Consider the following 144,179-nt stretch of genomic DNA (forward strand, 5'->3'; position numbering starts at 1 on the left):
CATCGTGGGGAATGTACTGTTACAAGATGATGCCGTTCGACTTAAAGAATGCAGGGGCCACCTACATGAGGGCCATGACCACCATTTTCCATGATATGATACACAAGGAGATAGAGGTATATGTGGATGATGTTATCATCAAGTCCAAGAAGGCCACTAATCACATGGAAGATTTGAGAAAGTTCTACAATAGATTGCGGAGGTACAACCTGAAACTAAATCCTGCAAAATACGCATTTGGGGTTCCCGTTGGAAAATTGCTGGGATTTATTGTGAGTCGCCGATGAATAGAACTGGATCCATCAAAAGTCAAAGCCATTCAAGAACTACCACCACCAAAGAACAAGAAGGAGGTGATGAGTTTCTTGGGAAGACTTAACTACATCAGCCGATTCGTAGCACAGTCTACGGTTATCTGTGAGCCAATCTTTAAGATGTTGAAGAAGGACGCTGCCACCAAATGGACCGATGACTGCCAAAAATCCTTCGACAGAATCAAGGAATACTTGTCAACACCACCAGTTTTGGTCCCGCCCGAGCTAGGTAGACCCTTATTACTCTACCTTCAGTATTGGATAGAGCTTTCGGTTGCGTTATGGGGCAGCATGATGAAACGAGGAGGAAGGAGTAGGACATCTATTACCTCAGTAAAAAGTTCACCCATACAAGGATCGGTATTCTCTGTTAAAGCGCACCTGTTGTGCTTTGACTTGGGTAGCTCAAAAACTGAGGCATTATTTCTGTGCCTATATTATATATCTCATATTAAGGATGGATCCTTTAAAGTACATCTTTCAGAAGCCCATGCCCACTGGCAAGCTAGCCAAGTGGCAAATCCTATTGAGTGAGTTCGACATTGTATACGTAACTCAGAAAGCGGTCAAGGGACAAGCACTGGTAGACCACCTTGCGAGAATCCCGTGGATGGAGAATACAAACCCATGAAAACGTATTTTCCCGACGAAGAGGTATCTTTCATAGGAGAAGACATTGCAGAATCCTATGACGGTTGGAGAATGTTTTTCGATGGAGCGACAAACTTCAAAGAAGTTGGCATAGGAGCAGTCCTAGTATCAGAAACTGGTCAGCATTATCTGGTGTCTTCCAAACTCAGGTTCCCGTGTACCAACAACATGGGTGAATATGAAGCTTGCATCGTAGGGCTTAAAATGGACATTGACATGAACATTCAAGAGCTGCTAGTGATTGTAGATTCGGACCTACTCATACATCAGGTGAGTGATTGGAGAACTCCAAGATACTCCCGTATTTGCATTATGTACAGGAATTAAGAAAGAGGTTCACGAGGACGAAGTTCCAGCATGTTCCTAGGGTCCAGAATGAGTTTGTCGATGCATTGGCTACCCTGTCGTCTACGATGCAACATCCAGACAAAAATTTCATTCATCCCATTCTAGTAAAGATCCATGATCAGCCAGCTTACTATGCCCACGTTGAAGAAGAAGCAGACGGAAAGCCTTGGTTTCATGATATCAAGGAATATTTAGCAAAAGGAGAGTACCCAGAACTTGCAAATCCTACTCAGAAACACACACTTCGGAGGTTGTCCAACAACTTCTTTTACAGCGGAGGAATCTTGTATAGGAGGATTCTTGATTTAGAATTACTAAAGTGTGTCGACGCAAAGGAAGCATCCAATCTACTAGAGGAAATTCATGCTGGGACCTGCGGTCCACATATGAACGGTTTTGTCTTAGCAAAGAAGATACTCCGGGCTGGTTACTTTTGGATGACTATGGAAACGGACTGCACCCAATATGTCCGGAAATGCCACCGCTGTCAGATACATGCAGACATGATAAAGGTGCCTCTAAATGAGCTTAATGCAACAAGCTCACCATGGTTGTTTGCCGCCTAGGGAATGGATGTTATTTGACCGATCGAGCCTGCTGCTTCCAACGGGCACAAGTTTATTTTAGTAGCAATCAACTATTTCACCAAATGGGTCGAACCAGCATCTTACAGAGTAGTAACTAAGAAAGTCGTGGCAGACTTTATCCGCGATCGCATGGTTTGTCGATTCGGGGTGCCAGAGTTGATCATTACTGATATTGGCTCCAATCTAAATAGTGACTTGATGAAAGCTATGTATGAAACCTTTAGGATCAAACATAAGAATTCCACAGCCTACAGGCCGCAAATGAAGGGAGTTGTAGAGGCCGCCAACAAGAATATCAAGAAGATATTAAGGAAAATGATAGAGAAGCATAAATAGTGGCACGAGAAGTTATCATTTGCTTTATTGGGGTATCGCACCATAGTCCGCACATCAATCGGGGCAACCCCCTATATGCTGGTCTTTGGTACAGAGGCTGTCATTCCTGTTGAGGTAGAAATTCCTTCCCTAAGGATCAGATAAGAAGCCGAGCTCGACGACGCAGAGTGGGTGAAAAGTCGTTATAAGCAACAAGCCCTTATAGGTGGAAAGAGAATGAACGCAGTTTGCTATGGTCAACTCTATCAGAACAGAATGTCTAGAGCCTTCAACAAAAGAGTCAAGCCAAGACAGTTCACACCGGGACAACTGGTGTTAAAGAAAATTTTTCCGCATCAGGATGAAGCCAAAGGGAAATTCTCTCCCAACTGGCAGGGTCCATACATGGTTCATCGGGTTTTGATAGGAGAAGCCCTCATACTTGCAGAAATCAACGGAGAAGTCTGGCCAAAGTCGATTAATTCAGATGTAGTCAAGCGTTACTATGTGTAATTTTCATGCTTCCCTTATATGATGTAATTTGAACTACGCCTAACCTAATTCCATTTAAGAGGGGATACATAGGCAGCCCCATGGGTTCGGTCAAAATTCAATAAAATTTTCATTTTCCCTACAATTGGAAACTAGGGCAGAATTTTGAGGAGGACCCTCAAAATTCCGAAGTAATTTTAGCCGATCGTCGAAAGCAATAACTAGAAGCATCAACCCATTAAACTGTGGCAGAATTTTGAGAGGGGCCCTCAAAATTCCGTAGCAAAAGAGGTTGCAATATCCCGAACCACGTCACAATCGTCGGTTCATCTAAAAAATTATTATATCATATTTTTACAAAATCATGCATATTACTGAAATTGCTTTGTTTAGCAGCGCTACCCCAATAATACATACAGTATCACCAGATCAGAGCCGAGCAGATCAAGCAAAGCTAGCGAGGATGTCATCTCCCTTTACAGAACTGATAATTTTTCTTTGGATGCAGACACTAGGGTTGCGAAATCATCAAACATACTATACACTCATGAGACAAACATTGTTCGGGAATACAACTCTCAAAACCGTTGCACTTACCAACATTTGCTATCCACACACACCAGTGATATTACGTGTTTCACAACGTCTCTAGTGGTCACAATATCACAATCTGCTATCAGCTAAGAAAGCTCTATCACCATTTGCCATTTTATTTTTTGCATAAGGCTACCATTCTACCTTGCAAGACTAAACGCTATCTCCACCTACATTTCTGCATTGCATAAGGCTACCATTCTACCTTCTGAGACTAAACACTGTCTCCATCTGCATTTCTGCATTGCATAAGGCTACCATTCTACCTTCGGAGACTAAATGTTGTCTCCATCTACATTTCTGCATTGCATAAGGCTACCATTCTGCCTTCCAAGACTAAACGATGTCTCTGTCTGCATTTCTGCATTGCATAAGGCTACCATTCTGCCTTTTGAGGTTAAGCTCTACCTCTATCTACGTCTGCATGCCTGAAAGATCGCCTCATAATGCATCTGCATGGCTGAAAGAATGCCTCATACTACATCTGCATGGCTGAAAGATCGCCACATACTGCATCCACATGGCTGAAAGATTGCCACATACTGCATCTGCATGGCTGAAAGATCGCCTCATACTACATCTGCATGGCTGAAAGATCGCCTCATACTGCATTGCATGGTTGAAAGATAGCCTCATACTGCATTTCATGGTTGAAAGATCGCCTCATACTGCATTGCATGGCTGAAAGATCGCCACATACTGCATCGGCATGGCTGAAAGATCGCCACATAGTACATCTCATGGGCTATAAGACCGCCAATTATCCAAAGGCGTCATCATTCGGAGGAACCATTTTCATAGCCTAAGAACACCATGTCATGGCCCGAGGATCCCTTTTTAATCTTTTGCATTTCATTATTCAAAGGCATCATGGTTCGGAGGCACCATCCTCATAGCCCGAAGCATTATTTCATGGCTTGCAAATCCTTTATTGTACGCTTCATGGCCCAGGATGTCATGGTCTAAGGACATCATCCTAACCGTCCAAAGACAACATTCATGGTCCGAAGGGAATTTGCATCAGGTTTAAATTCATGCATAATATACGCTTGTATTGCTTCTAATTGCAGGTACACCGGCGAGCAATGGCCATCCCGGCAGGGGAAGCCCGCTCCAATTCCCACAGCCATATCAAACCTTAACCATTCCCACAAGTCATCCCCTCACCCCATCTTGGATATTGCGTCCGTTCTTGAAGAGTCTCTATCGGCATACTCCGTCGACGGATCCTGAACTACATATGGCCTGACTCCTATAAAACCAGGGATATGAAGGCAGCTCAAAATCCAGGCACGACCTCACTTCTTTGACCATTTCCTTCGGTCAAAATTGGTCATCGTATCTTTACCCGACAACTCCTTCATCCTTCCCGGGTAAAAAGGGGGGGCTGTTGATACCCAATTTTTTCCTATATATTTTTCAATATGCAAATACCTTCAAAATAGCATATGTATGATATATAAGTATGCCCAAATATTTTATTATTTTTTCCTTAATTTTATAGGTTTTTTAAATAAATTTATTTCCCTATTTTATCCATAAAAACCAGATAATTATTTCCAATATTTTTTTTGTAATTCATTTATTGGACTTTTATATTTATGTTAAAGTATATCCAAGATGATTTTTTGCATATTTTATAAATTTATTTAGTATTTTTAAAGCTAAATTGCATATAATTGCAATATTAGCCTCTTTTAGGATTTAATTGTGTTTACATTTATAAAATATTAAGTCCAGTATCTTTAAATTGATAATTGTATGTTATAAAACATTTTAGCACTTCCAATTTGTTTCCATAAATTAATTTACTATTTTTTATAAAATAAATGGAAAAAATGGCTATTTAAAATCTAGCCAGATTTCATTTCAATTATAGCCTAAAATTGAGCCCAAATAAAGACCCAATTCCCCAACCCAATTGCAACTCAAACCCGACCCCCTAACCCAATTCACACGACCCAACCTGGATCCCCACCTAACCCCTTTAATCCCAGTCGTTGATCATTTAGATAACCGGCCACCGGCTCCCCTTTCCTAATTAAACCCAAAAGACCGCCAAACCTAATTGATTTCTCACCTACCGCCGCGCTTCTCTCTCAAATCTCTCTGAAACTCCTACAAACCCTAGCCGCCGCCATCAAACTACACCCTAATCCACCCTGATACCCACCTAATCCATGGCCTTCCGTGGTCATTTGAGACTTGTACCAGCCTTCCATGGCTCCTATGTGTCTGGTTCTATGGTTTCATGACCAGACTTCGAAGGAGTTTGGTCCAATCCTTGCTCGACTGGTGTTCATGGCCTTTCTCCGACCATCCACTACCTTTCCCGGCCATTCATGGCCTTTCAAGGCGGGTCCTTGACCTTTTCTAGTTAGATCGTTAACTTTCGAGATCTTTCTCGTTTCTTTTGGGTTTTTTGAAACCCTAATATCTAAGATCTTTCGATTTCTTTCAGATCAACCTTAGATCTATGCTTACCATGAACTTTTAAGCATTTTTTCTCGAAAGTTATTCAACATTGTTTTCAGAACGACTCTTCATTGTTCTGATTAGGGTTTTCCTTTAAGTTATTTCAAAAACCTTTTCTTAGATTCTAGATGTTATTTTATGACTTTACTATGTTGGAACTGTTTGTTATGCTTTCCTTCTACTTGAGTCAGCATGTTAAAATCCTAATATCTTTTGGGTCTTAATTGAGTTCTGAAGCTATTTGTTAGATGTGTTCTTGTTTGTTTAAAATTCTTGCTTGACTTATCTATTTACCATCTTTTGAACTCGATTGTTGTTGAAAACCCTAGGTCTTTCGGTCTGAAATTGTTTGTTTGAATACTTGATTGAAAGTTCTAGTTTCAGACTCTCTTTTCTTTATGTGACTTACCTGATTTTCACTATCTTTCAACTCGACTATGGCTAAAACCCTAACTTTACAAAAGGTTTCCTCACCTGCTACTGTGAGACCTATGCATGTTTCTGATACTCTGTTTTTTTCACTATTGATTCAATGTGACTTGACCCACTTGATTACCCTGTTTCAAATTTTGCTTTACTACTGAACCCTAGCTTATTTATGCCACTACTGCATGCTGGTGATTATCTCTTTTGCCAATGTGCTTGGCCTCGCATGTCTGATGACGTTGTTCACTTTATTTATATACTGAAGTGCAAAAGCATGTTTCTTCTTTGATTGATCCCAATCTTGTGACTGATTTCAAAACTTTCTTTCATGAACTCTAATTTCACTCAACTGGTAAAGTTAATTGTTTCCTTTCCTTATTTTGCCTTACTGAATCTTTTCCCTAAATAAGCATATTTATGTACTTAGACTTGATTACTTACTTAATGCTTTTATTACTCCTTTTATGGCAATACTCAGTTTGTCTCTAAATTGATCTTCTTTCCTTATTTTGAATCAGTCATTACCCGTTAAACAGTGATTCCTCAATTAAAAGGAGTCACTTGTGTAATTGATTCTGACTATTGATTGTTTCTATATTTGTATTAAAACTTTACTTATTACCCTACTTCTCACTCGTTTTCAGAAGCTATAAATACCCTGCACCTTCTCTTCTTTCAAACACCCAAACCACTTGAGTTCAGAACACACACTTTACTCAAAGCTCTCTGTCTCTTTTTTTCTGTTACTACTTGTGTTGCTGCCTTGTCTAGCCGGCTGAAAGCCAACGCTAGGCTGTGGAAATTTGCTTACTTTTCTCTATTTATTTGCCTCTTTACTGGTATGTTTTAATTATTCTTCCAGCATCAACAACAACATGTTTCTTTACTATTTCCTTCACTCTTGTCTGTTTCCTGCTTGTTTTTAATCCAGTTACATTACCAAGCATGTTGTAATCTGCCCCTTCCTCTTCTGAATTAATGTATTTTTCTTATTTATGAATTCTGTCAGTCACTTATTATGACTTATGAATCCAAAACCCCCATATCCCCTATGTGTTTGTATTCTTTGGTTGTTAGAGGGCATGCCAGTATTAGACATTGTTGTGCATGACCCAAACCTAACCCTCCCTAGGGTCATATGCTTCATATCCCCTCTATGTGTTGTTTTCTCTGTCTGGTTTATGGGCATGCCAACACTAGCTATTTCTGTGCATGTCCAAACCTGTCCCCTCTTAGGGTCATATGCTCCCTGCAATGTATTCCCAAACCCCTGAACCCTTTGTATAAAAATGCTGATTCTGTGTAGTGTTAGCTTTACTGTTACTGTTTTCAAAATACCCTTACACCTTACTATTCTCAACCCAGTTTTTAAACAAAATCTCTGCTCCTACACTTCCACTATACTCTTAGACTTAGGTTCTGCCTCTCTTGTGTGAGCCTTTCCTTGGGACCCATGATCACCCTCTGAACTTGGACACATAACGGCTGGCCCTTCCACACTGCACTCGTCTCTATCTGGCTATGCGAACTTGGGTGTAACCACTGCCCGGGGCCCCTTGAGTCCCTTAGGGAAATTTGACACACTCAAGTTCGAGAAACGCTTTGAAACAAATGGCATTTGAGGTGGTGTCGCGCCCCCTTCTTCTAAAAAAGCGAAATCGGGTTTGTGACATTTGGGAGGACAACTCGTTCCTTTTTGGGAATTGGGTATTTGGAATTTGAAGTGTCGCCACCTAATGATTAAGTGCATTAGGACACTAAGAAGGGTTTGAGTTTGAAGAACCAGAGTTTGGGTAAGGGCTAGAAATTATCTCGAGGGGAAGGTGTTAGGCACCCCTCAAGATCCACTAGTGTGGTTCCCGGCCATGTTACAATTGTGACTTCACATAATCAAATAAGCAATTAAGGGCTCAAGTAAGAAGGGGTTCACATACAACATTGCAAGTAAGTCGAAACTTGAGAAAGGGTAAAAAGGGGCAGGAATTTGATGAAAGATTTAAACAATTCTACAAGGAATAGATGAAAACAAATAAAAGGGAAGGGGGGATCCTAGGTTTATGATTAATATGGATCACATCAATGCAATACCCGATAATCACTCCTCAAAAGAGGGGCTACCCGTGGTATTAGCGCACCGATCATCATATCCATGGCTACCCTCCCCACTCTGTTATGGTATTAAAGCGTAGAATGGTGTCGTTACTTATTGCATGCTATTACCCGTCTCGATCCTATCAGTCCCGGAGACATTTGAGACTACTAATCCTAAAGGGGAGGGAGTTGGGGCTTTTTCAGAGTTTCAAAAGGATAAAAATCTAGGCGAGAAGCAAAAAAACAAACAGCAGTTAAAGGGTGAACAAATAGCAATTAAGGCTCAAGTAGGCCTCCTCATTCAAAACAACAAGTTATTTAGCATGACTTACAAGTACTGGTTCGGTCTTTTATAAATTAAGGCATAGGACAGGCTGATTTATCACATATTTTTTAGATGAGGAGTCCGATTTAGCCCTGTCTGGATGTAGTTATCAAAACTGATACAGTTGGTTAATTACTTAGTAGTTTGTCTAAGTGAGACCTATAGGCATGATATCTAACATAGTACACTAATTTTTATGAAAAAGATGTTGGTTTTATAAACGAAAATATACGGACTTATGACTGATTTTAGATTCGAAACAAAACTGATTCAACTGATTTGCTCCTATAGGCATGATCTCTAATTGTCATTGGTCTAAAATGGTTACGTAAGTGCAGGAGTCCTCTAAGCATGGCGTCTAGGATGCAATTGATTATTTTAACCTATAGACTGTTTGCCTAATGTGTATATGCAGAAGTGCAGAAGCCTATAGTCATGATTTCTATATACAAAAGTATAGAAACTTATCGACACATTTTCTGATGCTGAAATGAAACAATCTTATAGGCAGGATTTCTAAATGCATAATGATACAATCTTATAGGCAGAATTTCTAAATGCAGATATATAAACGAAAATGTTGTGATTGCAGAAATAAAACCTAAAGCATGATATCTACCCCATATGCAAAACATGAGAGACCCTCCCCCATTTTTACTATACACCCCATAGTTATCACAAATTATTACCACTTGAATGAATCCAGAAAAAGTATATTACATCAGAAAACTCCAACTACATCTGAATAGCCTAATTTAGACTCAAAGTCCAATAATATGACATAAACCAACTTCCAGGATCAGATTCCCAAAGCCTATCTCATCTTTTGGGTGTGTCAAAGTTCCAAGGAGCTTTGTGAACTCCAGGTAGTGCTTATACCCAATTATATTACAGAATTATAGCAGTGAGGAATGGCCAGCCCTCCAATGTCCAAGTTCAGAGGGAACTCAAGGTTCCCAAGGCAAGGCTCATAGGAGGGGTGAATAACATAGAGTCTAAGAGTAAGTGTAAGTGCAATAGAGGGGAAATTAGGGAGGAGCCATGACAAACTAGTGGTCATACCCAACAATTAGGATACTGGCACACCCCTGACCAGCCTGTCAGCTTAAATTGGGAGTTAGGACCTATTGAAGGTCAGGTTCAGACCTGGGCAGTAATTTAGATACTGCCAGGCCAAAACCATTAACTCAGATACATATAGTGGAATCGGGGGATAGGGATTCATAATAGAAGCAAGATACAAGGAAAGAAACACACATGATTTAACTACTGAACATGAACAACAAAGTGGGAAAAAGTACTGAAACTATAAAATAAACACATAGGGGGTGATGCAAGAAATTAAATTTGACATACCAGTTTCAGGAAAGACAGGTAAGTAAAACAGCAGTCTTGAAAAGCCAAATTGCAAGCAGTACAAAAGTCTCAGCAGAGAGTAGAAGGTATTGAAAAAGTATTGCGATTGAAAGTGTATGTGAGAGAGTAAGGTTTTATCAAAGCTTAAAGCTTAAAGCCTATCTTTAATGTAGAAGGGTCGAGCCCTTTTTATAGTGTAGCAAGTAAGCAACAAAAGGTAAGGGAATATCATTCTGATCAGTCTCCCTTTAATTAAGGGATTCTGATCTCAAGCGGGTAAAACAATTATGGAAAGGGATTTTAAAAAATATTTTCCCAGTAATATAATAAAGGGTAAGTACATAGAAGCTATTTAAGGCAACAAGCTAATAGTACTTGGCTTGTAAAGAAAAGGAAAGGGAATCAACCAGTAAAATTAAAACTTCAGACTTTTACTCGAATGAATCGAGTCAGGAAAAGGGGTAAAGAAAGGTTCAATTAGGGAAAACCAGTAACAATCAAGTGAACACAATTAAAGGAATCCGAAATCAATTAGTAGTTGGCAAAGTCTTTTTGAAAGAAGAGTTCTCATATATATAAAAACTCAAACATGTGAATCAAGAAGAGACTGTCAAGTTGTTTAAAAGAGAATTTTAATCGAAGAGAAGTTAAGAATCATAAGCAAGGAGATGGAGGTTCAACCTGCAGACTCATAGTGAGTTTGAGAGTCCAAGGTCCCATTGTGGAACCATGACTCGAACAAAAAAGTCAAAATCGTCAAAAGGAAGCCCCAAATCCTAGGGTTTCAAATGTTGAATCGGACATAAAGGTGGGAAAGCAAACCATTTGTTTTTCAGAGTCTCAACAAAACAGACATGATAGCATGCTTGAACAACAAAGGAAGAAAAATCATGAAAAACATATTCGAGAAACTCAGAACATAAACGACTTCAGAAGAAAGAGACAGTGAAAACTTGAACACAAGCAGATAAAGTATGTAAGAACATGAACAAAGTCAAAAATCAAATAACTTTAACGGTAGACACATATAGCAAAAGAGTAGTGAAAACATAGCAGAAATTAACAGCAGAAAAAAAGAAGGTAAAAGACAATATATGCATAAAATAAAAGAAATCATACGACAAGGTATAAACAAACACACATAAAGTAAAAGAAGAAAAGAATCAGAAAGATTTTTTCAAAAGTCTTTGCGGAAACCCTAAAAATCGGAGAGAAACGATTTCGACAAAAACTTTTGGGAAAAACACTCTAGATGTCAAGAAAAGCAGAGACATAATACAGATATAAACAAATAACGGTGAAAGAACCTCGAATGGCTTAGGGTTTTAGAGAAATCCTAGAAATTAGAAAGGCTTGGAGACAGGTCTAGTCCTGAGTCGGGAAGGTCAAGAACCGGGCTCCTGAGTCTCGAATGTGCCGGAGCATGGCCGGAGAAACCATGGAATCAAAGATCGGAGAAGATCGGAGAGGGCATCGTCGAGGTCAGGCCCCACAACTTCGAACAACCAAGGTCTAATGGTCGAGAGGAGTGAGTATAGACCATCCATGGCTTGAGAAGCCATGGATTCCGGTGAAAGTACGGTGAAAAAGGGGTCGGAGATGGCTAGGGTTCCGAAGAACCTTCGAGAGAGTTTGAGGGTGGAGAGCATTCAAAGGCGGCTGGATAAACAGAAATGGGGACTTGGGTCGGGTAGTTAAATGGGTCAAAGGGTATGGAATTGGGCTTGCCCGGCTGGGATTCAAATTGGTTCAATTGAGGGGGTTAATGTGGCTATAATCGAAATACAAAATGGGCTTCAATTGAAACGAAATGAGGTCAATTTTTAGATAGCCAGTTTTGTCCCTTTTTATTTCATAAAATAGTAAAAAAGATTTTAAAAACAAATTAAAAGTACTTACCCAACTAATAATGCATAAATATTAATTTAAAAATATTGATACCAATTTTACAATTATAGAAATGCTATTAATCTTAAAATAGGCTATAATTGCAATTATATGCAATTTAGTTTTAAAAATACTAAATAAATTTATAACAATATGCAAAAATCATCTTAATTATATTTTGGTGTAAATATGAGAATGGAAATAAATTATTCGCTAAAATGATAATTTTGGGAATAATTATTGGATTCTGCACTTCTAAAATAGGCAATAAATTGATTTTAAAAATCCTTAAAAATTAGGAAAAAATACCAAAACTTTTGGGCATGCTTATATATGCATACACATGCTACTTTGAAATTATTGTGAGCATAAAAATACATAGAGAAAAATTGGGTATCAACAGGTGGTTTATTCCATAACTTAGAGAGGAAGTCAAGAATCAGGCTTCCTCTTATTGTAACTTCTTCTTTTACAATTTTCTGATGTGATTCATTATTAAGTTTGTAATAATTTGTAATAAACATTGGGGTTTGCTAGTGAAAAGGGCTGGGTAATTGTGCATGCTTAAGGGTAGAGAATATGCCTATAGGACTCATTTTCTGCTTGTTTAAGTTTACATCTAGAGAACCTGTCTAAAGGACTTGTTTAAATTCAGCATGTTTAACTTTGTATCTAGAGAACCTGTCTATAGGACTTGTTTAAATTCAGCATGTCTAATTCTGCATTTAGAGAATATGCCTATTGGACCTGTTTCTGCATGTTTAACTTTGCATTTAGAGGACCTATCTATAGGCTTGTTTAAATTCAGCATGTCTAATTCTGCATTTAGATAATATGACTATAGGTTTCGTTTTAAATTCTGCATGTTTATTACCACACTTAGCCACCATGCTTATGACTTAAACGACCATAATCAGACATCACGTTCATAAGGTTTAAAATTAGTATTTTCCATAGAAATCATGTCTATAGGAATTAAATCATCAATAATAGATATCCCGTCTATAAAATCTGAAAACAGTCTAGTTTAAAATCAGCCTAACTCGTATTGTTCTGAATTAGTTTTAAACAGCCTTACTCCTTTATTCAACGCGGTTTAGAAAGCATGTCTATATGATCTCAACTAGTTTGTTGTAGAACTGTTACTGCTTTGCTACATTCTGAATCAACAATAGATATCATGTTTATAGGATCTCACCCAAACACTTAGGCAAGCTTTAGGTGATAACGACAATAAAATCTGAACCTCCTTTTGCTAATCAGTAACTGCTACAACCAGCAGGCAGGCGTGATTCGGACTTCTTATAGTCTGCCTCAACAATTAAAACTCCCCTTGCCTGAGTACTTTAAATTCAGACCCTGACTGTGTTTAAGTCATGCTATTTATGTGCTTAGCTTGAGGAGGTATACATGAGCCTTTTAGTTGTTTACATGTTTTCCCTAATACGCAGTCCTATGTGTTTTTGTCTGTCGCCTTAGCTTTTTCACCTTTTGAAACTTAAAAGTCAGCCTAATATCCCTCCCCTTTAGGAATATTAGTCCTAAGTTCCTCCGGGACTGATAGGACTGGGACGGATAATAGCATGTAATAGTGGTCGAGACCAATCCGTGCTTTAATACCTCGATGGGGTGGAAAGGGTAGACATAGATATGATGACCGGTGCGCTAATACCACGTGTATACCCTCTTCTAAGGAGTGTCATACCGGGGATCACATTGATGTGATCCATATTATAAATAAACCTAGGACCCCCTCCCTTTTTATATTCTCAAGTATTTGTAGAATTGTAACTTCTTTTTCAAAATCCATCTTTTAATAATTGCTTTTTTTTCAAACTCTTATGAGTTTAAACTTAAATCCTATACTATTTGAGCCTATACTTGTCTATTTGCTAAATTGTACAAATTCACAAAAAACTGTTTGGCCGAGAACCACACTAGTGGATCCCGAGGGGTGCCTAACACCTTCCCCTTGGGATAATTTCAAGCTCTTACCCTATCTCTAGTTATCCAAAAAAACTTAAAAGTGAACCTTATAGGTGTCCTAATGCACCTTAAGTCATTAAGTGGCGACTCTTCAAATGCAAACCCTTAAGTCATAAACCCAATTCTCCGATGCAAAATGGAAAAAAAAGGGGCGCGACAGCATGGAGGCTATGCATGGCTGAAAGATCGCCACATACTGCATCCTCATGGCTGAAAGATTGCCACATACTACATCTGCATGGCTGAAAGATCGCCTCATACTGCATCTGCATGGCTGAAAGATCGCCTCATACTACATTGCATGGTTGAAAGATCGCCTCATACTATAATGCATGGTTGAAAGATCGCCTCATACTGCATTGCATGGCTGAAAGATCGTTACATACTGCATCGGTATGGCTGAAAGATCGCCACATACTGCATCTCATGGGCTGAAAGATTGCCAAATTATTCAAAGGTGTCATCGTTCAGAGGCACCATTTTCATAGCCCGAGAACACCATGTCATGGCATGAGGATCCCTTTTTAATCTTTTGCATTTCATTATTCAAAGGCATCATGGTTTGAGGCACCATCCTCAAAGCCCTAGAGCATCATTTCATGGCATGCGAATCCTTTATTGTACTCTTCAGGTCCAGGACGTCATGGTCTAAGGACGTCATCCTAATCGTCCAAAGACAAAATCATGGTCCGACGGGAATTTGCATCATGTTTAAATTCATGCACAGCATACGCTTGTATTGTTTCTAATTGCAGATACACCGACGAACAACGACCATCCCGGCAGTGGTAAGCCCGCTCCAGTTCACGCAGCCATATCAAACCTTAACCATTCCCACAAGCCATCCACTCACCCCGTCTTGGATATTGCTTCCGTTCTTGAAAAGTCTCTATCGGCATACTCCGTCGATGGATCCTGAACTACATATGGCCTAATTCCTGTAAAACCAGAGATATGTAGGCAGCTCAGAAGTCAGGGCGTGACCTCACTCCTTCGAAGCGTTTCATTCGGTCAAAATTGGTCATCGTATCTTTTCCCGACAACTCTTTCATCCTTCCCAGGTAAAGAGGGGCAGTTGTTGATACCCAATTTTTTTCTATATATTTTTCAATATGCAAATACTTTCAAAATAGCATATGTATGCATATATATAAGTATTTCCAAATGTTTTATTAATTTTTTCTTTATTTTTAAATGTTTTTAAAATCAATTTATTTCCCTATTTTATCCATAAAAACCAGATAATTATTTCCAAAATTTTATTTTTGTAATTCATTTATTGGACTTTTATATTTATGTTAAACTATAGCCAAGATATTTTTTGCATATTTTTACAAATTTATTTAGTATTTTTAAAGCTAAATTGCATATAATTGCAATATTAGCCTCTTTTAGGATTTAATTGCGTTTACATTTACAAAAAAAATTAAGTCCATTATTTTTAAATTGATAATTATATGTTATAAAACATTCTAGTACTTTCATCTGGTTGTAACTTCTTCTTTTACACTTTTCTAATGTAATTCATTATTCAATTTGTAATAACTTGTAATAAACATTGGAGTTGGCTAATGAAAAGGGCTGGGTAATTGTGCATGCTTAAGGGTAGAGAATATGCCTATAGGACCCGTTTTCTGCATGTTTAACTTTGCATTTAGAGAACCTGTAAATAGGACTTGTTTAAATTCAGCATGTTTAACTTTGTATTTAGAGAACCTGTCTATAGGACTTGTTTAAATTCAGCATGTCTAATTCTGCATTTAGAGAATATGCCTATAGGACCTGTTTCTGCATGTTTGACTTTGAATTTAGAGAACCTGTCTATAGGGCTTGTTTAAATTCAGCATGCCTCATTCTGCATTTAGATAATATGCCTATAGGATTCGTTTAAAATTCTGCATGTTTATTACCACACTTTGACACCATGCTTAGGACTTAAACGACCATAATCAGACATCATGTTCATAAGGTTTAAAATCAGTATTTTTCACAGAAATCATGTCTATAGGAATTAAATCAGTAATAATAAATATCCCGTCTATAAAATCTTAAACCAGTCTAGTTTAAAATCGGCCTTACTCGTATTGTTCTGAATTAGTTTTAAACAACCTTACTCTTTTATTTAACGCAGTTTAGAAAGCATGTCTATAGGATCTCAAATCGTTTGTTGTCAAATTGTTACTACTTTTCCACGTCTTGAAGCAGTAATAGATATCATGCTTATAGGATCTCACCAAACACTTAGGCAAGACTTAGGTGATAATGATAATAAAAAATGCATCCGCCTTTGTTAATAAGTAACTGCCACAACCAGTAGGCATGCCTGATTCGGACTTCTTATTTGAGTTATGTAATAAACTGGTCTGTCTCAACAATTAAAACTCCCCATGATTGAGTACTTTAAATTTAGACCCTGTTTATGTCTAAGTCATGCTATTTATGTGCTTTGCTTGAGGAGGTATACATGAGCTTTTTAGTTGTTTATATGTTTCCCCTAATGTGTAGTCCTATGTGTTCTTGTATGTTGCCTTAGCTTTTTCACCTTTTGTAACCTAAAAGTCTACCTAATATCCCTCCCCTTTAGGAATAGTAGTCCTAAATTTCTCCGGGACTGATAGGAATGGGACGGGTAATAGCATGCAATAGTGGTTGAGACCAATCTGTGCTTTAATACCTCGACAAGGTGGGAAGGGTAGATATGGATATGATGACCGGTGCGCTAATACCACGTGTATCCCCTCTTTTGAGGAGTGTCATACCGGCTATCGTATTGATGTGATCCATATTATAAATAAACCTAGGACCCCCTCTCCCCTTTTCCTTTCCCTTTGACATTCCCAAGTATTTATAGAACTGTGACTTCTTTTCAAAATTCGCCTTTTGATAATTGTTCTTTCAAACTCTTAGGTGTTTAAACCTAAATCCCCTACTATTTGAGCCTATGCTTGTCTATATTCTAATTGTACAAAATTCACAAAAAACTATTTGGCCGGGAACCACACTAGTGGATCCTGAGGGGTGCCTAGCACCTTCCCCTTAGGATAATTTCAAGCCCTTACCCTACCTCTTGTTATCTAAAAAAACTTAGAAGTAAACCTTATAGGTGTCCTAATGCACCTTAAATCATTAGGTGGAGAATCTTCAAATGCAAACCCAGTTCCCAAAAAGAATGAGTTGTCCCATACCCAAAATGTCATAAATTTGATTTCCCAATGAAAAGAGGAAAAAAGGGGGTGCGACACCATGACTAAATTTTGACCGCACACTGCCTAGACAATACACCACAATTGTTGAACCCATAGACCAACTATACGAGAGATTGAAGGCTGCTGGTTATGTCACTCCCATTCCTGTCGTTGCTATAGAGAATTCTCCTTAGTGGATTAACCCCAACAAAATATGTCCCTATCATTCGGGCATGAAGGGTCACGCTATTGATGAGTGTCGCACACTGAAAGACAAGATCCACACATTGATCGACGCTAAAGTCATACAGGCAAAGGAAGCTACACCAAATGTTTGTAAAAATCCTCTTCCGGATCACAAAGGTAAGGGAGTGAATGTGATAGAGACTGACGAGAATGGGATACAGAAGGGTCAATCGGACTCATTTGAGAGGGAGATAATCCTAAAACATCTCAAGTCACCCTCACACCCGTTGTGGTACAAACCCAAACACCATTTGAAGTCGAGGTAACTACACCCTTCACTGTGATGGTAGCTCCCATGCCATATTTCAAGTCTAATGTTATCCCATGGGATTATGTTACGGAAGCAAGGATAAAAGGAAAAGCAAAAATGGAGGAAACATGTGCGGCACAAGGCATGACTAGAACTAGCAGAGTCTATACACCTGAGAACTTGGGAGTAACAAGCAAGAAAGCTGCATCTAAGTTGCCTATTGTTGAGACTGGCACTGATGACTTTTGGAGAAAAGTACAAGCAAAAGAATACTCTATTGTTGACCACTTGGTTTGATGTCGAGTTCCAAGTGCTGGATATATCTGCTACCTACAACCTATTGTTGGGAGACTATGGATACATGCTGCCGGAGCAGTGGCTTCAACCCTGCATCAGGCTGTGAAGTTTGAATGGAATTATCAGGAGGTGATTATTCATGGAGATAGAAGTAACCCCATCTACACTAATCAGATCGTTCCAGTCATCAAAAATCGGAAGAAGTTGGGTGGAGAAATATACCATCGCATTGAGCGAGTCAACACTATTGAGAAAGACCGATAGTGGAGAAACAAGATAGAAAGCATACTACTATGCACAGGGTATGGACATGGCAAAGGTCTCGGCAAAAACCATCAAGGGATCACCAAACCCGTACAACCGCAGTGTCATGGTACAACCTTTGGGCTCAGTTATGAATATACTTGGCAAGAATACCAAGAATTGTTTCCACCATGGCGTGGTCCTTATTATCCACTAGAACAACCGGTACCACCTCTACACTAGACATTCCATCAAACTGACATGATGTGGAGATCTGAGGAAGATAAAGTCTTAGCTGGCATGAGGAAGCTATTTCTAGATGAAGAAGATATGGACTGCAGTGCAATAGTTGCGGAGGAGGAGGAGGAAGACCTTACCATTCATACCGTGGAAAAAGAAGTTGTTCTCAAGAACTGGACTGCTACACCATCCCGGGTCCGTCGAGTTCCTAGGTAACCTAGTAAATTAGCATAAATTATTTTAATAATAATTTTTAGGATTTGAGTCATTTTCAGTAATTTGCTTTGAAATAATTGTTCGAATCATCGAGCCGCACTTGTGACGTTTTTAAGATTTTATTAATGCATTAATACTTTTCGTTATATTTTTTATAACATTATTATTACCTATCCTGATGAACTTACGACCGTGACATGTAATGAGACAACGCAACATGAGGATAGTGTTTCAGAGGATCTGGAAGATGATATAACACTTGAGGAAATCGTCAGAGAAGTGGAAAACTTTGAAAAAAACAAAGTCTAATTTGGATGAAAATGAGGCAGTTAACTTAGGGGATACCGAAATGGTCAAGGAAACACACATAAGCATTCACCTATCACCATCAGAGAAGGAAGAGTACATTAGGTTCCTAAAAGAGTATGAAGATATCTTTGCATGGTCCTACGACGATATGACTGGCTTGATCACATCCATAGTGGCTCACAAGCTACCCACTAATCCCATGTGTCAACGGGTAAAGCAGAAGCTCAGAAAGTTCAAGCCGAATATGATTTCAAAGAGGAGGTTACCAAGCAAATCAAAGACAATGTTCTTAGAGTGGTTGAATACCCGACTTGGTTGGCCAGCATTGTGCCAGTTCCGAAAAAAGATGGGAAAATTAGAGTATGTTTTGACTACCGAGATCTAAGCAAGGCGAATCCCAAAGATGATTTCCCGTTGCCCAATATACACATACTAATCGACAATTATGCCAAGCATGAACTCCAATCCTTTGTGTATTTCTTCGCATGATATCATCAGATCTGGATGGATGAAGAGGATGTCGAAAATATAGCCTTTATCATACCATGGGGAATATACTGCTACAAAATGATGTCGTTTGGTCTGAAGAATGCTGGAGCCACCTACATGAGAGCCATGACAACCATCTTCCACGACATGATACACAAGGAAATAGAGGTGCATGTGGATGATGTTATCATCAAATCCAAAACGAGTATAGATCACATAGCAGACTTGAAGAAATTCTTTGATCGGCTTCGAAGGTACAATCAGAATCTGAATCCTGAAAAGTGTGCCTTCGGAGTCCCTACTACAAAATTGCTAGGATTCATCGTCAGTTGCTGAGGGATTGAATTAGACTCGTCAAAAGTCAAAGCTATCCAGGACCTGCCACCTCCGAAGAATAAGTAAGATGTGATGAACATTTTAGGGCTCTCAATTACATCAGCCATTTCATAGCACAATCAACCATGATATGTGAGCCGATCTTCAGGATGCTGAGGAAAGATGTTGCGACAAGCTGGAGTGAAGAATGCTAGAAGGCCTTCGACAAAATCAAGGAGTATTATCTAAACCACCCGTTCTAGTCCCACCACAAACATGAAGACCTCTGCTGCTTTATTTGTTCGTATTGGACAGGGTTTTTGGTTGTGTTTTGGGGCACCATGATGAGACTGAAAAAAAGGAGCAGGTGATATATTATCTGAGCAAGAAATTCATACCTTTCGAAGCCCGATACTCTTTGTTGGAACGCACTTGCTGTGCTTTAATGTGGATAGCTCAGAAATTGAGACATTATGTCTGTGCATACACTACCTATCTCAGATCAAGGATGGATCCGCTAAAATACATCTTCCAAAAACCCATGCCTACGGGCAAGCTAGCAAAGTGGAAAATATTGCTGAGTGAGTTCCACATTGTCTACGTAACTCTAAAGGCAATTAAAGGGCAAGCATTGGCAGATCATCTGGCAGAAAATCCCACACGGAGAATACGAACCATTGAAAACGTATTTTCTTGATGATGAAGTATCATTTGTAGGAGAATATATCACAAAGGCATACGATGGTTGGAGAATGTTCTTCGATGGAGCTGCAAGCTTCAAAAGAGTGGGTATCAGAGCTGTCATAGTATCAGAGATTGGCCAACAATATCCGGTATCTGCAAAATTCAGGTTCCTATGTACTAGAAACATGGTAGAATATGAGGCTTGCATCTTGGGGTTTAGGTTGGCCAATGACATGAATTTTCAAGAGCTACTATTAATCAGAGATTCAGATCTTTTGGTGGACTAGGTTCTCGAAGAATGGGATACCCAAAAACACCAAAATATTGCCATATTTGTACTGTGTACAAGAGCTGATAAAGAGGTTCACAAAGATAGAATTCAAACATGTTCCGATGATTCAGAATGAGTTTGCAGATGCGTTAGCCACTTTTTCTTCCATGATACAACACCAGATAATAATTTCATTGATCCTATCCCAATAGGAATTCATAAATAGCAGGCTTATTGTACACATGTTGAAGAATAGGATGGATGAAAATCCGTGGTTCCACGAAATCAAAAGGTACCTAGAAAAGGGAGAATACCCAGAGACTACTACTCATACTCAGAAGCGCACACTCTGAAGATTAGCCAACCATTTCTTTCAAAGCACCGGGAATTTTGTATAGAAGGTCTCCAGACTTGGGATTACTAGGGTTGTCGATGCCAGGTAAGCATCCAGATTGCTCGAGGAAATACATGCTGGAACCTGCGGACCGCATATGAATAAATTCATCTTAGCCAAGAAGATACTAAGAGCGGGGTATTTTTGGATTACTATGGAAGCAGACTGCATCAAGTATGTTCAGAAGTGTCATCAATGCTAGATACATGCTGACATGATACGAGTACCATCCAATAAACTCAATGCGTCAAGTTTACCCTGGCCTTTCTCCGCTTAGGGTATGGATGTCATCGGCCCAATCGAACTTGCTGCTTCAAATGGGTATAGGTTCATTCTGGTGGCCATAGACTATTTCACAAAATGGGTCGAATCTGCATCTTACAAAGTTGTAACTAAGAAGTGCATCGCAGATTTTGTTTGGGATCACATTGTTTGTCGGTTCGGAGTACCAGAGTCGATTATCACTAATAATGCCACCAATCTCAACAGTGATCTAATGAAGGCCATGTGGGAAACTTTTAAGATCAAGCATAAGAATTCCACAGCATACATGCCGCAAATGAACGGAGCTATAGAAGATGCCAACAAGAACATCAATAAGATATTAAGGAAAATGGTAGATAATTACAAACAATGGCACGAGAAACTTCTATTTGCTCTGCTCATGTATTGTACCACGGTTCTCATATCAACTGGGGCAACTCCCTACTTATTGGTTTATGGTACTGAAGTGGTTATCCCTATCGAAGTAGAGATCCCTTCTCTAAGAATTATACAAAAAGCTGAGCTCAACGATGCAGAATGGGTACAGAGCCGGTACGAGCAAATAACTCTCATTGATGGAAAAAGAATGAATGCAGTATGTCACGGTCAACTCTACTAGAACAGAAGGGCAAGAGCCTTCAACAAATAAGTCAGACCAAGGTAATTCACACAAAGGCAGCTAGTGCTAAAACGGATCTTCCCACATCACGATAAAGTCAAGGGGAAGTTCTCACCCAACTGGCAAGGTCCCTACATTGTTCATCGAGTACTAACAAGGGAAGCACTTATACTTGCGGAAATGGACGGAGAGATTTGGCCAAAGCCTATCAATTTAGACACAATCAAGAGATACTATGTTTAATATTGTTTGCATTTTTTATTTGATGTAACTAAACTACACATGACCTGATTCCCGTTTAAGAGGGGATACGTAGGCAGCCCTGTGGGTTCGGTCATATCTTAATAAAATCTTCATTTCCCCATGACTAGAAACTGGGTCAAGATCTCTAGTTTGCCCGATTTCATCAGATTTGGAACATCCAAGGAATGTGTTGTCAGAAATATCCACTTAAACTGGGGCAGAACTTTGAGGAGGACCCTCAAAATTCTAAGTCAAGGAGGTTGCAATGTCTCTAAAATGCGTCACAGTCACCCGTTCATCTAAATTATTTGATATCACGCACTCTCTTATATTTTGAACAACTATATTTCTACAAATAATTTGTCAAATGCATACATGTTTTTCGAAAACATTGTCTCTATGATAGCCAGATGTTACCCAAGGGGACCCAAGTAGGACCTCAAATGGGAGTGAAGGCGGAGCAAGGAGTCAAGAGCACGAACCAACCTCCCCCCCCCCCCCCCCCGCAAAACTCACGATTTCTTTTAATGCAAGCACAATAAAAAACTGGAATATGCGCAAATATATACACACAACAAAATCACTATCTTCATACGACAAGTTGCAAAATGCAACATATCAAGCTAAGAAATACTCTACTCTCTCACAACTATTCTTTGCTTTTCTCGCATAAGGCTAAGCACTGCCTGTTTGCATAAGGCTAAATACTGTCTTCCCTTGCGTGAGACTAAGCATTATTTTCATTCCTTGCATGAGGTTAATCACTGCCTCCACAATTACATAAGGCTAAACACTGCATTTTCTTTGTATGAGACTGAGCATTGTCTCTCATCCTTTGTATGAGACTAAGCATTGTCTCCATTCCTTGCATAAGGCTAAGTATTGCCTCTGTAATTGCATAAGGCTAAGCATGACCTTTCCATCCTTTGTATGAGACGAAGCATTGTCTCCATTCCTTGCATAAGGCTAAGCATTGCCTCTATAATTGCATAAGGCTAATCATGACCTTTCCTTGCATAAGACTAAACATTGTCTCCATTTTCTGCATGAGGCGAAGAATTGCCTCCTTAATTACATAAGGCTAAACATTGCCTTTCCTTGCATGAGACTAAGCATTGTCTCCATTTCTTGCATGAGGCTAAGAATTGCCTCCATAATTGCATAAGGCTAAGCACTACCTTTTCCTATATGAGGAAAGCATTGCCTCCGTAATCATATAAGGCTAAGCATTTCCCTTCTTTTGCATTAGACTAAGTATTGTCTTCATTCCTTGCATGAGGCAAAGCATTGCCTTTCCTTGTGAGAAACCAAGCATTGTCTCCATTTCCTGCATGATGCTAAGCATTGCCTCCATAATTGCGTAAGGCTAAGAATTACCTTTCTTTGCATAAGGCTAAGCCTTGTCTTTCTTTGCATGAGGCTAAGAATTGCCTCCGTAATTGCATAAGGCTAAGCACTTTCTTTTATTTGCATCAGACTAAATATCATCTCCACTACACTACATAAGGCCAAACACTATCCCCTTTATTCACTTAGGCTAAGCACCACCCTCATCTAACACAAGACTAAGCCTTGTCTTTTCTCGTCCTCGCATATGACCAAGTATCATATCTTTGCATTTCATAGGCTGAAATATCGCCATTTTTGTCCAAAGGCATCATCCTCATAGCCGGGAGACACCATTCCATGGCTTGAGGATCTCTTGAAACTGCACATCATTATTCAAAGGCGTCATAGTCCAGAGTCACCATCCTCATGGCTCGAGGATACCATTTCATGGTATGCAAATCCCTTTTCATGCACTTCAAGGCCCAGGATGTCATGGTCTAAGGACATCATCCTCACCGTCCAAAGACAACATTCATGGTCCAAAGGGAATTTGTATCATGTTTAAATTGTTGCAATAACCCATATATATTTGCATGCATCATATTTTATATTTTGCAGGTAATTCGGGAGTTAACCGTTCTAAAAATAGGAGCAATCTTCGCTCCAGTTTCCGTTCACAATGTTCACATCCTTCGATTGCTTCAAACGTACCCGACTACCAGTAATCGCCTACCTTTTACTCTATGACCGTATAGATATCTGCCTTGTGATACATCCGTAACATTTCAAATATGGATTCATTGACTCCACCTAAAATCATTTGTTATTTGCGATAATATCCTACCCAAAAGAACCTTTCCGAAACATACGACCATTCTAATAACAACTCCATTGGTTTTGTTCACCGTTGGATCCAGAACTACACATGGCCTAATTCCCATAATACCAGGGATATGTAGGCAACTGAAGAACCAGGGTTCGGCCTCCATTTTTTCAAATCACATCATTCCCCAATCAATCCGACAAAAATTGGTCATCATTTTCTTTACCCTATAACTCTTTCATCATCCTAGGGTAAAGAGGGGCAAGTATTGATACCCAATTTTTGCCCTGATATTTTTCCGAATAGTATATATAGTTTCAAATGTCATTTTGTATTATTATTTAATTTACAAGAAGTTTACATGTATTTTTCATAATTTTCCGCAATTTTTAGAGCTCTAAAATTAATTTTCTTGCATTTAAATTACTTAAATATTTATTAATTATCCCTTTAAATTATTTAAGATGTCATAATCATCCAAATTTATTTTTTTGCCTCCATATATGTTTTTCATAATATTTTACTTTATTTCACATAAGTATGTTCGTATTTCTTAAGCTATTCACATAATGTTGCAACAATAGTCTATATTCTATGCATATTAACATTTATTGCATTATTTGGGCTAAATGACATTTTTTATATTTATAATGTCAAACTAGTATTCTAAACCATTTTACTACATAAATTATGTTTTTATTATTTATTAATCTCTTTTATAAATTATCTTTTTAAACAATTTTGCATTATTTAATTTATAGCCAATTCAAGGCTAATTTAGGGTTGAAATCAATATCACAATCTACCCCAGCCCAAAACCAGACGTCCCACTCTCCTAACTCGCCTTGTCGCCCTTCGAACTTGGCCATTAATCTCAGATGATTAACGGCCCGTAATAAAACCCTACTCCCTTTTAGTTACCCAACCCCAAACCCTAATCCCCATTCCCTGAGACGACTGCCTCTGTATTCTCTCAACCCTCCCCCTCTCTCTAAAGAAACCCTAGCAGCTGGCCTTTCCAATCCCTCTCCTAATCCCGTTGATAATGGGATTTAACCATTATTTGCTTACCATATCTATGTTTCTTGACTACTGGTCACGCGTTTATGGCATTACTTAGGTACTTGCCCAATATTGAAAAGTACCCTCTCTATATCAAACTGGAATCAACCTTAATATTGAAAATTTGGACGATATTCGTCCATATATACAAAAGAAGGGCCTGATTCCTCATGCTTATTGACCGATTTTGAGTATCGAATCCTAATTAAGGTTTGGAGTTTGATTTATTTCCTTTTCGGCCACCTCACTGATTGCATGTGATGTTCTTTCCTTTCTTGTGTTTGACTGATGATTTTCCTTGTTTCTTCGTTTAAATCTGCTACTATATAAACCCCTCCCCAATTTTCCTCTTAAAAAAAGCTAATATCACTGCTATTGCACTCAATATATTTCCCTCACCCGTTCATCTTCTCTGAAATACTTGGCTCTTTAGCTAGCTGAAAGCCATGGCCTTAATATTATCAACCTCCTCTGGTGCAAGTACTGCTCGGGGCTCTTACGAGTCTCTTGTGAACTCTGAAGCATCAGAGATCTTGGGTTATTACTACCAGTATTCTATGCTCCTTCTTATTCTTTTCTCATTTAATTTCGTTACTAGTTAGTTTCCCTAACTCTTGCAATGTTAACTATTCTCCTTCTATTTCTCTCTATGTGTTCTATGTGTTAGTGATGTCATGATTCAGTTTTCTTCGTTATTTATGAGTCCCTGATGCAATACTGTCATGATATTGTTCAATAACTCCCCTGTCATTCTATATTCTTTGATAGTTGAATGTATTTTTAACATATGTGATGGATCAGTTTGTTCTTAGTTTGTGTTGGACTAATACGTGTTCTTCACTATGTCCTGCACTTCTATGATGGTTTTCTTGTTTTCCTCTGTGTTTTTTTAGCATCTGAACATGTTTGAGCCTTTATTTTCAACACATGCCCATTATATGTATGCTATTTGAATGAATCTAACTGTCCTGATTACTTATTATTTGTTATAAATTCCTCTCCATGCGTTGCTTTGGGTCTTATAATGAAACTCTTATGAAACCATCCCTCTACTTTGAATGAATCATTTGGCATTGAGTCTTGTGTTTAGTCGACTGTTCTCTGCAAACTGGCCATAACTATATGGATCTCATGTTACAATACTGCTTTACGATCTAACCTAAACATGTTTCCTTGCTATTTGTAATCCTGAACTTTAGCACCACCTAAGACTTTAGGATAAATATCTCATTTCCTCTCTTATGTATGGTAAACTAACATGTTAATGTGTAGCTAATCTACCCTTTTCATATGCCATAAGTTTCTGTACTATGATCTATTCCCCATCATGTTAAGTTTCATGATATTGGCCAAGCTGCGCCACTAGTATGTTGAATATGCTGTTTGTGACCTTATTAGAACTGTCATGTTAGAACTTTCATGTAAAACTTGTACTCTACTTGTCTCCTGCCTATGATTATACCAAACTGACATTTGAAATCCTTTAGGTTAGTGCCCTATTCTGAACTCGTTTGGCATTGTGTACCCTTATATATTTATCCTATAATCTCAAAGAACCTGGTCCCCCTAGATCTCTCTCAATATGTTCTTCTGCCCAATATGCTATCTCCTGTTATGTCTGTACAAAATGCATCACTTAGTCATTGTTAGTAGGTCCAGAATTCTTTAAGTAATTGCTATGTGTATTCGTCAAATTATTAACTCACAACTACTTGGTAATTGAGACTCCATCTGGATTTTAATATGGGTTCAAATATGGACTTGGGATGTGAAACTAATACACTCTAGTGCTTGAGCTGAATTCACATTTGGGCCTGCTATTCGTAGAAAAGTGAGCTTGTGGAAGGCTCAGGCAGTACTGGTTATTTTCATTTTTCTTTTGGGCCTGCTCTTGGTCTTACAGTTTCCTGTGTATAAATATTTATTCTTATGTTCATTAATTAGGCCTGTAATATTTTGTAAACAAACAATTGGGGTGTTAGTGAAATTGGGGAAACAGGTATAATCTAATATTTGCATAAAAGGGTAGAAAACGTTCCTATAAGATCTATGTGATCTACTTGTTATCCAACATGCCATATATGCTATCTGTTTTTCATGTATTGTACACTAGTAGAAACCATGTCTGTAAGGAACCACACACTCACTCGACCTATTTCATTATCAGAGGCACGAGTTTAAGTATTTTACTTGCTCCCATGTCTACTTCTATGTGTTATTAGAAAATATGCCTATTGGAAACAAGTGTCAATAATTGTTCATTGAATTTTTGCAACTGTAGTGTATTTACCAGATAACATGCCTATAGGATTATACTAATTGATCCTCATCTAGATACCATGTCTATAGGGCTTTAATTGATTAACTAATCAACCGTTTCTCTTGTCTTATTATACTACTCACCTAAATAACATGCCTATAGGAATAAGCGATAAATCTGCCAATTATTGGAACCTAGCTATAAAACAGTGCTACTCATTTATAAAGCATGCCATTAGGATCAAACGAGAGTAACTCTGAGTTTTTCAATAGCTATCACTGCCTCCTTGCGCAACTCACTTAGAGATCATGTCTATAGGTTTTATGATCGCGATAATCTGAATAGCAGCACTGCCATGAGACTTTCTTAAATTGTGTGGTCACTTAGAAACCATGTCTATAGGATTAAGATGATACCTCGAACCTGAAACGGCCTATACATAATATAGAATCTGCCCGCGTGCATTTGTTGTCTATGTGTGTAGGCTAATCTGGGCTTTTAATTGTATTTGCGTGAAGTCCTACTTGTTTTGAGTGTTGCTTAGTTTTATCATTTTTGAGTAACCTAACTAAAGTCTAAAACCACCCAAATAGAGGTCCAATGCCTCCTGGACAATAGGCATGGGATGAGTAGTGCACGCGTAGGACACAATTTAGAATTGCATTAGAACGCTTCAGATAAACAACTTTAACATAGTAATTGGGTAGCAGGAGATGATAGTCTGTGCCCACTGAATAATATGAGCAAGTCCTCTTCAAAAGGAATCACGAAGTATTATTTATGTTGCACGGGGTGATCCTTTAGGCTAAAAAAACTTAAGACCCCTCCCCCCTTTTTATATGTTTGCTATTAGACCTAAGTAGTTGTATCTTTATAGTCGTACTAAGATTTGAGCTAATTGTGTTATAATAAAGTCCTTTGACCTTTATATTCTCCTTATTTATTTGATCACCTAGCCTAATTACAATCCACATAGTATTAAGTTCGGCCGGGACTCACAGTTGTGGACCTCTAAGAGTGCCTAACACCTTCTCTTTAAGGTAATTTGAGTCTTTACCCGATCTTTAGTAATGTTGACTAGTCAAACAGAGTTATTTACAAAATAGGTGTCCTAACGCACCTTAAAATTGTTAGGTGGCAATTTTTCTCTTTTAATACCCATTAAAAGAGTTGTCACATGTCGAAATCCGCTTTCGCAAGAAAACGAGGCGCGACAGATACGCCACACAAAGTGCTAGTAAGGAAATCCAGGGGGCTTGTTCTGACAGCAGAAGGAAATTTGTACAAGTACGGGGCACCACGCGCTGCCCTATGCGCCACGGGTGTGTTTGTTTCTCAGAGTACAGATTTTTCTCGACTTTTTGATATCCACATGTGGTTCTCATCCCCGAACGCTATCCCAACTTAATCCCTTAGTCTTTTACTCAGACTTCAAAGCTCGAAATAGCTTGAATTCATTCCATAACCTCTACATAGCTCAGAATCACTCATACAAGGCATAAAACACACAATTAGTATAAAACACTAGCAGTTAAAACTCAAACTTAATTAAAGTACAGTAAATTAGAGTGCAATAAGCGACTAAAATAAGTAATTATAGCCTACCATCAAATATTAGAGGGGTAAAGTCCATAGAGCCTTTTGAAAGATTAAAATTTTTAGCTAATCTTTATAAGATACATATTATTGCTATCCAAGAACATTTTGTTGGAGCTTATCATATATAGAGTTATTGGAGATCTTTCGACTTCGAAGGGTGTTTTGCTAACTGTAATGGTAAGAATTGGGTCTTTTGCTCTTTTGAGTTCAATGCAACAGTGATGGAAGAGGATGAACAGTAGGTTACTCTGAAGATGTCAAGTAACATTTGTATTAATACTACATGGTTCACTGTAATTTATGCAAAGTCTAAAATTTTGACGAGAATTCCTCTGTGGAAAAGTTTACGGCAATGCAACAGTCATATCAATGGTCCATGGTGCATAAGTAATGACTTCAATGCAATTATGGATCCTTATGAGAAAAAAGGTGGGACTTTATTTCTTGCATGGAGGATTGTAGTATGGTTGATGCTGGTTACACAGGGTTAAGGTTCACATGGTACAACACAAGGGGAAAAGATCTCAGGATTTGGAAAAGACTTGACAGGGTTTTCTTTAATAATGAGTGGACTGAAAATTTTTCCATCGATGATATAGGAAATATGGCAAGCATAGGATCAGATCAGACTCCCATGCTAGTGAAATGTTCTACTTCAGAACAAGGTGCCATTAGTTATGTCAAATTCTAGAATTTATAGATTGATCAACCTGATTTCAAATCTATTGTACAAGAGGCACGGGATGTGGAGGTAGATGGTAACTGCATGAGAAAATTCCAACTTAAACACAAGCATTTAAGTAGAAAACTTAGTAAATGGTCTAGAGAAGAGATCAGCAATGTTTTTGAGAAAGTCAAGAAATGGGAACAGAAGATGCAATCTTTGGAGGCTGATTACATTGAGAATGATATGGAGGATGTTAGACCACATGTTCACAAAGATCAAGCAGAACATACTAGGAGGTTTAAATGTGAGGAAGCTATTCTCAGACAAAAGGGTAATATTAACTGGTTAGAAGAGGGGAACTCCAATACTAAATATTTTTATGCTATTATTAATGATAGCAGGAGAAAACTTATAATCGAAAGAAAACAGAAGTCTGATGGCCAGTGGTTAAGTGGAGGAGAGGACATTGCTAATGAGGCAGTTTATCATTTTTTCAAATTTGTTTAAAGTTGATTGTGATCCAGAACTTTATCATCTCGATTGTATTAATCAATTAGTAAGTCATGATGACAACTTCAGTTTATGCAAGATTCCAAATGAAGAAGAAGTGAAGGAGGCTATTTTTGACATGAATCGTATTAGCTCTCCAGGGCCGGATGGTTTTGGAGGGGCTTTCTACCAGAGTTGTTTTGAGATCATCAAAGGGGATTTGGTTAACTTGGTTCAGTATTTTTTTAGTGGGCAGAGTTACCTAAATTTTATACCAGCATTTGCCTTATTCTATTACCAAAACTTGATAATCCTAGCTCTTTTAATGAAATGAGACCTATCAGTCTTAGCAATTGTTACAATAAGATTATTTCCAAAATCTTAAGCTCCAGATTAAATGTTATTCAACCAAGACTCATATCCAAAAACCAAACTAATTTTCTTAAGGGCACATCAATAACAAGAAATGTCTTATTAGCTCAGGAGATTATACATGGGATTAGGAAGAAGAATATAGGCGGGAACACTATTATTAAGCTTGATATGGCTAAAGCATAAGATAGGGTTAACTAGACTTTTTTGTTACATGCATTGAGGAGGTTTAGATTTTCTGAGATTTGGATTGATATGATATAGAGGTTAATAGTAAATCTCTGGTATTCTGTATTAATCAATGAGGCTAGAAGAGAATTTTTTCACTCTACTAGGGGTTTGAAGCAAGGAGACCCCCTTTCTCCTTCTCTTTTTCTTCTGGGTGCTGTAGTTTTGTCCATAATGCTCAATCAATTACCTTACATAAATCGATATAGAGGTTTTAGCATACTACAGTAGGGTCTACAAGTGACACACCTGGCATATACAGATGATGTGGTAATTTTCACTTCCGGTAGCAAGAGATCACTAAAGTTGGTGGTACATCAACTGCAAAATTATGAGAAATATTTTGGACAGCTCATCAATATTGATAAAAGTTGTTTCTTAATTAGCTCGAAGGCATCTAGTGCTGATATTCAAATAATTAAGGAGGCTACTGGTTTTAGACATGCCGATTTTCCTATCATATACTTAGGGTGTCCTTTGTATGTGGGTAGGTGGAGGATATCATATTACAGTGACATGGTGTCCAAGATTATGAGTAAGATAACTGGATGGTAGGTAAATTTCTATCTATTGGAGGTAGGGATATCCTTATCAAACATGTCTTGCAGTCCCAGCCTATTTATTTGCTTTCTGCTATTGAACCACCTAAAACTGTTATCAAACAACTTGAATTTTATATGGCTAGATTTTTTTGGGATTCAAGTGATGGCAAGCAAAAGTACCATTGGAGCTCATGGCCTAATTTATGTTATCCAATTGAAGAGGGTGGTGTAGGTTTCAGGAGCATTACAGATGTTAGTAAAAGTTTGTCTATGAAGAGGTGGTGGAGATTTAGGACCGTCAATTCCTTGTGATTTGAGTTTCTAGTGGGCAAGTACTGCAACAATAAACATCCTATGGTTGTCAATGTTAGCTGTAGTCAATCTATTGCTTGGAAGAACCTAATGCATATACGGGAGAAGGTTGGAAATAGCAATTTGTGGTGGTATAACTGGGCAGAGATGGGAGCTATTGCACAAAATTTTCATACTCTTTATCTATCTAATTTTTCTTTGGTTGGAGATGTAATAGTCAATAACATGTGGGAGATTGCTAATTTACAATTATCAGAATTTTTGAGGGAACATATCATGTCCATTTTGCCGGGTAATCAGAACACTGAGGATATGCCCGTATGGATGCCAAATAGTAGTGGTTATTTCACTACTACTTCAGCGTGGAGATGTATCAGACACAGAAGGGAAAAATCAAAGTTCATGAACAAAATTTGGGACAAGTTATTATATTTTAAAATGTCCCTTTTAGTTTGGAGAATGCTAAACAATAAGCTCTCTTATGATAACAATCTAATTAAATTTGGCCACAACCATGTATCCTGATGTTTCTGTTATGAAGCGCCTCAAAAGGAATCACTAAATTATAACTTTGTTAGTGGTAATATGATTGTGGAAATCTAAAATTTCTTTGGGAATCCTTTGGGTATTAGATGGGATTACATCTCTATTAGAAATTTACTACTGAGATGGTAGGATTTGAAGCCAAAAAATACTATTCATAAAATTATTTTGCAAATAACCCTGTGGTGATTTTTTGGGAGATTCGGAAGGCTACGAGTGCTGTTATATTTGGGAGGTCTAGAGTATATGTGAAGAGAATCATATTTCAAATATTATTTCATTTTAAATGCACTTTGTCCAAGGTTATAGTGGGGCAAGAATGGACTTGTATATGGAATGACATCTGCCAACAAGTTGTTAATGAAGTGCCCAGAATTGTATGCATTGCGGTTAAGTGGGAGAAGCCGGCTTGATGCAAATTGAATACGAATGGCTCCAAAAATATGGAGGGTCACGTTGGAGTTGGTGGTATCTGTAGAGATAACTAAAGGACTTTGCTTATGGCTGTTGCTCAATCGGTTGGGAGTATTAACAGCAATATGGCAGAGGTTAAAGATGCTCTAGTAGGGTTAAATGGGTGCATACTAAATGGTTTGGACAATATTATTTTGGAATGTGATTCTTTGCTCGTGATTGATATGATCATAGGAAAATCAAAAGTCTTATGGCAGATGATGGATATCATCAAGCAAATTCAAAATATTTTTAGCCAGGTAAATTGTGTGACTTGTCATTATTTTAGGGAATCTAATCAAGTGGCGAATGCCCTCGTTAAATGGAGTATTAAGAATGATGAATTGAATACCTCCTCTTGGTTTGACTTACCAGCTACTGCTAAAGGGCCTTATAGAATGGACTGCTTACTGGTGGTTTCCTTCAGACATAGACAGAGGAAGAATTTTTTTGTGTAAATAATAAAAGTGGCAGAGATTCCAAGGATTGTAGCTATGTTTTTGTAAAAGGTTCAAGCTAGTTGGACCTTGTATAGCTAGTTAAATCCTTTCAAGTTGGAGAATTTTTGTATCTCTTCTATGTTTTGCGAGGCGGGGCATTGTGTTCCCTCATCTTTTCTAATTTGGATTGTTTTAATGATAGGGTCACGCCACCTTACGGCGTAATTATACCAAAAAATAATTCTCAAAATCTGAATAAAACTAGGGTAAATTAAAAACCAAAGCCCATCCGTGCCTCTTGAGAGCTCTGGCGATAGGCGATTTGTGACGACTGGGAGTCGAAGCTCGAACAGGCCTCTCATGGCATCTCCGGCCACTAGCCAGCCTCCTTTTGAGGCTGGTCAGTCGTCTTTTCCAACCCCACAGCCCCAAACAACTTCTAACAACCCTTATCCAGTCCCTAACTATGCATAATTATTACAACCTAAGACAATTAACGCGCTCATGCAAACCCTAACTAAATTTCCCATAAAACCTATCTAGTTTCTTCATGGTGAGCCCGTGGTTAAGTGGAAGAAGCAAGAGGTCAAACAATCTATCGTCCAACGAGGTCTTCAATTGGAATTTCTTAGGAAATTTTCGTATGGGAAGCCTGTCATCAGTGAATTACGTAAAGTTATTCTCATTCAATGTAAGATTAAAGGAGCTTGTTCAATTGGTTTAATAGAGGACATTTATGTATTGATAAGGTTGTTTTTAATGGAGAACTATGTTCATCTTCTCTCAAAACCAGCTTTTTATTTAAAAGCTCAAGCTAATATGTGGCAGATACGATGCACGAAGTGGAACCTATGGTGGACACCTGATGAGGAGACTCCCATTGCTATAGCTTGGATTAGCTTTTCAGAGTTGCCACCCAATATTTTTGGTAAGTAATATGTATTTTCATTGTCAAATGTTGTTGGTAATCCATTATATGTTGATCTTGCAACTCAAAATGGCACTAGGCCTAGCTGTGCAAAAGTGAAGGTGGAGGTTAACTTACTATCTAAATTTCCACAATGTATTAAAATAGTTGAAGAGGCAGATAAATCTGGGCCTGAAGAATTTAAGTGGATTACGAATATGACTATATGCCTAAGTATTGCAAGACTTGCAAGAAACAAGGTCATAATGAGGTGGAATGTTGGGTAATTCACCTAGAATGACATAAGAGATTTAATGAAGTTGTTGAGGATATTAAAATCGGAAAGGAGATAGTAGGTACTGCAGCTAACACTTCTAAAATGTTGTCTAGTGGCAAAGTTTTAGGAAATCCTATTCCTAATCCGACAAAACAAGAATGGATGCAAATAATATATATCAAAGAGATAAAAATGAGCATATTATTGATGATGCCAAAGACAAAGAGGAAGGCAAATTGAAAGGAAAGGCAAAAGCTGATGTAGTAGCAACCAAGAACTCTTTTGATATATTAGAAGTCGAAGAATCAGACTAGGCTATTTTGAGGATCACAGATGGCAAGGAATTTGAAGATGCAACTGGAAAAAGCAAGTTTAATCAACTAGAGAATACTCAAAATCCAGTTCAAAAGGATAAAAAAGTATCAGTGGTGAAACAAGGAGAATTTGAAGAGCAAAGACGTGTGAAAATAAGAAGAAGTTGAAAAATTGCTAGACAATGAGAAAAGAAAGTCAAATATGGAGAAGAATGTGAATCTTACACTTATTGGGATTGTCGAACCTATGGAGAATGGGATTCAAATTGCGGCAAAGAATAAGGCTCCTAATCCTACTAATTCTGGGATTGACGAGGCAAATATGAGGGAGTCTACATTGAAGTGGGTGCATAGGAGTTTTGGGACTAGGAAAGAAGACATTTGACAGCTCAATGTTACTTTAAACAATTCGTGCCAAAAATCCATCTCAAACGTATGAGGAGCCAGATAAGAATAGTAGATTCAAGACGTCAATTCAGGGAAACCATTATGGAGTGATGAGGTGGATATTATGGAGGATCAAACAGGTGCAAAAACAATATCAGGAATGGAGGAATCCAAAGACAATAGCCAAGAGCGAGCAACAAGTGTAAAACACCCTAGTAATACAATAACCCCTAATTTACTGAAAACTAGGGTTAATGATTCTCAACAACCAAACACTCAGCAAAGTAATTTGCCGCTTGGAGGAGATTCAAGAGAACTAAGGAACGTGATTCAAGTGTAAATTCAACTGAAGAAGATCTAGCTAAGAGACAGTCTAATGCAACAGTAAACCCTAGGGGAGCTGGTGAGGTTTTGGCTACTGTTGAGGGTGATCTGTTGGAGGGTTCAGGTGATGATCAGGTTGAGAATGTTTGTACTAAGGTTCTAAATGATACAGTGAGGTCAGATCATGAAACAGTTGATGGGAAGCTAGTTGATCTCAATGGAACAGTAATTCTAACACTTTCTGCTACAGTGATCCCTAACTTGAGTTCTGTTTATGAACTTCAGTTTAAGGTGATACAGGAGAATATGAGAGTTATGGAGAAAAATTCTGAGTCACTAAAGAAGGCAATAATGACTGAACTAGATGTAATTGAATAGGCTATAGTTCTAAAGAACTTTGGAGCTATTGAAGCAATGTCAATGGCATTTGCTTCAGGTACTGGGGAACTAATGCAGATGCAAATTAATTTACCATTGCAATCAGCTAATCAAATACTTCATGATATAATCACATATAATATGATTCCAGTTGACATTTAAAATGCAATGGTGGAGCAAAGGCAGTTTGAAGATAAGGGGATGATGAATCAACAATAGGTAATTTCAAAGATGTGGCTAGGGAGGCTGACTTATCACCTAGGTTTAATGAGAAGAGTGGTAAGAAAGGAAAGAAACAAGCACAAAACAGAGAGACACTTCAACCTAAAAGAATTTTTCCCAAGAGGGCAACCTCAACCACTATATGATAATTAAAATTTTGATTTGAAATATAAGGTCTGTGAGAACTCAGCAGGCCTTTTAGAGGGTTATTAATATACATAGGGAGTATATTTTTTTTAATTGTTGTCCTCATGGAACCATTTCAAAAAGCTGGGCATATTCAGAGGTACAGGAGAAAGTTAGGAATGGATGTTGCTTGTTCAACTATCAATGGCAAAATTTGGTTGTTCTTTGAAAGTGTTATGGAGTGGGAATTATTGATTGATACCGAGCAACAGGTGACTATCAAGGTCTATCATCAAGACATTGGTAAGCATATTATGATAACTTTTGTATATGCTAAATGTTCTTTACTGGAAAGATTGGAATTCTGGACAACTTGTACTATCTTGCTAGTGATTTGGAGTTACCTTGGGTGGTTAGTGGAGACTTCAATATGGTGTTTAGTGAAGAAGAAAAGATAAGAGGTCTTCCAGTTTATCCTACAGAATACGAAGACTTTACATTTTGTGTGAATTCATGTGGGTTTTTTTTATATTGGATACAAAGAAGTCCTTCTACATGGTCGAATGGGAGACCTAATTCTGAGTGTATTTTTAAGAGGTTGGATAGGATTTTGTCAATCTACCTTTCCAGAATCTTTTTCTTGATATAGAGGTTGAACACCTTATAAGAACAGGTTCTGATCATGCACTTTTGTTGATGAGTTGTGGAGATAATGCAATGCAGTTTGTGAAGCCTTTCAAATTTCTCAACTTCTGGGCAAATCATGACACATTTAAGGAGGTTGTTAGGAAAAATTGAGTGGCATATTTCAATGGAGATCCTTTTTTTATGTTCAAGCATAAATTAAAGATAGTGAAGATAGTATTATCCAAATGGAGCAAGCTGACATTTGGTGATATATTCAAACAGTTGGCTATTAGGGAAGAAGTAGTGAGGGTTAAGGAGATGCTATTTGAAGAGGAGCCAATCATAGAGAATAGAATTGTCCTTCAAAAGGCACAGGTAGAATTGAAGAAATATCTGAGCATAGAGGAACAATACTGGAAACAAAAGTCAAGCATGACATGGTTTGCAGAAGGTAATAAAAATACTAGATTTTTCCACAGCCATGTCAATGGCAAGAGGCAAAAACTTCAATTGAAAAGGATCCATAAAAGTGATGGAGTGTGGATTGAATTACAGGAACTAATGGCCAATGCAGTAGTAGAATTCTTGCAAAATCAGTTCACTCAGGAGAATGATCCTAATAGCTTTGAGCTGTTACATAATGTGCCTTCAATGGTGACATTGGATCAAAACTTGGAGCTATGTAGGATGCTAACTATTGAAGAAGTTAAATGTGCAGTCTTTGCTCTAAGTGGTGGCAGTGCAAGTGGACCTGATGGTTTCACTAGGATTTTTTACCAGGAGTGTGGGGGTATTATAGGAGAAGACATATATAGAATGCTATAGGTCTTCTATGGAGGTGCTTCATTGCCTAAATCAATCACCCATACCAACCTTATATTGCTGCCTAAGAAGCCATTGGTGCACACATTCTAAGACTTAAGGCCTATAAGTCTAAGCAATTTTATAAATAAGGTTATCTCAAGAGTGCTACATGATATATTGGAAAAGATACTTACGTCATTAATCTCTTCCAATCAATCTGGATTTGTAAAGGGAAGAAGCATCTCTAGGAACATCCTATTGACACAGGAGATTATCACAGATATTAGGTTGAGGGAAAGCCTGCAAATGTGATGATTAAACTAGATATGGCTAAGGCTTATGATATGGTTTCATGGAAGTATCTAATGCATGTTTTGAGGAAGATGGGATTCACAGAGAATTTCATAAACATGATATGGAACCTGCTTTCTAACAACTGGTATTCAATACTAGTAAATGGCCAAGCTTCAGGCTTCTTTAGATCTACAAGAGGATTTAAACAAGGTGATCTATTATCTTTAGCATTGTTAATTTTATCAGTTGAGGTATTATCAAGGTCTTTGAAGACAAGGGGTTTAAAGGGTATGGTATGCCAAAGTGGACAGATCCTTTGAACCATTTGGCTTATGTTGATGATACAATCATCTTTGTCTCTGTTGATACTTATTCACTAGGGAAAGTGAGGGAGGTGCTAACACTGTATGACAAGACTTCTGGACAACTGATTAATAAGACCAAAAGTTCATACAATATGCATGCTAATGTGGCAGGTTCTCTATTCTCTTCAGTAGATGCAATCACTGGATTTCAAAAGGGTGAGTTTCAATTTACTTACCTAGGATGCCCTATTTTCTACACAATAAGGAGGAAGGATTATTATAATGATGTCATTAAGAAGGTGAAAGCAAAATTACACTCTTGTAAAGGAAAGCTATTATCTTATGAGGGCAAAGCAACACTTATTACTAGTGTACTTGAAATCATGCCTACACATATATTATCAGTACTGGATCCTCCTGATAATATGCTGGAACATTGCACAAGACCTTTACTAGGTTTTTCTGAAGTAACAAAGAGGAGGAAAGGAGTAGACACTGGACAAAATGGCTTAACTTATGCTTACCAAAAGAGGAGGGGGTCTAGGTTTTAGATCACTTTTTGATGTATCCAAAGCTCTTTATGCTGAAGAAAACGGAAGTGGTGGAACATGAGATATCATGGGAGATGAATAGGGGTCCTATCAATGTATGGCATGAAAATTGGACTGGCTTAGGTGCATTATATCATTTAGTGCCCCTAGAATTTCCCATCAATGAAGAACTGCAGGAAGTGGCTGAGTTGAGGGTTCAAGATAGTTAGAATGATCAGTTGTTGGAGCAATCTTTCCCAGGTGATATTGATGATCATATAAGGTAAGAGGTACATTTTGATGACAGTGATGATTACTGGGACACTCCCAAGTGGATGCCAACAGCTTCAGGCAGATTTAAAGTGGATAATGCATGGCAGATTCTAAGGCATAGGGCTCCCACAAATGTAGAATACAAGAAGTTGTGGATCAAAGTCATGCCATTCAAAATCTCATTTTTCCTAAGGACATTATGGAAGGGCAAGTTTCATAGTGATGATATATGGAGGAGAAATGGATATATTGTAGTATCTAAGTATTGGTATTGTTTGCCACCAAAGGAAGATTCTTTCCAACATCTATTCCTTACAAGTGATACTGCAGCTAAGGTATGGAAAATATTTCTTCAGGAAGTAGGTATAATTATCAACATAGTGCAGGTATATCAAGTCATAAGAGCATGCTGAGAAACTCAATGTTTTTCCAAGCTTAAGCCATTGATTCAGGAAGTACCAGTCATGGTCACATGGGAGCTTTGGAAGAGGAGAAACACAATGAATCATGGAGGGTCAGTATCTGGTAATAGGGTGATGCATGAGGTGAATAAGACTCTACACTACCTAGCAAAGTTGAGATATCATTGGATGCCAAATATCCCTCTGTTGTGGCCGGATATGATTAAGTACTTTGAATGTTATAAACCTTATGTAGTGACTAAGAGAGTAATCTAGCAGTTTCCATATGAGGGTTGGATTAAGTGTAACATAGATAGGGCTTCTAGAGATAATCCTTGGCCTAGTTCCTATGTCTTTTGTGTGCGTAATAGTTGTGGAGATTTGGTGTATGTTAAAGCAAAGGAGATAGGCGAGACAACCAATATTATGGCTGAGGCAAAAGCTATTGTTGAAGGATTGGCATACTGCATAGAGAAGTGATCGAGGCCAACCCTGTACTACTATTGAGTAGCAAGAGAGGTCGAACCAGTTTTTACCCGAGAAGGTCATGATCGATTTCCACAAGGAGCTAGATATTGAAGTTGAGTTTCTATCTAAAGTGGAGTTGTGTATTTGTTCCTAATTGCACTTTTGAACATTTTTGGTTTTGATATGAATTCTAATTTTATAATACTACAATGCTAAATTAGGCTAAGTAAGGCTAAGATTAAACTATTGAGAGTTGATCAAATAGATAAAAGGCACTAGGGTAGTGACTTTCTCCTAGGTGGTCAATTGACGGATTCTTGAGTCCAAAGCTAGATTGTCATATTTGGGGAGTATGATATAACCATTGCACGATTTTACTCACTCTATACCTCTTGGTAGTTCAAGTGATTTTGCCCGAATTGATTTTCTCAAGACTAATTGGGTATGCAAATTTGTGCAAGCAATCAAGGTTCAAGTCGGGCATTACTATCTCTAGGTTTAACCCTTTAATTGGGGCTATTAATCTCTTGAATACGCTCCAATTCCTTGTTGGACTAATTTCATGTACTTAGGCTCTCTTTCTCAAGAAGAGCCAAAGTCTACTAGGCATAAATTAGTGTTTGCAACCACTAATTCAATATTAAAACCCTAAATTAGTCCAAATATTAAACACCCATAGACAATCAAGCTTCAAAACACAAAACTCATCAATTACACACACTAGGGTTGAGCTACAACCCTAGCTAATGGGTCTAGCTACTCATAATTGGAGAAGAAAACAAAGAAATAGATGAAGATAAGCCCATAATAATTAATTACTAAATAAAACTTGAAACATTCAATGCTGAAACTAAGCTAAAATTGCTCAAAATAGTAAAAGAGAAGAAGTCACGAGTGCAACCCTGTTCTAAAATCTATCTGATGACCTAAAAATAGGAAAAGAAACTATTTATGCTAGGCTGAAAAATTTGGACAAAAATATCCCTGCGGGGCTTGTGCGGACCGCACAAAACCGAGTGCGCCCATACTAAGGCTCATGGCTTGATTAATCTGCTCTCTGAACTTGGGCTTTGTGGACCGCACAAAGTCGAGTGCGGCTGTGGTGGCTTCTATTGCGGTCCGCACAAAATGGACGGCGGACCGAATTGGGCTTGATCCTCCAATCTAGCAACTCTCTGATCTCGGGCGATGCAGTTCGCACGAAATCGAGTGTGGCCGCAATGAACCCAATGCGGACCGCACAAAATCCTTTGCAGCCATATTGTTTTGTGGCCTGAAAAACATACTCTCTGAACTTGGGCTTTGCGGACAGCACAAAATGGTGTGTGGCCACACTGGCCCTGTTTGACTGAGCTTGGTCTTGTCTTGGTACTTGTGCAAGTTTCACTCCTTTTTGAGCTGGTTTTTGACACCTTGTCACCTTGTTGATCAAACCTGCAATCAAGCACAACTTGTGAGCCTTTGGGACTATTTTGTACACATTTCTAATCAAAACTTAAGCAATAAAGAGTGTAAAATGCATCATAATCCCTAGTTATAAACTCCCCCAAACTTAAGCTTTTTCTTGTCTTCAAGCAAATAAAATAAGACCCACCCTTTAAGCGTCAATTCCAAGAAAATTAAGCCGACCTAAAGTGACCTCATCTAGCATCAATTAGGACTAACAATTGCCCTCAATTCAAATGAATCATTAACAACATTCACTCTTTTTAAACACCATGGATTTAGTGCGACACAAGAGCATCAAGAGTTGACTCAACACATCAAAAAAACTCTTTCTAATACTTTTGTCATTGTGGAACCCAAAATTGCATTTCCTCAACTCTCACTAAGAAAACCTCGTCTTTATGATAGTGTCACTCAGAACGAGGTTAATGGAACTACACTCATCTCTCTCAAGGAAAAGTCACAAGTCCGGCTCCAAGTACCATATGCTTTCCCCTTATGTGAGTCATCACTAATGTAAGTTTCATTCAACTCAAGATCATATAGGGCTTTTATGGAGACATAGTTAAGGATTTTGGTTCAGGGTAGGAATTGTTTGGTTTACGTAGGTTCCATCTTCCCTTTAACACTTCTTTTGCTTCATTTTGGCACACATTCACTCGACGTTTTGAGTCATTTCACTTCTTTCTAAGGGGTTAGAGAGACACACTGTCACTCTTTCTTATTCATTTCAAATATTTTCTCCTTTCTCGACTTTCCACACCTTTCATTCTTTGCTTTTATTGAATCCCTTCACTCAATTCTACATTGAACATTCTTTTTGTGTTTTTGCTTTTCTTTATTTTTCATTGCCTTTACATTTCTTTATTTTGTACCTTTGTACCACTTTGTTTCAATCTTCGTCCCCCCCCCTCCCAAACTTATACTTTTGCCATATGTTAAGGGACAATCGGGTGCCAAGAGAGGGTATCTTTTAGAACGGGTAAAGACTTGTATAATGGTTCTTGAAGGAAAAAGGTCTAAGGCTCAAAATGGTTGACTAGGGATTTATCATTGGTAGGCTATGGAAGTGTTCAATCTATCATTTGGATCAAGGAGAGCCTATAATCATGTCTCAAGTCAAATTACACTTAGGATTTCGCCTCGATAAACATTCAGGGCAAGTTCTATACCAATGGCTCGGGACTTGGACATGCAATGTAATTTCTCACCACACAAGATATGGGATAGCTAAATACATAGAGTCGGGGAACCACAACAACCTTAGATAAGATTTGAGCACACAATGGTCCTAAAAAAACACTTGACGATTATCGGCCAACACAAGAGTCTCAAGGTTACAACTTTCACCATCCTATAAACAACGATTTGTTTTTGACCATAGGATCAAAGGCAAATGTGCTATTCCCAACTGAGGCTTTTCTTAAGTCACCCTTACCACTAACTACTGAAAAGCAAAAAAAAAAAATACTTAAACCCTTAAGAATGTTGTCATGCCATCCATCATCGGGAAGAGCCACTTGGTTCACACAAATTCCATCTTTGAAAAGAACCGTGGCATTAAGAAAATCAAAGGCTTATTGCAAAAACTCAAAACAAGCTACAAACATAAAATAAGAAGCTAAGAAAAGGAAAATGCGGAAAGTAAAATGAATATGTACAAGAGGGAATTTAATAGAATATACAATAGGGGAGATAAATATATACAATGGAACATACCTTTTATATACAGACCCAAGGTAAAAAGTGCAAAAAATGTAAGGAAATCCTGAAATTATATACATACCAAAGGTAAAAAAGAAAGAAAGAAATCATTCATATATACAGTCATCCAAATCCAAGTAGGGCTTACCCGTCAAATGAAAGCTGGCATTTTCCTCGATGCCAACTAAGCAAAATAAGCCCCAAAAATAGAGGAAAGAGGATACAGAAACTCCATATGGACCGTCCGTCAGCATGGGATCTTGAGTGGTCCCTGGGTCCTCTATATGCTCCGGAACCTGAGACTGGCTCCCTGTGACTTGTGGCTCTACTGTTGGGACCTGGGCCTGGACCTGAGCAATCTCCCGGGCTGCATCCTGTGGCAGCATGGAGGAAGTTTCTGGTGTGTCCACTAACTAGATAACTGCATCATCAGATTGGGGGATCACCCTCTTCCTCCTAGGAGGCCTCTCAAGCTACTCTGGCTGAGGATGGGCTGGTGGCATAGGGTCATGTAGTAGCAAATCCAAAGGTAGGTGATTTGCCTTCAATCTCTCCACCTCGACCCGTAACTCCTTCACGGACTCTTGGGAAGCCTGAGTCTTCCTCATCTTCTTAGCCTCCCTAGAAATCTCCTTGAGAGCCTTTCTGTGTGAATCAACAACGTCCGTGAGCAATTTATGGCTCTCAAGGATCTTCTTCTGGTTGTCCAGAAGATCCTTGAGAGTGTCCTCAATGGACTTTGGGACCTTTGTAGGAGGAGGTGCTGACTGAGCTGCCATAGTAGTAGATAATACAGACAGCTTAGAAGTAGCTGTCTGCATCCAGTTGTTGATGTTGGTGAGGGCCTGGCTCAAACGGTGAGCAGTCAATGGATAGGCAGTAGTGGAAGGTATCTTTGGATCTGCTGAAGTGGAGGGAGGCTGTGGAGTAGTCACTACCACTACTGGCTCTTTAGACTGGCCAGTTGAAGTAGTGGATTTTCCCTTGAAATGCTTGCCCTTAGGGTTGTCATCACCATATAGGCTATACCATGATAAAGGTGTCTTTGCCTTCACAATCACGTCAAATTTGCGCTTCTCCACACTTTGGTCCTTCAGGTACATGGTTAGGAAGTTGGGGAATTGGTAAGACTTGTCACCCTCATTCACTACCCGTTTAATGATCCGAGACATCATATTCCCGACATTGATCGGGTACCCTGCCATGATGGATGCTAATAAGATCGCCCGGTGAATTGGGAGTGAGTTGTCATGGGTGGTAGGATCTAGCCTGCTACACACAAATTTATCCTTCCCCTTCGCGTCGAAGTTCAATATCCTCTTCAATATCTTCACCCTCGCAGTCAACCACTCGGGGGTGGTACCTGGGATTTCCAAGTACTCTGCCAACCACGAACGAGCTTTTTCTACCAACTTCATTTTTCCCAAGTTCAGGGACTCATCCTCCTCCGTGAAGCCCAAATAGTCATTGATGGTCTTGCCATCAAACTTCACTTTCAGATTCCGCACTTTGGTGACCGTGGTACCCTTTTTGATATGGGTCACGTTGGTGTAAAATTCATTCACCAAGTGCTCATTGGCGTCATCCACCTGCCTTATGAAGTAATCCCATCAAGCTCTTTCTCTAAATTGCCTCAGCACATTAGGATTGTGAGGCAAAAGATCCCGGGTGATAATTTGTCTCTCAAGTATTAACCTCTTCTCTGGTCACCACTCTCTGAATTTGTGGTAGGCAAACTCACTGACGAATCGGTCTTCCCATACCTCCGGGTTCCTAGTCCGCTCTACCCCACCAACATAGGGCTCACCCCTTCTGCTTCTTCCCCTTCTTCTACTATTGCATCCTCTCTGGATAATGAAGCTATAGGAGAGGTGGAGTGCTCATTGCCACTATCGGAAGCTGAGCCCTCAGACGACTCAGAAGATATGCGCATTGAAGCTTGGGCAGTGGGGGAAGGTGGGAATGTACTCTGGCACGGAGTCTGATGATATATCCCATGAGGGCTCATACTCACTCCCGGACTGGTCAATGGCCCTATCTGCAGCTTTAATGATTTTCCTTGTGTTCTTAATGTATTATCTGACTTGTGGGGTCAACTTTATCATATTTTGTTTCCCACCCCGGGAGGACTCTCCTTTTCCTATTTGTTTAGCACATTTTCCTCTTGATCTCACCATTGTCTGCAAACAACATTCATTCAGATTGTTTTAGTATCCAGCAAAACAATAAAGTTCACAGTTGCAGAAAACATGTTGTAGATAGTATAAAAATTGCAGAGTGCGGACCGCAAAAAATTCAGTACGGCCGCAAAGAGGCCATTGCAGACCGCACAAAATCCATTGCGGTCCGCACAGAGGTGGGGTTCAGACTACCCATTCTCTGAAACTATGCACCGCGGATCACACAAAATGCCAATGCGGTCCGCATTGAGGCACCGCGGACCATACAAAATGCAATGCGGCTGCGGTCCTCAAATGTCAGTTTTCAGGACTTTCACCATTGCGGACCGCATAGGGGCACCGCAGACCGAACAAAATCCACCGCGGTCCGCACTGAATGCACAACAGTAACACCAACCTAGGGTTGATGATTTGTTCAATTTTAGTCCAATTTTACACCTATTGATTCGTTCCTAAGTGTTGGTTCAGTGTTTTAACTACCTAAACGTACTTTAAGAAAAATTAACTGACCTAAGCTACAATATTGAAAGAAAAACGGGTAGGGAAAGAAGAAGAAACAAGGGAAACAAAAATTTACTGAAAACAATAAAATTAAACAATTGAAAAGGGATTAAAGTATTAGAAGTAAGATGCTGAGATGATGAATAAGCCTTAGTGGTTGATTACGTGCAATAGAGAGATAAATAGTGATTTTTTTAAGGCTTTTAGAGTAAAGGGATCGAAAAGTTCAAAAGGAGGTTCTCAGGTCCTCTTTATAGAAAAAGGTCCTGGGGCCCAGCTTACCTTCCCACCGCGGACGGCACAAAATGGCACCACGATACGCGGTGCTCGAAACAAAAAGTCACTGACAAATTGACCACTGCGGACCGCACAAAATATGATGCGGCCGCAGTGGACCACCGCGGACCGCACAAAATGCAATGTGGCCGTGGTGGTAAACTTCAGAGAACCCCTACTTTTGTGAAATCATCAGTGCGGTCCTAATTGATTTCTTGCCCTCGCACAAGGGTCTTTGCGGCCGCACAAAAAGAGTGTGGCCCGCATTAACAACTTCAGAGAGTGGTCATTTTCTAATTTTTTCCTGCACTGCATCAACACAATCCTACAACATCTCACAACCTGTCAGTCAAAAAATAAATCCTACACTACAATGAAAATCAAAGAAAATTAAGAAGAAAAACACATGGATTGCCTCCCAAAAAGCGCCTGATTTAACGTCGCGACACGACGCAGGTTACCATCAAATCATTTGAGATGGAGAAGTGCCACCACGTGGCTATCATAAATTTTTCCCAAGTAGTGCTTGACCCTGTGCCCATTCACTCTGAAAACTTCCCCATTTTCGTTCTTCAAATCAAGTGCACCAAACGGGGTCACAAACACCACTTCAAAAGGTCCACTCCATTTTGACTTAAACTTTCCCAGAAACAGAGGTAACCGAGAGTTGAACAAGAGAACCAAGTCACCCACTTTAAACTCCTTTCCACGAGCATATTTATCATGAAGGTACTTCATCTTGTCCTTGTACAAGGACGAACTGGAGTAGGCATGGAATCGGAATTCATCAAGTTCATTAAGCTGTTCCACACAAAGATTTGCTGCCACATCCCATTCAAGATTTAATTTCCTCAAAGCCCACATGGCCTTGATCTCTAACTCAACCGGTAGATGGAAAGATTTCCCAAACACCAACCGATACGGAGTCATACCAATCGTAGTCTTGTAAACAGTCCTATAAGCCAATAGAGCATCATCCAACTTCTTTGACCAATCGGTCCTATCGGCATTAACCGTCTTTGACAATATACTCTTGAATTCCCTGTTTGAGACTTCAACTTGGCCACTCGCTTGAGGATGATAAGGAGTAGAAACTTTGTGATTGACACCATACTTTGCAAGCAACGTGTCGAAAGCTCTATTGCAAAAATGAGACCCCCCATCACTTATGATTGCACGAGGAGTGTCAAACCTTGTAAAAATGCTCTTCTTGAGAAATGCAACAACACTCCGGGCCTCATTGTTGGGTAAAGTCACGGCTTCAACCCACTTTGAAACATAGTCCACCGCCACAAGAATGTGTGTTCCCACACGAGCTAACAAACGGGCCCATAAAACCAATGCCCTATACATCAAAAATATCAACCTCAAGAATGGTATTGAGAGGCATCTCATCTTTTTTCGAAATTTCGCCCGCTCTTTGACATTTGTCACACCTCTTCACAAGTTCACTTGCATCTTTGTACAAAGTTGGCCAATAAAACCTACAACTAAGAACTTTGGAAGTCGTCCTCGCCCCACCATGATTGCCACCATAGGGAAAGGAATGACAAGCCTCCAAGATACTCAATTGCTCTTCCTCTGGCACACCTTCGGATCACCCCATCCGTGCAATTCTTGAACAAGTACAACTCATCCCAATAGAAATCCAAACTATCCCGTTTGAGCTTCTTCCTTTGGTTAGAAGAGAGCTCACACGGGATTATACCAGTCACAAGGAAATTAGCAACGTCCGCAAACCATGACATACCATTCACCGACACCGAAAGGAGTTATTCATCGAGAAATGAATCATTGATATCTAGGCCATCATGAGGCCTCCTCTCCTCCTCCAAGCGGGACAAGTGGTCCGCCACTTGGTTCTCACTACCCTTCCGGTCCACCATTTCCAAATCAAACTCTTGAAGTAACAAGACCCATCGCATCAGTCTAGCTTTGGAATCCTTTTTCGTCATCAAGTACCGGAGTGCGGCATGATCAGTATGGACTATGACCTTGGCACCCATAATATACAACTGAAATTTCTCCATTGCGAACACAATAGCCAAAAGTTCTTTCTCGGTCACCGTGTAGTTCACTTAGGCATTATTCATTGTCTTGCTCGCATAGTACACCTAATTAAACATTTTGTTCACTGTTTCACCCAAAATCGCCCCAACCACAACATTGCTCGCATCACACATGAGCTCAAAGGGAAAGCTCCAATTATGTGCGGTAATGATAGGAGTGGTGGTCAACTTATGCTTAAGAAGTTCAAAGGCTTGCATACATCTCTCATCGAACACAAACTTGGCATCCTTTACCAATAGCTTGTACAAGGGGTTCACTACCTTCGAAAAGTCTTTGATAAATCTCTGGTAGAACCCCGCATGCCCAAGAAAACTTCTAACTCCCTTGACAGAGGTAGGAGGAGGGAGCCTTGAAATCACATCAATATTTTCTTTATATACCTCAATACCGTGCTTTGAAATTTTATTCCCAAGAACTATGCCCTCTTCCACCATGAAGTGGTATTTCTCCCAATTAAGAACAAGATTGGTTTCTTCACAATGGGCCAAAACTCAATCAAGATTTTTTAAACACTCATCAAATGAATCACCCACAACACTAAAGTCGTCCATGAACACATCCAAAATGTTTTCCACCATATCGGTGAAAATGGCCATTATACACCTCTGAAATGTAGCCGGTGCATTACACAACCCAAAAGGCATCTGAGAAAAGGCAAAGGTGCCATATGGACAAGTGAAGGTGGTCTTCTCCTGATCTTCCGGAACAATCAAGATTTGGCTGTACCCAGAATACCCATCCAAGAAACAGTAGAAGGCACGCCCAACAAGTCGATCTAACATTTGGTCAAGAAAAAGCAATGGAAAGTGATCCTTGCGGGTAACTTTATTCAACTTGTGGTAGTCCATGCATACCTTCCAACTGGTGACGGTTATGGTAGGAATCAGCTCATTTTGTGAATTTGCAACCACGGTTATGCCACCCTTCTTCAGTACACATTGCACCGGCGAAGTCCAAGAGCTTTCAGATATGAGGTACACAACCCCGGCATCCAACTACTTGATCACCTCCTTTTTCACAACTTCTTGCATTGCCTCGTTCAACCTCCTTTGATGTTCCAAGGAGGGCTTTGCATCATCTTCCAAAATAATCTTGTACATACGAAATGCGGGGCTTATCCCCCAGATATCAGCTAGAGTCCATCCAATTGCCTTTTTCTGCTTTTAAAGCACCGCCAATGTGGCATCAACCTGCATGTTAGTAAGACAAGAGGAACGAATAACTGGCAAAGTAGAACTAAGGCCAAAGAACTCATACCTGAGGTGTGGAGGCAACGGCTTTAAATCTAACACTAGAGGCTCCTCAATTGAAGATTTTGTTGGTGGAGTCTTCCAATTCTCAAGGTCCAAAGATAGTTTTCTAGGCTCATAAGAGTAAGAGCCCATCCCATGTAAAGCATTCACACACTCAACTCGACCCTCATCATCATTGACATAAAGATTCAACAATACGGCCTACATATGGTCCTTCACATTGATCATTGCACTGGTATCATCAACTATCACTGCCTTGACAAGGTCCACAAAAGAGCACACCTCAGAACTGTTGGGCTGCTTTATTGACTTGCACATATGAAAGACCACTTTTCCATTACCCACCCGGAAGGTGAGTTCCCCTGCTTCCACATCAACTAAGGCCTTCCTAATAGAAAGGAAAGGTCTCCCCAATATGATTGGAACTTCATAATCAACCTCATAATCCAAGATCACAAAATCAGCTGGCATGATAAATTTGTCCACCCGAACAAGCACATCATCAATAATACCCAATGGTCTCTTCATCGTTCTATCCACCATTTGCAATCTCATGGAAGTTAGCCTCGGTTTCCCAATACCCAAAGTCTTGAAAACTGAGCAGGGCATCAAGTTGATACTTTTCCCCAAATCACATATAGCCTTAGCAAAGTCCGCACTCCCAATGGTTCAAGGAATGGTGAAAGCACAGGGATCATCAAGTTTTGGGGCCATTGAATGCACTATTGCACTAACTTGGTGGGTCATCTTTATAGTTTCATAATCCATGGATCGTTTCTTTGTCACCAAGTCCTTCATGAATTTAGCATAGCCCGATATTTGTTCAAGAGCCTCCATCAAAGGCACATTAATGGATAAGTTCTTCATCATATCAATGAACTTTTTAAACTGATTCTCATTTTTCTGCTTCGCGAACCTTTGAGGATAAGGTGGAGGTGGCCTTGGGAAGGAGCCTTGGCTTTAGCCACAACCTGCTCTGGCATGTCTATTACGTGTTCCCTAGACAAGTTCACGTCATTTTGAGTTTCCACCTCAGCATCTTGAATATCAATCCTCACTTCTTCATTCACATTCTCATCAATCACATTTTCAACCACCAAAGAAACTTCATCTTCTTGCAACTCAACTTCATCACTCAATATTTTCTTTTATTTGGAGGCATTCACATCACCGCCTCGTCCACTTCTTGTAGTTCTGCCATAACATGATTGTTTCCACCCTTCGGGTTTACTACCGTATCACTTGGTAAAGCACCCTTAGAGTGAGTATTCAAGGACTGTGAGATTTGGCCTAATTGCACCTCCAAATTTCTAATTGAAGTATTGTGGGAAGACAACTGAGCATCGGAATTCACACACTTTTTCATCATCAGTTCAAACATCATTTCAATTCTCCCCATGTCAGGTTTAGAAGAACTAGGACCTTGGGATAGAAATAGGGGTTGATTGTCTGGTTGCTTGTACATTGGGGGGCTTTGAAAGCCTTGCCCCCGGTTCCTTGATTTCCATTATTCCACCCACCTTGATTGTTGTTACCACCCAAGTTGTTGTTGTTCCCATTCCAATTACCCTGATTGTTTTGATTATTGTTCTGATTGCCCCAGTTGGAGTTTTGGTTGTTGTTCCCCCAATGACCATTGCCTTGTTGTTGATTACCCGAATTGCATTGGGGCATCCATTGTTGTTGGTTGGAAGAATTGCCCCTTTGGCCTTGATAATTATTCACGTATTGTACCTCTTCATTTTGCCCATCATAACTATCATCTAGGAATCCACCACAATCATTGTCAAATTGCTTCGAATTCCCTTGGGTCATTTGACCTCGTTGTCTTCTTTTGTTGACTAGCATGTTGACACCCTCCATAGCATTTACTTAGCGAGGAATTTGAACTTATTGCAACTATTCCTTTGCTAGTTGGTTTATTGTAGTTGTCAACTGAGCTATAGCCTCCCCATGATCATGTAACTCCTTGTGCAAATGAGTGAGCGTGAGGTCACCCTAGGGCACATTGGCTCTACTTTGGCAAGCAAAAGAAGTGTCAGCCATCTCGTCAAGAATTTCACAAGCCTCATCATAAGACAGCTTCATGAAGTTGCCCCCAGCAAGTTGGTTCACTATGCATTGGTTTGTTATGTTAATGCCCCGGTAGAAAGTCTGTTGGATCATCGCCTCAGTCATATCATTGTTGGGGCATTCCTTTACCATTGTTCTATGGCCTCCCAAATCTCATACAAAGGTTCAGTGGGCTCCTACTTGAAAGCCAAGATCTCATCTCTCAATGCTACCATATGCCCCGATGAGAAATTTTTTGCAATAAACTTGTCCGCCAACTCATCCCAAGTAGTGATAGAATGGTTGGGAAGTCGCTCAAGTCAATCCAATGCCTTCCCTCTAAGTGCTAATGGGAAGTGTCTCAACCAAAGTGCATCCTCGGACACATTAGTTTGCTTGCTCCCCCAACAGGTATCCACGAACCCCTCAAGATGTTTGTAAGCATTTTGATTGGCAGCGCCCGTGAAATACTCACGCTGCTCCAGCAATGTCAGCATCACATTGGTAATTTGAAAATTTCCTACCCGAATCCGGAGCGGGAAAATTGCACTTGCAAAGCCTTGGTTTAGAAGCACTCGAGGAGCCACTCTTGGAGGTGGATGGGAGAGGGTCTAAAATATTATCATTGGCCTGGCGGCTTCTCCTTTATCCTTGAGGAAAAATTGGGACCTCATCTGCAATATTGTCATCTACTTCTTCCCCCGGCGGATGATCTCCAAGAGGTGCATTGTTTAAGTTTGCTGCCATTTTGTTCCTGAAGTTGTGACACACAGAAATTAGTAACACGGAAGGAAAGAAGATCAAAACACAAAACTATTTAGATAGATAGCCAAAACTGTTAGCTCCCCAGCAATGGCGCCAAAAAGTGGTTGAGGCCAACCTTGTACTACTATTGAGTAGCAAGAGAGGTCGAAGCAGCTTTTACCCGAGAAGGTCGGGATCGATTTCCACAGGGAGCTAGATATTGGAGTTGAGTTTCTATCTAAAGTGGACTTGTGTATTTGTTCCTAATTTCACTTCTGCACATTTTTGGTTTTCATATGAATTCTAATTTTATAATACTACAATGCTAAATTAGGCTAAGTAAGGCTAAGATTAAACTATTGAGAGTTGATCAAATAGATAAAAGGCACTAGGGTAGTGACTTTCTCCTAGGTGGTAAGTTGACGGATTCTTGAGTCCAAAGTTAGATTGTCATATTTGGGGAGTATGATATAACCATTGCACTATTCTACTCACTCTATACCTCTCAGTAGTTCGAGTGAGTTGCCCGAATTGACTTTCTCAAGACTAATTGGGTATGCAAATTTGTGCAAGAAATCAAGGTTCAAGTCGGGTATTACTATCTCTAGGTTTAACCCTTTAATTAGGGCTATTAATCTCTTGAATACGCCCCAATTCCTTGTTGGACTAATTTCATGGACTTAGGCTCTCTTTCTCAAGAAGAGCCAAAGTTTACTTGGCATAAACTAGTGTTTGCAACCACTAATTCAATATTAAAACCCTAAATTAGTCCAAGTATCAAACACCCATAGACAATCAAGCATCAAAGCACAAGACTCATCAGTTACTCACACTATGGTTGAGCCATAACCCTAGCTAATGGGTCTAGCTACTCATAATTGGAGAAGAAAACAAAGAAACAGATGAAGATAACGCCATAATAATTAATTACTAACTAAAACTTGAAGATTCAAAGTTGAAACTAAGCTAAAATTACTCAAAATGGTAAAAGAGAAGAAGTCACGAGCGCAGCTCTGTCCCAAAATCTATCTGATGACCTAAAAATAGGAAAAGAAACTATTTATACTGGGCTGAAAATTCTGGACAAAATACCCTACGGGGCTAGTACGGACCGCACAAAATCGAGTGCGGCCGCACTAAGGCTCTTGTCTTGATTAATCTACTCTCTAAACTTGAACTTTGCGAACCGCACAAAGTCGAGTGTATCCGCGGTGGATTCTATTACGGTCCGCACAAAATGGACCACGGACCGCATTGGGATTCATCCTCCAATCTAGCAACTCTCTGATCTCGGGCAATGCGGTTCGCACGAAATCGAGTGCGGCTGCAATGAACCCAATGCGGACTGCACAAAACCCTTTGCAGCCGCATTGCCTTGTGTCCTTAAAAACATACTCTCTGAACTTCATCTTTGCGGACCGCACAGAATGGTGTGCGACCGCACTAGCCCTGTTTGACTGAGCTTGGTCTTGTCTTGGTACTTGTGAATGTTTCACTCCTTTTTAAGATGGTTTTTGACACCTTGTCACCTTGTTGATCAAACCTGCAATCAAGCACAACTTGCGAGCCTTTGGGACTATTTTGTACACATTTCTAATTAAAACTTAAGCAAGAAGGAGTGTAATATGCATCATAATCCCTAGTTATGAAGAAGCAGCTTCATCCTCTCATTATTGAGACTGACTCTTTGGTAATTAAGAAGATCATTGAAGGGGATTGGGATCAACCATGGTGCATTGGGATAGAATTGAAGAAAATAAAGGGGATGAATGATCAATTCAATGTGATCTTTCAACGTGTGCTCAGGGAAGGAAATGTAGTGGCAGATTATTTTGCTAACATTATTTTGTTTTTTGCAGGTACAATATCATTTAACTCTTTCTCTGAATTGCCAAGTGCATGGAGGAGATTAATAAATCTAGACAAATCTCAAATCCTTAATCTCTGGATTAGGGAAGCAAAAAGAATGGCACCTAATTAATGATCATAACTTTGGATGCATTGCCCGAGCTTGCCTTATACTTCTTTATTGTTCTTTTCTGTGTGTTGGTAGATGACTTCTCAGTGGTATTATCATGGTATCATTCTCAGCCAGGGGCTGTTTGCCAACATACATAATTAGTAAGGCAAGCAGGCATTACATAGGTTACAACAAAAACTTACAAGGTGTTATAATTCTTGTCTTTATGGTTTAGTACAAATACATTCATGTTGTGTGATCGATGCCTACCCTGCACTACTATTAAGTAGCAAGAGAGGGTCGAAGAGTTTTTACCCGATCGAAGCCTACCCTGCACTACTATTTTGTGTTCCAAATTACACTTCAATACATTTTTGGGATTTTTGTTTTACTTCTACTTTTATCAAACTACAATGGTAAATGAAACTAGATTGAACTAAAAGTTAAACTAAATCGGGTTGTTCAAATGGTTTAAAAGGCACTAGGGTAGTGACTTTCGCCTAGGTGGTCAATTGACGGATACTTGAGTCTAAGGCATGATTGACATATTTGGGGAGTATGATATAACCGTTGCATGATTTTACCCACTCTACACCTCTCGGTGGTTCAAGTGATTTTGCCCGAATTGATTTCTCAAGATCAATTGGGTATGAAAATTTGCACAAGCAATCAAGGTTCAAGTCGGATATTACTCTCTCGAGGTTTAACCCTTTAATTAGGGCTACCAGTCTCTTGAGTACGCCCCAATTCCTTGGTGGACCAATTTCAGAGACTCAAGCTCTTTTTTTCAAGAAGAGCTCAAGTCAACTAAACACAAACTTGTGTTTGCAACCACTAATTCAACAATTAACATGAAATTAGCCCAAATATCAAATACCCATAGTCAATCTAGCCCGAAAACACAAGACTCATCAATTACCCACACTAAGGTTGAGCCAAAACACTAGCTTATGGGTTTAGCTACTCATAATTGAAGAATAAAAGCAATAAATAGATGAAGAACAACTCATATTAATTAATTAGTAAGATAAACAATAAGATTCAATGTTGAAATAAAGATAAAATTGCCCAAAATAGCTAAAGATTTTGAACCCACGAGCAAAGCTACAACTAAAAACTATTTGATACCCTAAAAATGGAAAAAGAAGCTATTTATACAAAGCTGAAAAAACTGGATAAAAATACCCCTGCGGGGCTAGTGCGAACCGCACAAAATGGTGTGCGGCCGCACTAAGACTCTACACTTGAAATCCCATCTGTCTGAACTCAGGCACTGCGGACCGTAGAGAATGGACTGCGGCCGCGGAGGCTTCTAGTGTAGTCCGCATGAAATGGAGCGTGGACCGCATTGGCTTGAAACTAGGAAGTTGGCAACTCTCTGATCCTTCTTACTGCGGACCGCACCAAATCGAGTGCGGCCGCATTGATCCTGGTGCAGCCGCATTGCCCTTTTTGCCTAAATGCCACCTCTCTGAACCTCCTTGTGTGGACATTACAGAATGGTGTGCGGCCGCATTGGGCCTATTTTTCCTAAGCTTTGTCTTGTCTTGGTACTTGTGCATGTTTCACTCCTTTGAGCAGATCTTTGACATCTTGTCACGTTGTTGATCAAACCTGCAATCAAGCACAACTTGTAAGCCTTTTGGAACTATTTTGTACAAATTTCTAATCAAAACGTAAGCAAGAAGGAGTATAAATGCATCAAAATCCCTAGTTATCAACTTCCCCAAACTTAAGCTTTTGCTTGTCCTCAAACAAACAAAATAAGACTCACCCCTTAAGAGAACATCCAAGAAAATTTCAGTTGTCCTAAAGTAACTTCATCTAGCATTAATTGGGACTAACAATTACCCTCAATACAAATGAATCATTAACAACTTCTACTCTTTGAAACTCCATGTATTAAGTGCGACACAAGAGCATCAAGAATTGACTCAATACATCAAAGAACTCTTTCTATTACTTTGGTCATTGTGGAACCCAAACTCACACATCCTCAACTCTCCCTCAGCAAACCTCGCCTTTAGAATAGTGGCACTCGGAATGAGGTTATTGGAAATCCACTCATCTCTCTCAAGAAAAAGTCACAAGTTCGGCTCTAAGTACCATATGCTTGCACCTTATGTGAGTCACCACTGATGTAAGCTTCATTCACCTCAAGATCATATAGGGCTTTTGTGGAGACATTGTGAAGGCTTTTGGTTCAGGGTAGGAGATGTTTGGTCTAAGTAGGTTCCATCTTCCCTTAATCACTTCTTTTGTTTCATTTTGCACACATTCACTTGACTTTTTGAGTCATTTCACGTCTTTCTAAGGGGCTAGAGAGACACACTATCACTCTTTCTTATACATTTCAAACCTTTTATCCTTTTTTCAACTTTCCACACCTTTCATTCATTGCTTTTCTTGAGTCCCTTTTTATTCTTTTCACATTAAACATTCTTTTTGTCTTTTTGCTTTTCTTTCTTTTTCATTGCCTTTCTTTTTCTTCATTTTTGTGCCTTTTTACCACTTTGTTGCAATCCTTGTCTCTCTCCCAAACTTATGCCTTTGTCATGTGCTAAAGGAAAGATCGATTGCCAAGAGAGTGTATCTTTTAGAACGGGTATAGGCTTGTATTATGGGTCTTGAAGAGAAAAGGTCTAAGGCTCAAAAGGGTTGACTAGGGATCTTATCATTGGTAGGTTATGGAAGTGTTCAAGCTATCATTTTGACCAAGGAGAGCCTATAATCATGTCTCAAGTCAAAAATCCACTTAGGATTTCGCCTCAACAAACATTCAGGGTAAGTTCTAGACGAATGGCTCGTGACTTGGACTTGCAATGCAATTACTCACCACACAAGCTATGGGTTGCTAAAGACATAGAGTCGGGGGCCAACAACTACCTTAGATAAGATTTGAGCACACACTGGTCTCGAAAAACTACTTGATGATTATCGGTCAACACAAGAGTCTCAAGGTCACGACTTTCACCATCCTAAACACAACAATTTGTTTTTGACCATAAAATCAAAGGCAAATGTGCTAGGCCCAAGTGAAGCTTTGATTAAGGCACCCTTAAATACTAAATACTAAAAACAAAAAAGAAAAACGGACTCAAACCCTTAAGAAGGTTGTCACGCCATCCATCATTGGGAAGAGCCACTCGGTTCATACAAAACTCCAGCTTTGGAAAGAACCGTGGCATTAAGAAAACCAAAGGCTTATTGCAAATTTTCAAAACAAGAAACTACGAATCATAAATAAGAAGATAAGAACGAAAAGTTGTAGAAAGTAGAATGAATATATACAAGAGGGGATTTGTCGAAAATACAATAGATGGGATGAATATGTACAATGTAGCATAACCTTATATACAGACCCAAAGTAAAATAAAAGTGCGATAAATGTAACGAAATGTTAAAATTATATACAACCCAAAGATGAAAAGATAAAGAAAGAATAAAAAGTATCGAATATATATACAATCATCCGAATGAATCCATAAAATTAGGGCCTACCCCCTCAAATGAAAGCTGGCATTGTCCCCTAAACTAAATAAAGAACCAAAAAGAGAAAGGGAAAAAGGATATAGGGACTCCCTATGGCCTGTCTGTTTAGATGGGCTCCTGAGTGGTACCTGGGTCCTCATTGTGCTCGGGAACCTCCGACTAGTTCCCTGTGGCATGCTGTTGTGCTGCTGGGACCTGGGCCTGGACAGGCTCCTGAGGTGCATCCTGTGGCTGACTGGAGGAGGCCTTCGGTGGGTCTGCCAAGCTCTAGGGATCATCCTCTTCCTCTTGGGAGGCCTATAGGACTGCTCGGGCTGGGGATGAGCAGATGGTACTGGGTCCTATAGCAATAAGTCCAAGGCAGATGATCTGCCTTCATTCTGTCAACATCAAATCTCAGCGCTTTTACGGACTCCTTGTAAGCCCGCATCTTTCTCAACTTCTTGTGCTCCTTAACAAGCTCCTTGAGAGCCTGACTGCGTGAAGCAACTACATCTGTGAGCACCTTCTGAGTGTTGAGGATTTTCTTTTAGTTGGCTAAAATCTCCTTGAGAGCATCCTCTATGGACTGGGGGACCTGTGGAGGTGGAGGTCTCGACTGAGCCTCTACTGTGGTAGTGAGGGTAGACAACTTGGATGACGCAGTCTGCATCCAGTTGTTGATACTGAGAAGAGCCTGGCTCAGTCAGTGGGTAGTCACTGGATAGGCACGAGAAGAAGGGATCTCCGAGTCTGCTGAGGTGGATGGGCCATGAGGGATATCAGTGGAGATGGAGGCAGGCTGAGCAGGAGCCACTACCACAACTAGCTCTGCAGACTGGCCAGTTGGAGTAGTAGTTGTTCCCTTGAAGTTGTTGCTCTTAGGGTTATCATCCCCCTGCATGTTGTAATAAGAAAATGGGGCATTCGCTTTGACCTTGATGTCGAATGGCCTCTTTTCAACTTTTAGTTCTCGGAAGTACATAGTCAGAAAACTGGGGAAAGGGGTAGTTTCTGTCATGCTCATTTCCCACTATTGTGATTATCCTAGACATAACATTTCCCATATTGATTGGGTACCCCGCCATGATCGAAGCCACCAAAACTTCCTGGTGAAGAGGGAGGAAGTTGTCATAAGTCGCGGGGTCCAACCTGCTACATACAAATGTTTCCCACCTCCTTGCCTCGAAGTTCAAACTACGTCTCAGAGTCTTGACGCCCGCAGTCAACCAGTAGGGGGTGGTACCTGGGATTGCCAGATACTATGCCAGCCAGGGACGGACTTCCTCGCCCATTTCCATCTTTGCCATAAATAGTGCCTCATCCTCTCCATCAAAGCCAAGGTAGTCATTTATTGTTTTCTCATCAAACAACACTTTCTGATTTTGCACCTTAGTCACTTTCGTGCCCTTTTTTGATGTGGGCATCATTGGTGTAGAATTCCTTGACCAAGTGCTCATTGGCATCTACACATTCACCCAGAAAGTACTCCCAGTTAATTCTCTCCCTAAACTGCCTCCTCATATTGGGGTTGTGAGGCAGTAGATCTCTATCAACAAAACTCCGCTCCGGGATTAATTTCCTCACCAGCCACCATTCCCTGAATTTGTGGTACGCTACCTCACTAACAAACAGGTCTTGCCACACCTCCGGTTTCCTAGTTCTAGCAATACCCCCCACCTGAGGTTCACCCCCTTCTCCTCCTACTTCCTCCTCAGCACCTACTGCACCCTCTCCAGATAATGAAATTGTGGGAGAGGTGGAGTATTCATCTCCCACCGCCTTCAGCTGAGCCCTCAAACGACCCAGAAGACACATTTACTGACGCTTGGACAGCGGGGGAAGCGGGAGGAGTGTCTCTTAGTCTGTTTCTCTCCGGTCCGCCAAGGATGTATTCTGGGATTGAGTCTGAACATATCTCCCGGGAGGGCTCGTACTCACTCCTAGACTTGGTAATGGCCCTATCAGCAGCTTTAATCATCTTCCTAATGTTTTTAATATTTTGCCATTCTTAAACAGTCAATCTTACAATTTTCTGTTTCCCTCCTCGGGAGGATTCTCCTCTGCCTGGTTGTTTAAAGCCTTTACCTCGTTGTTTCACCATTGTCTGCAAACACAATCCAATAAGCTTGTTAGTATCATTAGAAACAATTAAAAACAGAGTTGTAGAAAAAATTGCAGACAGTTGCAGAAGATATGCAATGCATACCACACAGAGGTCAGTGTGGACCGCACAAAATTGCAATGCGGTCCGCACAGAGGTGGGAACGAGACTACCCACTCTCCGTATCAAGGCAGTGCGGACCGCACAAAATGTATTGTGGCCGCACAGGGACCAGTGCGGTCCGCACAAAATATAGTGTGGTTGCAGTCCCCAAAGTTCAGCTTTCAGGACTTTCAACAATGCGGTCCGCACAGAATGTTACTGTGGACCGCACAAGGGCACCGCGGACCGCACATAATAGACCGCAGTTCGCACTGAGTGCCCAGTTGTGGCACTAACTTAGGGTTCATAATAATTTGATTCTAAGCCCAATTTTTGACCTAAGTAGTGTCCCTACATGATTACCTAGTGTATTTAACTATCTAAGTCTATTCTAATCAAAAGATTAACTACCCTAACCTAACCAATGGAAGAAAAGAGTAATGGACAAGTAAAACAAAAAAAGAAAATAATGAAATTAAAGCAATTAAAAAGAAGTAGAGTTACCAGATGTGAGATTTGCAGATGATTAATGAGTCCTAGCAGCTAGTTACGAGTAGAAGATATGATGAACAGTGTTTTTTATGAAGTTTGAGAGTTAGAGGATCGAAAAGTTTAGACATTGGGCCTCAGGTACTATTTATAGAAAAGGTCCTGGGGCCGAGCTTACCTACCCCAATGCGGACCGTACAAAATGCCATGCGGCCATAGTGGTCCACCACGGACCGCACAAATTGTATTGCGGCCGCAGTGGCAATCTTCAAAGAGTTGGACATTTCCTCCTTCACCAGTGCGGTCCGCACTAAATGTAGTACGACCACATCACAACTTCAGAGACCTGAACACTTTTTTTCCACTATGTCCTGCACTGCATCCACACAGTCATGTAACATCTCACAACCAGTTAGCCCAAAAATAAATTCTACACTACAATGAAAATCAAATAAAAACAAGAAGAAAAAAACATGGGTTGCCTCCCAAGAAGCGCCTGATTTAACATCGCGGCACGACGCAGGTTACCATCACATCATTTGAAATGAAGAAGTGCCACTACGTTGCTGTTATCAATTTTCACAAGATAATGCTTGTGTCCATTAACTCTGAAGACCTCTCCTTTTTTGTTTTTCAAATCAAGAGCACCAAAAGGGGTCACCAATACCACTTCAAACGGTCCACTTCATTTTAATTTAAGCTTTCCCGGAAATAGACGTAACCGAGAATTGAATAAGAGAACCAAATCACCTACTTTAAACTCCTTTCCACGAGCATATTTATCATGAAGGTACTTCATCTTGTCCTTGTACAAGGACAAACTGGAGTAGGCATGGAATCGGAATTCATCAAGTTCATTAAGCTGCTCCACATGAAGATTGGCTGCAACATCCCACTCAAGATTTACCTTCCTCAAAGCCCACATGGCCTTGTGCTCTAACTCGACCGGTAGATGGCAAGCTTTCCCAAACACCAACCGATACGAAGACATACCAATTGGAGTCTTGTAAGCAGTCCTATAAGCCCATAGAGCGTCATCCAACTTCTTTGACCAATCGGTCTTATTTATATTGACCGTTTTTGACAATATGCTTTTGATTTCCCTATTAGAGACTTCAACTTGACCACTTGCTTGAGGATGATAGGGAGTAGAAACTTTGTGATTGACACCACACATTGAAAGCAAAGTGTCGAAAGCTCTATTGCAAAAATGAGACCCCCCATCACTTATGATTGCATGCGGAGTACCAAACCTTGTAAAAATGCTTTTATTGAGAAATGAAACAACACTCATGGCCTCATTGTTGGGAAAAGCCACGGCTTCAACTCACTTTGAAACATAGTCCACCACCACAAGAATGTAAGTGTTCCCACAAGAGCTAACAAATGGGCCCATGAAATCAATGCCCCACACATCAAAAATATCAACCTCAAGGATGGTATTGAGAGGCATCTCATCTTTCTTTGAAATTCCACCCGCTCTTTTTCATTCATCGCATCTCTTCACAAAATCACCCACATCTTTGAACAAAGTTGGCCAATAAAACCCACAACTAAGAACTTTAGAAGTTGTCCTCACCCCGCCATGATGGCCACCATAGGGAGAGGAATGACAAGCCTCCAAAATACTCAATTTCTCTTCCTCCGGGACACACCTTCGGATCACCCCATCCGTGCAAATCTGGAACAAGTACGGCTCATCCCAATAGAAATCCAAACTATCCCGTTTGAGCTTCTTCCTTTGGTTAGAAGAGAGCTCACATTGGATTAGACCAGTCACAAGGAAATTAGCAACGTCCGCAAACCATGGAATACTATTCACCAACACCGAAAGGAGTTGTTTATCAGGAAATGAATCATTGATCTCTAGGCCATCATGAGGCCTCCCCTCCTCCTCCAAGCGGGACAAGTGGTCCGCCACTTGGTTCTCACTACCCTCCCGGTCCACAATCTCCAAATTAAACTCTTGAAGTAACAAGACCCATCGCATCAGTCTAGCTTTGGAATCCTTCTTCGTCATCAAGTACCGGAGTGTGGCATGATCGGTATGGACTATGAACTTGGCACTCATAAGATACCGTCGAAATTTCTCCATTGCGAACACAATAGCCAAAAGTTCCTTCTCGATCACCGTGTAGTTCACTTGAGCATCGTTCATTGTCTTGCTCGCATAGTATACCGGATGAAACATTTTGTTCATTTGTTGACCCAAAGCTGCCCCAACCGCAACATCGCTAGCATCACACATGAGCTCAAAGGGCAAGCTCCAATTAGGTGCGGTAATGATAGGAGTGGTGGTCAACTTATGCTTGAGAAGTTCAAAGTCTTGCATACATATCTTATCGAACACAAACTTGGCATCGTTTTCCAATAGCTTGCACAAGGGGTTCACTACCTTCCAAAAGTCTTTGATAAATCTCTGGTAGAACCCCGCATGCCCAAGAAAATTTCTAACTCCCTTGACAGAGGTAGGAGGAGGGAGCCTTGAAATCACATCAATTTTTGCTTTATCTACCTCAATACCGTGCTTTGAAATTTTATTCCCAAGAACTATGCCCTCTTCCACCATGAAGTGGCATTTCTCCCAATTAAGAACAAGATTGGTTTCTTCACAACGCGCCAAAACTCTATCAAGATTTTTCGAACACTCATCAAATGAATCACCCACAACACTAAAGTCATCCATGAACACCTCCAAAATGTCTTCCACCATATCAGTGAAAGTGGCCATCATACACCGCTAAAATGTAGTCGGTGCATTACACAACCCAAAAGGCACCCGAGAAAAGGCAAAGGTGCCATATGGACAAGTTAATGTGGTCTTCTCCTGATCTTCTGGAGCAATCAAGATTTGGTTGTACCCAGAATACCCATCCAAGAAATAGTAGAAGGCACGCCCAGCAAGTCGGTCTAACATCTGGTCAAGAAAAGGCAATGGAAAGTGATCCGTGCGGGTCACTTTATTCAACTTGCAGTAGTCCATGCATAACCTCTAACCGGTGACGGTTCTGGTAGGAATCAGCTCATTTTGTGAATTTTCAACCACGGTCATGCCACCCTTCTTCGGTACACATTGCACCGGCGAAGTCCAAGAGCTATAAGAGATGGGATACATAACCCCGACATCCAACCACTTGATCACCTCCTTTTTCACAACTTCTTGCATTGCCTCGTTCAACCTCCTTTGATGTTCCAAGGAGGGCTTTACATCATCTTCCAGAATAATCTTGTGCATATAGAATGCAGGGCTTATCTCCCGAATATCAGATAGAGTCCATCCAATTGTCTTTTTCTGCTTTTGAAGCACCGCCAATGTGGCATCAACCTGTATGTTAGTAAGACAAGATGAACGAATAACTAGAAAAGTAGAACTAGGTCCTAATATCTCACACCTGAGGTGTAGAGGCAACGACTTTAACTCCAACACCGGAGGCTCCTCAATTGAAGGTTTTTTTGGTGGAGTCTTTCGATTCTCAAGGTCCAAAGATAGTTTTCTAGGCTCATAAGAGTAAGAGCTCATCCCATGTAAAGCATTCACACAGTCCACTCGGCCCTCATCATCATTGACATCAAGATTCAACAATACGGCCTCCAGAGGGTCCTCCACATTGATCATTGCAGTGGTATCATCAACTATCACTGCTGTGACAAGGTCCACAAAAGAGCACACCTCGGAACTGTTGGGCTGTTTCATTGACTTGCATACATGAAACACCACTTTTTCATCACCAACCCGGAAGGTGAGTTCCTCTGCTTCCACATCAACTAAGGCCTTCCCAGTAGCAAGGAAAGGTCTTCCCAATATGATTGGAACTTCATATTCCACCTCACAATCCAAGATCACAAAATCAACTGGCAAGATAAATTTATCCACCCGAACAAGCACATCATCAATAATACCCAATGGTCTCTTCATCATTCTATCGGTCATTTGCAATCTTATGGAAGTCAGCCTCGGTTGTCCAATACCCAAAGTCTTGAAAACTGAGTAGGGCATCAAGTTGATACTTTCCCCTAAATCACATAGAGCCTTAGCAAAGTCCGCACTCTCAATGGTGCAAGGAATGGTTAAAGCCCCGGGATCTTCAATCTTCGGGGCCATTGAATGCACTATTGCACTAACTTGGTGGGTTATCTTTATAGTTTCACAATCCATGGATCGTTTCATTGTCACCAAGTCCTTCATGAATTTAGCATAGCCGGCATTTGTTCAAGAGCCTCCACCGAAGGCATAGATAAGCTCTTTATCATATCAATGAAATTTTTAAACTGATTCTCATTTTTCTGCTTCGCGAGCCTTTGAGGATAAGGTGTAGGTGGCCTTGGCAAAGGAGCCTTGGCTTTAGGCACAAATGGCTCTGGCATGTCTATTACGTGTTCCCTAGACAGGTTCACGTCATTTTGAGTTTCCACCTTGGCATCTTGAATATCAATCCTCAATTCTTCATTCACATTCTCATCAATCACATTTTCAACCACCAAAGGATCTTCATCTTCTTGCAACTCAACTTCATCACATTTTCAACTGAGCATCGGAATTCACACTCTTTTTCATCATCTGTTCAAACATCATTTCAATTTTCCCCATGCTAGGTTTAGAAGAACTAGGACCTTGGGATGGAAATGGGGGTAAATTGTTTGGTTGTTGGTACATTGGGGGCCTTTGAAAGCCTTTCCCCCGGTTTTATTGATTTCCATTATTCCACCCACCTTTATTGTTGTTACCACCCCTGTTGTTGTTTTTCCCATTCCAATTACTTTGATTGTTCTGATTATTGTTCTGATTACCCCAGTTAGAGTTTCGGTTGTTGTTTCCCCAATTACCATTGCCTTGTTGTTGACTGCCCCAATTGCCTTAGGGCCTTCATTGTTGTTGGTTGGAAGAATTGCCCCTTTGGCCTTGATAATTGTTCACATATTGTAACTCTTCATTTTGCCCATCATAACTACCATCTTGGAATCCACCACAATCATTGTCAAATTGCTTTGAATTCCCTTGTTTCTATTGACCTCGTTGTCTTTTTTTGTTGATTAGCATGTTGACACCCTCCATAGCATTTACTTGGCGAGGATTTTGAACTTATTGCAACTATGCCTTTGCTCTTTGGTTTATTGTAGTTGTCAACTCAGCTATATCCTGCCCATGATCATGTAACTCCTTGTGCAAATGAGTGATCGTGGGGTCACCTTAGGGTACATTGGCTCTACTTTGGCAAGCAAAATAAGTGTCAGCCATCTCTTCAAGAATGTCACAAGCCTCATCATAAGACATCTTCATGAAGTTTCCCCCAGTAAGTTGGTTCATTGTGCATTGGTTTGTTGTGTTAATGCCCCGGTAGAAAGTCTGTTGGATCATCGCCTCAGTCATATCATTGTTGGGGAATTCCTTTACAATTGTTCTATAGCGCTCCCAAATCTCATGCAAAGGTTTTGTGGGCTCCTGCTTGAAAGCCAAAATCTCATATCTCAATGCTACCATATTCCCCGATGAGAAATATTTTGCAATAAACTTGTCTGCCAACTCATCCCAAGTAGTGATGGAATGGTTGGGAAGTCGCTCAAGTCAATCCGATGCCTTTCCTCTAAGTGAAAATGGGAAGAGTCTCAACCGAAGTGCATCATCGGACACATTAGTTTGCTTGCTCCCCCAACCAGTATCCACGAACCCCTTAAGATGTTTGTAAGCATTTTAATTGGCAGCACCTGTGAAATACCCACGCTGCTCCAGCAATGTCAGCATCACATTGGTAATTTGAAAATTTCCTGCGCGAATCCGGGGCAGGATAATTGCACTTGCATAGCCTTGGTTTGGAAGCACTCGAGGAGCCACTCTTGGAGGTGGCGGGGGAGGGTCTGGAATATTATTATTGGCCTGGTGGCCTATCCTTTGTCCTTGAGGCACAATAGGGACATCATCTTCAACATTGTCATCTACTTCCTCCCCCGACAGAAGATCTCCAAGAGGTGCGTAGTTTAAGTTTGCTGCCATTTTGTACCTGAAGTTATGACACACACAAATTAATAACAAGGGAGGAAAGAAGAGTAATACACAAAACTATTTAGATAGATAGCCAAAATTGTTAGCTCCCCGGCAACAGAGCCAAAAAGTGATCGAGGCCAACCCTATACTACTATTGAGTAGCAAGAGAGGTCGAAGCAGCTTTTACCCAAGAAGGTCGGGATCGATTTCCACAGGGAGCTAGATATTGGAATTGTGCTTCTATCTGAAGTGGAGTTGTGTATTTGTTCCTAATTGCACTTCTGAACATTTTTGGTTTTGATATGAATTCTAATTTTATAATACTACAATGCTAAATTAGGCTAAGTAAGGCTAAGATTAAACTATTGAGAGTTGACCAAATAGATAAAAGGCACAAGGGTAGTGACTTTCTCCTAGGTGGTCAACTGACGGATTCTTGAGTCCAAAGCTAGATTGTCATATTTGGGGAGTATGATATAACCATTGCACGATTTTACTCACTCTATCCCTCTCGGTAGCTCGAGTGATTTTGCCCGAATTGACTTTCTCAAGACCAATTTGGTATGCAAATTTGTACAAGCAATCAAGGTTCAAGTCGGGTATTACTATCTATAGGTTTAACCCTTTAATTGGGGCTATCAATCTCTTGAATACGCCCCAATTCCTTGTTGGAATAATTTCATGGACTTAGGCTCTCTTTCTCAAGAAGAGACAAAGTCTACTAGGCATAAACTAGTGTTTGCAACCACTAATTCACAATTAAAATTAGTTCAAATATAAAACACCCATAGACAATCAAGCATAAAAACACAAGACTCATCAATTACTCACACTAGGGTTGAGACAGAACCCTAGCTAATGGGTCTAACTACTCATAATTGGAGAAGAAAACATAGAAATAGATGAAGATAAACCCATAATAATTAATTACTAAATAAAACTTGAAGATTCAATGTTGAAACTAAGCTATAATTACTCAAAATGGCAAAAAAGAAGAAGTCACGAGCGCAACTCTGTCCCAAAATCTATCTGATGACCTAAAAATAGGAAAAGAAACTATTTATACTAGGCTGAAAATTCTGGACAAAAATACCCCTGCGGGGCAAGTGCGGCCGCACTAAGGCTCTTGGCTTGATTAATCTGCTCTCTGAACTTGGGCTTCGTGAAATGAACAAAGTCGAGTGCGGCCACAGTGGCTTCTATTGCGGTCCGCACAAAATGGACCGCGGACTGCATTGGGCTTCATCCTCCAATCTAGTAACTCTCTGATCTCGGGCAATGCGATTCGCACGAAATCGAGTGCGGCTACAATGAACCAATACGGACCGCACAAAACCCTTTGCGCCTACATTGCCTTGTGGCCTGAAAAACATACTCTCTGAACATCATCTTTGCGGACCGCACTGGCCCTGTTTGACTGAGCTTGGTCTTGTCTTGGTACTTTTGCAAGTTTCACTCCTTTTTGTGCTGGTTTTTGACACCTTGTCACCTTGTTGATCAAACCTGCAATCAAGAACAACTTGTGAGCCTTTGGTACTATTTTGTACACATTTTTAATCAAAACTTAAGCAAGAAGTAGTGTAAAATGCTTCATAATCCCTAGTTATCAAGAAGCAGCTTCATCCTCTCATTATTGAGACTGACTCTTTGGTAATGAAGAGGATCATTGAAGGGGATTGGGATCCACCATTGTGCATTGGGATAGAATTGAAGAAGATAAATAGGATGAATGATCAATTCAATGTTATCTTTCAACATGTGCTCAAGGAAGGAAATGCAGTGGCAGATTATTTTGCTAACATTATTTTGTTTTTTGCAGGTACAATATCATTTAACTTTTTCTCTGAATTGCCAAGTGCAGGGAGGAGATTAATCAATCTAGACAAAGCTCAAATCCTTAATCTAAGGATTAGGGTAGCAAAAAGAATGGCACCTGATTAATGATCATAACTTTGGACGCACTGCCTGAGCTTGCCTCATACTTCTTTATTGTTCTTTTCTGTGTGTTGGTAGATGACTTCTCAGTGGTATTATCATGGCATCATGATCAGCCTGGGGGTGTTTGCCAACATTCATAATTAGTAACGCAAGCAGGCATTACATAGGTTACAACAAAAGCTTACAAGGTGATATAATTCTTGTCTTTATGGTTTGGTACAAATACCTTCATGTTGTGTTCCATACATGATGGATTCATATTGCACAAGAGGAAAGACAGTGTGTTCTTGCACTGGACAGTGTCAGTTTCCTAGTTAATTCACGTGGCCAGTTGCTACTTCATTTATTTCCTTCATGTTGTGTATTACTTGATCATTATCCAGTGGTGTTAGTGTGTTCTTGCACTCAATCTGGAGATGAGAAGGTAATACATGAAACTTATATTTTAAGCAGACAACTATGGCCCATAACTATACAGGAACATCTTTGGTACTGTCAGTTAATATTTTATTTTATACTACTGAGGATCATGATGCTTGGGAATGGAGATCAAGACTAAAGAGATCAAGCTGGAGCAACACATGTGTTTATCTGACATAGATAGCTTGTCCTATAGAATGCATAACCTATACTTGCCTTTTCCATTGGAATCTTGTCCTATAGAATGCATAACCTGGCGCATGGTGAGAGCATTAGAGTTGCTACTTGGTTTTTTCCGTAGGCATTTGGATTCACTTACACTACATGGATATGGGAGCATACATCCAGCTACTTTGTAATAGCTAGTTCATTGTTGTTAGTTTTCGCATTCATAGTATTAGCTAGAGTAGTTTTGCAACTTTTATTTGGTCTTGGACACCATGTAAGACGTGAACTCATGTTTATATATATATATATATATATATTGTCACGACCCGGATTTCCCACCTTAGGGAGTCGTGATGGCGCCTACTAGTGAAAGCTAGGCAAGACAACTATTTCGATTAATTTACCCTTTTTATTTTTAACCTCTTAACAATTTCAAGTCAACATATCGTAAATAGTGGAAAATAATAATGCAGAAGAAAGAAATTTAACAATTTAAGCTAATACCAATGTGAATCCATAAACATAAACCACCTAAAACTGGTGTCACAATCTCACGGACTATCTAAGATAAACTACAAATAGAGTATGAACAAGAAAGTACATGTCTATCTCTGAAATAGAAAGAATAGAAAGAAACTAGATAGGATATGGACGCCAAGGCCTGCGGATGCCTGCAGGACTACCTCGGGTCTCTGATGGTTGAAGGCAGCAACCCCTAGCTAAGGTCCGTATGCTCCAGTATCGGGATCTGCACAAAAGAGTGTAGAGTGTAGTATCAGTACAACCGACCCCATGTACTGAGTAAGTGTCGAGCCTAACCTCGGCAAAATAGTGACAAGGCTAGGACACAACAAACAAATAACCTGCAGTGAAATAGTATCTAGCAAAATAACAGTAATAAAAATAGTTCAAAAGTAACGGGAGAGGGGTAACATGCTATGGGGAAAATACCAACATAAGGAGTCACAACAATAGTGGAATAATGAATTTAAGGAATTTGAACCGAAAAACAGCAAGAAATCATAACACATAGGCAATAAGTGCACGGCATCACCCTTCGTGCTTTATCTCTCTTTCTCGCCATATAAATAATAGAAATGTGCACAGCATCACCCTTCATGCTTTATCTCTCTTCCTTTCCATATGCATCAATATCAATGAAAATATACAGGGCATCACCCTTCGTGATTTATCACTCTTTCCTCGCCATATGCATAAATATCAATGTGCACGACATCACCCTTCGTGCTTTATCTCTCTTTCCCCATTGTCGCGCCCCCCTTTTCCTCCGCGGAGAAAGTCTGGGCTTCGACATTCATAGGGAACAACTCGTTTCCTTTTGGGAATTAGGTATTTGAAGAGTCGCCACCTAGAGTGATTAACTCTTGGATTGGTTTGCATTACCAGAGAATAGGGTAAGGGCTCGAAATGACCTCGAGAGGAAGTTATTAGGCACCCCTTGGTCCACAACTGTGGGTCCCGACAAAACTTATATTTACGAATGAGTCCATTAACAAATAAATACTTGAAACATATAATTACAAATAAAGAACGTTTGTATAACTCAAATAATAAGACAATGATTTTGGACAAGTTGTATACATATAAAACAAAGTTTGAACAAAAGGAATTTCGGAAAGGGGGAGTCCTAGGTTGGTTAGCCTATAGTATCACTCCACACAATGTCCGGTAAACATTTCTCAATGAGGGGCTATACGTGACATTAGCACATAGTCATCATATCCCATATCTACCCTTCCCACCCCCTTAGTGGTCATTAAAGCGAGTGTTGGTCAGCGATATCTATTGCGTGTTATTACCCATCCCTTCTTAATGGTCCTAGAGGAATTTTAGGACCTCTACCTATAGGTAGTTCTAGACATACCCCTAAGTTTTTTATAGGTGAAAATACTACGGCGACAGGCAAGAACAATTAGGACCTTAGCACATAAGACAGGAAAGGAGCAATTAGAGGCTCAAGTTTACCTCCACAAACATTGCACATAGGCAGCATGACTCTAGCACAAATAAGGGCCTTTTGTTAAACAATATCCTAAGGCATGATGTCTAAGTGAATATCAGGACACAGAAGATAGGCAACTTATTTTATAAACTCAGAAGTAATGACCCTATCAATTGCCTACTGATTTCTAAAGCCTGTTAAAATCAGAACAACATTAAGTTACAAAAACAGCTTCAGAGTTACCGAATTTGGAAACGCCCTATAGGCTTGCCTATACGCAGAATTACGGTAATTACATTTTATAGTAAAACAAGGCAGATTTTAAAATAGACTCTTGAATCCCTATAGGCATACTGTCTAATGATTGGTTAAGGAAATTTTAAAAGAATTCATTTCAGGGAAAATAAACCACTAATTAAACTAGTTTCGAAGTGAACTAATCGTGGACTGGATTGACTTATTGATTTAAATCTATAGGCAGGATTTTTGGTGTCGTTACCTATAGGCATGATATCAAGTTGTTTAAAACTGATTTTAGAAACTGGTAGGCATGATAACAAATGAAAGCACATATAAATACTTGTTATAATAGAAGTTGACCGAACCATATCCTATAGGCATGGTATCTACTTGTGAAGTTGATTTTATGACCTATAACATGATTTCTATTGTGGAACCACTTGAAACCTATAGGCATGATTTCTAACATGGTAAGGCAAACATAGCAACAATATAAAGTCCAATAGGCAAGGTTTCTACCTGTATTACCCCACAAACATGTAACTACCCACCCTTTTTCACTAGTTAACCCCAATATTCGTTTACAAATTATTACAGACCATATGGATGAATTACATAAGTAGATAAGAAAAATAAGAAGTTATTCTATAGGGAGCCTACAAATAGGCCCAGATTTCCAAAGCCTCCAATAGTCTCAAATGCCCAAATTCCTTAGACAAAGTCATTGTCTAGGTGTGCCAGAGTTCCCTAAGGATCTCAAGGATCCAGGGAAGTGCTCACACATAGACTTAGTAACTAAATTGAGTAAATACAGTGTGGAAGGGCAAGCCTCAGTGTGCCAGAGTTCAGAGGGTTCTCAAGAGGATCCCAAGGCAGTACATACACTAGAGGGAGCAGAACCTAATGACTTAGGAGTAGAGTGAGAGTTCTTGACACAGTTTGAAATGTTTTAGTGGGAAAACAACATTAAAAAGAGGTTTGCTTGAAATAATTTAGTAAAACAACAGAGGAGTTATTCAATGAGATAGTTTTGAAAAGAGTAGGGCAATCAATAAACAGCAGACCAACCTTCAGACCAAAACAGGTTCAGCATCACGTACAGAACAAAGAACCAAGACAGGTTTAGTATCACAATCCTTCACACAGGGGTAAATGAGAATTGGGATAGTTAAAGCACATAATGGTAAACACATAGCATGCAGAAATCTTTGGAATTGGTACAGATATGCTTAGAAACATTGATCAGACATATTCACAAAATTAGCAATGTTTAAGGGGTTTAGTATAGGATCAACATGATTTAAAATCAATCCCAGAATTATACTGGTTTAGGAGTGCAGACTACTTTACAAGGAGAATCATATCAGAATCCAGATAGAGCAAGATTACATAGAGACAGACTACATAGAAGAGGGAACATGCTCATACTGTTCCTAAGGAAGGGGAGTACATAACATGCCAATCATGTAAACATATTAACTACAGGTTTCATAGCAAAACCATAAGTAAAAGCAAAATAAAAACAGAATGAATTGAAGTAATAAAAGGAACATATTGTTTTTGGAACTTGAATTGAAATTAGAACATACCAGTAAAGAAGGTAGTAAACACAAACTGAGGGGCAAGAGAGTAGATTAATTAGCCTTGGCTTGTAGCTGGCTGACTTAGAACAATAGCAAGTAACCAGAGAAAAGAGAGCATAAGAGAGTTTTTGTGTGAGAGAGTTGTGAACTAATGTGTTTGTGTTAATGAGAGAGTGTGTATATATAGTAGTTCGAAATTAGGTAAAATAAGGCAAGAATCACAGTAGTATAGTAATTATGGAACCAAGTACTAATCAGAATCAAATCAATGCAAGTATCTCTTTAATTAATGGAGTAATAAGCTAATTGTAATGGGCAGAAAAATGTTTAAGGAAAGAAATCAAGTAGGGCATCAAGTACACGTTGGACAACTAGGGGTACGTACATAAGGGTTCAATTAAGGAAATAGCTAGCAAAGAATCAGTAAAATATGTGGTTAACCAAATAAGGTAAGAAAATAATTAAAGTTGCAGAATATTAGAAATAATCGAAAATCAACATATAGTAAAACAGTGAATCAAGGACTCGAAATTACAGATTTAAGGAGAGTAACAGGGGTTCCCATGAATAAGAAAATAAACCAAGTTTAAACGGGAGAATCGAGGTCTAAAGGGAAGTTTTCAAATCAAGCTAAGAAACAGGGAGCTCAGAGTCAATCAAAGAGAGAGTTTTAGCATATAAATAGGGTGAGATCGGAGTAACCAAACATAGCAAGCAAAGATGCAAGTATTGACCAGTCAAGATGAACAAAAACACATAGAGATTATATAAGGTAGGCTAAAAACTCAGTAGGAACATATTCGAAGCAAGATAGTCACAAAAACTCAAGCAAGCAACGATCAGTCATGCTAACACACAGAACCAAACGAAAAAAATCGAGAAAATTGGGGCTTTTAACATAGGCGAGTTGAAAAGGTAGTAAAATCACAGAATCAATCAAAATATGCAAGAAATAGATGTTTAAACATAAAGAATCAGTTTAAACAAAATTTAAAATGAAGTTCCAATACCCTAATTTTTAGAAGAAGGTGAAAACATTTGAAATCAACGATTCTTGTATAAGAGTTCCAAGGACAGTGTAAAACACTAAAGAAACCAACTCGAATTGTCCTAGATATGTACAGATCTAAGAGATATAGGAAGAAATCAGGGTTTTTAGAAGGAATCCATATAGATATGAAAGAACTTGTCTAGAATCCCAAGGATTGTAACAAATACAACATGATTTTGCATGAAATCATGTTGGAGTAGCCAAGAACAGACATACAAGTGATGAACCGTAGATGCAAGTCAGTGTGGCCCTGGGCCCTTGAATACCTTAGAGAAGGCAGGCATGGCATGAGAGAAGCCATTGGAGGCTTAGGAGTCGATGAGAGATCACCGAAGAGGACCGGAGAAGAGAGGTCGACTGTTGAAGGGCTAGGGTTTGAGGGGGTTACTGAGAAAGGAGAGGAGATGAGAGAATACAGAGGTGGAGGATTTGGAAAATGAGTTAGGGTTAGGGGTAGTTTAGAGTTAAAAAAGGCAAGGGTTAATACGGGCCGTTGATCTCTCAGATCAACGGCCATGATTTAATTGGTTCTGGGTCGGGTAGGGCGGGTTCAGGGTTTGGGTAGGGTAATTTTATTAGAAATTGGGTTAGGGTTGGGTTAACATTGGGGGCTAAAATTGAAATGCAATCTGGCAATGTTTTAAATAGCCAATTTAATCTAGTATAATTTATAATAAATAATAGATAATTTATAGAAAATAATTGTGTACTAAACGGATTTAAAATAGATATTTAACATTTTAAAAATATAGAAGATCAATTTTATGCATATAAATGTAATTATACATTAATAAGGCTAATATTGCAATTATATGCAATTTAGCTTTAAAAATATGAAATGCAATTATAAAAATGCACAAAAAATATTTTTACAATATTTTGGCATAAATATTGAATTTACATGACTAAATTACCACAAAATTAATTTGAGGGATAATTATTGGGGATTTTATGAGTAAAAGGGAAGGAAATAAAACAATTTAAAATCTTTAAAATTATAGGAAAATTATAAAAACCTTGTGCACAATTATATATGCATATATATGCTATTTTTAAAGTATTTATGCATATTAAAAATATATAGGGAAAAATGGGGTATCAACAGCTGCCCCTCTTTACCCGGAAAGGATGAAAGAGTTTTTGGGTAAAGAAATAATGGTCAATTTTGACCGAATGGGATGTTTTGAAAGATAGAGGCCGGACTCTGGTCTTCGAATTGCCTACATATCTCTGGTCTTATAGGAATCAGGTCATGTGTAGTTCTGGATTCATTGGCAGAATATACCGATGAAGTCATTGAAAAAACGGACACGAGACGCAAAGCGGTTATGGTGAGCGGTTGAAGCTCGGGATAGTTGAAGAAACTGGAGCGAGATCACTCCTGCTAGTATTTTTGTTGCTTACTGGTTACCTACAGATAAAGATGCTACAAACATGTATTTGCGAAAAACTAAACATGACGTAAATTCCCTTTGGACCATGAAGGTTGTCTTCGGACGGTTAAAGATAACGTCCTCAGACCATGGCGTCCTGGGTCATGAACTATTTAGTAAGGGATTTGCATGACATGAAATGATGTTCTCGGGCCATGAAGATGGTGCCTCCGAACCATGATGCCTTTGAATAATGATATGCAAATTTGAGAGATCCTCAGGCCATGGCATGGTGTCTTCTGGCTATGAGGATGATGCCTTTAGACTATGATGCCTTCGGATAGATTGGCGTTATTTTAGCCCATGATATGCAATAGTCATGATGTTATCAAGACAATGATTAGTTTTGTGTAATGGAGGGCAGAGCTTAACCTGATTGGAAAACAAATATATAGTGAAATAGAGCAATATCTATGCAAAAAGGGACAATGCTTAGTCCTATATGAATGTGGAGGCAAGGATTAGCCTCATGCAGGTAAGGAGGCAACGATTAACCTCATGCAAATTGGGAGGCAGGGATTAGCCTCATGCAAGCATGGGGAGGAAGGGATTAGCCTTATGGAGTCAAGGATTAGACTCATGCAGATAGGGAGGCAAGGATTAGCCTCATGCAAATGTGGCGTCAGGGATTAGACTCATGCAAATAGGGAGGCAGGTAGCCTCATGCAAGTATGGGGAGGCAGGGATTAGCCTCATGGAGTCAAGGATTAGACTCATGCAGATAGGGAGGTAAGGATTAGCCTCATCCAATTGTGGAGTTAGGGATTAGGCTCATGCAAATAGGGAGGCAGGGATTAGCCTCATGCAAGTATGGGAGGTAGGGATTAGCCTCATGGAAGTATGGAGGCAGGGATTAGACTCATGGAGTCAAAGATTAGACTCATGCAAATAAGGAGGCAGAGATTAGCCTTATGCAAGTATGGAGGCATGGATTAGCCTCATGCAAGTATGGAGGCAGGGATTAGTTTCATGGAGTCAAGGATTAGACTCATGCACGTAGGGAGGCAGGGATTAGCCTCATGCAAGTATGGAGTCAAGGATTAGACTCATGCAAATAGGGAGGCAGGGATTAGCCTCATGCGAATATGGAGGCAGGGATTAGCCTCACGGAGTCAAGGATTAGACTCATGCAAATAGGGAGGCAAGGATTAGACTTATGTGAATGTGGAGTTAGGGATTAGACTCATGCAAAGAGTGAGCAACAAATAAGAGTAGTGTATGGATTAGCTGGAGATGTATTCAATGTCTGATGGCCTGATTGATAGTGAATTATCTTTGTGTATACATGTTTTGCGAATGCTATCGCTATGCCAAATGTGCTTGCGTTCAAAGAAAAATTGTAAGTTTGTGAGGGGAGGTTGGTTCGTGCTTCTGTCCGCTGGCCTTGCTTTGCTTCGTTCTTAAAGCCTTTCGAGTTCCCCTGGGTGACACCTGACTGTTATGGAATTAGAGTTTTCGAAAATATGCAATTATTGACAAAATAGAGTTGTTTTAGAAACGTATTGATATATCAATTAATTTTGATGAACTAGTGACTGTAACACATCTCAAAGGAATTGCATCTCTCTTATGGAATTATGAGGGTCCTCCTCAAATTTCTGCCACAATTTGGTAATCGATTCCTGACCGTCTGACATGCAATGGCGTTGGCTGGACTTGCTCCGGAATTTTGAGGGTCCTCCTTAAAACTCTTCCCCAGTTTCTGATCTTGGGGGAAATGAAATTTTTTTTATGATATGACCAAATCCATAAGGCCGCCTACGTATCCCTTCTAAATGGGAATCAGGTCAAGCGTAATTCAATTACATCAAATAAGGAAATGTAAAGTATCTAGGCATAGTATCTCTTGACTGTGTTTGAATTGATTGGTTTTGGCCAGACTTCTCCGTCCATTTCTGCAAGTATGAGTGCTCCTCCCGTTAGTACTTTGTGAACCATGTATGGACCTTGCCAGTTGGGAGAGAACTTCCCTTTAGCTTCATCTTGATACGGGAAGATTTTCTTCAATACCAGCTACCCTGGAGCGAACTGTCTTGGTTGGACACTTTTATTGAAAGCTCTGGACATTCTGTTCTGATAAAGTTGGTCGTGACACACTGTGTTCATCCTCTTTCCATTGATAAGGGCCAATTATTCATAGCGGCTCCTTATTCACTCTGCATCGCTGAGTTCAACTTCCTATATGATTCTTAAAGAAGGAATCTCTACCTCGGCTGGGATGACAACCTCGATACCATAAACCAACATGTAGGGTGTTGCCCCGATTGATGTGTGAATCGTGGTGCGGTACCCCAATAGAGAAAAGGGTAACTTTTCATGCCATTGTTTATGATTCTCTACCATTTTCCTTAGTATCTTCTTAATGTTTTTGTTGGCGGCTTCTACGGCTCCATTCATCTGAGGTTTGTAGGCTGTGGAATTCTTGTGCTTGATTTTGAAAGTTTCACACATAGCTTTTATCAGATCACTGTTGAGATTGGCGGCGTTGTCGGTAATAATGTACTCGGGAACTCCGAATCGGCAGACAATATGATCCTTGACAAAATCTGCGATGACTTTCTTGGTTACAGCTTTGTAAGATACAGCTTCTAACCATTTTGTGAAGTAATCAATGGCTACCAGAATAAACCTGTGTCCGTTTGAAGCAGTGGGCACAATCGGACCAATAACATCCATTCCCCAGGCGGCGAATGGCCAACGTGAGCTTGTTGCATTGAGCTCATTTGGCGACACTTTTATCATGTCGGCATGCACTTGACACTGAAATCATTTGCGGACATACTGAATGCAATTCGTCTCCATGGTCATCCAAAAGTAACCTGCCCTAAGTATCTTTTTGGCCAAGATGAAACCATTCATGTGTGGGCCACAGGTCCCAGCATGCACGTCTTCAAGTTGCTTAGAGGCTTCCTTTGCATCAATACATCTTAGTAATCCCACATCGGGAGTTCTTCTGTACAAGTTCCCTCCGCTATGGAAGAAGTGATTTGACAATCTCCGGAGCGTGCATTTTTAGTGTGATTTGCATGCTCCGGGTATCCTCCTTTTGATAAGTATTCTTTGCCCTATATCAAAATCTGACCTATCAACCGGAAAATGCCAAAATTGTAGTTTCGCCAATTCAAGCCTAAATCTACTCCGGACCTCCAAAAACCGATCACGCTCCTAAGTCTTAAATCACCTCCCAAAGCTATCCGAACCATCGGAATTCACATCCAAGCCCTTTTTCACATAAGTCAACATCTAGTTGACTTTTCAAACTTAAACTTACTCAAAAGAGACTAAGTGTCTCAAACTTTACCAAAACCTCTCCGAACTAGAGCCAACCAACTCGATAACACATAATATAGCTGGACAAGGCAATAAAAAGCAGAAATGGGGGAAACAGAGCAATAACTAATGAAACGATTGGCCGGGTCGTTACATCCTCCCCCTCTTAAACAATCGTTCGTCCTCGAACGAGTCAAGAAACATACCTGAAGCCTCAAACAGGTGAGGATATCTGCTCGGCATCTCCCGCTCGGTCTCCTAGGAAGCCTCTTCCATGGGCCTACGTCTTCACTGCACTTTCAATGAAGCCATATCCTTTGACCTCAACTTTCGAACTTGACGCTCCAAAATAGCTACTAGATCCACATCATAAGTCAAATCATCATCTAACTGAACCGTGCTGAAATCCAAAACATGAGACGGATCGCGAATATACTCCCAAAGCATAGAAACATGAAATACCGGATGCACACTAGATAAGTTGGGTGGCAAAGCAAGCTCATAAGCCACCTCCCCAATCCCCCGAAGTACCTCAGAAGGCCCAATGAACCGAGGACTTAATTTACCTTTCTTCCCAAATCTCATAACACCCTTCATGGGCGAAACTTTCAACAGAACCTTCTCATTAACCATGTAGGACACATCCCGAACCTTCCTGTCAGCATAACTCTTTTGTCTCGACTGCGTTGTACGAAGCCTCTCCTAAATCACCCTCACCTTGTCTAAAGCATCCTGCACCAAGTCTGTACCCAATAGCCTAGCCTCACACGGCTCAAATCAACCAACTGGAGATCTACACCGCCTCCCATACAAAGCCTCATGCGGAGCCATCTGAATATTTGACTGGTAACTACTGTTATAAGCAAACTCTGCGAGTGGTAGAAACTGATCCCATGACCCTTCAAAATCAATGACACAAGCGCGTAACATGTCCTCCAATATCTGAATAGTATGCTCGAACTGCCCGTCCGTCTGAGGGTGAAAAGTTGTGCTCAACTCAACCTGAGTACCCAACTCTCGGTGTACAGACCTCCAAAATTGTGAAGTAAACTGAGTGCCCCTATCTGAAATGATGGAAACTGGGACACCATGCAAACGAACAATCTCCCGGATATAGATCTCTGCCAACCGCTATGAAGAATAGGTAGTACACAGAGGAATGAAGTGCGCGGAATTGGTCAGCCGATCCACAATCACCCAAATAGCATCGAACTTCTTAAAAGTCCGTGGGAGCCCAACTACAAAGTCCATGGTGATCCGCTCCCACTTCCACTCTGGAATATCCATCTGCCGAAGCAAGCCACCCGGTCTAATGCTCATATTTCACATGCTAACAATTGAGAGACCGAGCTACAAATCCCATAATGTCCTTCTTCATTATCCTCCACCAATAATGATGTCTGAGATCCTAATACATCTTCGCGGCACCCAGATGAATTGAATACCGCGAGCTATCCCGAAGCCCATCCATATTGGGACACACATTCGGCCCTGCATCTCAATACCCCATCATCACTAATAGTCACATCTCTGGCATCGTCGTGCTGAACTCTATCCTTAAGGACAAGCAAATAAGGATCATCATACTGGCACTCTCTGATGCGATCAAATAAGGAAGACCGAGAAATCACATAAGCCAATACCCGATTGGGCTCCAATATATCTAACCTCACAAACTGATTTGCCAAGGCCTGAACATCAACTGCAAGAGTCTCTCTCCAACTAGAATATATGCCAAACTGCCCATACTCACCGCCTTCCTACTCAAGGCATCAGTCACCATATTGGCCTTTCCCGGATGGTACATAATAGTGATATCATAGTCCTTTAGTAGCTCCAACCATCTCCGCTGCCTCAAATTGAGATCCTTCAGCTTGAAAAAGTGCTAGAGGCTACGATGATCAGTAAACACCTCACAAGGAACACCATACAAATAATGCCTCCAAATCTTCAATGCGTAAATAATGGCAGCCAACTCCAAATCATGAACATGGTAGTTCTTCTCATGAGGCTTCAACTGACGAGAAGTATAAGCATTAACTCTACCCTCTTGCATCAATACACACCCAATACCAACTCTCGAAGCATCACAATACACGGTATATGAACCTGAAGTTGATGGAAAAACTAACACTGCAACTGTGGTCAAGGCTATTCTTGAGCTTCTGAAAGCTCTCCTCACTCTCATTCGACCACCTGAATGGAGCACCCTTTTGAGTAAACTTGGTCAAGGGCGATGCGATAGATGAGAATCCCTGAACAAATCGGCGATAATAACCCGCCAAACCAAGAAAGTTGCGAATATCTGTGGCTGAGGACGGTCTGGGCCAACTCTGAACCGGCTCTATCTTCTTTGGATCAACTTGAATACCCTCGCTGGACACTATGTGCCCCAATAAAGCCACTGAACTGAGCCAAAACTCACACTTTGAGAACTTTGCATAAAGCTTCTCCTCCCTCAATCTCTGCAACACAAATCTCAAATGCTCCGCGTGCTCCTCTTGACTAAGGGAGTACACCAGAATATCATCAATGAAAACTATCACAAACGAGTCGCGATAAGGCCGAAACACACTGTTCATCAAATGCATGAACGTTGCTGGGGCATTGGTCAGCTAGAAAGACAGCACAAGGAACTCATAATGACCATATCTGGTCTTGAAAGCTATCTTAAGAATATCCGAGTCCCCGATCTTCAAATGGTGATAACCTGAACAGAGATCAATCTTGGAGAACACTCTCGCTCCCTGAAGTTGGTCAAACAAATCATCAATACGAGGCAAATGATACTTGTTCTTGATTGTTACCTTGTTCAACTGCCTATAATCAATGCACATCCTCGTCGTGTTATCCTTCTTCTTTACAAATAGAGCAGGCGCACCCTAAGGCGACACACTAGGCTGAATAAACCCCTTATCCAGGAGTTCCTGAAGCTGCTCCTTCAACTCTGCTGGTGCCATACGATATGGTGAAATAGAAATGGTCTGAGTGCCCGACACCAGATCAATACCAAAATCAATATCCCTGTCTGGTGGCATGCATGGCAGGTTTACAGGAAACACATCGGGAAAATCCCTCACAACAGGAATAGAATAAATACTGGGAGTCTCTGCACTAACATCCCTCACAAAGGCTAAGTAAGAAAGGCAACCCTTCCCAACCATACGATGGGCCTTCAAGAATGAAATTACCTTACTGGGAACATAATCAGTCGAACCTCGCCACTCAATCTGTGGCACATCCGGCATAGCTAATGTTATTATCTTAACATGATAGCCCAAAATAGCGCGATACAGAGATAGCTAATCCATGCCCAATATCACATCAAAGTCCATCATAGAAAGCAATAACAGGTCCACTAGGGTCTCTAGACCCCCAATAGTCACCACTCACGACCGGTACACATGGTCCACAACAATAGTATCACCCACCGTAGAAGATACAAGAATAGATGAAACAAGAGACTCATGGGGCATATCCAAATAACGAGCAAAATATGATGACCCATCAAAGAAGCACCACCATAGCTACCAGATCCTTGAGGCCTCTTGGCCTTCCTCTCATCTCGCTCCTAGCGACGAACTGACTCAATCTCACAATCAATGTCAACAACCTCCTCAAAAGTAGCACCAAACACCCTCTCCCTAGTCATGAGAATCTGAAGCTAATATGTGAGTCCATCAACAAACCTCCTAATCCTATCTCTCTCCATAGGAACAAACCAAATGACGAGCTAACTCCTAGAACCTCATCTCAGACTGCGTCACAGTCATATCTCCCTAACGCAATCACTCGAACTACCTGTGCAGCTCCTCTCTATGAGACCGTGGCACATACTTCTCCAAAAAGTGAACAAAGAACTGCTGCCAGGTAAGGGGTGCTGCACCAACATGCCTACGCCTCTCATAAGCCTCCCACCAAGTGAAGGCAGCTCCAGAAAACTGAAAAGTAGTAAATGCGACCCCGCTGGTCTCTAGAATACCCGCTGTATGAAGAATTCTCTGACAATTGTGTAAGAAATCCTGAGCATCCACGCCCTCTGTACCACTGAAAGACGGAGGCTGAAGTCTACCAAACTTCTCCAACATGTGTTGCTCGTCCTTTGGCATAGCAAGGGCTACATAGTCCTGGATAGCTGCAACCGGCTAGGTTGGAGGTGCCCCCAGTGTGTGAAGTCTCTGCACGACCTGCTCAGGTATGCGAGCGGTGGGAGTCTGAGTGCCTCCCCGTCTTAAGAAGTAGCTACGACTGTAGTAACTGAGACTGCTTGAGCTAGGCCAGTGCATACTGATAGAATTTAAGCAAGGGCCTCCTGAAGACCTGGAATCACAATGGGCACAACTGGTGCCTGAGTTGGTGTTGCTTGAGCGTCCACAACTGGCACCTGATCATGAACTGGGGCAGTTGGTGTATCTGCGGGTGCTGACCTAGCTGTTGTGCGGGCTAATCCCCTGCCCCTACCACAGCCTCGACCGCATCCTCGGCCTCTAGTGGCCTTAGTTGGTGGTACTAGTGGTCGTCCATCCTGACCAGTAGCATGTGTCCTCACCATCTGTGAAAGAATAGAATAACAGAAGTTTTGTACTTGGATCAACAGATTCGCATGGCAAGAATTTCAAGAATATGAAGTTCTCCTAAGGGTTCAACAGCCTCCCGAGGATAAATACAGACGTCTCTGTATCAATCCATAAGACTCTACTAAACCTGCTCATGACTCGTGAGACCTATGCAACCTAGACTCTGATACTAACTTGTCATGACCCCAAACCGGACTCGGTCGTGATGGCGCCTCTCGTGAAATAAGGCCAACCGACACAAAACCTCAAACCATTTAATACAGTTATAATAATTGATTTTAAGTCATAAATAAACTACAAATCCCAAAATAAAGAGTGAAACAGAATAATTGTGAAAACAACACATCCCGACATCAGGGTGTCACCAGTCATGAGCATCTAAACATCCGTATAAGAGAATGAAAAAGGACTACACCATCTATTACAGAGCTAGTACAAAGGAATGTAAATATAGGAGGGAGAAACACTGGGCTGCGAACGCCGAGCAACTACCTAGTCAACTACGAACAGCCTGTTGGAAAGCAATCAGCCCTCGCTAGTGTAACCCGAGGCTCCTGAATCTGTACACAGGGTGCAGGGAGTAATGTGAGTACACCAACTCAGTAAGTAATAAAAGTAAAGGCAACTGAGCGATAAGAAAACAAGTAAATCACAGCAAAATGCTACAAAGAGCCAGTATAAAACCAGAACAATGTAATAAAATAGTGAAAGCTCGTAGCAACATCTTAGTTCAGTAAAAACCTCTTTAAAACATCTTTTAGCAGTTTAAACGAGTGAATGAGAAATAGTGAGAAAATATAGACACATAAAATCAGCCCCTTGGGCAAAATACCAACAGAATTAGCCCCTCGGGCTACCTCACAATCACTCGCATCAGCCCCTCGGGCAATAACATGGAACAACATCAGCCCCTTGGGCTACAGCACATCTCACACTAGGTACCCGCGCTCACTAGGAGTGTATGTGAGCACGTGATTTTTGACCTATATTAATTACTCCCATAGATTCAAGAAAATAAATTTTCCCGTTATTTGCAATTTTTGTAGATTTTTTGTAGGATTTTTGCTAATTGTTTGCATCTGTCCATGCATGTTTATTTTATTTAATTCATGAAAATACAAAAAATACACTGCATTTTCATTTAGGATCTACTTTTTCATTCTTGAAATAATTAGTAATTTATGTTTTATAAAAATAAAAAAATCACAAAAAATAAATATTTCGCACCTTTTAATGTTAATTTTGATTTTAGTTGTTTTCCTTTTAATTTGTTAGTTGTGTTAATTATCATTTAGGTCTAATTAGTCTTTTTTAGGTTAATTAGATTCTAGGAATTAATTTAGATTTTAATTTAATTTTGGAAAAGGAAGAAAAAAAGAAATTGTGAAAAATGATGAAAAGAAAAGGAATTAAAATGATAGGAGAATCAGATTTGGGCCGTTGGTTCGGAGCCCAAATGTTACCCATCAAATATCCGTCCAAACCTGCCTGTCCTAGCCCAATACCCGTCCCCTGACCCGATCCGTCTCCCCTCAAGACCAAATGACCCCATTTAGATGGCTAACAGATCTGAGCCGTCGAGGTTGGTCTGATCCAACGGCTGGGAAGCAGGGGTGGATTTAATATAAATCTGTCCAAGCAAACCCACCCCCCGCTCAGAACCCCGCGTCTCATCCCTCTCCCAAACCCTAGAGATGGCCGCCCTCAAATCCCCATCGCCCCACCTTGCTCCGCCTTACTTCGTTCACCGGAAATTGCCTCACTGCGGTTCCGGTGGTCCAATCACTACCAAATTAACACCATAGATTCCTCTCCTTATCCTCTTCCCAAATCTCCAAACCCCCTCCCTCGAATCCTACTAGAACTCATCGAATCTTCAATCAAAAGTCAGACTAAAAACCTAACTTCTCCCAAACCACTCCAAATTACACCACAAGACGACAACGTCCCCCTCGTTCCAAATCCCTGATTGGTTTCCCTCGAATCCTCACCAGACTCGTCGAATCTGGATTTGAAGATGAGCCCTAAAAATTGCAAATCAAGATTCTGTTGAAATTTCGGGTCTAGCCTGATTTTGTTCGTGTGTTCTTTATAAGAACACACGATTGGTATCATGTTTGGCCGTAAATTTGCAAGATTTGAAGACTTGTCACCATTCATTACTGGTCCATGTTTGTTTAGGTCGTTTTTCTTTCTATTCCTTACCTTTTTGCTACTTAATTTCTGTTTATTTGTTCTTTTCTCATCTTCTCTTACTTGTTCTGTTAGTTTTCTGAATTTACTTCCCATCTTTCTATCATTTTCTTCACACCGTCCATTTGCATGTTAGTTTTGGGATGTGTTTAGTTATTATTTGTATTTTGGTGCTAAGTTTAGAGGTGTTAGGTTTTGTTTCTATTTGGGCCTAAACTTTTCAAGTCTTAAGACTCTGTAATTAATTATTCAAGAGTTTTTTGAGTTTTCAGTCTTGATTTGAATTGGAAAATCAAAGAACCCAAAAGGGAATCGAATTGGTTTTTTTAACAGACCCATTAACACTCTGAATTGGGTCGATTTGGCCCATATTTTTGTCTGGCCTAGGGGTAATAACAGGGGTCCTAAAGGGTAAGTTAGGAATACTGGTTTAGGGAATCTTTGAAAACTGATTGAGGAAGTTTCTAGGAAGCTGGGGTGGGGGCTAATTTGAAAATATGATTTTTAGACTAAGGTTTCCTAAGCAAAAATGAAAATTGCAAAAGGATCTAGGTGCAAATCTGATCCTCCTTTAGCTACCCTAAATGCCTTGTCTATAAAGGCCTCTAAATTGGCATTCAAGGCAGAAATTCAGAGATAACAAATCCAGAAAAACGGCTGAAAATTTCAATAAAATCACTGTTTCGTTGAACTTCTTGTGTGATTTTTGAAGTTTTCAATTTCTGAAACAATTTCTGATTCATCTGGGGTGGAAATGGACTGAATATGGGTTTGTAAAAGTTTGGTTTGAAGTTTGTTGGGTGATTGTTTGATTGAACTGTGTTTTTTAGACTGTTGCACATCCTGTTTCTGGTTTGAAATTGGTTTTACTGGTTATTTCCTGCTGCTGAAATTCTGGTTCTGTTGCTGCCTACTGTTACCTCACCTCTTTTTCCCTTTCAAATTCTAGGTACATGTTCTTGAGACTCATACAATGTGATACTCAAATTGAAGATTGAAAATGGATGATGAAGTTTAATTTTTAAGTTACTGATTCGTAGCTTAGCTTTGAAAATGCAAAGAAAAGGCTTGCTGCCGCTACTTGGGCTTGCTTCTTGAGCCCAGTAGCTTGCTCGTTTGGTTCACTGGATGTTTCCCTTTATAAGCGGATTTGTTTAATACATGTAAAAATAGAAATAGACATTTAGTTAGTCAATTTGTGTTGATTAGTTAAGGTTCAGAAATAATTATTAGTCCGATCTCACTCTGCCTATAATTTTGAGTGATTTGTAGCCAGCCGAATTGGGCTTAAATGTCGATTCTGAGATTAGGGGCCTGATACTGGCCCAGTTGACAAAAGTCAAGGGCAGCTGAGTCCGCCTGGGGTATGACCTTGGACAGTTATCTCACTTAAGAAATTGGGTTCACATTTGGGCCCAAATCTGAAGGCACCTATGAGTAGGATTTCGACCCAAAGTTTTTTTTTAGCTAGAATTCTCAAGTTCATTTATCGCCTGAACTGATTAGTATTTAATTATGAGGTGAGTCATATCAAATAAAATGATAATTGTGTGGCCTTCGTTTCAATTGATGTCATTTTGATCCTTAGAATTCGAGGCACGCCATTTAGCAAAATTTCATGGCCCTCGCAAAGTTGCAAACGTGTAGCTGCTTTAGGCACGTCATTTAATAATATTATCTTCCTAAATTCAGGTGCGCATTTATGTGATCCAAATCCAAATCTCAACAATGTCAAAATATGTCGAAGACCGCGGGTGCATTTATGTGACGTGGTTCAAGACGTGTTTTAACAATGTTGCAAATTTTCCTTAAAAATAATTAAAGCGGTTATAAGGTTAAAATTGAACCATAGGCTAAAATGTGTTTAAAATCAGATAATAAGCTATTTACAATAGTTGAGCGACCGTGCTAGAACCACGGTACTCGGGAATGCCTAACACCTTCTCCCGGGTTAACAGAATTCCTTACCCGAATTTTTGATTCGCGGACTATTAAACAGAGTCAAGCTTTTCCTCGATTCGGGATTCAACCGGTGACTCGGGACACCATAAATTATTCCAAGTGGCGACTCTGAATCTTTTAATAAATAATCCCGTTTCGATTGTCCTTTAATTGGAAAAACTCCTTTATACCCTTTACGGGTGTAGGTAAAAAGGAGGTGTGACAGCTCTGACGACTCTGCTGGGGATCGAACCCAGAATATCTGGTTCAGGGTTCAGAATTCGAGCTTAGAATAATTGTTGTATTTGGCTTTATTTATTATCTGATTTTATTCGCATGTTTGGGCCTAATGTGCTAAATGTTGCTTTTACCGCTTTGATATTATCTGAACTGTATATAAACTGCTACGAAACCTTTCTCTTCTCATCTTCGGGGATCTGCTCACTGGTCGAGACTCCCTATTCTGTTAGTGTCATACCTTGAAATAAGAAAGAGGCTCGGACAAGTTACTAAGCCGGATGGCCTTTTGGTTCCCGGTACATAGCCCTCTCCTCGGCTCGAGTTGTCCGCTCGGGTACACAGTCTAGCACACATACCCAGGTTTCTGAACCTAGAACAACTTAGCCTCATGTCGGATCCCTAGTAGGCACGTTTGTTTGCATCATGTGCATTTGACTTTGGAGACTTAACACAGGGGTTGGGTCTATCTAGGACAGGTGTACCCGAAATGTAAAGACCATTAGGATGCATCTTACTTGCTACTTGCGCATTCATTTGCTTCAGATTTGCATGTTGACCGGCTTACAAGGAAAACTTAGATGGTTGATAGGGATAAGTGCCTGTTTTGTAAAACCAATGTCCCAAACATACCGAAACTCTGCTGAAATTTTGAAAAAAAAAGAAAGAATTTTGTAGTTTTCAAAGAAAAGAAAGAAAAAGAAAATATTTTGTGTTTTAGAAAGGAAAAATAGTTGGTTTTATTTTGACAAATTTGCCAGAACTACACCAGTTTGATTCTCACAGGGTGTGAGATACGTAGGCAACCCCCATCGGGTCCAACTTCCTTTTTGCAAAAATAGCCCGAAGAGAAAACAAAAAAAAACAAACAAAATTTTGTTTTTATTGTAATGGCTAAGGTAATGCCATTTTTGTCAAAATAGCCGATTGTCCCCAAAAGGAAGCCGGAAGGCTGTTTTTGCAAGAACAACCGCCTTTGTTATCTTTTTCAATTTTTAGCCGGTTGGCAAGCACAACCTTAAAATTTTCCTCCGGAAGTGCTGAAAGGCCGTATTTACAAAGCCGGGTTTTTTCTTTCGAAATGAAAATCTGAAAAAAAATTGCCAGCTTTGTTTTGGAGTCAATTGAGTCATTATTTTGCTTAATCACCCTAATAAATGTGCAGAATGAGCACGAGTCAGAATTTGCCAATAACAATCTTGAACAAGATCCCTTTGGAGTTGTATATGTGGTGGGATGATCTGAGTAAATCGGAACAAGACACGGTCAATCTATACCTGGGAGGCCTCACTGGGTTGCTGAAGATTAATCCTAGGGGAGACATCATAAAGGCGTTGGTTACATTCTGGGACCCGGCCCACAACATATTTCATTTCTCATATTGAACTTACCCCAACATTGGAGGAAATAGATGGATATATTGGGGGTCCCAAAGTGCCTCTGAGACACGAGTACCTGATTTCTCCAAGGGTCGTAGTCGTACACAAGTTCTTAGACTCTTTGAAAATAAGCAGGGAGGTCCACAACCCATATTTGACGGCTTGTTTCTGTCCTTTGCAGTTTACATACAATAGATATGGTCATATAGGGGGGTTCAACAAGCCGGAAAACAAAATTTGCAGCAAAGGAAACCACCTTAAGTGGGAAGAACACAAGTGTTTTGCATTTATGGTGGTCTTTTTGGGACTTTTGGTGTTTCTTAGAAAAGATGGGAACATTGACATACGAGTAGCCGGGGTTGTCAGCACTTTGCTCACTCAGGACAACAGCACCCTCGCACCCATGATAGTAGCTGAAATCTTCCGCGCTCTCACAGCCTGCAAAGCCGGAGGAGATTTTTTCGAGGGGTGCAACATGTTGTTGCAGATGTGGATGATCGAACACTTACACCATCGTCCTCAATTTATGAGTTATGGGTCGACAGAGAAAACATGTATAGAGGAATTTTATACGAGAGTTGATGGGATCAACCTGCCAGAAGGGGTTACAGAGTGGATAGCATGCCTCTGTTCCATCACTGCAAACCAAATAGAGTGGACATTTGGATGGCTGCCTATGAGATCATATACATACCAGCCACTGGGCCTCATTTCCTCCTGATGGGACTCAGGAGTATCCAGCCTTATGCCTCATATCGAGTTTTGAGGCAGCTGGGAAGATGCCAGATAGTTCTAAGAGATGAAGATCTTAGTGCCCAAGTAGTCGAGATAGAACATAATGGTTACTTTCATGAAGAAACAGTCCGCCAAATTTGGAGCGAATGTCAATACTTAACAGCCAATACCTGTGTACGTGATCGATCCAAAGTTGAGGTTTCACCAGGATACCTTGCTTGGTATAGGAGAAAAGTTGAGTTTGGGAGGCCAGCCAAAAGTCCCCATCTTCAAGAATTCGTCGAGGCATCACAAGAATAATGGGCTTGGTTGGATAAGGAGAATGAGTACAGGGCCACAATAGGAAGGTTAGAAAAACAAGTTAAAGAACTTCAATTCGAGAATAGCTTGCAAGCAGTGGTAGACAAAGGTGAAAAGAAAAAGCTAGCCAAAGAAAATGAGGCCCTTCGAGCCCAAATTCAAAAAATGAAAATAGAGGCAGAGAACCCCGCCCGAAGTGCCAAAGATGAAAAACTCATAAATAACCTGAGGCAGAAAGTGAGTGACTATAGTTTTGATTTGAACAAATAGAAAGTGAGCTAGCCAGAGTTCGAAAGAAATTGGCTAAAAACACGGATGAACGAGCACGTCTGGTTAAGAAGTTGAAAGAAAAGTACGACAATGAGGTCGCGGGACTAAAGAAAAGGTTTATCGCCACGGAAAACAAAATGATCAAACAGGCTAAAGACTTTAAGGTTGAAAGAGAGCATTGTTATATAGCATTGGCACAATTAGAAATAGATTTGTAACAACTTCAGGAGCAGAATCAAGTGTCCGAGCAAACTTTGGAGGCCAGGACCCAGCAGATCGGGCATTTGTTACAAGAAAAGAGTGTCATAAGAGAGAGAATTAGAAACATCGCCGATTACATTGTTATGAAGTGCCAAGTCTGTGAGGATATTACTCGCACCACCTTCTTCGTGGTAGTGATGAAATTTGTTAAGTAGATAATGAGTTACTTGGACCGACTTCAAAGGGATCTTGCATATAGGCCCGCGACGAGACCGAATGATGTCCCGCTGGCACCAAGAGCATTGATGTATTCATGATTTCTCATTTGAGTCTGTATTTCCTTTAGCGTTAGAATCTGCCAGTTGTGTTGAGTTTGTATTTTCTTTTGCTGGAGTCTGTCAATTGTGTTCGAGTCTGTATTTTCTTTTGTTGGAGTGTGATAGTTTATTTTTGGAGTCTGTATTTCGTCTCTTCATCAACATCTGTTAGTTTCTCTTGGAGTCTGTTAGTTTGGAGTCTTTGTAATCAAAGCATTTGCTTTTATGAAAATTGAAAATCCTAGAAAATGTTTTATTATCTACTTTCACACCTATCTCCCAGAACTACGCTCGGTCTAATTCATGCGGGGTCATGATACGTAGGCAATCTCCATAGGATTCGACCATAACCAAAAGGAAAAAAAAGAGAAAGAAAAGAGAAAAAAAAATGAAAAGAGAGAGGAAAAACAAGAGAGGAAAAGAAAGAAAAAAGAAGAAGAATAAGAAAATCAAGAGAAAGAAGCAAAATAAAAACAAAGAGAAAGCAAGGGTAAGAGTGAAAACATGAAAAGAAAAAAAGAGAAGAAAAAGAAAAGTCGGGATGATGTAAGCAGTCGATCAAATGCATAATAGAAACGGTTAACTGCTTAGGTGCATTCATTCCCCAAAATGTGCGGTTACTAATTTGTTAAAGCCCTGATCACTAACAAGGTTGTTGTTGATATATTGAGTCCAGGTAGGTGGTTAGTTGACTGGCATTCTGGCAACTCACTCATACAACACCCGATCAAAAGACAGGCAGAATATGGCCAACCAAGAATTGAAGGCAAGTATTGTTGATCCATCAAAAGAGGTGGAAGAATTGGATGTTAATGCAATGAAGGAAGAGATGTATAAGTTAAAGCAGAAAATGGCTGAAATGTACCAGGCTTGGGCAAAGGGTCATCCACCACCGGTTTATCCCGCCAACCCAGCTTATATCCCACCATCGGCCTAACCTCAGGAGCCTCCCACTTCGAACTCATCTCCAGCCTTTCCCCTTTACCAACAATGCTATGGCACCACTTCCCATACTTCCCAAGCTCCACCACCAAAACAAGTCTCATATCCTCCTCCACCAGTCACTCCCGTTTTTGTGGTACCTCCACTTGCTGCATTACACTGATCCTCCAGTGAACCTCTATTCCAAACTCACGACAACCAGTATTATCCCTTTGAACCCGCCTTCAAAGTCCCGGAACCATGTTCTTACACCCCTCATCTTGATCTCACGGCAGAGACCGAGAATCCACCCAAAAATCCCGAACATGAGGAGATGATCAGAAAGGTCAAAAGCTTAGAACAATCATTCAGAGATATGAGGGGGTTGGGGGGTCAAGTAAGTGTGGCCTATAAAGATTTATGTCTGTTCCCGGATGTTAAGTTACCAGCAGGGTTCAAGATGCCTAAGTTTGATCTGTACGACGGCCATGGCGACTTAGTAGCACACTTAAGAGGATTTTGTAGCAAGATGAAAGGAGCAGGCGGAAGAGATGAATTGCTGATGGCATATTTCAGCCAAAGTTTGAGTGAATCGCCATTAGAATGGTATACCAGACAAGATCACAGCAGGTGGTACACATGGGACGATTTGGCCCAAGCCTTTGCCTGCCATTTTCAGTACAATCTTGAAATTATCCCAGACCGTCTGTCATTAAAAAAGATTGAGAAGAAGCCCGGTGAGAGTTTCAGAGAGTATGGATTCCGTTGGAGGGAACAAGCCGCGAGGGTTGACCCTCCGATGAAAGAAAGTGAGATGGTTGATTATTTCTTGTAGGCTTTGGAGCCCACTTATTTTGGTCATTTGGTGTCAGCAGTGGGCAAGTCCTTTAATGAGGTTGTAAAAATGGGAGGCATGGTTGAGGAGGGACTCAAGTCCAACAAGATCATGAGTTATTTAGCAATCAAAGTGACCACACAGGCCATTCAAAACGGTACTGGGGGTGTACTCGGGAAAAAGAAGAAAGAGGATGTTGCGCCAATTGAATCGGGAGCTTGGGTCGGGTCCAGGGGCCTCCCGCATTACTACAACCAGCCTCAACCTTATCCCCAAACATACCCCCACATTCCATATAGCCCACCACAACACTACTACCCACCGCCAGATCCTCATTTTTCCGTCCATCACGCACAAACCTATACCCAACCTCCCACTCACGCACAATGGTGTGCGCCAGCTCCACAAAGTCCATACCCAGCTCCAAAAAATGCCCATCCACCCTCAAGAGCCTATAGAAATCCCTCTGGAACAGGTTTTCGGCCAAATCAAGCCTTTAAGAATGAGAGGTTGCAGAAAAAGAATACTTTCACTCCATTGGGATAATCATATACCAATCTATTTCACAGATTGAGGCAGTTGGGTATGTTGAATCCAATTGAGGCTAAACTGCCAAATCCCCCTCCAAGAAATCTTGACCGCTCGGTGAGTTGTGAGTATTTTTTGGGGGCCCTGGGTCATGACACAGAGAAATGTTGGAAATTGAAAACAGTTATTCAAGAGCTCATTGATACTAATCGGATTGAGGTCCAAGCCCCGGACGTACCCAATATCAACCAGAACCCGTTGCCGGCCCATCATGAGACAAATATGATTGAGATAGTGCATAAGGGAGGGGAGTTTAAGAAGCCTTCGCAAACCGTCATGATGATTCGGGCTAGTGAAGCCAAGCCGTTTGAAAAGTCAACAAGTGAGAAGTCTATGATCAAGTTGAACGGGGCAAATAATGAACCATTTGTGGAGGTCAAGAATGGGTCCTCAAGTGACGTTGCAGGAAAACATGAAAGAGCAAAAGTGGTTGTGCCAGGAGTGACGAACAAGCCTGTGGTAATTGTGAAGGGCGCCCGCACAGATCCTGTCATTATCAAACCGATAACTCAATTACCGATAGTCAACAGCAAGGCAGTCCCATGTAATTATGAACGAGTGACAGTGACTTACAAAGGGAAAGAGGTTAAAGAAGAAGTGTGTGAGACCCATAGTTTGACTCGATCGGGGAGATGCTTTGCCCCCGAAGAATTGAGAAAAGCTAAGATCTCCAAAGATAACCCAGTGTTGGTGAAGAAAGTTGTGACTGTGAGCACGTAATTTTTCCCCTATAAGAATTACTCCCATAAATTCAAAACAAAATAATTTCTTTTCATTAGTTTCAATTTTGTGGATTTTGTGGCATTTTCTGTTAATTGTTTGCATTTGTGTGCGCATTTTTATTTTTGTTTAATTAACGAAAAGTACAAAAATAGGCTGCATTTGCATTTATAATCTAATTTTGCATTCTTGAATTAATTAGTAATTTAGTTTTTTATAAAAATGGAAAGATCACAAAAAATAACTTACTTTGCATTTTTAATTTTTAGTTTTGAATTTTGGTGGTTTTCCTTTAATTTGGTATTTAATTAGTTGTGGTAATTATTATTTAGGGTTGATTAATTTAATTTGGTAGCATAATTTGATTTATAGAGTAATTTAGGTACTATTTTTAATTTTTCTTGAAAAAAAAAGAGAAAAGGGAAAAGAATTTTGGAAAATAAAAAGAAAAAGAGAAAAATTTGATTTAAAAAGGATCAGGTTTTTTGGGCCAAAATTAGCTCATTTTCCCCCAGCCCAATTAAAATTCCCAGAACCCGCCCCGTCTGAGCCCAACACCCGCCCCTAATACCCGGTCCAGCCTTCCTTAAACCTAAAATGACATCGTTCCAACTCTTTCTCATCTCAACCGTTGGATCTCATTTATCCAACAGACCAGAACTCGACCTCCCTAGGGTATATTACTGTCTGAACGACCCCTGCCCCCCATACCATTCCATTTCCCCTCTCGTTCCAAACCCTAGAGACCGCCGCCCTCAAATCCCCACCGCCTCCACCTTGCTCTGCCTCACTCCGCCCACCGGAAATGTCCTCACGACGGTTACGACAGTCCAATCACTACTAAATTAACACCGTGAACTCCCATCCACCTCCCCATCCCAAATCTCCAAACAATTCCTCTCAAATCCCCCTCCATCGCCTCGAATCTCAGATCTAAGGTCAGCGCCTAAAACCCTAAAAATTCTCAAAATCCACCCAGAATTACACCATGCAACCCCTCATCTCCTTCCTTCCTCAAATATGTGCTTGTTTCATTTCAAACCGGTTTGTCAGCAGTAGAGCAGAGGTCCGAAAAGCCTTAGGTCTCTCCCTGGGTTCTTTTCTGGCTCAGCAAGGTTAAGTGAACCCAAAACCATCATTAATCGTTTGTATTTTGTTAAGGACAATCGATTATTGACCGTCAAAGGTTCACTTTCTTCTTTAAAAGTTTGTTCGAGTTCATGCAGTTCTTGCTGAAGCAGGTTTGGGATAATTTCCTTTGCGTCGATTGGTTTCCTTTTGATCTTTTCTTTTTGTTTGCTAGGTTGTTTGTTTTTCCAGTTTCTTCCTTCAGAAGTTTCGTTTCTTGCTTAATTGCATTATGTTTCTGGTTTTAAGTTCATTAGTTAGCTTGTTTGCTTCATTGTTAATGACAATCAGTTTCATAGGGTTTGAGTTTAACTTGGTTTCAATTCGTGAGATTTTCTTCGTTCCGCTAGGTTTTATTTTATGTTTGTGAATTAATTCTGGAACTGTAGCATTAAGATTAGTCAAGTATAGTTCATCGTTTGCATTAATCTTGTTTCAAGAGCATTTTCTGAATTCAAGTTTATGTGTGAAGGATATTTAGGTTAGTTCTTCATAATTTCAACAATTGTTTTGAATTTCAATCTGGTTGAAAGTGTCAGCTCGTTTGTTTACTGTTTATTGTGATTGTGAGCATTCAGAATTTAGGGGGGATAAGTGAATAATTAGGAACTTTAGGGGTAATTTTGGAGATTGGTTTAACTTGAAGAATCTTTTAATAATTGATTTGGAAGCTTCCTAAATGGACAGCTGCCCAAAATTGTTAGGGAAAATAGGCTGCCAATTGAAAATATCTGAAGGAAATGGACAGCTATCCAAAAATCAGTTTTAAAAGATGCCCTATGAGGGTATTTTTGAAAAATTCTGATTGCCTTGCCTTGGAAGGCACAAAACAGACCCCAGCCTAATAAAGGAAGCCTTCTTCTCACTCAACACACAGTTTTTACACCTAAGAGACTGAAAAGAGATAAACATTTATGGAAAAAAAAAACAAAACAGCTGAAAATCACTGTTGCATTGAAATTCTGATTAGAACTTTTGAAGTTTGTTTCTTTTACTGCTGAAGAATACCTAATCCTATTTGAGGTTCAAAATGGTTTGAACTCGGGTAATGAAAGCCTTTCTTTGAGTTGGGGAATGGGTACCTCTCTTCTGGATTGATTTCGTTGCTGGTTTTGTTGAATCTAGGTGAATTTCTGTTACTGTTGACTGCTGACTTTGCATTTCCACTGCCCCTCTTCTATTTTCAGGTATATCCATAGCCCAGAAGCACTGACTGAATGCTGATCATGTAAATCGAGTGGAAATTCCATGGAATATAAGTTGTGTTTGATCTAGTTTTTCTCTGATTTTTACTATCTAAAACCATGTAGTATATTTGTGTTGTTGGTTGTTAATTGAGTTGTCACTAGTATAGTATAAAATTGGATTTGTGTTTGGAACTAAAGGTTCAATTTCAATATTAAATAGCATGTTTGGAAGGTGTATGAATAGGTTTTGTAGGTGTTGTTCAGTATGACACTAGAATCATGGATTTAATTGCGCAGCTTCATGTCTGCTTTGTAATCTGGATCATAGTTTGTTGAAATGCAGCAGGTTTTAGTGTTTTGAAGGACTAGAATATAGATGCTGGCTTGTATATGTATTAATTCATGCAAATACTGTTTTGGTAAACACTGATACTGTAATTTTGAAGTTTAAGATTCATATTTGTTAAGTAGGACACTTCACAGATTTCCTTCTACCATTTTGTCTAGATTAAACAAGCTTTCGAGTAAAAATGTTTGTTTTTTTCAGATTGATTTTGTGTCATGGTGAACCAATGTTTTATATGGGGGGCATTTGATTGAGCTAGTTATCCGTCATTCCCTGTTAAGATAGTATTTGTTTGTGATCGGATGTAACATGGATTTCACTTCATGATTGGTTCGCTCTTCATGCGTTAATTTCTGTTATTTTGACCCCTGCTTGCATGCTGTAAGGACTCGATAATGAGTCCAGTTCGTTGCAGCTGCAGGTGATTTGAAATTGGGCTCATCTTGGGCCCAAATGCATGGAAATAGGATCTGGATCCTTTTGATGCCATTTCAGCCCAGTTTTCTGATCATTAGTCCATATTAACTAAGGCTCACTCGCCTAAGTTGAACAAACCCCCCATCTCTTAATGTTTAATTAGTCATATTTTAAATAATTTCAACAGTGTTATTAAATAGAAGATAGTGTGTGGCCCTTGTGTTTAATTTTAGAGACCTCTTGATTAGAATAAGTCGAGGTGTGCCGTGCCAAACAAAATGACAATTGCATGGCCTTCGTGTAACTAATTTTATTTTGTTCCTTCGCTATAGCGAATTTTCCATGTCCCTCGCAAAGTTAAAGCGCGTAGTTGCTTTAGGCGCGCCATTTTATTAATTTTACTTTCATAAACTCGGGTGCGCATTTCATGTGACCCACATCAAATCTTAAAACGTTGAATAAAATATGTTTAGGATTGCGGGTGCATTTCATGTGGCGCGATCCAAAGACGTGTTTTAAACTACGTTCAATCTTCTTTAAAAATAATTAAAGCGGTTAAGGGTTTAAAATCTGCACACAAGTTCATAATTGATTAAAATCAGATAATTAAGACGATTATAATAGTTGAGCGACCGTGCTAGAACCACGAAACTCGGGAATGGCTAACACCTTCTCCCGGATTAACAGAATTCCTTACTCGAATTTCTGGTTCGCGGACTGTTAAACAGAGTCAATTTTTCCTCGATTCGGGATTCAACCGGTGACTTGGGACACCATAAATCTCCCAAGTGGCGACTCTGAATCGTTTTAACAATAAATCCCGTTTCGATTGTCCTTTAATTGGAAAAACTCCCTTATATACTCCCTTCCGGGTGTAGGTAAAAAGGAGGTGTGACAACTCTTGCGACTTTGCTGGGGATCGAACCCAAAATCTCTGGTTAAGGGTTCAAGAATTCGAGCTTAGAATAATTGTTATAGTTGGCTTTATCCATTATCTGATTTTGTTACATGATTTGGGCCTAATGTGCTAATTGATTGCTTTTACCACTTTGATATTCCATGAACTGTATATAAATTGTTGCGAAATCCCTCTTCTCTACGAGTCTTCTAAATCATGAAGAAGTGTGCACTTCGGGTGACTTCTTTTCTGTTAGAGTCATATTCCAAATTTAGAATGAGGTTTGGACAAGTTGCAAAGCCGGCGAAGCTTCTGTATTCCCGGTACGCTGCCCCCCCTCGGCTCGAGCTGTCCGCTCGGGTAAGCCAGGTCTAGAACAATAAACCCCAGGATTTAAACCTAGTATAACAAGACCTTATGTCGGGATCCCTAGTAGGAATGTTTGTTTGCATCATGTGCATTTTGGCTTTGGAGGCTCAACACAGGGGTTGGGTCTGTCTAGGACAGGTGCAACCGAAACAAAACGACCATCCTGATGCATCTTACTTGCTACTTGTGCATTTATTTGCTTCGGACTTGCATGATGACCGGCTTATAAATATTGGGAAAAGTTGAGGAAAGAGAAATAGCAATATGAGAGTTAATCGCCTGTTCTAAAAAAACAATGTCCAAATAGTGTCGAAACTCTGTCGAATTTTTTAGGAAAGTAAAAGAGAAAAAGTTTTTGTTTTCAAAAAATAGTTTTATTTGCCAATAAAATGAAAAAAAGTGTTTTAAAAAATAGTTTGTTTTATTTGCCCGAACTACGCCAGTTTGATTCTCACATGGCGTGAGATACGTAGGCAACCCCCATCGGGTCCAACTTCCTTTTTGCAAAAATAGCCAAAAGAACAAAATTTTGCTTCAATTTGAAAATATACGGTGATTCCATCTTTGTCAGATATAGCCGAATCTCCCTAAAAGGGCGCCGGAAGGCTGTTTTTGCAAGAACAGCCACTTTTTGTCACTTTTAAAGGTTTTGGCTGGTTAGCTGACACAGCCTTAAAATCTTCGTTTCGAAGTGCTGAAAGGACGTGTTGGCAAGGCTGGATGTTTTGTGGAAAATTTTGAAAATGGTCTTTTCTCTTAAGTCAAAATGAGTCATAGTTTTCTTTTAATTAAAATCACCTTAATAAATGTGCAGGGTGAGCACAAATCAAAATGAACCTTTCTCAGTCCGTGAAGAGATCCCTTTGGAGCTACATATGTGGTGGCATGATTTGGGGGACGACAGCAGGAAAGTTGTGACAAACGCACTGGGCAGTCTTATTGTGCTTTTGAAGGTCAAGCCCAGAAAAGACGTGATTGAGGCCTTGATACCGTTTTGGGACCCAGCACATAATATGTTCCACTTTGCGGATTTCGAGTTCACTCCTACGCTAGAAGAGATAGCAGGCTATGCCGGTTTCGAAGGGAATCTCAGAAGTCAATACCCGGTAGCACCAAGAACAGTGACCCCTCACAAATTTTTGGACTTGTTAAGCATCAGTCGGGACATCCGAGACGGAAATTTGGCCAAAGGATTTTGTACCTTCTACTTTCTGTACCGATGATACGGGAATCCCCGTGGCTTCGAAACACTAGATATTGGTCTTACTCATGTTGGGAATCAAGACAAGTGGGAATCTCAGAGAGTATTAGCTTTCATAGTGGCATTCCTAGGTATTTTGGTTTGCCCGAGAAAAGACGGGAACATAGAGATGAGGTTAGTAGGGATAGCTGACTTTATGATGAAAAAGGCAAATGGGACTATAGTGCCGCTGATCTTGGCAGAAATTTACCGAGATCTTACTCGTTGTCGAGAAGGAGCAAAGTTCTTTGAAGGGTGCAATATGCTGTTACAAATATGGATGGAGGAACACCTTTGCCACCATCCCGAATACTTGAATTACGGTATGACTGGCCTCGAGTGCATTGAAAAACATGAAAAGCGAGTAGAGGGTTATGAGTTTCCAGATGGTACGGAAGCATGGCATGCTCATCTAAGATCTTTGACCGCAAATAAGATCGAATGGACATTTGGTTGGCTTTCAGTCGACGAAGTAATCTCTATGTCGGCTGAGGTGTGTTTTTTGCTTTTGATGGATCTTCGGAGTATCCAGCCTTATGCTCCGCACATAGTCTTACGTTAGTTAGGCCGATACTAGACCATCCCACACGATGAAGATTTGAGTCAGCAAGTCATTGAGTTAGATCCAAAAGATGCCTTCCCAGAAAAGAAAGTGCGCCGGATTTAGGATCAGTGAAGATTCTTAGGGCTTAATACTCAAGTACGAGACCTACCCAGAGGCGAGGTGGAGCGTAGTTATACTGATTGGTATGGTAAAAGATCCCGAGCGCAACATGAACCTGACAGGCCCACAAAGAGACCGCATGTCCAGCAATTCACCGACGGGGCTCAGGTGCAATGGGATTGGCTGGCCAAAGAAAACGAGTACAGGGCTACCATAAGCAAGTTGGAAAAGGAAGTCAGAGAACTTCAATTCGAGAATAGCTTGCAAGTGGCGGCGGATGAAGGAGAAAATAAAAATCTAGCCAAAGAAAATGAGGTCCTTCGAGCTCAAATTCAGAAATTAAAAGTAGCGGCAGAAAATCCAGTCCGAAGTGACAGAGATGAAAAGCTCATAGCTAACCTGAGGCAGAAAGTGAGTGACTATAGTTTCGATTTGAACAAAGCAGAAAGTGAACTAGCCAAGGCTCAAAAACAATTGGCTAAAAACGCAGATGAACGGGTACGCCTGGTTAAGCAGTTGAGAGAAAGGTACGACAATGAGGTCGCAGGGTTAAAGAAAAGGGTCATCGCCACGGAAAACAAAATGATCAAGCAGGCAAAAGACTTCAAAGTTGAAAGGGAACATTGTTATAAGGCATTGGCGCAATTAGAAATAGATTTGCAACGACTTCAGGAGCAAAATCATGCGGCTGAGCAAACTTTGGAGGCCAGGACCCAGCAGATTGGGCGTTTGTTACAAGAAAAGGGCGTCATAAGAGAGGGAATTAGAAACATCGCTGACTACATTGTTATGAAGTGCCACATCTGTGAGGATATGACTCGCACTACATTCTTTGCAGCAGTAATGACATTTGTCAAACAGATAATGAGCGACTTGGATCGACTTCAAAGGGAACTTGCACATAGGCCCGCGGTGAGACCGAATGATGTCCCGCGGGCACCAGGAGTGTTGATGTATTCATGATTTGTCCGTTTGAGTCTAAATTTGCCTTTTGTTAAGCGTCTATCAGTCATGTTAAGTTTTTCTTTCTGCTAGAGTCCGTCAACTTGTTTTCGAGTCTGTATTTTCTGTTGTTGATGTCTATTTTCGGAGTCTGTATTTCATCTTTGCGTCGAAATATGTTAGTATTTTGGAAGTTATTAATTTTGAGTTTGTAATGGAAGCATTTGTTGTTTTTATTTTATTTTATGAAAACTGAAAATCCCAAAAATGTTTTATTTCGCACTTATCTACAAGAACTACGCTCGGTCTGATTCATGTGGGGTCATAATACGTAGGCAATCTCCATAGGATTCGACCGTAACCAAATAAAAGAGAGAAAGAAAGAGCGGAAAAACAAGAGAGAGAAAGAAAATAAGAGGGAAAACAAGAGAGTAAAGAAAAGAAAAGAGCGGAAAAACAAAACAGAGAGAAAATAAGAAATAAGAGAGAGAAAAAACAAAGAGAGAACAAAGGCAAGAATGAAAGGAAAGGAAAGAAAAGAAAAGAAAAGGGGATGTTTGCAATTAAAAGAAAGAAAAGGCCGGGATGACGTATGCAACCGATCAAATACATAATAGAGACGGTTAACTGTTTAGGTGCATTCATGCCCAATGTGCGGTTACCAATCTGTTAAAGCCTAATCGCTAACAAGGTTGGTGTTTAATGTATTAAGTCCAGGTAGGTGGTTAGTTGACTGGCATTCTGGCAACTCACTCCTACAACACCCGATCGAAAAACAGGCTGAATATGGTCGACCAGGAACCGGAAAAAAGTATTGTCGACCCATCAAAAGAGGTGGAAGAAATTGACGTTAATGCGATGAGGGAAGAAATGTATAAGATAAAGCAGCAGATGGCTGAAATGTACCAAGCTTGGGCGAAGGGGCATCCACCACTGGTTTATCCCGCCAATCCTGCTTATATCCCACCATCAGCCCAACTTCCGGAGCCTCCCGCTGTGAAATCATCTCCAGCCTTTCCCCTCTACCAACAATGCCATGGCACCACTTCCCATACTTCTCAAGCTCCACCACCCAAACAAGTCCCGTACCCTCCCCCACCAATTACACCTGTTTTTGTGGCACCTCCACCCGCCATATTACACCGATCTTCCAGTGAACCCCTGCTCCAAACTCACGACAACCAGTACTATCCCCCTGAACCCACCTTCAAAGTTCCAGAACAATATCCTTACACACCTCATCTTGATCCCCTGGCAGAGACAGAGAAACTGCCCAAAAATCCTGAGCATGAAGAGATGATCAGGAAGGTCAAAAGCTTAGAACAATCGTTCCGAGATATGAGGGGGCTGGGAGGTCAAGTGAGTGTGGCCTATAAGGATTTATGTCTGTTCCCAGATGTTCAGTTGCCAGCGGGGTTCAAAATGCCCAAGTTTGATCTGTACGATAGGCATGGTGACCCGGTAGCACACTTAAGTAGATTCTGTAGCAAGATGAGAGGAGCAGGTAGAAGAGATGAATTGCTGATGGCATATTTCAGCCAAAGTTTCAGTGGATTGGCTTTAGAATGGTATACCAGACAAGATCACAACAGGTGGTACACATGGGAGGATTTGGCCCAAGCCTTCACCTGCCATTTTCAGTACAACCTCGAAATTATCCCAGATCGTTTGTCGTTGACAAAGCTTGAAAAGAAGCCCGGTGAGAGTTTCCAAGAATATGAGTTCCGTTGGAGAGAGCAAGTAGCGAGGGTTGACCCCCCGATGAAAGAGAGTGAGATGGTTGATTATTTCTTGCAGGCTTTGGAGCCCACTTATTTTGATTATTTGGTGTCAGCAGTGGGCAAGTCCTTTAATAAAGTTGTGAAAATAGGAGGCATGGTTGAGGAGGGACTCAAGTCCAATAAGATCATGAGTTATTCAGCAATCAAAGCAACCACCCAGGCCATTTAAAATGGTACTGGGGGTGTTCTCTGAAAGAAGAAGAAAGAGGATGTTGCAACGATCGAGTCGGCAGCTTGGGGTAGATCCAGGAACATTCCACAGTTCTACAACCAGCCTTGACCCTATCCCCATACTTACCCCCACACTCCATATAACCCACCACAACACTATTACCCACCGCCAGATCCCCATTTTTCAGTCCATCACGTATAAACCTATACCCAACCTCCCGCTTAGGCACAATGGCGTGCGTCAGTTCCACAAAATCCATACCAAGCTCCACAAAATAATTATCCACCCCCAAAAGCCTACAAAAATCCTCATAGAACAGGTTTTCGACCCAATTAAGCCTTTAAGAACGAGAGGCTGCAGAAGCAGAAGACTTTTACTCCATTGGGAGAATCCTATACTAGTCTATTCTATAGGCTAAGACAGTTGGGCATGTTGAATCCGATCGAAGCCAAACTGCCGAATCCACTTCCCAGAAATCTTGATCGCTCGGTGACTTGTGAGTATTGTTCAGGGGCCCCGAGCCATGACACATAGAAATGCTAGAAACTGAAAACAGTTGTACAAGAGCTCATTGATACTCATCGGATCGAGGTTCAGGCCCCAGAAGCACCAAATATCAACCAGAATCCAATGCCAACTCACCATGAGACCCATATGATTGAGTTGATACACAAGGGAGGGGAGGCTAAGAAACCCTCGCAGACGGTAATGATGATCCGCTCCACTGAAACCAGTTCAAAGGAAAAGGTAACCAGTGGGAAATTAATGGTCCACTTGAAAGGGGTAGACAATAAGCCAGCTGTGGTAGCCAGGAAAAGGTCGTCAAGCGCTGTCACAGTGAAACTAGAGAAAGCTAAAGTGGTGGTACCAGGGGTTACAAGTAAAGCTGTTGTGGTCGTGAAGGGTGCTCGCACAGAGCCTGTTATTATAAAACCAATAACTCAGCTTATAGTGATCAACAACAAGGCGGTCCCGTAGAATTATGAACGAGTGACAGTAACTTACCAGGGGAAAGAGGTTAAAGAAGAAGTGTGTGAGACCCATGGTTTAACTCGATCCGGGAGGTGCTTTGCCCCCGAAGAGTTGAGAAAAGCTAAGACCTCAAAATATAATCCAGTGTTGGTGAAGAAAGCGGTGACTAAGGAGGAAGCAGAAGAATTTCTGAGAAAAATGAAAGCGCAAGACTATTCCATTGTGGAACATTTAAGGAAGACACCAGCTCAAATCTCACTCTTGTCATTATTGATCCATTCAGACGAACACCATCATGCTTTGATGAAGATCTTGAACGAGGCCCACGTTCCCGACAAAATATCAATAAACCACTTGAAAAATATAGCTAACAAGATATTTGAGGTAAATCGAGTTACTTTTTCCGATGATGAGTTACCCGTGGAGGGTACCGAGCACAACAGAGCCCTCTATCTGACAGTGAAATGCGAAGATTCTGTGGTTACTCGGGTACTGGTTGACAATGGGTATAGCACGAACATCTGTCCTCTCTCCACATTGAACAAGATGCAAGTGGAGGATGAAAGAATTCACAAGAACAGTATTTGCGTTCGGGGATTCGACGGTGGAGGGAAAGATTCAGTCGGGGACATAGTGCTTGAGCTCACAATAGGGCCAGTTGAATTTACTATGAAATTTCAGTTGCTCGATGTGGCTGTTTCATACAATCTGTTGTTGGGACGACCCTGGATCCATGCTGCCAAAGCAGTTCCGTCTACTCTGCATCAAATGGTCAAGTTTGAATGGGATCGACAGGAAATTGTTGTACACGGCGAAGATAATTTGTGTATGCCCAATGGCGCCATTGTTCCGTTCATAGAGGTTGACAATGGCAAGGGACCATGGGTTTATCAGGTTTTCGACACAGTATCGGTAGAGAAAATTCTAGAAGGAAAGTGCGTTCCAACTCCAAAGATGGCTGCGACATCAGTTATGGTAGCTGTTGAAATGTTGAAAAATGGTTTCGTACCGGGCAAGGGTTTAGGTGCATCTCTGCAAGGTATTGTGCAACCAGTTTCTCTTCCAAAGAATCTGGATACTTTTGGTCTGGGGTTCAAGCCTACCATTGCCGACGTGAGAAGATCTAGAAAAATGAAACAGAAAGCATGGGCATTGCCAAAGCCAATCCCGTGTCTGTCTAGGTCATTCGTCAGGCCGGGTATCAGAAAGAAATTGTTGTCAAAGGTCCTTGGACCACTGATTGGTGCCGATGGAGACTTGGAGAAGGGGTTCGAAAGGTTATTCACCGCGGTTAACATGGTTCAGGCTGGGGAAGGGTCCAGCAAGGCAGATGTGCAATTCGTGGGACCACATGCAAAAGTCAACAACTGGGAAGCTACTCATCTTCCTACCCGGAAGGAGTCTTGGTAGTGGGTTTTGATTTTCTTTTAGTTGTCTGTATTATTCCAGGGTCTGTAATTTAGATATTATGTTTCGTCCAGTTGGATGTGTTAAAACCCTGCGATCTTTAAATTCAGTGAAATGCAATTGTTCCTTTTCCTTCATTTCTTCTAATTTAATTTTTTGTTTTCTTCTTTTGTACAGTTCTTTTTATGCTGATATCAATGACATGACATGCATGAGGAATCTTCGGCCCAGTTTTAAAAGCCAATCTAACTCTGAAATAATAATACAAGAAATTGAGTGTGATGACGAGTTGTAGTTTGAGAATGATGAGGCTTATGAAGAAATTAGTAAGGAACTAAGTCATTTTGAGGAAAAGCCCAAACCTAATTTGAACGATACAGAAGCAGTTAATCTAGGGGACCAAGAAAATGTCCGTGAAACTAAAATAAGTGTCCATCTGTAACCTCAACTCAGGGAGGAGATAATTAAAGCACTGTTCGAATACAAAGACCTTTTTGCATGGTCCTATGACGACATACCGGGCCTAAGCACTGATTTAGTGGTTCACAAGTTGCCCACTAGCCCGACATTCCCTCCTGTCAAACAGAAGCTGAGGAAGTTCAAAACAGATATGAGTGTAAAGATCAAGGAAGAGGTCACCAAGCAGTTCGATGCCAAAGTCATTCGGGTCACCCGGTATCCCAGCTGGTTAGCCAATGTTGTGCCTGTACCGAAGAAGGATGGCAAGACCAGGGTGTGTGTTGACTATCGGGATCTCAATAAGGCAAGTCCAAAAGACAATTTCCCGTTGCCAAACATCCATATCTTGATTGATAATTGTGCCAAACATGAGATTGGACCTTTTGTGGATTGTTACGCGGGTTATCATCAGATCTTAATGGATGAGGAAGATGCAGAAAAGACGGCATTCATCACATCGTGAGGAACGTACTGCTATCGGGTCATGCCATTTGGCTTGAAGAATGCTGGGGCAACCTACATGAGGGCAATGACAATAATATTCCATGATATGATACACTAGGAAATCGAGGTATACGTAGATGATGTGATCGTAAAGTCTAGAAAGCAGTCTGACCATGTCAGGGATCTAAGGAAGTTCTTCCAAAGGCTTCGCAGGTACAATCTTAAGCTCAACCCGGCAAAGTGCGCTTTTGGGGTGCCGTCTGGAAGGTTGTTGGGGTTCGTAGTCAGCTGCCGGGGTATTGAATTGGACCCATCGAAAATCAAGGCCATCCAGGAATTGCCACCTCCGAAGAACAAGACCGAGGTGATGAGTTTGTTGGGGAGATTGAATTATATCAGCAGGTTCATCGCTCAGCTCACGACAACTTGTGAGCCTATCTTCAAGCTATTAAAGAAAGACGTTGCGGTCAAGTGAACAGATGAATGTCAGGAGGCGTTTGATAAGATAAAGGGGTATTTGTCAAATCCACCTGTGTTGGTCCCGCCAGAACCAGGGCGACCTTTGATTCTATATTTGATGGTGTTGGACAATTCATTTGGTTGTGTATTGGGTCAACATGATATCACTGGTAGGAAGGAGCAGGCCATCTATTATCTCAACAAGAAATTTATGTACTACGAGGTTAAGTATACTCACCTTGAAAGAACGTGTTGCGCCCTAACTTGGGTGACACAGAAGTTGAAACATTATTTGTCATCTTATACTACTTACCTCATATCTCGCTTGGATCCATTGAAGTATATCTTCCAGAAGCCTATGCCCACAGGGAGGCTTGCAAAGTAGTAGATCCTGCTCACAGAGTTTGACATTGTCTACGTGACTCGAACTGCAATGAAGGCACAGGCCTTAGCGGACCATTTGGCCGAGAACCCAGTTGATGAAGACTATGAACCTTTGAAAACTTATTTCCCCGATGAAGAGGTGATGTACATTTATGAGTTGGAACAAGTCGAGAATCCTGGATCGAAACTTTTCTTTGATGGAGCCGCAAACATGAAGGGCGTGGGGATAAGAGCAGTACTTATTTCTGAAACAGGGCAGCACTACCCTGTTACGGCTCAACTTCGTTTTTTCTGTACCAACAACATGGCTGAGTACGAGGCATGCATTCTGGGTTTGAGATTAGCTGTGGATATGGGTTTCCAGGAAGTCTTGGTCTTGGGTGACTCAGATCTCCTGGTGCACCAAATTCAGGGAGAATGGGAAACAAGGGATTTGAAACTCATACCATACAGACAATGTTTGCATGATCTTTGTCAACGGTTTCAGTCGATAGAATTCAGGCATATCCCAAGGATCCATAATAAAGTCGCTGATGCTTTGGCTACTCCGGTGTCAATGTTACATCATCCAAATAAGGTTTATGTGGACCCTTTGCAGATTCAGGTCCGTGATCAGCATGCTTACTGTAATATGGTAGAAGAAGAACTTGATGGGGAGCCATGGTTCCATGATATCAAAGAATACCTCCAGATGGGGGTATATCCGGTACAGGCCATTGGTGATCAAAAAAGAACAATTCGACGATTGGCAAGCGGATTTTTCTTCAGTGGAGGGGTGTTATACAAAAGAACTCCAGATCTTGGATTGCTAAGATGCATAGATGCCAGACAGGCCACAGTTATCATGACTGAGGTACACTCCGGAGTTTGTGGACCGCATATGAGTGGGTACGTTCTAGCAAAGAAGATTCTCCAAGAAGGTTATTACTGGCTCACTATGGAGCGAGATTGCATCAGTTTTGTGCACAAGTGTCATCAGTGCTAGGTGGACGGAGATTTTATTCATTCCCCACCAACTGAATTGCATACAATGTCGGCACCATGGCCCTTTTGTCGCTTGGGGCATGGATGTCATTGGGCCAATCGAGCCAGCATCATCAAACGGACACAGATTCATTCCGGTAGCCATTGATTATTTCACCAAGTGGGTTGAAGCGAGAACTTTCAAATCTGTGACCAAGAAAGCCGTGGTCGATTTTGTGCATTCAAATATCATCTGTCAGTTTAGGATTCCAAAGGTAATCATCACGGACAATGACGCTAATCTCAAGAGTCATCTGATGACGGAGACATGTCAGCAGTATAAGATTATACATTGCAATTCCACCCCATATCGCCCTAAGGCGAATGGAGCAGTCGAGGCAGCCAACAAGAATATAAAGAAAATACTTCGAAAAATGGTGGAAGGTTCTAGGCAGTGGCACGAAAAGCTGCCATTTACATTGCTGGGTTATCGCACTACTGTCCGTACTTCAGTAGGAGCCACTCCTTATTTGTTGGTGTATGGCAAGGAGGCGGTGATAGCCGCAGAAATTGAAATCCCATCCCTTCGGATTGTCGCTGAGGCAGAAATTGATGACGTTGAATGGGTCAAAACCGCTTGGAACAATTAAGTCTGATTGATGGAAAGAGATTGGCAGCAGTGTGTCACGGCCAATTGTACCAACAGAGAATGGCGAGGGCATTTAACAAGAAGGTACGTCCACGGAAGTTTGAAGTGGGTCAGTTAGTGTTGAGACGTATTTTGCCTCATCAAGTTGAAGCAAAAGGAAAATTAGCCCCAAACTGGCAAGGGCCATTTGTTGTGTCCAGAGTATTATCCAATGGCGCGTTGTATTTTACAGATGTAGAAGGGAAATGTGTAGAAATGGCTATCAATTTTGATGCAGTCAAAAGATACTATGTATGATTTCTTCCTTTGATTGTACTTGTTTGTATTTAGCATATTTTGAAGATTGAAGTGACGAAGGCATTTTGTTCTGCTATCTAAACACTTTCTCCTTTGTTACCCCATTTTGAGCCTTATTTAATTTCTTTCATACCCCTCTTTCGGGATCAACGGCACAATTCAGAAACACAAGTGCGAAGGATAAGTGAAAAGAAAAAGAAAGAATGAACAAGAAAGGAAAAGGGAAAAGAAAAATGAAAAGAGAGAATAAAGAGAAAGAAAAGAAAAGAAAAGAGAAAGCAAAAAGAAAAAAGCAGAAAAAAGAGAAGAACAACAGAAGAAAAAGAGAGAAAGAAAAGAAAGAAAGAAAATAAAATCACAACAACAAAGTAATTTCTACGACATGAACTATGTTCGACCTGATTCATTTTAAGGATACGTAGGCAGCCTTACGGTTCGGTCTTATTGAAACAAAAATCCAAAATCCCCCAAGCAAGAGACTGGGGCAGAAGTCGTGGTTGTTGTGGGAAACCTGATTTCCAAATAACCCATTTGAATTGTTTTGAGCCTTTTATACCCTTTCTTCCTAGCCCTGTCCAAAATCCCACATTACGGTCCAAAGAAAGACCTTCTAATCAGTTTTTGAGAAATGCCAAGTCAAGCAGGTAAATGGTAATTCATGTCGGGGCAACACTCTGGTTCAAGCAAGGAGGGAAATAAAATGAGAGTCTTATTGGTGAAAACCCTCACAGGCACCGTAAGGCGATGGGAGTTGAGAGAAATTAACATGAGAGAGTCTTATTGTGAAAACCTTCACGGGCACCGTAAGGCGACGGGAGTTGAGAGAAATTAGAATGAGAGAGTCTTATTGGTGAAAACCCTCACGGGCGCCGTAAGGCGAAAGTGAGTTGAGAGATGAACGAATAAAAGAGGTCTGCTGGTGAAAACCTTTCAAGGTGCCGCAGGATGAACAAGGTCAAGGTTTGGGTAAAGTAATCAGGTCATGGAAATTCTGAGGCAATGAAGTACGGCAACTGAAAGTTGATTGGTTGGACAGATTGGGTCGATTAATCCGAAATGCATGTCATGATCATTGGTACCAGCTGTTCCACTCAGATAAGTTTCTTTTTCTTTTTCCTTTTGTAGCAGTTATCTGGTTTTGGATTCTTCTTATCCTTAACCCGGAAAGTCATTGCATTTCATTTTCTTTTGGGTATTTATCTAAAGATATTTCAATGTCAGTCTTGTCCAAATCAAGTGAAAAGGATTTCAAAGCTCACTACCAACTTCCAAAATTGCAAAGCACGGAGTGGTCAAAACATACTAAGGATAACTTGATGTAAGAGAGGGGTACAAGGATCACCGGAAGTTTCATCGGTGGAATGGATTGGTAATGTCATGGGAGATGCAAAGGTTCAAATAAAAAGGTCAGAGGTAAAACAACAGCATGGGTATAGAACACTCAGTTCGTTGAAGGTCATGGGGCTTGAAAGTCAGTCAGAAAGTCAAAGCGGTGAAAGACCAGTTCGGGGAAGCCAGTCATAACAAAACAATGCGGCGGAAAGATCTTCAGCAAGAATGCCATCGGCTAACCACCATTTTGAACTGACAAATTTTCTTTGATTGAAATAGGGGCACAAAAGTTTGTTTGTTTCATAGGAACTCTCCGTGGAGAAAGGCAGTCACCAAACATGTTTGATTTTTGATTTTCAGGACCCTTCTAGAAAATGGGACCTAGTTTAAAGTTCAAAAATAGCATAATCTAGCATAAATGTATCCCAAAAGAATATAAGTTAGATTAGAAGTTTGCATGTTCGAGATAGGATTCAATTAGGAGTTGCCAGGACCCTCCTGAATAAGGGGACTTAGTTTAAGATTTCAGTTAGATAACAACATTTAGCGTAAGTTCTGTTGTAGGGTAGTATAATTCAGCCATGAAAGTTGTCATCCTTAAGATAAAATTTGACCTTTGATTTTCAGGACCCTCCTGGATAATGGGGAGTAGTTTTAAGATTCTCTTAGGTAGCAAGATTTAGCAGAAGTCACACCTGTAGAAGATATAACTTAGATTTAAAATTGTCGTTTAGTTAAGAGTTGTCAGGACCCCCCTACATAATGGGACCTAGCTTTCAAATTCTTAGTAATATTTGGTAATATGATTCAGTTTAACACTCACATATGTGCCCAGTTACCAAACTGGGGCAGAAAAATTTTCTTTGTTTTTGTCTATTTTGTTGAAATCAGGTACCCGCTTGGAGAATAGGGAGAAGACATTCAAGTTCAGCAGTCAGGACCCCGCCTGGAGAGCATGGAATACATTTCAAGTTGAAGTCAGGAGCCCGCTTGGAGAACAAGGGAGTACAGTTTAAGTTTTAGTTTTCAAATTCTTTGCTTTGTTTATTTTGAAGTCAGAAGCCCGCCTGGAGAACAAGGGAATACATTTCAAGTTGAAGTCAGGAGCCCGCCTAGAGAGCAGGGAATACTTTCAAATGCAGCAGTCAGGAGCCCGCCTGGAGAGCAGGAAATACATTCAAGCGCAACAGTCAGGAGTCCGCATGGAGAACAAGGGAGTACAATTTATATTTAGCTTTCAAATTCTTTGTTTTGTCTATTTTGAATTCAGGAGCCCGCCTGGAGAGCAGTGAATACATTTAAGTTTAGCAGTCAGGAGCCCGCCTGGAGAGCAGGGAATACATTTCAAGTTAGCAGTCAGGAGCCCGCCTGGAGAGCAGGGAATACATTTCAATTTGAAGTAAGGAGCCCTCCTGGAGAGCAGGGAATACATTTCAAGTCAGCAGTCAGGAGCCCGCATGGAGAGCAGGGAACACATTTCCAGTCAGCAATCAGGAGCCCATCTAGAGAACAAGGGAGTACAATTCAAGTTTTAGCTTTTAAGTTCTTGTTGATATTCAGTAACGTGATTCGTTTTACACTTACACATGGGCCCACATACCCAAACTGGGGCAGAAAATTTTCTTTGTTTTGTCTATTTTTGTTGAAGTCAGGATCCCGCCTGGATAGCATGGGAATACATTCACATTTTGAAGTCAGGAGCCCACCTGGAGAGCATGGGAATACGTATCAAGTTCAGCGGTCAGGCATCCACCTGAAGAAGGGGAAGACATCTCAGCTTACAATTCAAGGGGACAACAAATGGATATCACCGAGAGAATACAGGACAACAAGGCAATAAGAAACACAAGAGCAAGTTTGAAGATCTAGATAGGATTTTGTAAAGCATAGATCATAGTCTAGTATAGCTTCTTTTATTTTTAACACGGTGTAGTAAGGGGTTCAGTAAGCAGCAGCATCAGCAGCAGTAGTGAAATCACAGCTCCATGGTAGTCCCAGCTACCAGACATGCCCGAACTATACTGACCTGATTCCTTTATAGCCAAGAATATGTAGGCAACCTCGGAAGCAGGGTGCGGTCAAATCTTTCAAAAAAAAATGCTGCCCACGGAGTATTCAAACGGGCAAAAATCGCTCGTATCCGCTCACTTTATCTTTGCACGAAAACTCTTCGTGTTTCCGGGCAAAGAGGGGCAGCTATGAGCACGTGATTTTTTTCTTTTCCTATAAGAATTACTCCCATAAATTCAAAACAAAATAATTTTTTTTCATTATTTGCAATTTTGTGATTTTATGGCATTTTTTGTTAATTGTTTGCATTTGTCTGCGCATTTTTATTTTTGTTTAATTAACGAAAAGTACAAAAATAGGTTGCATTTGCATTTATAATCTAATTTTGCATTCTTGAATTAATTAGTAATTTAGTTTTTTATAAAAATGAAAAGATCACAAAAAATAACTTAGTTTGTATTTTTTAATTTTTAGTTTTGAATTTTGGTGGTTTTCCTTTAATTTGGTATTTAATTAGTTGTGGTAATTATTATTTAGGGTTGATTAATTTAATTTGGTAGCATAATTTGATTTAGAGAGTAATTTAGGTGTTATTTTTAATTTTTCTTGAAAAAAAAAGAGAAAAGGCAAAAGAATTTTGGAAAATAAAAAGAAAAAGAGAAAAATTTGATTTAAAGAGGATCAGGTTTTTTGGGCCAAAATTAGCTCATTTTCCCCCAGCCCAATTAAAATTCCCAAAATCCGCCCCGTCTGAGCCCAACACCCGCCCCTAATACCCGGTCCAGCCTTCCTTAAACCCAAAATGACATCGTTCCAACTCTTTCTCATCTCAACCGTTGGATCTCATTGATCCAACGGACCAGAACTCGACCTCCCTAGGGTATATTACTGTTCGAACGACCCCTGTCCCCCATACCGTTCCATTTTCCCTCTCGTTCCAAACCCCAGAGACCGCCGCCCTCAAATCCCCACCGTCTCCACCTTGCTCCGCCTCACTCTGCCCACCGGAAATTGCCTCACGGTGGTTCCGACAGTCCAATCACTACCAAATTAACACCATGAACTCCCCTCCACCTCCCCATCCCAAATCTCCAAACAATTCCTCTCAAATCCCCCTCCATCGCCTCGAATCTCAGATCTAAGGTCAGCGCCTAAAACCCTAAAAATTCCCAAAATCCACCCAGAATTACACCATGCAACCCCTCATCTCCTTCCTTCCTCAAATATGTGCTTGTTTTATTTCAAACCGGTCCATTAGTGGTAGAGCAGAGTTCCGGAAAGCCCTAGGTCTCTCCCTGGGTTCTTTTCTAGCTCAGCAAGGTTGAGTGAACCCAAAACCGTCAAAGGTTCACTTTCTTCTTCAAAAGTTTGTTCGAGTTCATGCAGTTCTTGCCGAAGCAGGTTTGGGATAATTTCCTTTGCGTCGATTGGTTTCCTTTTGATCTTTTCTTTTTGTTTGCTTGGTATTTTGTTTTTCCAGTTTCTTCCTTCAGAAGTTTCGTTTATTGCTTAATTGCATTATGTTTCTGGTTTTAAGTTCATTAGTTAGCTTGTTTGCTTAATTGTTAATGACAATTGGTTTCATAGGGTTTGAGTTTAACTTGGTTTCAATTCGTGAGATTTTCTTCTTTCCGCTAGGTTTCATTTTTTGTTTTTGAATTAATTCCAGGAAATGAAGCATTAAGATTAGTCAAGTATAGTTCATTGTTTGCATTAATTCTTGTTTCAAGAGCATTTTCTGAATTCATGTTTATGTGTGAAGGATATTTAGGCCAGTTCTTCATAATTTCAACAATTGTTTTGAATTTCAATCTGGTTGAAAATGTCAGCTCGTTTGTTTACTGTTTATTGTGATTGTGAGCACTCAGAATTTAGGGGGGATAAGTGAATAATTATGAACTTTAGGGTTAATTTTGGAGATTGGTTTAACTTGAAGAATCTTTTAATAACTGATGGGGAAGCTTCCTAAATGGACAGCTGCTCAAAATTGTTAGGGAAAACATGCTGCAAATTGAAAAAATCTGAAGGAAATGGACAGTTGTCCAAAATTAGTTTTAAAAGATGCCCTGTGAGGGTATTTTAGGAAAAATCTGATTGCCTTGCCTTGGAAGTCACACAACAGACCCCAGCCTTATAAAGGAAGCCTTCTTCTCACTCAACACACAGTTTTTACACCTAAGAGACTGAAAAGAGATAAAAACTTTTGGAAAAAAACCCAAAATAGCTGAAAATCACTGTTGCATTGAAATTCTGATTAGAACTTTTGAAGTTTGTTTCTTTTACTGCTGAAGAATACCTGATCCTATTTGAGGTTTAAAATGGTTTGAACTCGGGTAATGAAAGCCTTGCTTTGAGTTGGGGAATGGGTTCCTCTCTTCTGGACTGATTTTGTTGTTGGTTTTGTTGAATCTGGGTGAATTTCTGTTACTGCTGATTGCTGACTTTGCATTTCCACTACCCCTCTTATATTTCCAGGTATATCCATAGCCCAGAAGCATTGACTAAATGCTGATCATGTAAATCGAGTGGAAATTCCATGGAATACAAGTTGTGTTTGATCTAGTTTTTCTCTGATTATTACTATCTAAATCCATTTAGTATATTTGTGCTATTGGTTGTTAATTGAGATGTCACTAGTATAGTATAAAATTGGATTTTTGTTTGGAACTAAAGGTTCAATTTCAATATTAAAGAGCATGTTTGGAAGGTGTATGAATAGGTTTTATAGGTGTTGTTCAGTATGACATGAGAATCATGGATTTAATTGCGCAGCTTCATGTCTGCTTTGTAATCTGGATCATAGTTTGCTGAAATGCAGCAGGTTTTAGTGTTTTGAAGGACTAGAATATAGATGCTGGCTTGTATATTTATTAATCCATGCAAATACTGTTTTGGTAAACACTGATACTGTAATTTTGAAGGTTAAGATTCATATTTGTTCAGTAGGACACTTCACAGATTTCCTTCTACCATTTTGTCTAGATTAAACAAGCTTTCGAGTAAAAATGTTTGTTTTTTTCAGATTGATTCTGTGTCATGGTAAACCAATGTTTGATATGGGGGGCATTTGATTGAGCTAGTTATCCGTCATTCCCTGTTAAGATAGTATGTGTTTGTGATCGAATGTAACATGGATTTCACTTCATGATTGGTTCGCTCTTCATGCGTTAATTTCTGTTATTTCGACCCCTGCTTGCACGTTGTAAGGACTCGATAATAAGTCCAGTTCGTTGCAGCTGTAGGTGATTTGAAATTGGGCTCATCTTGGGCCCAAAAGCATGGAAATAGGATCTGGATCCTTTTGACGCCATTTCAGCCCAGTTTTCTGATCATTAGTCCATATTAACTAAGGCCCACTCGCCTAAGTTGAACAAATCCCCCATCTCTTAATGTTCAATTAGTCGTATTTTAAATAATTTCAAGAGTGCTATTAAATAGAAGATAGTGCGTGGCCCGTGTGTTTAATTTAAGAGATCTCTTGATTAGAATAAATTGAGGTGTGCCGTGCCAAACGAAATGACAATTGCATGGCCTTCATGTAACTAATTTTATTTGGATCCTTAGAGTTCGAGGTGTGCCATATAGCAAATTTTCCATGGCCCTCGCAAAGTTAAAGCGTGTAGTTGCTTTAGGCGCGCTATTTTAATAATTTTACTTTCATAAACTCGGGTGCGCATTTCATGTGACCCAAATCAAATCTTAAAACGTTGAATAAAATATGTTTAGGATTGCGGGTGCATTTCATGTGGCGCGATCCAAAGACGTATTTTAAACGACTTTCAATCTTCTTTAGAAATAGTTAAAAGCGGTTAAGGGTTTAAAATCTTCACACAAGTTCATAAATGATTAAAATCAGATAATTAAGCCGATTATAATAGTTGAGCGACCGTGCTAGAACCACGGATCTCGGGAATGCCTAACACCTTATCCGGGTTAACAGAATTCCTTACTCGGATTTCTGGTTTGCGGACTATTAAACAGAGTCAATTTTTCCTCGATTCGGGATTCAACCGGTGACTTGGGACACCATAAATCTCTCAAGTGGCGACTCTGAATCGTTTTAACAATAAACCCCATTTCGATTGTCCTTTAATTGGAAAAACTCCCTTATATACTCCCTTCCGGGGTGTAGGTAAAAAGGAGGTGTGACCGTGACCGAGGAAGAAGTAGAGGAATTTCTGAGAAAGATGAAAGTACAGGACTATTCCATTGTGGAGCAGTTAAGGAAGACACCGGCTCAGATCTCGCTATCGTCATTATTGATCCATTCAGACGAGCATCGTCAGGCTTTGATGAAGATCTTGAACGAAGCCCACGTTCCTGACAAAATCTCAGTAAACCACTTGGAAAAGATAGCTAACAAGATATTTGAGGTAAACATAGTCACTTTTTCTGATAATGAGTTGCCCGTAGAGGGTACTGAGCATAATAGATCCCTCTATCTGACGTTGAAATGTGAAGATTCTGAGATTACTCGGGTACTGGTTGATAATGGTTCCAGTGCAAATATTTGCCCTCTTTCCACTATGAACAAGTTAAAGGTGGATGATGAAAGAATTCACAAGAATAATATCTGTGTTCGGGGATTCGACGGTGGAGGGAAAGATTTAGTCGGGGACATAGTGCTCGAGCTTACAATAGGGCTAGTTGAATTTACTATGGAATTCCAGGTGCTCGATGTGGCTATTTCTTACAATTTGTTGTTAGGTCGACCCTGGATTCATGCTGCCAAAGCGATCCCATCCACTCTACATAAAATGGTTAAGTTTGAATGGGATGGACAGGAAATTATTGTGCATGGCGAAGACAATTTGTGTTTTCCCTGTGATGCCATTGTTCCGTACATAGAGTTTGAAGACGACAAGGGGCCATGGGTTTATCAGGTTTTTGACACGGTATCGGTAGAGAAAATTCATGAAGGGAAGTGCGTGCCGACTCCAAGGGTAGCTGCTGCATCAGTCATGGTAGCCATTGAAATGTTGAAAAATGGTTTTGTATCGGGCAAGGGTTTGGGTGCATCTCTGCAAGGTATCGTAATGCCAGTTTCTCTTCCTAAAAACCTGGATACATTTGGTGTGGGGTTCAAGCTCACAGTCGCAGATGTGAGAAGAGCCAGAAAAATAAAACAGAGAGCATGGGCCCTTCCAAAGCCAGTGCTGCGTCTTTCCAGATCACTCAGGCCTGGTACCAGAAAGCGCCCAGTAACGACGGTTCCCAGTTCGGTGGATGATATGAATGGAGATTTGATGGAAAACTTCAAGAGGATATTCGATGAAGTGAACACGGTGGAAGATGGAGAGGGTTCTAGCAAGGCGGATGTGCAATTTGTTGGGCCCAGTGCAAAGATTAACAATTGGGAAGCTACTCCTCTCTCCACCAGGAAGGAGTTTTGGTAGTTTGCTTTGATTTTCTTTCAGTTTATCTGGATTATCCCAGGGTTGGAGTTCAGATTCTATGTTCCATCCGTTTGGATGTATAAGCCTTGTTATCTCTAATTTCAATGAAATGCAATTTTCCTTTTTCTCCATTCCTGATAGTTTTATTTTTGTTTTTCTTTTCTTCCTTGTACAGTTCTTTTATGCTGGCTTCAATGATATGACATGCATGCGAAATCTTCGGCCCAGTCTTAAAACCCAATCTAATTCTGAAATAGTAATTCAAGAAATAGAGTGTGATGTTGAATCAGAATATGACGAAGATGAAGCCTTTGAAGAGATTAGTAAAGAATTAAGCCATTTTGAAGAAAAACCCAAGCCTAACCTGAGTGATACAGAAGCAATCAATTTAGGGGACCGAGATAATGTCCGGGAAACTAAAATAAGTGTCCATCTTGAACCACAACTCGGAGAGGAGATAATTAAAGCATTGTTCGAGTATAAAGATGTTTTTGCATGGTCCTATGACGATATGCCAGGTCTAAGTACTGGCTTGGTGGTTCACAATTTGCCCACTGATCCGACATTCCCTCCTGTCAAGCAGAAGCTGAGGAAATTTAAAACTGATATGAGTATGAAAATTAAGGAAGAGGTCACCAAACAGTTTGAGGCCAAAGTCATTCGGGTCACTCGGTATCCCACCTGGTTAGCCAATGTTGTGCATGTGCCGAAGAAGGATGGTAAGACCAGGGTGTGTGTTGATTATCGAGATCTCAACAAGGAAAGTCCCAATGATAACTTCCCATTGCCGAACATCCATATATTGATCGATAATTGTGCCACACATGAAATTGGTTCTTTTGTGGATTGTTATGCGGGTTACCACCAGATCTTAATGGATGAGGAGGATGCAGAAAAGACATCATTCATCACGCCATGGGGAACGTACTGTTATCGGGTCATGCCATTCGGTCTGAAAAATGCCAGGGCTACCTACATGAGGGCAATGACAACCATATTCCACGACATAATACATAGGGAGATTGAGGTTTATGTGGATGATGTGATTGTAAAGTCTAGAAAGCAGTTTGACCATGTCAAAGACCTGAGAAAGTTCTTCCAAAGGCTTTGTAGGTACAATCTCAAGCTTAATCTTGCAAAATGCGCATTCGGTGTTCCGTCTGGAAAGTTGTTGGGATTCATAGTCAGCCGCCGAGGTATTGAATTAGACCCATCAAAAATCAAAGTTATCCAGGAGTTTCCACCCCCAAAGAACAAGACTGAGGTGATGAGTCTGTTGGGGAGATTGAATTACATCAACCAGTTTATTTCTCAGCTCACGACAACTTGTGAGCCTATTTTCAAACTGTTAAAGAAAGATGCTGCAAGCAAGTGGACAGACGAATATCAGGAGGCATTTGATAAGATAAAGGGATACTTGTCAAACCCACCTATGTTGGTCCCGCTGGAACCAGGGAGACCTTTGATACTGTATTTGACAGTCTTGGACAATTCATTTGGATGCGTGCTGGGATAGCATGACATCACTAGCAGGAAGGAGCAGGCCATATATTATCTCAGCAAGAAGTTCACATGTTAAAAGGTTAAGTACACTCATCTTGAGAGGACTGTTGTGCCCTAACTTGGGTAGCCCAGAAGCTGAAATTTTTTTGTCATCTTATACTACTTACCTCATCTCTTGCTTGGATCCGTTGAAGTATATCTTTCAGAAGCCTATGCCCACGGGAAGGCTCGCAAAGTGGCAGATCTTGCTCACAGAATTTGACATTGTCTACATGACCCAAACTACGGTGAAAGCACAAGCGTTGGCCGACCATTTGGCTGAGAATCCTGTGGATGAAGAATACGAACCTTTGAAGACGTATTTCCTTGATGAAGAGGTAATGCGCATTGAAGAGTTGGAACAGAGTGAAAGGACAGGATAGAAACTTTTCTTTGATGAGGCCGCTAACATGAAAGGCATTAGGATAGGAGCAGTACTTGTTTCTGAAATAGTGCATCATTACCCTGTTACGGCTCAGCTTCGGTTCTACTGTACTAACAACATGGATGAGTATGAGGCATGCATTTTGGGTTTGAGGATGGCTGTGGATATGGGTGTCCAGGAAGTCTTGGTTTTGGGTGACTCGGACCTTCTGGTGCACCAGATTCAGGGAGAGTGGGAAACACGGGATTTAAAACTCATACCGTATCGACAATGTTTACATGATCTCTCTTTCAGCGATTCCAATCAATAGAGTTCAGGCATATTCTGACAATTCACAATGAGGTCGATGATGCTTTGGCTACTCTGGCGTCAATGTTACATCACCCAGATAAGGCTTATGTGGACCCTTTGCATATTCAAGTCCACGATCAACATGCTTATTGTAATGTGGTGGAAGAAGAGCTCGATGGGGAGCCTTGGTTTCACGACATCAAAGAGTACATCAGGATGGGATTGTATCCCGTACAAGCCATAGTGATCAAAAGAGACCAATTCGATGGTTGGTAAGTGGATTTTTCTTCAGTGGAGGAGTGTTGTACAAAAGAACTCCAAATCTTGGATTGCTGAGATGCATAGATGCTAGGAAGGCCACAACTATTATGACTGAAGTACATTCTGGAGTCTGTGGACCGCACATGAGTGGGTATGTGCTGGCAAAGAAGATTCTCCGGGCAGGTTATTATTGGCTCACTATGGAGCGAGATTGTATCAGTTTCGTGCGTAAATGTCATCAGTGCCAATTGCATGGAGATTTGATTCATTCTCCACCATCTGAATTACACACGGTGTCTGCACTGTGGCCTTTCGTTGCATGGGGCATGGATGTCATTGGGCCAATTGAGCCATCAGCATTGAATGGGCACAGGTTCATTCTAGTGGCCATAGATTATTTCACCAAGTGGGTTGAGGCTAAAACATTCAAGTCTGTAACCAAGAAGGCGGTGGTTGATTTTGTGCACTCAAATATCATTTGCCGGTTTGGGATACCGAAGGTAATCATCACAGATAACGGTGCTAATCTCAATAGTCATCTGATGAAAGAGGTATGTCAACAGTTTAAGATTACACATCACAATTCCACCCCATATCGCCCCAAGGCGAATGGAGCAGTCAAAGCAGCCAACAAGAACATAAAGAAGATACTTCGGAAAATGGTGGAACGGTCCAGACAATGGCATGAGAAGCTGCCGTTTGTGTTGTTGGGTTATCGCACTACTGTGTGTACTTTAGTAGGGGCGACTCCTTATTTGTTGGTGAATGTCACCGTAGCAGTGATACCCGCAGAAGTGGGAATTCCATCCCTTCGAATTGTCGCGGAGACTGAGATCGATGATGATGAGTGGGTCAAAACCCGCTTGGAACAATTGAGTTTGATCGACGAGAAAATATTGGCAGCAATGTGTCATGACCAATTTTATCAACGAAGAATGGAAAGAGCATACAATAAGAAGGTGCGTCCACGGAAGTTTGAAGTGGGTCAGTCAGTATTGAAACGCATTCTTCCTCATCAGGTTGAAGCAAAAGGAAAATTTGCTCCAAATTGGCAGAGGTCGTTCGTTGTAACTAGAGTGTTGTCCAATGGTGCATTGTATTTGACAGATGTAGAAGGCAAATGTGTAGAAATGGCTATCAACTCTGATACAGTCAAGAGATACTATGTATAATTTTCTTTGTTTGATTATACTTGTTTGTATTTGTCATGTTTTGAATATTGAAATGACGAAGGCATTTTGTTCTGCTATCTAAACACTTCAACCCTTGTCACCCCCTTTGAGCCTTATTTATTTTCTTTCATACCCCTCTTTCAGAATCAGTAACAAATATCGAAAACACAAGCGTAAAAGATAAGTAATGGAAGGAGAGAAAAATAGAAAGAAAAGAATGAAAAGAGAAAGAAAATAATGAAAAAAGAAAAGAAAAGAATGAAAAGAAAAAAAAAGAAGAAGAAAAACAACAAAAGAGAAAAAGAAAGCAAAGGAGAAAGCAAAGAAAGAGAAAAAGAAAAATCACAACAACAGAGCAATTCCTATGTCATGAACTACGTTCGACCTGATTCCTCTTAAGGATACGTAGGCAGCCTCACGGTTCGGTCCCATCAGAGTAAAAATTCAAAAGTTCCCAAACAAGAAACTGGGGCAGAAGTTGTGGTTGTTATCAGAAATCTGATTTCGAAAGTTGTAATTTTGAACCCATTCGAATTGTTTTGAGCTTTTTATACCCTTTCTTTCTAAACCCATCCAAAAGCCACATTACGGTCCAAAGAAAGACCTTCTGATCAGTCTTCGAGAAATGCCAAGTCAAGCAGATAGAGGAGATTCATATCAGGGGCGATACTCTGGTCCAAATAGGGAAAAAGAAATAAAAAATGAGAGAGTCTTATTGGTGAAAACCCTCATGGGCACCGTAAGGCGACAGGAGCTGAGAGAAATAAAAAATGAGAGTCTTATTAATTAAAACCCTCACGGGTACCTTAAGGAGAAAGTGAGTTGACGGATGGACGAGTAACAGATGTCTGCTGGTGAAAACCTTTCAAGGCACCGCAGGATGAACAAGGTTAGGATTTGGGTAAAGAAATCAGGTTATGGAAATTCCGGGGCAACAAAGTATGGCAACTGAAAGTTCATTGGCTGGATAGATTGGGCCGATTAATCCAAGTTGCATGTCATGATCATTGGCACCAGTTGTTCTACTCAAATAAGTCTCTTTTCTTTTTTTCTCTTCACATAGTCTTCCAGTTTTTGATTTCATTATCCTTAGCTCTGAAGGTCATTGCATTTCATTTCTTTTGGGTTTATTTACCTAAGATGTTCCCAATGTCAGTTCTGTTTAAGTAAATAAGAAGGAATTTCAAAGCTCACTACCAGCTTCAAGATTGCAATGCACAGTGCGGCCAGAGCACACCAAAGATATCATGATGTCAAGTGGGATAAAGTGCCAGCAAGAGTTTCATCGGCAAAATGATTTGGTAATTTCATGGGAGATGCAGAGGTTCCGTTAAAGGGGTCAGAGGTGTGAAACAACGGTTCAGGTATAGAACACTCGGGTTATTCAGGGTCATAGGGTTTTGAAAGTCAGTCGGAAAGTCAAGCGGCTTAGGGCTAGTTCGGGGAAGCCATTCAAAACAAAACAATGCAGTAGAGAGACCTTCAACAAAGAATGCCATCAACTAACCGCCACATTTTAAACTGACGAATTTTATTTGATTAAATAGGGGCAGGAAATTTCGGTTGTTTCGGAGAAACCCTCCGTGGAGAAAGGCGGTCACCAAACAGGTTTGATTTTTGATTTTTCAGGACCCTCCTGAAAAATGGGATTTAGTTTAAAATTCAAAAGAATTATGAGTAGCAAGATCCAGCATAAGTGTGCCCCAAAGGAACATGAGTAGGCTTCAAAGTTTACATGTTTGAGATAGGATTCAATTAGGAGTTTTCAGGACCCTCCTGAATAACGGGACCTAGCTTTAGGATTTCCATTGGATAACAAGGTTTAGAGTAAGTTCTGTTGTAGGGTAATATAATTTAGCCGTGAAATTGTCACTCTTAAGATAAAACTTGACTTTTGATTTTCAGGACCCTCCTACATAATGGGACGTAATTTAAAACTGGCTTGCATAACAAGATTTAACGAAAGTCATGACTTTAAAAGATATAACTTAGATTTAAAATTGTCATTTAAGTAGGAGTTTTCAGGACCCTCCTAGATAATGGGATGTAGCTTTAAAGCCCTCTTAGATAACAAGATTTAGCGGAAGTCATACCTTTAGAAGATATAGCTTATACTTAAAATTGTCGTTTAGTTAAGGATTGTCAGGACCCCCCTGGATAATGGGACCTAGCTTTCAAATTCTTAGTAATACTTGGTAACATGATTTAGTTTTACACTCACATCTCTGCCCAGCCACCAAACATGCAAAAAATTTTCTTTGTTTTTGTTTATTTTTTTAGGTTCAGGAGCCCGCCTGGAGAGCAGGGAATACATTTCAAGTTCAGCAATCAGGAGCCCGCCTGGAGAGCAGGGAATACATTTCAAGTCAGCAGTCAGGAGCCCGCCTAGAGAGCAGGGAATACATTTCAAGTAAGCAGTCAGAAGCCCGCCTGGAGAGCAGGGAATACATTTCAAGTCAGTAATAGGAGCCCGCCTGGAGAACAAGGGAGTACAATTCAAGTTTTAGCTTTCAAGTTCTTATTGATATTTGGTAATGTGATCCGTTTTACACTTACATGCGTGCCCAGATACTCAAACGGGGGCAGAAACTTTTATTTGTTTTTGTCTATTTTGTTGAAGTCAGGAGCCCGCCTGGAGAGCAGGGAATACATTTCAAGTTCAGCAATCAGGAGCCCACCTGGAGAGTAGGGGATACATTCAAGTTCAGCAGTCAAGCGTCCACCTGGAGAAAAGAAAAATATCTCAAAGTGTAGTTGGCAGTCAAGCATCCACTTGGAGAAAAGGAAAACATCTCAAATTATAATTCAAGGCGGCAACAAAGGGATTCCACCGGGAGAATACAAGTCAACAAGGAAACAAGAATCACAAGAGCAAATTTGAAGATATAGATAGGATTTCGTAATGCATAGATCATAGTATAGTCTAGCTTCTTTTTATTTTATCATGGTGTAATAAGGGGATACAGTAAGCAGTAGTAGCAGCAGTAGCAACAATGAAATCACAGCTTCATGGTAGTCCCAGCTACCAAACATTCCTGAACTACACTGACCTGATTCCTTTTTAGCCACGGATATGTAGGCAACCTCGGAAGCAGGGTGCGGTCAAATATTTCAAAAATGCTTTCCATGGAGTATTCAAATGGGCAAAAATCGCTCGTATCCGCTCACTTTATCTTTGCACGAAAACTCTTCGTGTTTCTGGGCAAAGAGGGGCAGCGGTGAGCACGTGATTTTTGCCCCATATTAATTACTCCCATAGATTCAAGATAATAAATTTTCCCATTATTTGCAATTTTTGTTGATTTTTCGTAGAATTTTTGCTAATTGTTTACATTTGTCCATGCATGTTTATTTTATTTAATTCATGAAAATATAAGAAATACACTGCATTTGCATTTAGGATCTAATTTTGTATTCTTGAAATAATTAGTAATCTAGTGTTTTATAAAAATGGAAAAATTACAAAAAATAGTTATTTCGCACCTTTTAATGTTAATTTTGATTTTAGTTGTTTTCCTTTTAATTTGTTAGTTGTGTTAATTATCATTTTGGTCTAATTAGTGTTTTTTTAGGTTAATTAGATTCTAGAAATTAATTTAGATTTTAATTTAATTTAGGAAAAGGAAGAAAAAAAGAATTTGTGAAAAATGATGAAAAGAAAAGGAATTAAAATGATAGGAGAATCAGATTTGGGCCGTTGGTTCGAAGCCCAAATGTTACCCATCAAATATTCGTCCAAACCCACATGTCCTATCCCAATACCCGTCCCCTGACCCGATCTGTTTCCCCTCAAGACCAAACGACCCCGTTTAGATGGCTAATAGATCTGATCCGTCGAGGTTGGTCTGATCCAACGGCTGGGAAGCATGGATGGATTTAATATAAATCTGTCCAAGCAAGCCCACCCCCTACCCCGCTCATAACCCCCCGTCTCGTCCCTCTCCCAAACCCTATAGACCGCCGCCCTCAAATCCCCATCACCCCCCACCTTGCTCTGCCTTACTCCGTTCACCGGAAGTCGCCTCACGGCGGTTCCGGTGGTCCAATCACTACCAAATTAACACCATAGATTCCTCTCCTTCTCCTCTTCCCAAATCTCGAAACCCCCTCCCTCGAATCCTACTGGAACTCGTCGAAACTTCAATCAAAAGTCAGACCAAAAACCTAACTTCTCCCAAACCACTCCAATATTACACCACAAGACCACCACGTCCCCCTCGTTCCAAATACCTGATTGGTTTCCCTCGAATCCTCACCAGACTCGTCGAATCTGGATTTGAATATGAGCCCTAAAAATTGCAAATCGAGATTCTGTTGAAATTTCGGGTCTAGCCTGATTTTGTTCATGTGTTCTTTATAAGAACACACGATTGGTATCAGGTTTGGCCGGAAATTTGCAAAATTTGAAGACTCGTCGCCATTCTTACTGGTCCGGGTTTATTTAGGTCGTTTTTCTTTCTATTCCTTACCTTTTTGCTATTTAATTTCTGTTTCTTTGTTCTTTTCTCATCTTCTCTTACTTGTTCTGTTTGTTTTCTGAATTTACTTCCCATCTTTCTGTCATTTTCTTCACACCGTCCATTTGCATGTTAGTTTTGGGATGTGTTTAGTTATTATTTGTATTCTGGTGCTAAGTTTAGAGGTGTTAGGTTTTGTTTCTGTTTGGGCCTAAACTTTTCAAGTCTTAAGACTCTGTAATTGATTATTCAAGAGTTTTCTGAGTTTTCAGTCTTGATTTAAATTGGGAAATTAAAGAACCCGAAAGAGACTCGAATTGGTTTTTTTAATAGACCTATTAACACTCTGAATTGGGTCGATTTGGCCCATATTCTGCCTGGCCCAGGGGTAATAACAGGGGTCCTAAAGAGTAAGTTAGGAATTCTAGTTTAGGGAATCTTTGAAAACTGATTGAGGAAGTTTCTAGGAAGCTGGGGTGGGGGCTAATTTAAAAATCTAATTTTTAGACTAAGGTTTCCTAAGCAAAAATGAAAATTGCAAAAGGGTCTAGGTGCAAATCTGATCCTCCTTTAGCTACCCTAAATGCCTTCTATAAAGGCTCTCTAACTTGGCATTCAAGGCAGAAATTCAGAGATTACAAATAGTGGGCAGCAGCAGCTATTAACTTTACAAGGTGAAGTTGAGGCAGCAACAACAACTGGACCAAAAGCAATTTTAATTGATGCTAACATTCCTACTGGTACACAGATTTACAACAATACTGTTAATATTGTCCCTGTAGATCGCGCCTTAGCTAGGATGTCTCAAGTTACGGTTATAGAAGCAGGAAATAAGGTGTTGAATGAACGAGGTAATGGCAGTGTTATTGTGACTACAGCAGAAGGTGATCGACCTCGTATTGCTACAACTAAACAACCTCATAATGCAGTAGGTTATGAAGTTGTTACTGTGAATGGCGAGGGACATGAACATGAAAGTGTTGAGGATTTAGAGAAGGAAAATGCTACAGCATCTAGGTTTGAGAAAATGGAAAATTCAGCTAGAGTTTTGCAATCCAATCGTGGAGCTTGGAAAACTACTATTGCATTGACTCCTACTGTTGATCAAGCAGCTTTTGATCCTTTGGTGACAGTTGCGGGAGGTTGTCGACCTATTACTGATGCAATTGATAAGGCAATTTCAATAAAATCACTGTTTCATTGAACTTCTTTTGTGATTTTTGAAGTTTTCAATTTCTGAAACAATTTCTGATTCATCTGGGGTGGAAATGGATTGAATTTGGGTTTGTAAAAGTTTGGTTTGAAGTCTGCTGGGTGATTGTTCGATTGAACTGTGTTTTTTAGACTGTTGCACATCCTGTTTCTGGTTTGAAATTGGTTTTACTGGTTATTTCCTGCTGCTGAAATTCTGGTTCTGTTGCTACCTACTGTTACCTCATCTCTTTTGCAGGCACCTGTGTGTAGGATTTCGACCCAAAGTTTTTTTTTAGCTAGAATTCTCAAGTTCATTTATCGCCTGAACTGATTAGTATTTAATTATGAGGTGAGTCGTATCAAATAAAATGACAATTGTGTGGCCTTCGTTTCAATTGACGTCATTTTGATCCTTAGAATTCGAGGCGCGCCATTTAGCAAAATTTCATGGCCCTCGCAAAGTTGCAAACGTGTAGCTACTTTAGGCACATCATTTAATAATATTATCTTCCTAAATTCGGGTGCGCATTTATGTGACCCAAATCCAAATCTCAAAAATGTCAAAATATGTCGAAGACCGCGGGTGCATTTATGTGACGTGGTTCAAGATGTGTTTTAACAATGTTGCAAATTTTCCTTAAAAATAATTAAAGCGGTTATAAGGTTAAAATTGAACCATATGCTAAAATGTGTTTAAAATCAGATAATAAGCTATTTACAGCAGTTGAGCGACCGTGCTAGAACCACGGAACTCGGGAATTCCTAACACCTTCTCCCGATTTAACACAATTCCTTACCCGAATTTCTGGTTCGCGGACTATTAAACAGAGTCAAGATTTTCCTCGATTCGGGATTCAACCGGTGACTCGGGACACCATAAATTATCTTAAGTGGCGACTCTGAATCTTTTAATAAATAATCTCATTTCGCTTGTCCTTTAATTGGAAAAACTCCTTTATACCCTTTACGGGTGTAGGTAAAAAGGAGGTGTGACAGTGTACAAACTCCGGGAGGGGCCCCTTACGGCCCAAGCACAATAACAAGCCATCTCGTGGCATAATCAAACAGGCTCTCGGCCTCATATCAAGCCACCTCATGGTGTAACAACTCAGGCCCTCGGCCTCATAATCATGAATCAGCTTAATACCGCTGCAGCGTGCAGCCCGATCCCATAATAACCTCACAACACAGGCCCTCGGCCTCACTCAGTCAAAAATCTCTCAAAGCCACTCGGGCATAGTAAAATATGATTCTCAGCCCAAAATATCATTTAAGATGTCAAAATAGAGTAAATACGGTTGAGTTTTGAAAACAGTAGAATACAACATGATTGAGTACAATTATGAAGTCAAAACAGTAAGGAATAGTCGTAAAAATCCTCTAAGGGTCCAAAACAGTTGTCACGAGGCCCAAATATGGCATTCAGCTCAAAACATGATGATAGCAAATAGTTTTCAATCAAATATGCGGTTAAACAATTATACGGGACAGACTAAGTCACAATCCCCAACGGTGCATGACCCCACGCTCGTCATCTAGCATGTGTGTAACCTCAAAGTAGCACAAAGATGTGAAATCCAGGGTTTCATACCCTCAGGACAGCATTTACAATTATTACTTACCTCTATTCGGTCCAAACTCTAGCCTGTGATGCCCTTGCCTCTCGAATCGGCCTCAGGATGCTCCAAATATAACCAAAATCAGTACATAACCATCAAAAATATGCTAAGGAAATAAAGCTCACTCGAAAATAATCGAATTACAACACAAATCTCGAAATTTACCAAATCCGACCCCCGGGCCCACATCTCGGAATCCAACAAAATTTACATCAATGGAATCCTAATCACTCCACGAGTTCATTCATATCAAAAGTACCAAAATCCAATCACAAATGACCCCTCAAACCCTTAATCAGAGGTTTCTAATCTCAAGCCCTAGTTTCAAGCCTAATCAATGAAATAACACCATAGGAACGAGTTTTATGTTCAAAAATCTTACCTCAATGAAGTTCCCTTGGATTCCCTCTTCAGAATCCCCCAAAAAGCTCCAAAATCGATTTAAAAATGGTGAAGAAAAGTTGAAAATCACGAAGGATGAAATATATATACTTTCTGACCCAGGCTTCTTGCACCTGCGGTGCCGTATCTGCAGCCACAGTACCACATCTACGATTTTTACTTAAAATCCCACTTCCGCATCTGCAACCAAACGCCCACACCTGCGCCATTGCAGGTGCACTCCAATAGTTGCTTATGCGGTTCCAACTGACCTCCCTCTTGGCCGCATCTGCGGCTAGCCTTCCGCTTCTACGGGCATCGCACCTGCGGCCTCCCAACTGCAGGCGCGGTTATGACATCAACAATAACCTTCAACTGCCAAACTCAACTCCAAAATCTCCAGTCAACCATCCGAAATCACCCCGAGGCCCCCGGGACCTCAACCAAAAGCATAAATAAGTAATATACCACTATCTAAACTTATAACAATCTTCAAAACATCTCAAACCACATCGAATCCACCAAATAACATCGGATTCAAGCCTAAGGTTCCAAAAATCTTTCGAATTCCACTTTTGATCAAAAAGTCTAACAAACCTCGTCCGAATGACCTGACATATTGCACACACGTAACAAATGACACAATGAACCTACTCCAACTTCAGGAATTCCATTCCGACCCCTATATCAAAATCTGACCTATCAACCGGAAAACGCCAATATTCCAATTTCACCAATTCAAGCCTAAATCTACTCCGGACCTCCAAAACACATTCCGATCATGCTCCTAAGTCCCAAATCACCCCTCGAAGCTATCTGAACCATAGGAATTCACATCAGAGCCCTTTTTCACATAAGTCAATATCTTGTTGACTTTTTCAACTTAAGCTTACTCAAAAGAGACCAAGTGTCTCAAACTTTACCAAAACCTCTCCAAACCCAAGCCAACTAACCCGATAACACATAATACAGCTGGATAAGGCAATAAGAAGCAAAAATGGGAGAAACGGAGCGGCAACTAATGAAACGACCGGTCGGGTCGTTACATATTCATAGTTTGAGTGTTTTTACCATAATTTTAATCTAATCTCAAGTTCAAATCATCTTTCCTTCTATTTCTAATATTAAATATTTTTAAATTTGTAATTATTGCTATAACGTTACCTAATATATAGTATTTCATGTTTTCGTGTGACTTTCGTTAACTTTCCTATTTATTAATAACATTATCTATTTATATCCTTTAATATAATATAAATCAATGTCTAAGTTTTTAATTTTGATATAAATATTTATATTATTTTAAATTAATACTGTAAATTATTAAATTATTTAAATTTATTAATAATATTTTGAGTATTGTATAGTAAAATTTTCAATATTTTGATTTAATTATTTATAATTAATTAATTAAGAAATAATTTTTATGTGGCTTTTCTGGTTATGCCATATGGCTAAATTAGTTATTAGTAAATAGTTAATTATTTAATACATTACATGTGGCTAATTTTAAGGCTGCCACTTGCCTTAAGGAGAGGGTTTTGTCTCTCATTTTAATAATATATAAATAAAGATAATTATTTTTATATCACATGCAATTAAAATTTTCCTTCTCTTTTAGTTTTAGGATAAAAATTTAACTTTTATTTTCGTTGCTAAATTGCGTACATAATTTTTTTTTTGTATGCTTAAAATTTTAATATATTATCCAATTGTCGTTTAAGATATCTTGAAAATTTTAATATTTTGGTCCTATTCATAGTTTGAGTGTGTTTACCATAATTTTAATCTAATGTCATGTTCAAATCACCCTTCCCTTCTATTTCTAATATGAAATATTTTTGAAATTTTAATTATTGCTATTACGTTACCTAATGTATAGTATTTCATGTTTTCATGTGGACTTCATTAACTTTCCTCTTTATTTAATATCATTATCTATTTATATCCTTTAATATAATATAGAACAATGTGTGATTTTTAATCTTGATATAACTTATTTATATTATTTTTAATAATACTCAAAATTATTAAATTTTTTTATATTTATTAATAATATTTTTAAGTATTATATAGTAAATTTTTAATATTATAAAAGCATGAATACAATATCATTTTACAAAAATAACCTTATAATATTAAGCATAGTAGCTCATAATAAAAGGACATTTCCGAAATTTTAGATATTAGCCTAATAATCCTATTAGTTTAAGGATATAATACTATTCTTTAGGAATCTTAAATGATTACATTTAGGAATCCTATTAGTATGATTATTTTCGGGCTATTTAATTCATATAAAATTGAACAAGTAAATATCTTTAGTCATGTAATCCTATTACTTTTAGGATTAGCTTCTTAAAGATTCCTATTACCATTTAATTTAAAAATGTATTATAATGTCCTATTGCTAATTTAATTTAAGAATGTATTATATTGTCCAAATCCATTTAAAAAAATGAGAGACTATATTATTATAAAATCATACATACAATATTAATATATCAAAATAGCCCAAAAATATTAAACGGAAGTCATAGAGAAAGGACATAACTGCAATAACCTATTTTTTGGACTACAATACCTTCTATGCAAATTTTTAATATTTAAAATTTTAAAATTAATAAAATTTTATCTATTAAATTCTCGTTAAAAATATATAATAAGATTTAATAAAATTAATTCTATAAGAATACTCTGTATTGGCAATACATTACCACTACGTAATGTCCAATACGAAGAAAAAATAAAAGTAATATTAAATGGACTGCATAAAGAGTTGAAATTGAGAAAAAAAATACCCCCACAATAATAGATTTTTATATCATATTTGAACTATTTTTCTACACAAATAGTATTTTTTTAAGAAATTTTCGTGTAATATTAAAAAATACCCAATTATTAAACAACAACTAAGAAAATATTTAAGAATATAAATGTGTTAGAAAGAGAAAAAAATTATTGGTAAGAGTCAATACCACTAACGATTCTAAAAACATAAAGATCTAAAAGTGAAATGTCATATCAATATTTTACTCTTTGAAAATAAAATTTATGGTGGATAAAATTATAACTAATATTAAATATTTAAAACAAGAGATGAACTAACATTAAGATCTGAATCAACATAGAATAAATTATTTTTTACATTAAAACTAAATAACTAAATCTTTTAATTAATTATTTATCAAGAGAATCCAATTCAATTATTTCTTCAATTCATCATATGAGTAAAATTCTTATTCAAGTAAAAACAAATATTAGGGTATATAAATTTATTCCATAAAAAGAGCATTAGAACAGAAAATAAAAGGTTGGTATATTAGTAAGAATCAAAATGTTATCCAAGTGTATGAGGAAGCACAATCTAAGCTAAATCCTAAACAAGAATAAGCTTTCAAGACTATATCATTGTAACAACTGTGGGCACGTGATTTTTGTTTCACGAAAACTACTCCAAAAGAAATAGAAAAATAAAACAAATTGCCTTTGGGTACAATTTTGAGAATTTTGCGTAACATTTTGGATAATGATTTTTGTCTGTGAATGTTTATTTTGTTTTAATTAATTGAAAAATACCAAAATACATGTTTCATGTATATTTAGGATTTAATTGTGCTTTTTGAATTAATTAAACCATAACCTATTTTTAATAGAATGAAAATCACAGAAATATGAATTTTGGTAGCTTTGTCATTTTATTGTTTAATTGTGTGATTTTATTTTAATCAATATTTGATCTTGTGTGTTAATTATTGTTAAGGATTAATTAATTTCTTTTAAAAAAAATAATCTTGGTTTTACAATTTAATTTAGGAATTTTTGTTTTTAGGAATTAAAAGAAAATGAAAAAAAAAAGAGTGAAAATTGGACCAAATCGGAACTGGGCCAATTTTAATGCAAAACCAGGCCCAACTCATATCAAACGATGTAGTCCAATAAGCTTGGTCTCTCAAACAATCCAAACGACGCCGTTTCGGCGCCTCAGATCTAAGCTGTTGATTTGTTTCCATCAGACAGCTCAGTTCAACCCAGCATTATTTGAAACGACGCCGTTTTAGGCAAGTTGATCCGAGCCATCCGTTCCCAATGATCTAACGGTCCCAGACTTCTCCCATAACCCGGTCCATTTCAACCCAGGTCAACCCGGTCTCTTAATGAGACCAAACGACATTGTTTGATTTAAGTGAATTGATCTGGACCCTCGATCTCTCTTGATCGAACGGCCAAGATCAAACCACCCCCCACTATATAAATGCAATCTCATACCTAGCCCCCCCCCAATCCAAAATCCTGTTCATCATCGTCTCTCAGAGACGAGGAACCCTAATAGCCTCCACCCCATCCCTTCACCATAAAACCGGCGGCGCCGGCTCCGATGGCCGTGAAAATAACACCCCTGAACCTCCTAACCACCCTCAACACGATTCCATACTCCATTAACCTCGAATCATACTACAGCTTCTCGAATCTTCGATCGAAGACCCCGTCCCAAACCCTACCTTGTCCACTTAACCCCAAAATCACACCCAATAATCCCCTTTACCTCCTCGTCGCTAATCCCTAACCAGATGGGCTCGAATCCAAGTAAAACTCATCGAATGGCGGATATAGGGTTCGACAGTTCGAGACTGTTTCGAAGATGTCAGGGTCGAACGGGTTCTGGTTAGTATTATAAGCCTATTTCTGATGAAATAGACGTATAATACTAACTGGAACTCAAGTTCGAAAGGGCATATGGGTGAAATCCTAGAAAAGAACAGTGAGTTATTCTTAGTTTCTTCTTTTCCTTTTTTCTATGTGTTTGTTTGTCTGTGTAATTAGTCGCTTCTTTAGGTTTTCAGTTTAAGTTAATCCAGTATATATTCTACTTATTTCTGATTCTGGTTAGATTAAATATTCCAATATTTGTTTGAGTAGTTCAATCAATTCTTCGTTTGCCTAAATTAGGTTCATTGTAATTCGTCTTTTGTCCGTTATTTTCTCTCTTCTCCATCAGTTTATGTTCTGTTGATTAATAACATAGGTTATATATAGTTTCGTCGATTAATTCGTTCTTGTTTGTAGACCAGTAAGTTCGTCAAATGGTTTAATGTCGTGTGTTGTATGTGCTGATCTGTAGACACTTAGCTTCAGGGCTCAGTGTCATTATACTGACAGTGATCTGGCATTTTGGATAGGTTTAACTTAGAATTGTGTTAGCTTAATCCCCATATCAAGTTTCAGCTTCAATAATGTTGTTGGGTTCTGTGTGATGTTAATATGATTTTGATTCAAATTCAGTCCCTTTGTTACAATTGGAATTCGACTTAGTCATTCAGTTGCCAGGAGGATTGGTTATAACTGTTAATCAGAGTTAGTTTTAGATAATTGTTAGCTTAAACAGATTTTAGAGTTAAAGGTTTTAATAGATTGTATTAGGCAATAATATTAAAAGGTTTCAGGGGTGATTTGGGAATGGAACAGTTAGGATAATATTTTAATGTTAGTGCCTTGTTAGTGGGGTATTAAATGTCTTTAAATTAGTAAGTTAATGGGGAACAATAGGGGAATTGGGGCTGAAAATAAGGAAAAGCATTCCTTAGTGGGTTTTAAGTGGAAATATGCAGATTTTTGTTTGCTGGGGGGTCGGGTAGTTAAGTTATTAAAGAGTGGGCAGGTCTGTAATGGTTATAAAAGGGAGGGCATTTGGACTGGAAAAAAAAAGAAATTTTTTTTGGGGAGATCAGAAATTCAGAATTAGAAATATATAAAATAGGCTGACTTTAATGTCGAGGAAGTCAGTTGAGTTTGAGAGTAAGAAAGTCTAGTCTGCTTTGATTGCTGAAAATCAGTTAAAAGAGTAGGGTTTCTTGAAAGTGTTCTTCTTTGAGAGTTAAAGAATAGAGAGTCAGAATGTACTGTTTCATTGCATTTCTGAGTTTGTTGTGGGTTTCCCCGTTACTGTTCCATTGGTTATTGATGGGATTTTGCTGGTTTTAATCTGTTATTGGGCTATTGTTGTTTGCTGTTATTGTTGTGCTGCTACTGTATCTGTTGTTTCTCATCTTCCTCTTCTTTTGTTTCCAATACCAGGTACACGACTGTAACACTGTCTATTATAAGCTGAAATATGGGGAAGCATGAATACATATAAAATGGAAGTCTGAAGTTTGATTCAGTTTTTTCTTTGTTTACTGATTGTAGTTAGAACATTTTGTATACTACTGCTATGTATATTTCTGCTGCTTTGTATAGTTGTACACTAAACATGAATACAATGGTTTAGTGTAGTTTAGATTTCATTTATATATGATTGTATAAAATGGACTGAAGTTGGACGTGTATGTTTATGCTAATTAGCATGCATATTGGTGCTAATCACCAATCTTGATGTAAGATGATTTACCCATATGGTTTAAATGTTGAAAAAAATCAGAATAGTTTGAAGCATGAGATAAAATGTGAGATTTACATCTTTCACGTGTAGTGATAAGTAGAAACTGATTGTCATTTAGGATATAGGCATTAATTCAAAGACATCCTTTTGACATTTGTTTGCTAATAACATTTCCATATCATAGCTTCAAAATATTGGATGTTTTGAATATTGATCTAGTAAGGCTAACTTGAATCAATTGGTTTAATCAGTCGCTTCGCATCTTTGGCAAAAATCATGTTTCTAGTAGTGACTTGAACAACCCCAAATGTAGTAGTGGTAGTAGAATTAATAATAAAATTAGGATTTTCTTTTTTTTTTCCAGAAAAAATATATATAGAAAATCGTAGTCATTTTAGCATGGACCTTTAAATAAAACATGAGACGAGCCTCGCCGGATAAAACGTGTAAATTGCGAGGCTCTCAGTAATTGACTAAAATAAAACATTTAGAATTCGGGATGGGTCGTTTAGTGAATTTCACGGCCCTCTCCAAAGATAATCACGCGCTAGTCACTTTAGGCACGCTTTTAATAATTTACTTTCTTAAACCCGGGTGTACATTTATGTGACCCAAATCCAAATCTCGATGGAGTCAAAATGTGTCGATAACCACAGGTGCATTGATGTAACGTGGTTCGAGATGTATTTTACAACGTCGCAATTCCCGTTAAAAAATAATAATAATAATTGATGTGACGTGGTTCGAGATGTATTTTCACGACGTCGCAATTATCGTTAATAATAATAATAATAAAAGCGGTAAACAGTTAAAATTTGCACATAGGTTCAACATGTATTAAAATCAGATAAATAAGCCGAATATGACAGTTGAGCGACCGTGCTAGAACCACGGAACTCGGGAATGCCTAACACCTTCTCCCGGGTTAACAGAATTCCTTATCCGGATTTCTGGTTCGCGGACTGTATTACAGAGTCAATTTTTCCTCGATTCGGGATTCAACCGGTGACTTGGGACACCATAAATCTCCTAAGTGGCGACTCTAAATTAAATAATAAATCCCGTTTCGATTGTCCTTTAATTGGAAAAACTCCTTTATTTATACTCTTCGCGAGAGTATAGGTAAAAAGCAGGTGTGCCAGCTCTGGCGACTCTGCTGGGGACATTAACCCAGAACTACTGGTTCAGGGTTAGAAATTTGATCTTGGAATAATTGTTATATTGGCTTTATTTATTATCTGATTTTATTACATTTTTTCATCTAATGTGCTAAATATTGCTTTTACCGCTTTGTTATTCGGTGAATTGTATATAAATTGTTACGAAACTCATCTTCTTTCTGAGTCTTCTAAATCATGAAGAAGGGTGCACTTCGTGTGACTTCTTTTCTGTTTAGAGTCAATCCCATTTTTTAGAACGAGGTTCGGATAAGTTGTTAAGCCGGTGAAGTTTTTGTATTCCCGGTACACTGCCTCCTCTTCGGCTCGAGTTGTCCGCTCGGGTAAGCCAGGTTTAGAAAAATAGACTCAGGTTTTAAACCTAGTATGACAAAACCACATGCCGGATCCCTAGTAGGAACGTTTGTTTGCATCATGTGCATTTGACTTTGGAGACTCAACACAGGGGTTGGGTCTTTCTAGGACAGGTGTACCTGAAATAAAAAAGACCATCATGATGCATCTTACTTGCTACATGTGCATTTATATGCTTCGGACTCGCATGCTGACCGGCTTTTAAATATTGGGAAAAATGAAAAAAAATGAAAAAAAAGAAGAGAAATAGCAGTGTAAAGGGTTAAGAGAGTTAATCACTAGTTTTGAAAATACCAATGCCCGAATAGTGTCGAAATTCTGCCAATATTTTTAGAAAATGAAAAAAAAGGTATTTAGTTTAAATAGTTTGTTTTATTCAAAAAGCAAAAAAAATCTTTATTTTTAGTTTGTCTTGTTTTCAAAATAGTTTATTTAGAAAAAAAAAAAATAGTCTATTTTATTTGCCCGAACTACGTCGGTTTGATTCTCACCGGATGTGAGATACATAGGCACCCCTCATCGGGTCCAACTTCCCCTTTTTGCAAAAATACCCAGAAAAGAGTCTTAAATAAATCAAGTAATGTTTTTTTGTCAAAAATAGCCAAATGTTCCCGAAAGGGACGCCGGAAGGCTGACTTTGCATAAACGGCCACTTTTGATCATCCTTTAGAGTTTTGATCGGTTGACCCTCACAGGCTTCATTCCCGAAGTGCTGAAAGGCCGTGTTCGAAAAATCTGATCTTTCTTTCTGAAAATATTGTCAAATCATTTTTTGAGTCAAATAATTTTTTGCTTTTGTTTAAATCACCTTAATAAATGTGCAGGATGAGCACAAATGAAAACAAACCCTTCACCGTCTTTAGCGAGGTCCCTCTCCAGCTCCATATGTGGTGGGACGATTTGGGAAAAAGCAGCAAAGAAATAGTGTTCAGAGTCTTGGGGGTCTCATCAGTCTACTAAATGTCAAGGCAAGGACGGATGTCATCGAGGCTTTGATACCATTTTGGGACCCGACCCGAAATGTATTTCGCTTTGCGGATTTTGAGCTTACACCCACACTGGAGGAAGTAGCAGGTTATGCGGGTATGAATGGGAATCTGAGAAGTCAGTATCTGTTGTCACCAAGGACGGTATCGCCACACCGATTTCTGGACTTGTTAAATATCAGTCGGACTGTGCAAAATAATGATTTATCAAAAGGATGTTGCGCTCTTCAGTTCTTATATCAGCGCTATGGTAATCCGCGGGGTTTTGACGAGCCAAATTTGGGAGTGACTCACGCTGGAAACAGAGGTAAATGGGAAGCAAGACGAACCTTGGCATTCATAACGGCATTCTTGGGAATCATGGTTTGCCCACGAGATGACAAGAAAATAGAGATAGGTCTCGTGGGGATGGTTGATGTCGCAATGAAAAAGGCTGACAGCACTATAGTTCCCCTGATCTTATCAGAAATATACCGAGCATTGATCGTGTGTAAGGAGGGAGGAAGTTTTTTCCAAGGTTGCAATCTATTACTTCAGTTGTGGATACAGGAACATCTCTGCCATCGAGTGGGGTATATGAACTTCGGGCTGACTGGTTTAAACTGCATTGAAAAGTTTGAGAAGCGGGTAACGGGTGTTGCGTTCCCCGAGGGTACTGGAGATTGGTTTATACGACTGAAGATCACTAACGGCGGTCTGGGTGGTTGCCCGCTACTGAAGCAATATACATGTCGGCCAAAGAATGTTATGTTCTTCTGATGGGTGTCCGTAGTATCCAACCATACACTCCCCATCAGGTATTGCGTCAATTGGGAAGGTTCCAGATTACCCTTCATGATGAAGATTTGAGCAAGCATACCATCAAGCTAAGACCGAATGCCACAGTCCCGGAAGATACAATTCGCAAATTGTGGCATGAATGCAGAGTCCTTGAGCCCAAAACTATGGTGCGAGATTTAGCCAAAGGCGAGGTGGACCCGAAGTATGATGCATGGTTTGGGAAAAGGTTCCGGATTCGTCAAAGGCCTGCTAAAAGAGCCCATGTCCAGCAATTCACGAATGACTCGCAAGAACAATAGGGCTGGCTGGCAAGAGAAGAAGGCTATTGGGTTGAAATTGGCAAGCTGAAACAGCAAATTGAGGATCTGAAATATGAAAATAGCGTGCAAGTCGATGCTAACATAGGAAAAAAGAACAGATTGACTCAAGCAAATAAGGCCTTGAAAGCCCAAATCCAACGAGTCAGAATGGATGCCGACAACCAACAAAGGAGCCGGTCCGACGAAGGTCGGATAACTGGGTTGAGAAACCAAGTCATTGAAAGCCGAGAGGGTTTGGCAAGATCAGAGGCCTGCATAGCAAGAATTCGGGCCAGATGGGCAAAAGGTACAATAGCGCGAGCAAAGCACTTACGGCAAGTGATAAGGGATTATGAAGCAAGCATTGAAATATTAAGAGAAACAAATTCCACTCTCAAAAATCGGGTCTTTAAACAAGCCCGAGATGCCAGAACGGACAGGAAGTGCTGCTATGATTTAATGGCCCGAATGGAAGAACAAATGGAGAGGTTCCAAGATCAACTCGCTGATAACGCTCAAGTACTGGGAGCAAAGAATCAACGAATAGAGCAACTGTTCATAGAAAGGGATAGAATCAGGGGTAGAATTGAGGAGATTGGGCATTACATCACCATGAGGTGCCTAGCATGTGAGGAAATACCCCCGTGATACCTACGTCCACCGAATCATGGAAGAATTGAAAAGCTTGCAAAGGGGCCTTGCACCAAAGCCCGCGGAAAGGCCGAACGATGCCCCGTGGGCACCAAAATTCAAAGTGTTAATGTACTCCTAGTTCAAATCTGTATTTTTCTATTTTCAAAAGTCTGTTGTCTGTCCATGTGTTTCCTTTTGGCATCAAATTATGTTAGTACTTCGGAGTCTGTATTTTGTTTTCCTTTTCCAAATGGGTAGTTTGTAATAGAAGTTTTAGTAATGAAATAAATTTTCCAAAAATGGGTGTCTTTATTTGTGGTAGAACTAGGCACGGTCTGATTCATGAGGGGACATAATACGTAGGCAATCCACATAAGATTCGACCACCACTAAAAGAAAAAGTGAATAAAAGAAAGGAAAAGAAAGAAAGAAAAAGAGAGAAAGAGAAAGCAAATAAAGGAAAGTTTCAGAAACACCTAAAGGGCACAAGTAAAATAAGCCGGGATGATGCATACGAAGCAAAGACATGTTAGAAATGGTTAAACTGCCTAGGGACATTGCATTCCCTAACGTGCAATTGCAATATGTGTTAAACTCTAACGCTAACAAGTTTGTTGTTTTCCAGAGATTTCAAACCAGTTAGTTTGTTAGAACGTTCTGGCAGATTACCATTACCAAACAAGATCCAAAGGGCCCATACCGAAAAGCATGACTAACTCAGAAAACAGTGTTGAAGAGGAAAGGACGGAAAGTCAGATGTTGAAAGAGGCAATGGAAAAAATGGAAAAAATGAGACTGGAGATGAACGAAATGCAGCTAGCCCTGGCTAGGGTACAAGAGGGTCCCGAACCACCCGTTACTCCTACTCTCCCACTAAGACACACGCCGGAATACCCTTCACCCGGCCCTTCAACAAGCTTCCCAAGTCACCACTACTATCAGGGAAGAAATCGCTATGATCCCCAAGCTCCACCACCCAATCTGAACCTTCCCCCACCAAATGTTCCTGTTTTCGTGGCACCCCCACCAGCCACGTTACAAAGATCATACAGTGGGCCGTTGTTTCAGGCTCATGATAACCAATATTACCCCCCTGAACCTACCCTCAAAGCACCCGAGCCATATACTTATAATCCTCACTTTGAAATCCCGGTGGAGACTGAAAAGCCAGCTAAGGGCCCGGAGCGGGACGAAGTGCTTCGAAAATTTAAAAGCCTGGAGCAGTCCTTCAGGAATATACATGGGTTAGGCAATCAGGTCAGTGTAGCTTACAAAGATCTATGTCCTTTCCCTGATGTTCAATTACCGGCAGGGTTCAAGATGCCAAAGTTTGATCTATACGAGGGGCACAGTGATCCAATGGCACATCTGCGAGGGTTTTGCAGCAAGATGAGAGGAGCAGGTGGTAAAGGATGAGCTGCTGATAGCTTATTTTGGTCAAAGTTTAAGCGGGTCCGCACTGGAATGGTACACAAGACAGGATCCGAGCAGGTGGTACACCTGGGATGATCTAGCACAAGCATTCGCAGGTCACTTCCAGTACAACCTTGAGATCGTCCCTGACCGTCTCACATTGCTGAAACTTGAGAAGAAGCCGGGAGAGAGATTTAGAGAATTTGGGTTCCGGTGGAGAAAACAGGCAGCAAGAGTTGATCCTCCGATGAGAGAAGGGGAAATGGTGGACTACTTTCTGCAGACTCTAGAGCCAACTTACTTTGGTCACTTGGTGACGTCAGTTGGCAAATATTTCAACAAGGTGGTGGAAATGGGTGGTATGATTGAAGAAGGACTTAAGTCCAACAAAATCCTGAGCTATTCGGCAATCAAAACAACAACTCGGGCCATTCAGAGCGGCACGGGAGGTGCGCTCGGGAAGAAGAAAAGAGAAGAGGTCGCAACAATAGAGGCAGGTAATTGGTCCAGATCGAGAGGTCCTTTCCCCCGCTACCAAGCCAGACCCCATCACCCAAATTACTCACACACTCCAAATTACCCCCCACAGCCCTACTACCCACCACAAGAACCACATTTCTCCGTCCATCAAGCCCAGACATATACCCAGCCTTCGGCTCGCCCACAGTGGCGCGCGCCTGCTCCCCAAAATACCTATCCACCTCCACAGAATACATATCCACCTCCACAAAACATATATCCACCACCAAGGGCCTACAAGAATCCCACAGGGCCAGGTTTTCGGGGGAATCAAGCTTTCAGAAATGAAAGGGTGCAGAGACAAAGAACATTCACTGAGTTGAGAGAAACCTATACTGCTTTGTTCCACAAATTAAGGCCGTTAGGTTTGTTGAGTCTTGTTGAGCCCAGATTTCCGAATCCCTTCCCCAAAATATGGACCACTCGGTAAGCTGTGAGTATTGTTCGGAGGCTCCTGGACATGATACCGAGAAGTGCTGGAAGTTGAAACGTGCAGTGCAAGATCTTATTGACACCAATAAGATCGAGGTTCAGACAGCGGAGGCACCCAACATCAATCAGAACCCGTTGCCAGCACACCACGAAACCCACATGATCGAGCTTGTGCACGAAGGATGGGAGCTAAAGAAACCCTCACAGACGGTGATGATGATCCGTGCCAGTCCAAAAGAAAAGTCGACAGGTAGAGAAGAGGTGGTACAGTTGGAAAAGGTAGACGTCAAGCCAGTAGTGGTGATGGGGAAGAGTTCGCCTGTTGTTGCAAAGAATCCAGAGCCGGTCAAAGTAACGGTGCGAGGGGTACCAAGCAAGCCAGCATGCATAGGGCTAGTTGTCATCAGGCCAGTAATGCAGATGCCGATAACCAGCGAGAAAGCCGTGCGATGGAGCTACAGTAAAGCGATGGTAATGTACAAAGGGAAGGAGGTTGTGGAAGAAGTATGTGAGGCCCAGGGCTTAACTCATTCGGGAAGGTGTTTTGCTCTCATAGAGTTAAGAAGGTCCAACCCAGCGGTGGTAAAGAAGCCAGTGACGGAGGAAGAGGCTGAGGAGTTTTTGAAGAAAATGAAGGCACAAGACTACTCCATTGTGGAGCAGTTAAGAAAGGCCCCAGCACAGATTTCATTACTATCACTGCTGATCCATTCCAGCGATCATTGCCAGGCACTGATGAAAATCCGGAACGAGGCCCATGTTCCGGATAAAATCTCTATAAATCACTTGGAGAGGATAGTGCACAAAATTTTTGAGGTAAACCGAGTGACGTTTTCTGATGATGAATTGTTAGCAGAGGGTACAGAACACAACAAAGCCCTATACTTGACCATGAAATGCGAAGACTCGGTGGTCACCCGAGTATTGATTGATAATGGATCAAGCGCCAACATCTGTACTTTGACTACTCTGAACAAGCTGAAAGTTGATCATGACCGGATTCACAGGAAGAGCGTCTGCGTCCGAGGTTTCGATGGAAGTGGTACCAACACGGTGGGTGATATCATACTGGGATTGACCATTGGTCCAGTGGAATTCACAATGGAATTCCAAGTTGTAGACGTGGCAGTATCATACAATCTTCTATTGGGGAGACCCTGGATCCATGCCGCCAAAGCAGTGCCTTTTACATTGCACCAGATTGTGAAATTTGAATGGGACAGGCAGGAGATAGTGGTGCACGGGGATGACGGTACAGGCATTTTGAGTGATGCTGTTATGCCATTCATAGAAATTGATGACGACAAAGGTCCATGGGTGTACCAGGTGTTCGACGCGGTTTTAGTGGATAAAATTTCTGAAGGCGAAGACCTTCCACTTCCCAGGATCGAAGCTGCGACCTTCATGGTAGCCTCAGAAATGCTAAACAACGGGTTTGTACCAGGAAAAGGTTTGGGGGTTGATCTGTAAGGTATGGTCCAGCCAGTTTCTTTGCCCAAGAACCTGGACAGTTTTGGGCTAGGATTCAAGCCTACGGCAGTAGATGTAAGGCGGGCCCGAAAGTTGAAGAAGAAAGTTTGGGTACTTCCCAAGCCAGTTCCACGTCTTTCCAGATCCTTTGTCAGAGCAGGTATCAGAAGGTTGTCAGTCCCCAAAATTCTCGAACCTCTGATTGGGTCAGATGGAGATTTGAATCAGGGTTTTGAAAGGCTGTTTGCCAACGTCAACGTGATAGAAGCTGGAGAAGGTTCTAGTAGTGCAGATATACAGTTTGTGGGGCCTAGGGCCAATATCAACAATTGGGCAGCTACTCCTCTTCCTACCCGGAGGGAGTCTTGGTAGTAGGCTCTGGATTTTCTTTCTTGTTTTCTGGATTATTCCAGAGTTGTAATTCAGTTTTGTTTTATTTTTGTATTCGACAAAAACGTGAAGCTCTGTTATCCCGCATTTTAATAAAGTGAAAGTTTTCTCTCTTTATTTTGTTTTAATTTTGTTTTCTTCTTTTCTCTTTCTGAACAGTTCTCTTTATACTAGTTCTAATGACATGGCATGCACAACGGATCTTCAACCTAGTCTAAAAAATCAATCTGATTCCGAACTAATTGTACAAGAGGTCGATTATGATGATGAATCGGAATACGATGAGGATGAAGCCTTTGAAGAGATAAATAGAGAATTAAGCCAGTTCGAAGAGAAACCCAAGCCCAATTTGAACGACACTGAAGCTGTCAATTTAAGGGATGCAGACGATGTCAGGGAAACCAAAATAAGAATCCACATTGAGCCGAACATCAGGGAGGAACTAATCAAAGCACTCATTGAATTCAAAGATGTTTTTTCATGGTCGTACGATGACATGTCGGGCTTAAGAACCGATCTAGTAGTTCACAAATTGCCCACTGACCCGGCGTGCCCTCCCGTTAAGCAGAAATTGAGGAAGTTCAAGACAGATATGAGTGTGAAGATTAAAGAAGAAGTAACCAAGCAGCTGCAGGCAAAGGTTATTCG

Source organism: Nicotiana tabacum, chromosome 1 (assembly GCF_000715075.1).
Source record: "Nicotiana tabacum cultivar K326 chromosome 1, ASM71507v2, whole genome shotgun sequence".
Taxonomy (NCBI): domain Eukaryota; kingdom Viridiplantae; phylum Streptophyta; class Magnoliopsida; order Solanales; family Solanaceae; genus Nicotiana; species Nicotiana tabacum.